This window comes from Erythrolamprus reginae, chromosome 4, assembly GCF_031021105.1.
Source record: "Erythrolamprus reginae isolate rEryReg1 chromosome 4, rEryReg1.hap1, whole genome shotgun sequence".
Taxonomy (NCBI): Eukaryota; Metazoa; Chordata; class Lepidosauria; order Squamata; family Dipsadidae; genus Erythrolamprus; species Erythrolamprus reginae.
The window spans coordinates 13,007,613-13,151,791 of record NC_091953.1 but is presented as its reverse complement, the minus strand read 5'-3'; the positions used below and the strand labels follow the sequence as shown (position 1 = coordinate 13,151,791).

At 41.3% G+C, this 144,179-nt stretch overlaps 1 protein-coding gene and 1 long non-coding RNA gene across 2 annotated transcripts in view; one reads left to right on the top strand and one right to left on the bottom strand.

The window, feature by feature from the left end:
• Positions 1 to 16,945, bottom strand: part of LOC139167217 (uncharacterized) — a 61,705-nt gene extending 44,760 nt beyond the window's left edge. The window contains exons 1-2 of the long non-coding RNA XR_011559087.1: positions 16,890 to 16,945; positions 11,177 to 11,392 (exon numbers count right to left, since the gene is read on the bottom strand). This is a non-coding gene — a long non-coding RNA (uncharacterized lncRNA). The remainder of the gene's footprint in view (positions 1 to 11,176; positions 11,393 to 16,889) is intronic.
• Positions 16,946 to 44,630: 27,685 nt separating this feature from the next.
• Positions 44,631 to 129,766, top strand: SESN3 (sestrin 3). The gene is made up of 10 exons (XM_070749650.1): positions 44,631 to 44,972; positions 102,810 to 102,875; positions 105,846 to 106,043; positions 111,783 to 111,965; positions 115,997 to 116,233; positions 120,502 to 120,640; positions 124,447 to 124,565; positions 126,089 to 126,279; positions 127,425 to 127,569; positions 129,621 to 129,766. Exons 1-10 carry the CDS (start codon positions 44,859 to 44,861, stop codon positions 129,705 to 129,707), a joined length of 1,479 nt encoding a protein of 492 aa, XP_070605751.1. The 5' UTR covers positions 44,631 to 44,858; the 3' UTR covers positions 129,708 to 129,766.
• Positions 129,767 to 144,179: the final 14,413 nt, after the last annotated feature.

Sequence of the window (144,179 nt, the reverse complement as noted above, 5' to 3'; positions counted from 1 at the left end):
CCTAACCCCCAACATTTTTCCCTTAGACTATCTACGATTGACCTCTCCAGGTTCCTTAGAGGTCAATACATAAGTGCACCAGTGTGCCTTCCGTCCCCTGTCCAATTGTCTCTCCTTATCTCATTTATCTTTTCTTCCTTTCTAATATGTTCACCTATACTTTTATATCTTTTCTTCTATTCTTTTCTTTACTTATATTATTACATATCTTTCTCTTCAATGTGTATTATGTATTGGACAAAATAAATAAATAAAATAAATAAAATAAAAAATAAATATGTATCTCAGCAACTTTGCTAAAAGTCAGCAAATCTGGAGAGCCAATCCTTTATTGATAGGAGTCCTTAAGACCCAGTGATAGGCTACTACAGGTAGGATCAGGTCTGCAGAACCACTAAAAAGAATTTGGTCAAGTACACAGAACCGGTAGAAAATTTTTTCCCTTCTGGGCTCTGGGTATGTTTTTCCTATTGTAATAAATGAGGTTGGATATGTATAATTTTAAAAGAGCTGTACATTTATGTGTATGTGTACATTCACATACAGTTTATATAGTAGATAATGTATATTTTTGGGTTCTTGTATGTGATATGTATGTACACATGTGGCACATATACACAGAATTAAATAGTATGTTTTTGATGTTCAGTAATAGTAAATAGGTAGGGAAATTGTATCTCTTTGAGGCGAGGAGAGGCCAGGCATCCTAACCCTAACCCTAACTCTTGAAGTGAGTGACATCAAATTGGTCACCTTTAAGCCAGTCACATGACCTTCAAGCCACCCCCGGTCACATGATTGTCAAGCCACTCCCACCTGGTCACATGGCTGGCAAGCCACACCCACAAAATAAGCCATGCCCACAAAATAGGCCAACTCTGTGGGACCTAATTGGTCGCTGGGATTCGTGCGGCAGAAGGCGGTCCCGAAGATATTCTGGTCTGATGCCATGAAGGGCTTTATAGGTCAAGACCAACACTTTGAATTGTGACCGGAAATTGATCGGCAACCAATGCAGACTGCGGAGTGCTGGTGTAACATGGACATACCTAGGGAAGGCCATGATTGCTCTCGCAGCTGCATTCTGCACGATCTGAAGTTTCCGAACACTTTTCAAAGGTAGCCCCATGTAGAGAGCATTACAGTAATCGAATCTCGAGGTGATGAGGGCATGAGTGACTGTGAGTAGTGAGTCCCGATCCAGATAGGACAACATTTGTAGCTCGAGGTTGAAATGAGGGGTCCTTGGTGGTCTCTTGAGTTTGCTTGTCTTCTTGCAAATGTTTCATTACTCAAACTAGGTAACATCATCAATGCTAGTAAGGAAAGCTGTTTGCCAGGCAAGACACCAGAATGTAAACTGACAGCAAACCACACTCCTTACTAGCAGTGTTGATGATACTTAGGGTTAGGTAATGAAACATCTGCAAGAAAACAAGCAAAGTCAGGGAGCATCACACCCCTCAAACACTGTATTATTGTTCAAGCAGTTCCTAGGTTAGGCAAGCCATGATTGGCAAAATCCCAACTTAAAGGAATGTATTTGCCATGGGATTCTTTGGCAAGCATACAAGCATGCACTCCAGCATCAGGCTTGGCAAGGATTCCTCAAACTGCCTGTAGACAGGATACAGCACCTTTCCCAGATAATTGACAGCCTCCAAACGGGTGAAAGAAATGTTACAGACCCTGTGCCAATCATGGCTGAGAATCCTTTGCACCCATTCATACTGCTGCCTCCAAAAGAATAAGGAATGGAAACTAATCAAGGAGAGAAGCAACCAGGAATTAAGGCAAAGCTTTCTAACAGTGAGAACAATTTTAGCAGAGGAACAGCTTGTCTTCAGAAGTTGTGGGTCCTTAGTCACTGAAGGTGTTTAAGAAAAGAGTTTAGTGAAGTGTGCAAACCAGCATTTGCGTTTCCTGAGTCGGGTGAGGAGACCATATCTTTTTTTTCCTGTCCTAGCCACTTTTTGAGACTGTTTTAGAAACATAGAAGATTGACGGCAGAAAAAGACCTCATGGTCCATCTCGTCTGCCCTTATACTATTTCCTGTATTTTTATCTTAGGATGGATATATGTTTATCCTGGGCATGTTTCAATTCAGTTACTGTGCATTTGCCAGCCATGTCTGCTGGAAGTTTGTTCCAAGCATCTACTACTCTTTCAGTAAAATAATATTTTCTCACATGGCTTTAATAAACTGCATCCTTGTTTGGTTTGGTGGCAGCAGTACCCCAGATTGAAAGCTCGTACAGAGAGTGGAGCCAGCGTGATTTTGCTTCTGAACCTGTGGAGGTAGCAAAACCGCACACGGAGCCGCAGGTGCGCCTGTGTTTTGGCATGTGTGGAAGCAAAAAAACCTTGCCGAAACACGGGCGCACCTGCAGCTCCATGCGTGATTTTGCTACTTCCTTTTTTTAAAAAATATTTTTTATTATTTTCAAAGTAAAACGAACAAAGACATACAACATTGAACATTTAAGGAGCTACTATTGCTCCGCTTATCATAGAAGTCTAACTAATACAAAATATAAAAAACTCTAACTGTTACAAGATCTAAGCAGAAAAGCCACACTTGAAGATTACATTATCATTAAATTTAATTATAGATTTTTAAAATTAAGATTGTTGATTGAGTTTCTTTATATATATTTTTTTTTGAACAAAAAATAATAATAATATACTTATATGTATATATATATCAAAGAGCAATAAACAAATTATTAGTAATACAAAAAGAAGATAATATAAACACTTCTGAGTTAGTTATAATATAAACTATATAAACTATATAATTCTATCTTATGATTTTTAAGTAGTCATTTATTCTTATATGTTTAATTTTTAATACTATTTTTAACATTCCACCAATCATATACTTTATCCCAAATTTTATAAAATTCTGTTTCAGTTTGATTATTCAACCTTTTAGTCATCATGTCTAGTTCTGCACACTCTGTAATTTTTTTAAACACCTCAATGTCTTTCGGTATCGTCTTTTCTTTCCATTTCTGCGCGAATGTTATTCGTGCCGCCGTCAATATATGTATTATTAAATAGTAAATTTCTTTTTTATACTTTATATTAGAAATACCACAGGTGCAGAAGCAAAATCGCGCTGGCCCCGCAAGCACTTACGAGCCATGGCGGCGAGCGCAATTTAGTGTTCCGGCTCATAGCCCACCGCTGGGTTTAAGCCATGTGGCGGTTAAAAACCAGGTGCTCAAGATTTTTTTGCCTCTTCTCGAGAACCATTTTCTACTTAAGAACCCGAGCCCGGAAAATTTTCCAGGAAATTTGAGAGCGGCACGAAGGCCTGGCCAGTTTCCTTCCATTTCCCCTTTAATCCCAACCATCTCGGGCTTTTCTGGGCTGCCAGAGGAGCTTTTCGGAGGTGCTTAAGGAGGATTTGGCAGCCCAGAGCAAACGAAGCATTTCCTTTCTCTTGGTGCTTGGAGAGGGAATAAACCTCTGCCAGCGCCCAGAGAAAAGAAACGCTCCCTTCACTCTGGGCAGCGACTGTCCTCCTCCTCTTCTTCCTCCTCTTCCTCCCACACAAATTCCAAGCTTTTATTTCTTCCCTACTTGGTTTCCTTATCTCATATATCATACATTTTCTCTCCTTTCCTCCTACTTCTCTTCTCTTCTTACTTTCTATCATTATATATATTACTTAATGTCTATTCTCTTTCATATGTATTGTACGTTGGACAAAGAATAAATAAATAAATAATAAAATAAATAAATTTACTTTTCCATTGATTCCAATGGGAAAAATTGCTTCTACTTAAGAATGTTTCTACTCAAGAACCTGGTCACGGAATGAATTAAGTTCTTAAGTAGAGGTACCACTGTATACTCAAAGAGAGGGGGCGGGGAGGGGAGAATATGAGAGGGAGAGAAAAAAGAGGGCAAGAGAAAAAGCAGATGTTTATTTTAGAGCTTAAGGAGAATATGTCTCATCCATAGAAAAAGATATTTAAATCCAGAGACTGTGATCTTGGGAGAGGGAGGTGTGGTGGTAGTTTGTTGTTGAATAAACAGCACGTCTGCATTTTTGCATGCCTATTGCCAAAGCCAAACCAAGACATTTTACTTCCTAAGACAAACAGGGAGGTGACCAACCCCCATTTTAAAAATGTGTTGCATTAAAGCTTGAATAATTCCACTCAGCTACCAGGGTACACAAACACAACCCTATTTCCTTGTGAAGCTGGGTCGCTGCTGGTTCTAAAAGGAATGAGGGGCAGTTGCATCCATTTTATGTCACTCCCAAATGTTCATGCGAAACCATTTCAGCCTTCCCAATAATACAGTGGTACCTCTACCTACAAACGCCTCTACTTACGAACTTTTCTAGATAAGAACCAAGTGTTCAAGATTTTTTTGCCTCTTCTCAAGAACCATTTTCCATTTACAAACCCGAGCCTACGAAACTGTAACTGGAAAAGGCAGAGAGAAGCCTCCGTGGGGCCTCTCTAGAAATCTCCTGGGAGGAAACAGGGCCAGAAAAGGCAGGGAGAAGCCTCTGTGCGGCCTCTCTAGGAATCTCCTGGGAGGAAACAGGGCCGGAAAAGGCAGGGAGAAGCCTCCGTGGGGCCTCTCTAGGAATCTCCTGGGAGGAAACAGGGCTGGAAAAGGCAGGGAGAAGCCTCCACGGGGCCTCTCTAGGAATCTTCTGGAAGGAAACAGGGCCTCCACCCTCACTGTGGTTTCCCCAATCGCAAGCATTATTTGCTTTTACATTGATTCCTATGGGGAAAATTGCTTCTTCTTACAAAATTTTCTACTTAAGAACCTGGTCACAGAATGAATTAAGTTTGTAAGTAGAGGTACCACTGTACAAGCAAGGCTTTCTGCAACTTTTCTTCACTTCCAACACCATAAGTAAAAATATTGAGGGTTGTTAGTAATTTTTCATTATTTGGGGGAAATGTATAGCTAAATGAAAGTTGACATCCTTGACCAGCTAATAACAGAATGTTCCAAGTGTCTTCTGCAAGATGTGGCACCAGCTCAAAGAGCTTGCTGTATTTGTGTGATGAATTTTCAATAGCGTGTCTATCACCTCTTTAATTCTTTTTTAAAAATACCTAGGAGAGTGCAGATGAATTTGCTATTTTCCTATTTGCCACTTGCTATTTAGCATGCATTTATTCAGTTATTACATAAGCTGTTTTTGTATCCTGTGGCTATATGGTCACATGGGTCCCAGTGGTGGAACCAAATAAGATTTTTAAAATGTGATAACTGCGGTTCTATGTTTGTTCAGAAGAAAGAAGAAATTCCTTGTTGCAGATACAAAATATGCAAAGTGCAGTTTGGGGTCTTGCCTCTTCCGTTACTTTTTTTAAAAGGGGGAAGGCAGCTTTGGTACACCCATAGAGCCTCAAAAAATCAAGAGGGTATCTATGAAAGTCTCTTCCTTTCCATAAATTGCATCAGTGTGGTGGTTCGTAGTCTGGATTCCCAGGAGGGAGGGGCCACATTCCAGAGGACCAAGAGAGAGCAAAGCTTATATATTTCAGTTAGGAGAAAGAATGAAGATTCCCTAGCAATTTTCACAGTACAGTGGTACCTCGTGATATGAACCCCTCATGATACGAACTCCTCCTGATACGAACCCGGGGTTCGGAATTTTTTTGCCTCTTCTTACGAACTTTTTTCGGCTTACGAACCCACCGCAGATCGCAAAATGGCGCTCCGCTGGGTGCCGCCGCCCGGCTGTCACCTTTTAAAACAGCCGGGGGGCTTCTTGGCGTTCTCCCGAATCCGAACCCGAACCCGAACTTCCGGGTTCAGCGTTCGGGAGAATGCCGAGAAGCCCCCCGGCTGTTTCAGAAGGTGACAGCCAGGCGGCGGTACGTCTCAGCGGCCTCCCGAACCCAAACCCGAAAAGTTCGGGTTCGGGTTCGGGAGAACACAGAGAAGCCCCCCAGCTGTTTTAAAAGGTAACAGCCGGGTGGTGGCGCCCAGCAGAGCGCCATTTTGCAATTTTTTTTTCTTTTTGCACGGATTAATCGCTTTTACATTGTTTCCTATGGGAAACAATGTTTTGTCTTACGAACTTTTCGCCTTACGAACCTACTTCCGGAACCAATTAGGTTTGTAAGATGAGGTATCACTGTATATCTTTTAGTGATGCAAGAAGTTGCTTTCATTTGGCAAGATTTGGATGTGTAGGTGGGGAACAATAAAGGAAACTGCTCAGAAGTCACTTTATATGTCTCACTTGGTTCTTGGGGCCCAACAAGTTGTGACTCAGGCAGTTGAAAGGCTGCAAAAAAATTTACGACCACACTTTTGGCGTGGCTTATTTTGTGAGTGTGGCTTGCTGACCATGTGACCAGGTGGGAGTGGCTTGATGATCATGTGACCGGGGGTGGCTTAAAGGTCATGTGACTGGCTTAAAGGTGGCCAACTTGACATCACTCACGTCAAGGATTAGGGTGCCTGGCCTCTACTTGCCTCAAAGAGATACAATTTCCCTATCTATTTACTATTATTAAACATCCAAAATATACTATTTGATTCTATGTATATGTGCCATATGTGTACATACATATTACACACAGGCACACAAAAATATACATTGTCTTCTATATAACTGTATGTGTCTGTACACGCACACACAGTTCTTCTAAAATTATACACATTCAACCCCATTTACTGCGATAGGAAAAACATACCCAAAGCCCAGAAGGGAAAAAAACGGGGGGGAAATCAATTTTTTTTCTACCAGTTCTGCGTACCTGACCAAACTTTTTCTACCGATTCTGCTTATCTGACTAAAAATTTTCTACTGGTTCTGCTCACCTGACCAAAATTTTTCTGCCAGTTCTGCGCACCTGAGTAAATTTTTTCTACCAATTTTGCATACCTGACTAAAATTTTTCTCCCAGTTCTGGGTACCTGACTAAAATTTTTCTACCAGTTCTGCGCACCTGACTAAAATTTTTCTACCAGTTCTGCTTAGCTGACTAAAATTTTTCTACCAGTTCTGGGTACCTGACTAAAATTTTTCTACCAGTTCTGCGCACCTGACTAAAATTTTTCTTTACCAGTTCTGCTTAGCTGACTAAAATTTTTCTACCAGTTCTGCGCACTGACTAAATTTTTTCTACCAGTTCTGGGTACCTGACTAAAATTTTTCTACCAGTTCTGCGCACCTGACTAAAATTTTTCTACCAGTTCTGGGTACCTGACTAAAATTTTTCTACCAGTTCTGGGTACCTGACTAAATTTTTTCTCCCAGTTCTGGGTACCTGACTAAAATTTTTCTACCAGTTCTGGGTACCTGACTAAATTTTTTCTCCCAGTTCTGGGTACCTGACTAAAATTTTTCTACCAGTTCTGCTTAGCTGACTAAAATTTTTCTACCAGTTCTGCTTAGCTGACTAAAATTTTTCTACCAGTTCTGGGTACCTGACTAAAATTTTTCTACCAGTTCTGCGCACCTGACTAAAATTTTTCTTTACCAGTTCTGCTTAGCTGACTAAAATTTTTCTACCAGTTCTGCGCACTGACTAAATTTTTTCTACCAGTTCTGGGTACCTGACTAAAATTTTTCTACCAGTTCTGCGCACCTGACTAAAATTTTTCTACCAGTTCTGGGTACCTGACTAAAATTTTTCTACCAGTTCTGGGTACCTGACTAAAATTTTTCTCCCAGTTCTGGGTACCTGACTAAAATTTTTCTACCAGTTCTGCGCACCTGACTAAAATTTTTCTACCAGTTCTGCTTAGCTGACTAAAATTTTTCTACCAGTTCTGGGTACCTGACTAAAATTTTTCTACCAGTTCTGCGCACCTGACTAAAATTTTTCTTTACCAGTTCTGCTTAGCTGACTAAAATTTTTCTACCAGTTCTGCGCACTGACTAAATTTTTTCTACCAGTTCTGGGTACCTGACTAAAATTTTTCTACCAGTTCTGCGCACCTGACTAAAATTTTTCTACCAGTTCTGGGTACCTGACTAAAATTTTTCTACCAGTTCTGGGTACCTGACTAAATTTTTTCTCCCAGTTCTGGGTACCTGACTAAAATTTTTCTACCAGTTCTGGGTACCTGACTAAATTTTTTCTCCCAGTTCTGGGTACCTGACTAAAATTTTTCTTTACCAGTTCTGCTTAGCTGACTAAAATTTTTCTACCAGTTCTGGGTACCTGACTAAAATTTTTCTACCAGTTCTGCGCACCTGACTAAAATTTTTCTTTACCAGTTCTGCTTAGCTGACTAAAATTTTTCTACCAGTTCTGCGCACTGACTAAAATTTTTCTACCAGTTCTGGGTACCTGACTAAAATTTTTCTACCAGTTCCGGGTACCTGACTAAAATTTTTCTACCAGTTCTGGGTACCTGACTAAATTTTTTCTCCCAGTTCTGGGTACCTGACTAAAATTTTTCTTTACCAGTTCTGCTTAGCTGACTAAAATTTTTCTACCAGTTCTGCGTACCCGACTAAAATTTTTCTTTACCAGTTCTGCGCACCTGACTAAAATTTTTCTTTACCAGTTCTGCGCACCTGACTAAAATTTTTCTTTACCAGTTCTGCGTACCTGACTAAAATTTTTCTACCAGTTCTGCTTAGCTGACAAAAATTTTTCTTTACCGCTTCTGCGTACTTGACCATACCCGTAGGAGCCCATCACTGTTCCCCACTAGCCTGTTAGAGCTGAAGAAGCTTCTTGGATGAGAAGCGAAACATCTTCAAAAGAAAAAAGAAAGAAAGTCCAGTTGGCTCCTGAAAAAGCACCTTTGGGACAATATGACCTAGATGACTGGGAATCTTTGCAGATGGCTGGCCTGATTCAGTTCTGAAGCAGTATTTACTCCTTCCTCCAAAGCAGTGGAAGAAGTCATAGTGAGGAAAGTGAATGTTGTTTCCTTAACCTAAAAAGCACAAATCATGCTGCCTTTGCTTGATGGTACCTCCTTTAATGCCTCAGCATGTGGGAGATGTGATGCGTGCCCCAGATGGCACAACAGTGATTCAGCCACCAGACGGCTATGCCTTATGGATGGATTTGTTTTTCAGCCTAACAAGGCAGCATTAAATAAAGATATCGATGTTTAGGCCAGCCATGAGAATTCAAAAAAGCTGTCCAGAGTTGCTTTGCAGAATGACATGTGCAGCAAAGTAAAGTAAAATAAAATAAAATAAAACAAAAAATAATAAAATAAAATAAATAAAAAATAAGATAAAATAAGATAAATAAAATAAAATAAAATAAAATAAAATAAAATAAAATAACACCTGCCATTTCCACCCCTGTCCCGGTTAAAAGTGGCGTTCCCCAAGGCAGCGTACTAGGACTTACTCTATTCATTCTCTACATCAACGACCTCTGCGATCATATCACAAGCAACTGTGTTCTTTTCGCCGACGATGTAAAACTTTTCAACACCACGGACAACACATCTACTCTCCAAAAAGACCTCGACTTTGTCTCACATTGGTCTAACACATGGCAACTTCAAATATCAACCAGCAAATGTTCTACCCTCCACATTGTTGTGGTTCAGCCTGGGACCCCTCCGGGAATGGCTGATTTGCTGTCGGCTTCCAGCTCAGAGGGAGAGGCTGAGGACCAGGAGGTGCAGACTGACGAGGAAGCGGAATCCCAGGCTGAAGAAGAAGGACAGCCAGAGTTCCACCAGGGGGAGCTCTCCCCAGCAAGCAGCCTGGATTCCCTGGGGGAAGATGCTCATGACATCATAGATATGCGACACAGGAGAGCTAATCAGAGACGAACTCAATTGGCTAGGTATTTCCAGCATTAGAGGTCACAGCTGGGTTTGGGTGTGGTGCTTGGGAAAGGATAAAAGGCGGCCCCACCCTTCCTGGCTTGTGGAGTTTTATCTTGGAGATTCGTGAGACCTGTCTGTGAACTTTGGTGGCTACAATCCTGGTTTGTGCCTTGGACTATTGAAACCTTGGGGGGGGGGGGTGCCAGCAAGAAGCTTGTGAAATTGACTGGACATCAGGACCCTGTTGTAACGTATTGTAACCTGTCTGCTGTGAAGACAGGTTTTCCTTTGTGCTTATGTTTTCCTGCTATAAAATACTTTTGGATTTTACCAGAGTGTCTGGCTGTTTTTTCAGTGGGTGTGGAGGTCTGGGAAAACCCAGACAGAACACACATCGGCAAAAAGAATCCAAACCTCATATATAAACTGAATAAACAAAATCTTACAGCCAACCCCTACTCAATAAAAGACCTTGGAATACTAATATCAAATGATCTAAGTGCCAAAGCCCACTGCAACGATATCGCCAAAAAGGCTTCTAGAGTTGTTAACCTGATCCTACGCAACTTCTGCTCTGGCAATCTCACGCTACTCACCAGAGCCTACAAAACTTTTGCCAGACCCATCCTTGAATACAGTTCATCTGTCTGGAACCCATACCACATCTCGGACATCAACACCCTTGAAAATGTCCAAAGACACTTCACCAGAAGAGCCCTTCACTCCTCCACTCGAAACAGAATACCCTACGAAAGCAGAATATCAATCCTAGGTCTAGAAAGCTTAGAACTACATTGCCTAAAACACGATCTAAGTATTGCCCACAAGATCATATGCTGCAACGTTCTACCTGTGAATGACTACTTCTGCTTCAATCGCAACAACACAAGAGCACGCAACAGATTCAAACTTAATATTAACCGCTCCAAACTTGACTGTAAAAATATGACTTCAGCAACCGAGTTGTCGAAGCGTGGAACTCATTACCTGACTCAGTAGTGTCAACCCTTAACCCTCAACATTTTCCCCTTAGACCAGTGTTTCCCAACCATGGCAACTTGAAGGTATCTGGACTTCAACTCCCAGAATTCCCCAGCCAGCATTCGCTGGCTGGGGAATTCTGGGAGTTGAAGTCCAAATATCTTCAAGTTGCCAAGGTTGGGAAACACTGCCTTAGACTATCCACGATTGACCTCTCCAGGTTCCTTAGAGGTCAGTAAGGGGTGTGCAGTGTGCCTTCTGTTCCCTGTCCAATTGTCTCTCCTTATCTCATTTATCTTTTCTTCCTTTCAAATATGTTCACCTATACTTTTATATCTTTTCTTCTATTCTTTTCTTTATTTATATTATTACTGTACATATCTATTCTCTGAGTATTATGTATTGGACAAAATAAATAAATAAATAAAATAAAAACCTTACCATTCCAGTAGCAGGCCATCACTGCACAGTACTAGTCTTCTTGTGGCAGGCCAAAGTCTCCAACTCAAAACGATGGCTTCGGCCTGGCACCGATAAAATGTGTCAGATAAAAGACAATTTTTTTATAGATGAAATGATGAGCTGCCTATTTGAAAGCTGGTGCATGATTTGAGCTAATTTTGAGTAGCATGATTCATTCTTCACTTAAAGGAAGACCTTTAAAAATAAAGGTGAAAGAGAACGTAATAAACAACATTTATTTAGAACATCCAAGTTCCAGAACATTCTGAAAGTAGAGGTCACTGATTCATAACATCGCTATTTTAATCCAGGAATGTTATAATTTGCCCTTGATGCAGGAATTCCTTTTCAGTCTTAATACATCTATTTTTTTTTTAAAAAAACTAGTTGGTTTTAATTGTCTCCAGAAATGGCATTATAGGGATTTTTTAGAAAATAAAAATTGAGCGGTTGAGATTAACTACAGATGTGTACAGTATATGATCCCATTTAGAGCCCTCTGGAAAGCTTAATTCTGAAGGGGGAAGACAATATAGAACTCGTGAAACAAATAAAATTTTGGGAAGAAATAACACATTCTACAGTTACTGTACATACTGAAACTTCTTTTTTATTTATTTTATTTTATTTATTTATTTATTTATTTATTTATTATTTTATTTTATTTTATTATTTTATTTATTTATTTTATTTTATTTTATTTATTTATTTATTGGACTTGTATGCTGCCCCTCTCCGTAGACTCGGGGTGGCTAACAACAATGATAAAAACAGCATGTAACAATCCAATACTAAAATAATTAAAAACACTTATTATAAAACCAAACATACACACAAACATACCATGCACAAATTGTAATGGCCTAGGGGGAAGGAATATCTCAACTTCCCCATGCCTGGCGGTATAAGTGAGTCTTGAGTGGTTTACGAAAGACAGGGAGGGTGGGGGCAGTTCTAATCTCCAGGGGGAGTTGGTTCCAGAGGGCCGGGGCCGCCATACAGAAGGCTCTTCCCCTGGGTCCCGCCAAATGACATTGTTTAGTTGACAGGACCCGGAGAAGGCCAACTCTGTGGGACCTTATTGGTCGCTGGGATTCATGCAGTAGCAGGCGGGTTCCAGAGGTAATCTGGTCCAATGCCATGTAGGGCTTTAAAGGTCATGACCAACACTTTGAATTGTGACCGGAAACTGATCAGCAGCCATAACAGAGTGAATATTTTTTTTAAAAAACCCAAGCAATACTAGTCTTTTATCTTTACTCCCAATATTCTGTGAGGGAGATAGCAATTTCAAAATTTGATAAGTAAATAAAATTGTAACTCTATAGAAGCATCTTTCAAAGTGTTAAAATTCCACAAAAATTAATACTTCATGCAGATCGTGCAGAACGCAGCCGCGAGAGCTATCGTGGGGCTTCCTAGATTCGCCAACGTTTCTACAACACTCCGTGGCTTGCATTGGCTGCCGATCAGTTTCCGGTCACAATTCAAAGTGTTGGTCATGACCTTTAAAGCCCTACATGGCATTGGACCAGAATACCTCCGGAACCGCCTACTACCGCACAAATCCCAGCGGCCGATAAGGTCCCACAGAGTTGGCCTTCTCCGGGTCCTGTCGACTAAACAATGTCGTCTGGCAGGCCCCAGGGGAAGAGCCTTCTCTGTGGCGGCCCCGGCCCTCTGGAATCAACTCTCCCCGGAGATTAGAACTGCTCCCACCCTCCTCGTCTTCCGTAAACTACTTAAGACCCATCTATACCAACAGGCATGGGGGATTTGAGACACCTTTCCCCCAAGCTTATTATAATTTATGTTTGGTATGTATGTGCTGTTTGGTTTTTAATTGATAGAGTTTTTTAGTTTTTTCTTAATATTAGATTTGTGCCTGTACAATATTGTTTTATCGCTTGTTGTGAGCCGCCCCGAGTCTTCGGAGAGGGGCGGCATACAAATCTAATAAATTATTATTAATTATTATTATTACTTGGAAAATGTGTGGCCAGTGGCCATTTAAACATTTTCTCTCATACATTTCTGTTTTTTAAGACCATGGGAGATGGCGAGTAAGATCACAATTGTGGTTGCGTTTATTTATGTACCACCTTCCGATTCCCTCCATTTTAAAACACATTTCACACAAATCAAACAGTGAAAGGCTGTTTATCTTCGATGCTACCAGTGTGCCTTTTGAGGCCATCACAGATGAGGACCTGTCTGGCGGATGCGCCCAGGCCTGTGGGCGCGAAATTTAGCTTCTGCGCATGCACAGAGGCACCCCACTCTTCCAACCTTTTTTCTTAGCCTCTCTTTATTCTCCTTTAATTCCTCCTCCTTTCTATTCAACTTTTAAGGAGTTTAAGAAAGTTTTTCAGGGTTACTATCAACTTTTTCAAACTCACATCAGGGAGTCCCCCTGTGGAGCATCTAAGGTCTTCAGCGATGCATGTGAAACCCCCCAATCCATGCATAATCCCCCATGTACTGTATTTTTTCAGAGGATTAGATGCACCTTTTTCCTCCCTAAAAGGGGCTGAAAATTCAGGTGCATCTTATACTCTGAATGCAGCTTTCTTCGAAGCTTTTTCCCCCCAGCCCTAACTAGGTGCTAACGATCTTCCCAGCTCTTATCATGCAGGTTCTTTATTTGTTACTGTCTGCGAAGAATGTTTTCCAAGCTCTAAGTCTTTGCAGGGGTTTTTTCATTACTCTAACTTGCTCCAAGTAAGTTTCTTTCCAGCCCTAACCAGGTGCTAATAATGTTCCCAGCTCTTACCGGCTTGCAAGAACTTTCATTGTTACTCTCTGAGAAGAATGTTTTCCAAGCCCTAAGTCTTTGCAGTTGTTTTTTCATTGTTCTACTGGCTCAGAATTTTCCTTTCCAGCCCTAACCAGGTTCTAACGATGTTTTCAGCTCTTACTGGCTTGCAAGCTCTTTCATTGTTACTCTCTCCAAATAAGGTTTTTTTAAAAGCCCTAACCAGGGGATGAAATCCCTATTTTCCTCCCCAAAAACTAAGGTGCATTTTATACTCCAAAAATTACAGTAATTCCCTGATGCATGGGTCCGCAACTTCAGCATCCTCCTCGATCCACAGCTGATCTTAGAAGACTATTTCTTGGCTGTGGTGAGGGGGGCGTTCGCACGGGTGTGCCTGGTGCACCAGTGGTGGCCCTATTTGGACAGGGAGACACTTCTCATGCCCTTATCACCTCGAGGTTCGACTACTGCAATGCTCTCTACGTGGGGCTACCTTTGCAGAGTGTTCGGAGACTGCAAATAGTGAAAAATGCAGCTGTGCGAGCCTCGTTGGTGCAGTGGTTTAGAGTGCAGTACTGCAAGCTACTTCTGCTGATTACCGGCTGCCAGCAGTTTGGCAGATCGAATCTCAGTAGGCTCAAGGTTGACTCAGCCTTCCATCCTTCCGAAGTGGGTAAAATGATGCCCCAGATTGTTGGGGGGCAACATATACTGACTCTGTAAATCGCTTAGAGAGGGCTGTAAAACACTACAAAGCGGTATATAAGTCTAAATGCTAAATGCTAGATGCTAGATTAAAATTTTCAATACTGTACAGTATTTTATTCCTCATTTTTAAATGAGTTTCAAAAACTACAGCTCATTGATAAAATCCAACTAATATGCAAATAACAGCAACAATAATCAATGCACATACATCATAAAATGAGATTAAGAATTACAGAAATTTCAATCTGAGCTATTGATGTTTTTGTTTGAACAGAAACCCAAATTCAGAAAACATGTCCTTCTTGACACCAGCAATTTTCTTCCTTATCCATGCAATTTTATCATTAACTACTCTTTATTCATTATTAACTAATGTCATCATTAGCTTATGAATAAACTACTATTTATTTCCCCTTATTCCAGCAACACCTAACAATGAGGGTCTTTTGTAGATCATTTCATCACAACCTGCTCAGAGCATGGGAAATTAAATGTGGCTTTCTTCCCTGAAAATTCCTGAAATTCTAGTGACTTTGTACAAATACGGAGGGCTTCAGGTTGTGGGATCTTCTATACGCCATTAAACTCTCATTGTAATGACCTTTAACTGGGCAAAACACTGCATCATAGGGCATAATTGATTAACCAAAGTACAGTGGTACCTCTACTTAAGAACTTTTCTAGATAAGAACCAGGGTGTTCAAGATTTTTTTTTACCTCTACTTAAGAACCATTTTCTACTTAAGAACCTGAGCCGGGAAAAATTTCCCAAGAAATTTGAGAACGGCATGAAGGCCTGGCCAGTTTCGGCCATTCCCCCTTTAATCCCGGCCATCTGGGCTGTTAGAGGAGCCTTTTGGTGGCACTTAAGAAGGCTTTGGCAGTCCAGAGCGAACAAAGCATTTTCCTTTCTCTGGATGCTTGGACAGGGGGATAAACTGCCAGCGCCAGAGAAAAGAAACACTCCCTTCCCTCTGGGCAGCCGAGGAGTCACCACAGCGAAGGAAAGGCGCCGGCTACAAAGCAAGCAAGCGAGAGGAGAGGGGAGCCCCTTCAGCATGGGAAGGAAGAGGCAGCAGTAGCAGCAGTAGCCAGTGTAAGGAGGCAGTGTATGGGAAGCAGCCTCGCGCCGGATGTATGGGAGGCAGCCTCGCGCCGGATGTTATGGGAGGGCGCGTGCTCCTCCTCCCACTTCAGAGTCCCTCTTTTTTAAGCCTTAAAGTTTTGGATTTTTTTGGATTCCTCTCACCTCACTTTCTTCTCTCGGCAGCGACTGTCCTCCTCCTCTTCTTCTTCCCTCCTCCTCCCCACTCAAATTCCGAGCTTTTATTTCTTTCCTAATGAATTTGCACACATTATTTGCTTTTACATTGATTCCTCTGGGAAAAATTGCTTCTACTTAAGAACTTTTCTAGTTAAAAACCTGGTCACGGAACGAATTAAGTTCTTAAGTAGAGGTATCATTGTACTGTATATAGTTTTCCCCAAACTAGTCTTTCTTTTGTTTATTCTGTAATTCATATGCTTAATTTGGCACAATCTAGCATTTTCCTAATCACCATTTCTTCATTTGGTAATACAGTGTTCCCTCAATTTTCGCGGGTTCGAACTTCGCAAAACGTCCTATACCACGGTTTTTCAAAAATATTAATTAAAAAATACTTCGCGGTTTTTTTCCCCTATACCACGGTTTTTCCCGCCCAATTACATCATATGTCATTGCCAAACTTTCGTCTGCCTTTAAAAAACATTTTTTTTAATAAACTATAATAAATAAACATGGTGAGTAATAATCTAAATGGTTGCTAAGGGAATGGGAAATTGTAATTTAGGGATTTAAAGTGTTAAGGGAAGGCTTGAGATACTGTTCATAGCCAAAATAGTGTATTTACTTCTGCAACTCTACTTCGCGGAAATTCGACTTTCGCAGGCAGCCTCGGAACGCATCCCCCCGCGAAAATCAAGGGAACACTGTATTTTCCTTTTTCTAGCTTTCTGCAAACACCAACCTTGCTGATGTTAATATATGCGTTATCAAATAGTAATCTTCCTTTCTATACTGTCCTCTGATTATTCCCCAAAGATACATTCCAGGTTTCGTTTCCAATTCATAATTTAACATTTCTTTCAACTAATTTTGAATCCTAGACCAAAATTTTGTTGCTTCCGGACATAACCAAACAAAAATTTGAAAGGATTTCCTGTATCGCCTGCAGCAAAGCTAACCTTGTAAGAGTCTTCACGCAAAGTTACCAAGTAGTGGCCAGAGACTTCCTATCTCGGCAGCCAGTGCAAAGGAAGTGTAGAGATCGCTTTACGTAATGTACAAAGCTGCTGCTTAGAGTTTGCTAGGAAACAGCTTGAGCAAAATCTCAACCATATCTGATGCATTTCTCCTCCTGATTGGTCCCTTTCCTGTAACACTGACATCATCTTGTTACCGGCAAAAAACATTCTGAAGGCCGAAGCTTTGATGATATTGCACAATGAGCCGGTTTGGGGAAAGGTGATTATTTTTGCAGTGAAAAAACCCCCCAAAAGAAATAGCTGTCATGTAGCAGACAAGTTAAAGGTTTAGAACAATAAAAAAGGCTCTTTTTAAACCTGTGCTTTAATATTAGCACATCATTATTACACAAGCAAGGAATTGGGGCATAAATTCTGGTGGTTTTTTTGTCCATTAGGAAAAAAGAAATTTATTTATTTATTTGTTTGTTTATTTGTTTATTTGTTTATTTTATTAGATTTGTATGCCGCCCCTCTCCGCAGACTCGGGGCGGCTCACAACAACAATAAAACAATTCATGACAAATCTAATAATTTAAGTAACATAAAAAAAAAACCATTATTAAAGCAGACCTACACACACACAAACATACCATACATAAATTGTATAGGCCCGGGGGAGATGTCTCAATTCCCCCACGCCTGACAGCAGAGGTGGGTTTTAAGGAGTTTACGAAAGGCAAGGAGGGTGGAGCAGTTCTAATCTCCGGTGGGAGCTGGTTCCAGAGAGTCGGGGCCGCCACAGAGAAGGCTCTTCCCCTGGGACCCGCCAAACGACATTGTTTAGTCGACGGGACCCGGAGAAGGCCAACTCTGTGGGACCTAATCGGTCGCTGGGATTCATGCGGCAGAAGGCGGTCCCGGAGATATTCTGGTCCGATGCCATGAAGGGCTTTATAGGGTCATATCCAACACTTTGAATTGTGTCCGGGAAATTGATCGGCAACCAATGCAGACGGTGGAGTTTTGGTGTAACATAGGCATACCTGGGGAAGCCCATGATCGTGCAGCTGCATTCTGCACGATCTGAACTTTCCGAACACTCTTACAAAGGTAGCCCCATGTAGAGGACATTACAGTAGTCGAATCTTGAGGTGATGAGGGCATGAGTGACTGTGAGCAGTGAGTCCTGGTCCAGATAGGGCCACAACTGGTGCACCAGGCGAACCTGGGCAAACGTCCCCCTTGCCACAGCTGAAAGATGGTTCTCTAATGTGTGGATCGAGAAGGACGCCCAAGTTGCAGACCCTCTCTGAGGGTGTCAATAATTCTCCCCCCCCCACAAGGTTATGGTCGGACAGATGGAATTGTCCTTGGGAGGCAGAACCCATGGAGCTATTCCTTAAAGAAAATAATAATCTTTTTTTTAAATAAACTTTATTGATTTTCAGTAAAAAAAGACATACAAACACATATTAGGGGTTACAATTACCCCTCTTTTCTTGAAGTCAATTTTTAATACAGAAAAAGGATAAAATCTTAAATCTTTAAATCAAACTAATATTCTAATTGAAAAGAAGAACTTTGTTTACATATTCTAATAAACATAGAGTTAAATTGATCTCTTCTACACATAACTCTGCGCCTGTGGGGGTCCAAGACTTCCGCATCCGAATCGACTGAAGATAATGGAGATTGGCTTCCTGGGCTGTGTGCCAAGCTCCCCTCTTCCAAGTCACTCTCACCTTCTTCTTCGTCCAAGGAAACTGCAATACCTCCCTCTGTCGGCAATAAAACAGGCCTATGACATGTTGATGTTTTCCCTGCATCCACCTCCACATTCCTTGGAGCAGGAGCTGGGCCAGAGCCAACCACAACACTACTTAACAACTTTTCTGCTTAAGAACCTGGTCACGGAACGAATTAAGTCCTTAAGTAGAGGTACCACTGCACTGGCTATTGAGGTTCTTCTATTTCAGTTCCTATTTTTTCTCAGTTCTGCTTTTCTCCTCTACCACTTCCTCATGTACAATTTCTATGGTACTAATCAATTTTAGATTGTGAGCCTAAAGACAAAAAAAATTTTTTTTTTAATGCATGCCTCTGGGGAATTAAGCATCTTTTGAGAAAAAAAAAAGTTATCGCCGTGACAGTAATTGAAAGCTATTTCTGTGTTTAGATGTCCACACCCCATTGTTGAGCATCAGTTAGCTGCCTTCACTTGCTTTCCTGACTATCCAGCATTTTGGGAAACAAATAAAAATAACACATTGTAAATCATTGGAAGTCTGCCTGACTTGAAAGACCATGAAAAAAAAACAAGCAATACTGAAATTTCATGTAGATGTGAAAAATCAACGCTAAAACCAGATAGATTAACAGATTAACAGAGTTGGAAGGGTCCTGGTGTTGTGGTTAGCTCTGGCCCAGCTCCTGCCCCAAGGACTGTGGATGTGGGGAAGACATCCACATGCTGCAGGCCTGCCCCCCCCCTCCCGTGGAATCTGCTGATGAAGGCTCCTCTGACCAAGAAGACATGAGTGACAGGGAGGAGGAGAGTGTGGCAGACAGCTCAGAAGGAGATCAATTATCTAGCTCCTCCTTGGATTCAGAACAAGAGTTAATGATACAGCCACGCATGCAGAGAGCGATGCATAGGCAACAACAACTGAGAGATTATTATCAAAGAAAATGAGGCCACCTGTGATTGGGATGGGCTGTGGTAATTAGCGAGGCTGCTATAAATAGCAGCCTGTGGGTTTGGCCATTGTGGAGGATTATCTGATCCTTGTGTTTCATGACTGCTTTACTGACTTTGACCTTTTGTGTGCTGATTTTTCCCCGCTTTGAAACTAAACCAGGGCACAGTGTGTTTCACTTTGTGGAAGAAGAAGGACTGTGAATTGCCTCACAGCTGCAAGCTGAGTATCACAGAACTGATAAGGGACTTGTACAAATTACCAGTTTGTTTGGAAACGAGTGCTCTTTGCTATACCAAAAGAGGGCTTGGTTTAAGTGAATTTTCATTATAAAGACCATTGTTTTGAATTTTCAAACGTGTGTGTGTCTGAAATTGTATCTGTGCATTTTTGGGAGGATTCTACCAGAGAGCTCGACAGAACACCTTGTAGGTTTTCTAATCCAACCCCTATCCAAGCAGGAGATCCTACACCATTTCTGACAAATGGCAGTCCAGCCTCTTCATAAAAGTCTCCAAGGATGAAGCTCCCACAATTTCTGAAAGCAAGATGTTCCAATGTCAGAAAATTTCTCCTTCTAGGTTGAATCTCTCTCTTTGATCACCTTCCATCCACCTTGTCTGGACTTCGGGTGTCTTAAAAAAATAGCTTGACAAATGTAAATTTTCTTTTATGTACACTAAGAGCATATGCACCAAATACAAATTCCTTGCGTATCCAATCACACTTGGTCAATAAAGAATTCTATTCTATTCTATTCTATTCTATTCTATTCACCCCAGTCTTGCTGCAAAGCAGCTGGATTAATGCATAATTTTCTTTCCGTCTCCTGCCTTTCGCAGTGTTTGTCTCACAAGACTCCTGTGATGTTCATCTGAGAAGCTGTCATTGTGTTCACACGATAAAATCAAAAACAAGTCAATGCGGTTTTTAGTTTCCCATATGTTCAGCTGTGATATGATGAGCATTTTGTTTGAGTCTAGAGAATCAGGATTCTCAATCAATCAAGATTGACCAGCCATGGGTATATGAATTTGTGCAAATGTGGTTAGGTTTCTGTTTCATACTTAATTTAATGCAGTTAACAGTTTCTATTCTGCCTTTCTTCCAAAAGCATAAAGTGGGTTACATTTACATCTTCTTTAATTTACTCCACAATATTTTTAACAACTAGTGTTATAAGGGAGGGAGGGAGAGGGAGGGGGAGGGAAAGAAGGAAGGAAGGAAGGAAAGAAGAAAGAAAGAAAGAAAGAAAGAAAGAAAGAAAGAAAGAAAGAAAGAAGGATATGCAACTTGAATGCATTGGAGGAAATACACTACTCAAAAAAAAAAATAAAGGGAACCCTTAACTTAATATAACTCCAAGTAAATCAAACTTCTGTGAAATCAAATTTTATTTTTTTAGCGGTATAGGGACTCTCTTTAGACATCTTAGTGGTATAGGGACTCTCTTTAGACATACTTCAGTCTAGATTTAATACCATGGCAGCACTGACTTAGCTTGTCAATGAACTCTGGTGGGAGCAGAATGGGGGGTGGTACATCCATCTCAACTGTCCTTGATCTCTCTGCAAATGTTGGTATTGTTGATCAAGGTGTCTAGGTTCTGGACAGGCTTTGAGGCTTAGAAGACATAGTATTGCAGTAGTTCTCTTCCTTCCTTCAGGCCAATTTCAACCAGGGTAAGAGGCATTAGAGATCTAATCCAACCCGAAAAACAAACAGGAAGAAAACAAAGAACTTCAGAGAGCTATTAGAACAAATAAAAAACAGTGTTACGACATCTGTAAAGATGATGATAGAAACTGAAATAGAAAAAATGAAGTCTTCTTAAAGAAAAAGATTCCTACCTCAATTGGTACAGATAGATAGATAGATAGATAGATAGATAGATAGATAGATAGATAGATAGATAGATGGGTGGGTGGGTGGGTGGGTGGGTGGGTGGGTGGGTGGGTGGGTGGGTGGGTGGGTGGGTGGATAATAGACAGACAGACAGACAGACAGATAGATATGATTTAAAGAAAATTGAACAAAGGTAAGGAAAGTACACTAAACTGAAATTCCATACAGCAGAGATATTAACATAAAAAATATATATTCTTAAGATCTTCTAGTACTAGCTAAGGAAATTTCGCTAGCTGTCTAATCACTATAGCATTGGGAGGTGACAGAGACTTATTTGTTTATTTTATTTGTCATACAAATATAGTATTGTATTGTAGTATGTTTAACATAATATAAGTATAAAGTAGAGATAGAAAAGATAAAAACACATTAGGACAGGAACGGTAGGCGCAAAGGTGCACTTATGCACGCCCCTTACAGACCTCTTAGAAAAGGGGAGAGGTCTATTGTAGAAAATGTAAGGTTGAAGGTGTCCGGTAGTGGATTCCAGGTGTTGACCACTCTATTGCTGAAATCGTATTTTCTGCAGTCTAGTTTGATTATCAATCTATAGAAATGTGGTAGTAGAAGAATTGGTAGAAATTCCAGCTAATTTCTGGAAAATTATATTGCTTGAACCATTAGCTCTTTTTAAAAAGAATCTATACAAGCATCAAATAATTAATTATGTAGCTGATATAAAACACTGATCGATGGCTGATCAGCTTTTCCTAAAAGCAGTCTGAGCTTCGGTTGAGGTAAAGTTTCTCAAGGTAAGAGGCTATTTTGTTTTCATTTAAATATCTTGCAGAAAGATTTCCCAGAACTAAAAACAAACTAATTGGCCTATTATTCACAGTATCTTCCCTTTCTCCCTTCAGGCTGGTGCTTTCGGCTTTGTGCTAGGGTGAAGAAACCCAAATATGTACTCGTGAAAATCTATATATTTAAATGGGTATATTATATTATAATATGGGTATATTAAAACTCTTCAACACCACCGATAACACAACTACTCTCCAAAAAGACCTTGACGCTGTTTCTGAGTGGTCTAACACATGGCAACTCCAAATCTCAACTAGCAAATGCTCTGTCCTACACATTGGGAAGAAGAATCTGAACTCCAAATACGAACTGAATAATCAAATTATCACAGATAACCCCCACTCGGTTAAAGACCTTGGTATACTAATAACAAAAGATTTAAGTGCCAAAGCCCACTGCAGCAATACAGTATAGCCAAGAAGGCTTCAAGAGTTGTCAACCTAATCCTACGTAGCTTCTGCTCTGGCAATCTCACACTACTTACCAGAGCTTACAAAACTTTTGCCAGACCCATCCTCGAATACAGCTCATCTGTTTGGAACCCATATCACATCTCAGACATCAACACCCTTGAAAATGTCCAAAGATACTTCACCAGAAGAGCCCTTCACTCCTCCACTCGAAATAGAATACCCTATGAGACTAGACTTTCAATCCTGGGCCTAGAAAGCCTAGAACTAAGACGCCTTAAACAAGATCTAAGTATTGCCCACAAGATCATATGCTGCAACGTCCTGCCTGTCGGCGACTACTTCAGTTTCAACCACAACAACACAAGAGCACACAACAGATTTAAACTTAATATTAACCGCTCCAAACTTGACTGTAAAAAATATGACTTCAGTAACCGAGTTGTCGAAGCGTGGAACTCATTACCGGACTCCATAGTGTCATCCCCAAACTCCCAACACTTTACCCTTAGATTATCTAAGGTTGACCTATCCAGATTCCTAAGAGGTCAGTAAGGGGCGAGTACAAGTGCACTAGTGTGCCTTCCGTCCCCTGTCCTATTGCTCTCCTATATCTCCTATTCCTTTCTTCTATTCCTATATCTCTTCTTCTGTTCTTTCATTGATATGTTCTATTACTATACCTTCTTTTCTATTATTTCTTAGATATATTTTACTATGAGTATGTCCTCTATAACCTTCATCGTGTATTTTACTATGTGTATATAGATATATACCCACTAAAACCCTCATTGTGTATTGGACAAAATAAATAAATAAATAAAATAAATCCTAGCTAGGAACCTTTTCAGATTTTGCTTTTGAAATAACATCAATGATCACTTTTTCTAACACGGGTTCTTACTAGGTAATTTTGATCTCATCTTCTTTGCCATATTTACAAAAGGCTGCCCCTGCTTCATAAAATATTATTTGAAATATTTTTTTCTCCAGGTCTTAGAATGGTATGCAGCAATCTGGGACAGAGTGAAAGTTCCGGAAATTAAATTCCAAAAGGTTTCAAATTCTTTGCAGAGAGAAGCATTTATTAATATTAACCAGGAATTTTTTTCTCTCTCTCTGCCTTCTGTTTCTTCTGGAGTATTAGCATCTTAAAATGTTTCTTCATAATATCTTAAAGGAGGCTGTTGTAAATTAGACGTTCTCTATCCTAAATATGAAGCTCTTAATTTCCTTTTAGAAGTGGCATAATCTACATCAAACCAGTTCAAATAATACTCAGCCTGTTCTGTCGGGCTCTCTGGTAGAATCCTCCCAAAAATTCATAGGTACAAATTTCAGATACACACACGTTTGAGAATTCAAAACAATGTTTTTTATAATGAAAATTCACTTAAACTAAGCCCTCTTTTGGTATAGCAAAGAGCACTCATCTCCAAACAAACTGGTAATTTGTACAAGTCCCTTATCAGTTCTGTGATACTTAGCTTGCAGCTGTGGGGCAATTCACAGTCTTTCTTCTTTCACAAAGTGAAACACACTTTGCTCTGGTTTAGTTTCAAAGGAGGGAAAAATCAGCACACAAAAAGTCAAAGTCAGTAACGCAGTCACGAAACACAAGGATCAGATAATCCTCCACAATGGCCAAACCCACAGGCTGCTCTTTATAGCAACCTCACTAATTACCACAGCCCCACCCAACCACAGGTGGCCTCATTTTCTTTGATAATAATATCTCAGTTGTTGTTGCCTATGTATCGCTCTCCGCATGCGTGGCTGTATCATTAACTCTTGTTCTGAATCCAAGGAGGAGCTAGATAATTGATCTCCTTCTGAGCTGTCTGCCACACTCTCCTCCTCCCTGTCACTCATGTCTTCTTGGTCAGAGGAGCCTTCATCAGCAGATTCCACCGGGGGCAAACCAGGCCTGCAGCATGTGGATGTGTCCCCCACACCCACAGTCCTTGGGGCAGGAGCTGGGCCAGAGCTAACCACAACACAGCCAAGTATTTTTTTACTTTTTATTTGATACAGTAGATGCTTCAGATACTACAGGGCTGCCTTCTTGCAATCAGAAATAAACCACAAGGATTTAAGGATATATAATTTCTAATGAGAATTTTTTTTTTACTGTGTTGGAACTAGAGAAGCAAAAGAGAAAGTGAGTAGGTTCACAAACTAGATTACACACACAAACATCTTTCTACAGAATATTACAGAAAGTTTACATCTTATCGCAAACCTCAGGGAATTTGGACTAGAACAAACATGCTTTTTTAGCTATTTAAGAATCAACAAATGGAGAACCTATTCTCTTGGTATAAAGAAATGGATGCTCATAAGCTAAAGGAGAGAATTCAATGAAATAAAAACAAATTATAGAATTACAAGGGTAGGAGAAATTGTCCCCAGTCAAGATGATTCTACCCAGTAGTGGGTTCTAAAACCATTGCTAACAGTTTGTTCATGCACAATGCAGAAATAGAATAGAAATAAGGAAAAACAGAATATCCTACGAAAATAGACTAACAATCCTGGGCCTAGAACTATGGCGCCTAAAACATTATTTGAGTATTGCCCATAAGATCATATGCTGCAATGTCCTACCGGTCAATGACTACTTCAGCCTCAACCGCAATAACACAAGAGCATGCAACAGATTCAAACTTAATACGAACCGCTCCAAACTTGACTGTAAAAAATATGATTTTAACAATCGAGTTATCGAAGCGTGGAACTCATTACCGGACTCAATTGTGTCAACCCCTAACCCCCAACACTTCTCCCTTAGACTCTCCACGATTGACCTCTCCAGGTTCCTAAGAGGCCAGTAAGGGGCGTACATAAGTGCACTAGTGTGCCTTTTGTCCCCTGTCCAATTGTCTTTCCTTTCTTTCACCTATCTTACATATTCTCTTCCTTTCATATATCCTCTCCTCTAAGTTCACTTTCACCCTCTTTTATATTATCACATGTCTAGTTTTCTTCCTATGTATTTGTGTATTGGACAAATGAATAAATGAATAAAATAAAATGCCTCTCCACATGCACACCTGGACAGGTGGGTGGAACTACTGGTTTGCAGAACTAGGCCAAACTGGGAGCAGACCACTGCTGGTTCTACCTGTAGTTGAAGTCCACCTGACATGTGGACTTCAACTCCCAGAATTCCTGAGCTAGCATGATTGGCTCAGGAATTCTGGGAGTTGAAGTCCACATGTCATAGAAGAGCCATCTTTGCCTACCCCTGATCTAGACTATTCAAACTGGAAAGTTAAGTCAATACGTCTGGAAGAGAGACACGTCGAGCAAGTTAGATTAGATTATAATTCTCATCACGTCTCACCACAGGCATGCTGGCTGGGGAATTCTGGGAATTGAAGGTCACACATTACTGAGATTGAGAATCACCAGCCTAGAACATGTGGGCAGCGGATGGACGAATGGGATTACATGTTGACCGCTCATGCATTAGAGACCGGGATAATAACCACAACCAATTACCAGGCTCCTATATCAAGTTTGTTTGGAAATGTCTGCTGCTCGAGATTCTGGCTGCTATCTGTTGGATGGCATCATAAAACTTCCAGCCTGTGAAAAAAATCGGAATGTTTTTCAGCTACAGGAAGTTTCATTTGCACAAAATTAATTAGAAGGTTCTCTGGCTGTAAAACAGCTTGGCATGCTGAAATTAGGAATTGTGACTCAGCACACACCCCATTCTTGAATGGGGAGTAATATGAAAGACTTCTAAAGCTGCTGTAGTAGCAGTGCCAAATATTTAGAGCAATTGCCCCATTGCCAAGATGGGTTGCTTAAAAGGATGGAGCATGATTGATCGGGATTGTTCTAGGTCAGTGATGGCGAATATTTTTTTCCATGGGTGCCGAAAGAGCATGCACGCACGTTAACACGCATATGCAAGTGCCCACACCCATAATTTAATGCCTGGGGAGGGCGAAAACAGCTTCCCCTGTCCCCGTGGAGGCCCTCTAAAGGCCAGAAACGGCCTGTTTCCCAACTTCTGGTGGGCCCAGTAGGCTCTTGTTTTGCCCTCCCCAAGCTCCAAAGGCTTCCCTGGAGCCGTGGTGTTCTGTCGGGCTCTCTGGTCGAATCCTCCCAAAAATTCACAGGTACAAATTTCAGACACAGACACGTTTGAAAATTCAAAACAATGTTCTTTATAATGAAAATTCACTTAAACCAAGCCCTCTTTTGGTATAGCAAAGAGCACTCGTCTCCAAACAAACTGGTAATTTGTACAAGTCCCTTATCAGTCCTGTGATACTTAGCTTGCAGCTGTGGGGCAATTCACAGTCCTTCTTCTTTCACAAAGTGAAACACACTTTGCTCTGGTTTAGTTTCAAAGCGGGGGAAAATCAGCACACAAAAAGTCAAAGTCAGTAAAGCAGGCATGAAACACAACGATCAGATAATCCTCCACAATGGCCAAACCCACAGGCTGCTATTTATAGCAGCCTCACTAATTACCACAACCCCACCCAACCACAGGTGGCCTCATTTTCTTTGATAATAATCTCTCAGTTGTTGTTGCCTATGCATCGCTCTCCGCATGTGTGGCTGTATCATTAACTCTTGTTCTGAATCCAAGGAGGAGCTAGATAATTGATCTCCTTCTGAGCTGTCTGCCACACTCTCCTCCTCCCTGTCACTCCTGTCTTCTTGGTCAGAGGAGCCTTCATCAGCAGATTCCAACGGGGGCAAAAAAGGCCTGCAGCATGTGGATGTCTCCCCCACATCCACAGTCCTTGGGGCAGGAGCAGGGCCAGAGCTAACCACAACACGTGGGAGGGTAAAAACACCTCACCCATCCCTCTGAAGGCTCTCTGGAAGCCAAAAACGTCCTCCCAGAATCTCTGTGTAAGCTAAAAACCAGCTGGCTGGCACACAGATGCACGTTGGAACTGAGCTAGGACAATGGCTCGTGTGTCAGCAGATATGGCTTCGCGTGTCACCTGTGGCAACCATGTCATAGGTTTGCTGTTAGGGTTCTAGGTCTTCTTAAATTAATTTCTAGATCAGATGGCAGAAAAAAAATACACGAGATCAGTGTTTTGTAGCTTATTCTGTAATGTTAAATTTATCTGATACTATTCTATTTTCTGGAATAGCCACACATTTATTTTAGAAAATTCATATGGCCTGCCCACTCACTCTCAGTAACTCCAGGCAGCTTACAAAGAATATGTTTTCATTTGTGAATACAGATAGTCTTGATTTGCGACAATTGAGCCCAACATTTCTGTTGCTGAGGAATTCATTAAATGCGTTTTTGCCCCATTTTATGATGATTCTTGGCACCGTTGTTAAATGAATCATTGACATTGTTTAGTTAAAACGGGATGGTTAACTGAATCTCGCTTCCCCGTTGACTTTGTTTGACGGAAGATCTCAAAAGGTGATCACATGGCCACAGGGAATACCGCAACCGTCGTAAACATGAGTAAATTGCCAAGCATCTGCCGCACGAATCCCAGCGACCGGTTAGGTCCCACAGAGTTGGCCTTCTCCGGGTCCCGTCGAAGAAACAATGTCCTCTGGCGGGACCCAGGGGAAGAGCCTTCTCTGTGGTGGCCCCGACCCTCTGGAATCAACTCCCCCCAGAGATTAGGATTTCCCCCCATCCTCCTTGCCTTTCGCAAACTCCTTAAAACTCACCTCTGTCGTCAGGCATGGGGAAGTTGATTCCCCTGGGCCGTTTCCGCTTTATGTATGGTTTGTGTGAGCTGTATGATTGTTTTTATATTAATGGGTTTTAAATTGTTTCAATTTTGGATTTGTATTGTTTCTGTTGTTGCGAGCCACCCCGAGTCTTTGGAGAGGGGCAGCACACAACTGTAATAAATAAATATTGATAGTGAATCCTTTTCAGTTATTAAGCAAATTTCTATTCATTAGACTTGTGCAGTCTAATAAATGCAATAAATGTACAGTCTAATAAATGTCTAATAAGTGCAATCCAACTTCCTCCACTGACTTTGTTGGAAGCTGGCTGGGAAGATCACAAATATTGATCATATCTCACACACACACGTACACACACACAGACACAGACACACACACACACATCGAACAGTGCGGGTAGTAAGTTATTGCACTATTTATTGAATACTTAATTGTTTTTTTATTGTCCTTCCTTCTCTAGTATCTTAGTATGATCCTTAATTATTTTTAAAATAGGGAATAATCAAATAGTATGTTTGTACCCATAAATGCTTTAATCATTTTAATCATTATCTAGAACTGAACTTTTATAGCAATGAAATAAATTTGAGCTACTTGCCTAATCTGTTATCATACTGAGCCTTGTGGGTTCAGTACAAAACCTTAAAATGTTCCTGTGCTCCTCAACAAATAATGCTGTCTATCATTTGTCATTTCTGTGGCTATTCAAATGATGTGATTTAATCAACTGAAAAAGAATCCAAGAACCTATTTGAAAACTTATCTTGGTCGGTTAGCCACTCCCACCCAGTCACATGACCTTTAAGCCACCCCCAGTCACATGGCTGGCAAGCCACTCCCACCTGGTCACATGGCTGGCAAGCCACTCCTACCCGGTCACATGACCATCAAGCCACACTCACAAAATAAGCCACACCCACAGTATGGCAGTAAAAATTTTGGCAACCCATCACTGACCGCAACCATGATAAATACATGCCCCTGGCCAAGTGATTAGATTTTGATCATGTGATTATAGGGATGCAACGACAATTGCAAAGACCATTTGTAAGTCATTTTTTGTAAGTTGTTTTTTCCCCTGCCCCTATAAATTCAAGCCGGGGCTAAAGAAATAGGTATAAATCAAGGACTTTCTGTATTCTCATTTTTCATCCCCTGTTCTTATATTGGAAAATGAACAGTGTAAAATATGTTTTTGCTTCCTGCTCTGTCTATAGCAGTGATTTTCAACCTTTTTTGAGCTGCGGCACATTTTTTACATTTACAAAATCCTGGGGCACACCACCAACCAAAATGACACTCTAAGACAGTACATATTATACATATTGCCCCCCCTTGTCTGTGTGTGTGTGTGTGTGTGTGTGTGTGTGTATACACACTCTTGAACCATTTCCCAAAACAGGTGAGGGCTGGGGGGTTTTTCTCTCTTATTCTTTGGGTGCTTTTTATCACATGCTTTAAATCAAGAGTCACTTCTCTCTTTTGTTTCTCTCTCTTTCCTCTCATTCTCTGCCTCAATCATTTCCTCATTTCTCTTTTTTTCTCCCCTTTTTTCTCTCATTTCTCTCTCTCCCTCTCTCTTTCTCTCTCTCTTGCTTTCTCTCTCTCACACACACACTCTCTCTCTCTTTCTTTCTTTCTCTCTCTAGCTTTCTTTCTCTTTCTCTCTTTCTTTCTTTCTTTCTCTCTTTCTCTCTCTCCCCCATTCTCTTTCTTTCTTTCTCTCTCTCTCTCACACACTCTCTTTCTTTCTTTCTTTCTTTCTTTCTTTCATTCTCTCTCTCTCTCTCTTGCTTTCTCTCTTGCTTGCTTTCTTTCTCTTTTTCTCTCTCTTCCTCTCTCCCCTGTTGCGGCACACCTGACCATGTTCCACGGCACACTGGTTGAAAAACACTGGTCTATAGGAGCAGGAAAAAAGGTGAAGAATTTTTAAGTTCAAGGAAATTTGAGGGATAGAGACAATTGCAAAAACTGGTGTCCATTTCCAAAAGTTTGAAAGAAGGTCTGTCCAAGTAATAACTTTGGTTCTTACAGTATTTCATTAAAATAATCAGATGTAGCTTTAAATTACTCGTGTCAGGATTTCTCTGTCTCTTCATAGCCAGGCCTCATGGAGAGTTTCATTGTTTTAATTTGTTTTAACTTCTCCATTCTTGCTGAAAACAATATTACTCAGGGAAGGGAAAGCAGGAATATTATCCTTACTAGTCCAATTTTTAATTTCCTAGCAAGAGGTTGAAATCCAATCAAAATAAAGCATTAGCATTAAAGTTACCATTTTCCAACTCTTCCCTAGATGAATTTCAGCAACCCTGCAATAATTCAATACGGTAACTCTTTAATGTAATAAATGAATTTGTGTAAACCTCCTCATGAATAAAACCTATTCACACAGAGAGAATAACAATTGCTGCATTTGGCAGGTAGTTTCATCAGATGGCCAGATGTGCTTGGTTTAGCCATTCCGGTCTGCATCAAACATGGAAACTCTTAATTTCTACCCCAAATTAAGAATTATTTTCAAATATATTTTTTTAATTATTTTATAGAATACATTTTTCCATGTTAATCAGTGTGCTCTCTAGGTGCCTCAGGTGTTGACATATGAACATACAAACATCAACATCATCGTCATAATTAGAATAGAATAGAATAGAACACTCTCCTCCTCCCTGTCACTCATGTCTTTTTGGTCAGAGGAGCCTTCATCAGCAGATTCCACGGGGGGGGGGGTGGATGTGTCTCCCCCACATCCACAGTCCTTGGGGCAGGAGCTGGGCCAGAGCTAACCACAACACCCTCCATTTTGTCTCCAGTGTCTCTTCTCCCAATCTGGAAGTGAACCAGATGGATATTTCTTCCCACGTCACTTTCTCTTGATATTTTGCTGCGTGATTTGTCTGTCCGGGAGGTATTCTGAGGTGGCTTTGTTGAAAAAAACAAGTCCCCATCAGCTCTGTCCTAATTATATCTTCTCACTGCATTTAGCACAGAGACCAGGTTCTCTGACTCAGCATTTTCGCTAAGACTACAACCTGAGGCAAACAGACCTCACATACACTCGCCTGCTTTTTTTCAACTTCCCCTCCAGAGCCAATATCTAATCTACTGCTGCCTTCCAGCAGAGTTATCTTGTTTCTGCATGTGCAAGTAAGCTGGGCTGTAGCCGTGGTTATTAATTTTTTTATTCTTTTGCCAAAGGCAATGGCTGCTCCCGAAGAAGTAACATCAGCCCTCACTTATAGAAACATAGAAACATAGAAGTCTGACGGCAGAAAAAGACCTCATGGTCCATCTAGTCTGCCCTTATACTATTTTCTGTATTTTATCTTAGGATGGATCTATGTTTATCCCAGGCATGTTTAAATTCAGTTACTGTGGATTTACCAACCACGTCTGCTGGAAGTTTGTTCCAAGGATCTACTACTCTTTCAGTAAAATAATTATGCAAGTGTATGGTTATCTTCTCCAACCGGCTCCCTAATTTTTGGCATTTTCTGTCATCTCACAAATTCACTCTACGATAAGGTTGGGCTTTCCATATTCCAAAAATTAAAATATACAAAAATATATACAAAAATAGTCACTAAGTGAACTGTTGTAAGTTGAAGATTACCAGTGGCTGAACAAGAAATAATTTCCTCAAATCCAATTGAAATTTTAAAAAATTCCACTCCCTTGCCTATTCCTCTCATATTTGCCCTTCTCGCAATGACATTAGAGACAATCCTTAGCTATCCATCTCTTTTTCTATAACTTTAAAAATCATTTAAAAGTCTCAAAATGGATGTGCAGTGTGGTCGGGCAGTAGGGAAAGCAAGTAGGATGCTTGGCTGCATAGCTAGAGGTATCACAAGCAGGAAGAGGGAGATTGTGATCCCCTTATATAGAGCGCTGGTGAGACCACATTTGGAATACTGTGTTCAGTTCTGGAGACCTTACCTACAAAAAGATATTGACAAAATTGAATGGGTCCAAAGACGGGTTACAAGAATGGTGGAAGGTCTTAAGCATAAAATGTATCAGGAAAGACTTAATGAACTCAATCTGTATAGTCTGGAGGACAGAAGGAAAAGGGGGGACATGATCGAAACATTTAAATATGTTAAAGGGTTAAATAAGGTTCAGGAGGGAAGTGTTTTTAATAGGAAAGTGAACACAAGAACAAGGGGACACAATCTGAAGTTAGTTGGGGGAAAGATCAAAAGCAACATGAGAAAATATTATTTTACTGAAAGAGTAGTAGATCCTTGGAACAAACTTCCAGCAGACGTGGTTGGTAAATCCACAGTAACTGAATTTAAACATGCCTGGGATAAACATATATCCATCCTAAGATAAAATACAGGAAGTAGTATAAGGGCAGACTAGATGGATCATGAGGTCTTTTTCTGCCGTAAGTCTTTTATGTTTCTATGTTTCTATGTAACTGTGGCACGAAAGGTTCGTAAAATGGGGCAAAATTCACTTAACAAATGTCTCACTTAGCAGCATAAATTTTGGGCTCAATTGTGGTCCTAAGACAAGGACTACCAGTATATCAAGTCTGTATGGATTTATAAAATAGTTTTCTGCCCCAGAAAAAGAAATTTAATGGAAGAAAATGCAAGAAAGGAAATGTCAAGAGATATTTAATGATACATTTGGAGAGAGCTATAGCAGTGGACACAAAGCTGGAATTAGAGAGATGCAAATTGCCAGCTTCCATTACATAACTTTTTCTTTTGCAGTATTTCCTGCCCTTCTGATTTAATCTTAGGCAGGGGAGAAAGGATTTGCAAGCAGGAAATAAGGGGTCACTTTCTTCTTTTTTTTGAAGCTGCTTTTCACCGTCACCTGTGCAGCTGCAGAGCTGTGAATAACCACACGCTATTTTCTGAGTCTTTAGTTCCTGCACCCATTGTACAAATATGTAGCTGGTTGTCAGACCGAAAATGAGAAGCACTTCACTTATAGTGCTGTAATAGGGCTTAGGGAAAGTACATAAAATACCAACCCAGCCATGACTTTAAACTCTCTACAGCAGTGTTTCCCAACCTTGGCAACTTGAAGATATTTGGACTTCAACTCCCAGAATTCCCCAGCCAGCATTCACTGGCTGGGGAATTCTGGGAGTTGAAGTCCAAATATCTTCAAGTTGCCAAGATTGGGAAACACTGCTCTACAGCTACCACCAGAGGTATTATTGTGTTTCTGGACTGAGTGATAATTACAGAGGACACTGTAGGTTCATGCCTTTTTATCTATGTTTTTATTTTATTCGAGACAAGGATAAAATACAAAATACAAAGCTCTAAATAATAAAAATAAAGAATAAAAAATTCCACCGAAAAAAGACAAAAATAAAAAACGAAGCATTAAAAAAGGTGCATCAGGAAACAAGAACAACAATAATACACCAACACATATAATTATTTCTAGTTAAATAATGATTAATACACTACTACAATATTAGTTTCCATCCTCTTCCCCTTCAAATTGATATATTCTTGATCCCTGTAACAGTTAGATAAAATTTAGGATTTGGTTGATATGATTGGGAATTTTTGTTTCTTTCTTTTATTTGTTAAAGGGCAATTGCCATAAAAGTAATGGCAAGAAATATACATGAAATTGATATTAAGGATATATGGAGAAGATTGCAGCCTAAATGATTAGATGTGATTAGAAAAGAAGCAGCCTAAAAATTGTATTAGTTAATAGTTTTTTAAATACATATAAGAAATGTGAGTAACTATTCTTGTCCAGATATCAAATGTTAAGGAGGCAGCATTAGATGGATTATGAATACCGAATTTAAAAAATTGATTATTGTGATGTATTTCAAGATTGATGGTATGTCATTTTGCATATCTCCGGGACCACCTTCTGCCGCACGAATCCCAGCGACCGGTTAGGTCCCACAGAGTTGGCCTCCTCCGGGTCCCGTCGACTAAACAATGTCATTTGGCGGGACCCAGGAGAAGAGCCTTCTCTGTGATGGCCCCGACCCTCTGGAACCAGCTCCCCCCAGATATCAGAGTTGCCCCCACCCTTCTTGCCTTTTGCAAGCTCCTTAAAACCCACCTCTGTCGTCAGGCATGGGGGAATAGAATTTATACATGGTATGCTTGTTTGTATGATTGGTCTCTTAAATTGGGGTTTTTTAGATTATTTTTAATATTAGATTTGTTACATTGTCTTCTTTATTGTTGTTAGCCGCCCTGAGTCTTCGGAGAGGGGCGGCATTCAAATCAAATCAAATCAAATCAAATCAAAGAAAGAAAGAAAGAAAGAAAGAAAGAAAGAAAGAAAGAAAGAAAGAAAGAAAGAAAGAAAGAAACAAATAAGCAAATAAGCAAATAAACAAATAAACAAATAAACAAATAAACAAACAAACAAACAAACAAACAAACATGTGATTGGAATGAAAAAATAAAAAATTCTTTGCCGAGAAAAAAAAAAGTTTCCACTCCTGGCAAAACAGGCCCTCTCAAAAATTTTAAACTACTAAATCTATTTGCAAATTGTTGACCTGTCTTCTATAAGTTATATTAGTAGCAAAGTAGTTAACAGAAAGAAGAGCTGTAGAACAAAACAAGATTAAAATTTCAAAACTGTCTATTAACAAACTTGTTATTGTTAAGCGACACATGGAAAATTCACCCTGGTATCTTATCTATCCCAAGTCATACTAAAAGTTATAAATAGTATTTATGCCTTTTGAGAACCCATAACATTTGGGGGAAAATACCTGTGCAGAAAGAACATCAGGAAATTAAAGAAAAGAAATTTAGCATAGAGGATGAGTATCCAGCTGTGTGTTAGTTTTAGCTGACTTTATACTTTAATTAGTCATTGCAGCTGCAGAGCTGATGATAGTACATAAAATTGCTTGAAGAGAAACAGAGTACATAAAATTGCTTGAATCTACAAGTTCTTGCATGGTCCCATGCCACGGCCATGCCATAGATGGAGATGGGTTGTTTGAATTGTTGAGCAGCCTCATGTAAGATCCCACCCAGAAATTTATTTATTCAATTTTTATGCCGCCCTTCTCCTTAGACTCAGAGCGGCTTACAATATGTTAGCAATAGCACTTTTTAACAGAGCCAGCATATTGGCCCCCCCCACGGGTCCTCATTTTACGCACCTCAGAAGGATGGAAGGCTGAGTCAACCTTGAGCCAGTGATGAGATTTGAACCACTGACCTTCAGATCTACAGTCAGCTTCAGTGGCCTGCAGTACAGCACTCTACCTGCTACGCCACCCCAGCTGCTGCCCCCATAGTTGGGGGATGCAGTGGTGGTAGTAAGTTTATGCCCTCTTTATTGAACACTTAATAGTTTTTTTATTGTCCTTCCTTCTCTAGTACCTTAGTGTTGTGGTTGGCTCTGGCCCCGCTCCTGCCCCAAGGAATGTGGAGGTGGAGGTGGGGGAAACATCCACGTGCCCCAGGCCTGTTTTGCTTCCGATAGAATCTGCCGACGAAGTCTCCTCTGACCAAGGAAGTGTGAGTTACAGGGAAGAGGGGAGTTTGGCAGACAGCCCAGAAGGAGATCAATCATCCTTATCATCCCTGGATTCTGAACAAGAACTTATGACAGACCCACGCATGCGTAGAGTGATGCATAGGAGAGAACAACAGAAGGATGATTACAGGAGATAAGTGAGGCCACCTGTGGTTGGGTGGGGCTGCTGTAATTAGTGCTACAGATAAAAGGAGCAGCGTGCTGGTTTAGCCTTGTGGAAGTTTATCTGATTCATAGTTCGTCAAGATCGTGGTTTTGCTGTTTCCCTGTTCAAGACTGTGTGTGGACTTTCTGGACTTTGGAATTTGGACTCAATTTCCCAGTTACTGGGTGAGAAATTGGATTGCATTTAACCTGTGCCTTGTGTGTACCAGAAAACCCCTTTGACATTTAAAAAGGGAGTTTTTTCTGCTTTTCTGTTGATAAAGACTTTTGGTTTTCCTTCTATCGTGTGGTGTGTGTCTTTCTGGACTAATTCCCCTGTAGTTACGGGCGGTTGGGACATGCCGGTAGAACACCTTAGTATGATCCCTAATTACTTTTAAAATAGGAAATAATTAAATACAATAGTATGTTTTTACCCATAAATGCTTGAATCATTTTAACCATTATCTAGAACTGAACCTTTATAGCAATTCTAGAAAATGGAGCTACTTGCCTAACCTGTTATCATACTGAACCTTGTGGGTTCAGTACAAAACTTTAAAATGTTACTGTGCTCCTCAACAAATAATGCTGTCAACCTTTTTTCCCTTTTTGTAGCTATTCAAATAATGGGACTTAATCAACTGAAAAAGAGTCCAAGCACCTATTTGAAAATTTATCTTTGTCGATAAGCCACTCCAACCCAGTCACATGATCTTTAAGCCACCCCCTGGTCACATGATTGTCAAGCCACTCCCACCTGTTCAGATGACTGGCAAGCCACTCCTACACATTCACATGACCATCAAGATACACCCACAAAATAACCCACACCCGAAGTGTGGCAGTAAAGTTTCTCGCAGTCCATCATTGATCCCACCTGTATTCTGAAGTAGTGCAGTCCTGAAAGCATTGAGCAGACTGTAAAACATTACCCAGGCCAGCTGCTACTGTATCATTGCTGGGGGGGGGGGGGACTTTAAACAAAAATATGATTTATGTCATGGTGATATTAATACAAGAGTTGCATCATGTATACCAATGCTATTTGATGTGTCATCCAAAGCACCCACACTGGGCTTATGCTCAGGCTGTGCTGCCAAGGAGATGTACCCCAGATATGTTTTGCATTAATAGAGTTAATATGTTCTGCATACCCCCAATATATTCTGCATTAACAAAGGGATAGAATCAAGATCACATAAAGTGTTAATACCACTTCATAAGGCCTTGGTAAGGCAACACTTGGAATAACACATTCAGTTTTGGTCGCCACGATGCAGAAAGGATATCTATGAGACCGCCTTCTGCCGCACGAATCCCAGTGACCGGTTAGGTCCCACAGAGTTGGTCTCCTCCGGGTCCCATCAACTAAACAATGTCGTTTGGCGGGACCCAGGGGAAGAGCCTTCTCTGTGGCAGCTCCGACCCTCTGGAATCAGCTCCCTCCAGAGATTAGAACTGCCCCCACGATCCTTGCATTTCGTAAACTCCTTAAAACCCACCTCTGCCGTCAAGCGCGGGGGAACTGAAACATCTCCCCCTGCCTATGTAGTTTTTTGTGTATGATGACTGTATGTATGTTTTTATATATTGGGGTTTCTTGTTTTTTAGACTTTTAAAATGTATTATTGTTATTTTAGATTCCAACTATTAGATTTGTTATTATATATTGTTTTTATCATTGCTGTAAGCAGCCCCGAGTCGACGGAGAGGGGCGGCATACAAATCTAATAAATAATAGTAATATTGAGACTAGAAAAAGTGCAGAGAAGAGCGACAAAGATGATTAGGGGACTGGAGGCTAAAACATATGAAGAACAGTTGCAGGAACTGGGCATGGCTAGCTTAATGAAAAGATGGACCAGGGGTACATGATAGCAGTGTTCCAATATCTCAGGGGTTGCCGCAAAGAAGAAGGAGTCAACCTATTCTCCAAAGCACCTGAGGGTAGAACAAGAAGCAATGGGTGGAAACTAAACAAGGAGATAAGTAACTTAGAACGAAGGAGAAATTTCCTGAAAGTCAGAAGAGTTCATCAGTGGAACAGCTTGCCTCCAGAAGTTGTAGATGCCCCAACACTGGAAGTTTTTAAGCAGATGTTGGATAACCAACTGTCTGAAGCAGTGTAGGGTTTCCTGCCTAAGCAGGGGGTTGGACTAGAAGACCTCCAAGGGGACCTTCCAACTCTGTTGTTGTCATTGTTGTTGTTATGTTGATGATGATGTCTTGGGCTAAATTAGATCTTCAGCATTGGTGAATCTCAGCTTTGTTCAATGGAAACTGAATATTCAATCTCTGGATTTTATTTATTGTCATTGTACTGTTCTGCTCTTGTGAGCCAGCACTGCTAATGGCAGTGATGGGGTTAAACATACTCAGTTGAGCCCAGTCTTAGTGATCAGAAGAGCTATGTCATTGTCTGCCTCCTCTCTAGTTCCTGTTTTTTGTTTTTTCTCAAAAGGAGGGGGGGGATTTCCCCATTAGTACCTTTGAGTTTGCTCCTTTTATTTGAGCAAACATGTTTGTGCATTTTAAAGGTAGATTGCAGAATCACCTTAAATGCTTCCATTCTTCCTAGTTTCCAATGGGTTCAGTAAAGCCACTGTTTTTTAAAAAAAATCTCTCTCAATAATCCTCTTTGCAAGGCTTGGATATCTGCTTCTGTAATAAACATCGGACTGTATTTCTTTCTTGGGATCATTTTATCCAACCCTTCAGCACAACAGGCAAGGACAAAATTAAAAAAAACAATAACAAATTAATGCAAATCCACACAATTGACCCATGAGGGGAATCTTGTCCATTCAATGGGCCTTAACCACCAAGATAGCAATCTTCTTACCAATTTAACTGGCCTCAGCGAGACAAATTCAAGCTATGCATGTATTTTATTCAGCTATAACATGGTTTGTTTTTAGTTTAGAACCCTAGTTTATAAGTCATGTTCAAGCTTATATAAATCATGTTCTCCTTTATAAAGCCATGTTTTTTGCAGCTTCCTTTGCTCTTTTATTAAAGCATACTTTAACCTAATCCTTTGCAGCTTCTTTGGTAATTTTGAACTGCTAACAAGAGCTTACAAAACATTTGTCAGACCAATCCTAGAATACAGCTCGCTTGTATGGAACCCACATTGCATATCTGACATCAACACAATTGAGAGCGTCCAGAAATATTTCACAAGAAGAGTCCTTCGTTCCTCTTCTCACAACAAAATATCTTATTCCACCAGACTTGAAATTCTTGGTTTAGACAACTTACAACTCCGTCATCTCCGTTCCGACTTAATTATAGTTCATAAAATCATATACCAAAATGTCCTACCTGTTAACGACTACTTCACCTTCAACCGCAACAATACACGAGCATGAAATCGATTTAAACTAAATGTCAATCGCTCCAAACTTGACTGCAAAAAATATGACTTCAGCAACAGAGTAATCAATGCCTGGAATGCACTACCTGATTCTGTGGTTTCTATACCTAACCCCAAAACCTTTAACCTTAGACTATCTACAATTGATCTAAGAGGTCTGTAAGGGGCGTGCATAAGCGCACCACTGTGCCTACCGTCCCTGTCCTATTGTCTACTTTTTATCATTACAGTGGTACCTCGAGATACGAGTTTAATTCGTTCCGGACCTGCACTCTTAAGTCGAGCAGCTCTTATCTCGAACGACTTTTCCCCATAGGAATTAATGTAAATAATTTTAATTGGTTCCAGCCCTCAAAAAACTCACAAAGTTAGTCTAAATTATGCAAAAAGACATTGCAAGAATAAATGTAACTTTACTTATTAATAAGATGATAAGCTGAGAGCTTTCCTTCCCTTCCTCTTTTTACCCAAAACAATCAACATGGCAAACTTTTATTTTTATTCATTAAACTGTAGTTATTTATTCAACTTCACTGCCACCCAATCCTGTAGAGGGAGGAAAGAAGGGAGGAAGGAAAAGGAAAGCAAGAAATGGAGGGAGGAAAGGAAGGAAGGAAAGAAAGAAAGAAAGGAAGGAAGAAAGAAAGGAAGAAAGAAAGGGTGAAGGGACAGGAACAGAGGAAGGAAGCAAGGAAACTTATGAAAGGGGAGAGTAACTTCACTGCCACCCAATCCTGTAGAGGGAGGAAAGAAGGGAGGAAGGAAAAGGAAAGCAAGAAATAGAGGAAGGGAAGGTAAAAGAGAGAAAGAAAAAGAGCAAGAAAGAAAGCAAGCAAGAGAGAAAGAAAGAAAATGAAAGAGAAATAAAAATAGAGAGGGAGAATGAAAGAAATGGAAGGAGGGAAGGAAGGAGAGAAAGCAAGAGAAAGAAAGAAAGCAAGAGAAAGAAAGAAAGAAAGAAAGAAAGAGAAAGAAAGAAAGAGAAAGAAAAAAGAATGAAAGAGCAAGAGAGCAAGAGAGCAAGAGAGAAAAAGAAAGAGAGAGAGAAAGAAAGAAAGAAAGAAAGAAAGAAAGGCAACTTCAAAGAAAGGCTCACTGAGCATCTCTCACTCACTCTCTCTTTCTATCCCTCTCTCTTTCTCTCCCCCCTCTCCCCCCCTTTCCCTCTCTCTTTCTCTCTCTCCCTCTCTCTTTCTCTCCCCCCTCTCCCCCCTTTCCCTCTCCCCCCCCAGGCCGGCAGCGATGTTTTAAAACAGCCGCGCCGTTTGCGAGCTAACTCCTGAGGTGCGGAAGTTCGCCTTTGGCGTTTGGGCCACTCGGAATGTGAAATTCAAAACAGCGTTCAGATCCCCCCACCCCCAGCAGAAGCCAAGGACCCCCAGAGTGGGGCGGCAGGGGAGGCGACTGCCTCTCCACTCACCAAGTGCCGGGATACGAGCCGAGAAGAGCCGGGCTGGCTTACTTTCCTTCCTTCCCGCGCTGATGCAGAGCCACTCGAACAAAGCGTCACGCCCCCCTGACGCTTTTGGCGGCAAAAGAGCCCAGCGTCACTTCGGAAGCCGCCGAAAGCATCAGAGGGGCGCGACGCTTTGTTCGAGTGGCTCTGCATCAGCGCGGGAAGGAAGGAAAGTAAGCCAGCCTGGCTCTTCTCGGCTCGTATCGCGGAGAGGGGCGGCATACAAATCCAAGTAATAAATAAAATAAAATAAAAAAATGTCTCTCCTCTCCCAGCTCTTATCTCGAGTAGCTCTTAAGTCGAGCAGCTCTTATGTCGGGGTTCCACTGTACTTATCTAATGTTTTACATGTACAAATTATCACCCTATGTTTAACAAATAAATAAAATAAATAAATAAAATAAAATACTATGGATTAGCCCACACTGTGAACCAAGCAATAGATCTGTCTGTCTGTCTGTCCGTCCATTCGTCCATCCATCCATCCATCCATTTATTTGGCAAACATGTATAGGATAGTAGTACTGTAGTTTGTATAAACATAACGTAAATAAAAAGTAACGATAAAAGAGGATAATAGGACAGTAAGAGAGGGATGGTAGGCACAGTGGTGCACTTATGCACGCCCCTTACAGACCTCTTAGAAATGGGGACAGATCAACTGTAGACAATCTAAGGTTAACGTTTTTGGGATTTGGGGAAGAAACCACAGGATCAGGTAGTTCATTCCAGGTATTGATCACTCTATTGCTGAAGTTGTATTTTCTGCAGTCGAGTTTAGAATGATTTACATTTAGTTTGAATCTATTACGTGCTCGGTTATTGCTTCAGTTGGTTCTTGAGTTTTGAATAGAATAGAATACAATAGAACAGAATAGAATTCTTTATTGGCCAAGTGTGATTGGACACAAAAGGAATTTGTCTTTTGTGCATATGCTTTCATTGTACATAAAAAGAAAATATACGTTTGTCGAGAATCATGAGTTACAACACTTAACGATTGTCATAGGGGTCAAATAAGTAATGAGGAAACAATATTAATAAAAATCTTAAGGATACAAGCAACAAGTTACACTCATACAGTCATAAGTGGGAAGAAATGGGTGATAGGATTGATGAGAAAAAAACAGTAGTAATGGTAGTGCAGACTGAGTAGTTTGATAGTGTTGAGGGAATTATTTGTTTAGTAGAGTGACGGTGTTCAGGGAAAAAACCTGTTCTTGTGTCTGGTTGTCTTGGTGTGCAGTGCTCTGTTAGCGACGTTTTGAGGGTAGGAGTTGAAACATTTTTTTGCACGGTATATTTTGCACCACATTTTTTTCTTCAACAATTATCTATTAAACACAATGAAACTTACACACAAGGAAGAATGATGATTCCTCTACACTCCCTATTTTTCCATGTAATCTCCGTCCTGTTCTATGGCCTTCCTCCAGAGAGACACAAGCGCGTGTATGCCCTGTCGATACCACTCCTTGTTCTGGCCACGAATCCATTTCAGCACTGTAATGGCCTCACCCACTGTATCCAGCGACTAACCGTACTTCTGTCGACTGCAGATTCTCCATAAACTGTACACAAACGTTTGTGAATGTTCCCAAGTTTCTTTCTCTGCAGTGAGAAATTCAATGGCGACATGCTGCTTGTAACGTACATCACTTACAGACGCAATTTTGAAACACTGCTGCAGCTACGCTGTCTGAAGAAACACAAAATTTACACACGCACTCCCGACAATTCAAATAATGTATATGTAAATTTTCACATTGATAGAAACATAGAAGATTGACGGTCCATCTAGTCTGCCCTTATACTATTTCTTGTATTTTATCTTAGTATGGATATACAGTGGAACCCCGACATAAGAGCTGCTCTACTTAAGAGCAACTCGAGATAAGAGCTGGGAGGGGAGAGATATTTTTGTTCTACTTACAAGCCCAAATTCGAGATACAAGCGCCAAGGAGCTGTCTCCTGAAGCCAAACGCTAACTTCCGCGTTCGGCTTCAGGAGACAGCTGCGAAGCGGCGCGCGTGTTTTAAAAGGTTGCAGCCGGCCTGGGGGGCTCGGGGGGGTGCTTGCAGCTTTCTTTCTTGCTCTTTTTCTTTCTCTCTTTTACCTTCCCTTCCTCTATTTCTTCTTTTCTTTCTCCTTCCCACCTTCTTCCCTCCCTCCCTCCCTTCACTCATTCCTCTCTTACTCTCCCCTTTCATAAGTTTCCTTGCTTCCTTCCTCTGTTCCTGTCCCTTCCCCCTTTCTTTCTTTCTTTCTTTCTTTCTTTCTTTCTTCTTTCTTTCTTGCTTGCTTGCTTGCTTGCTTGCTCTTTTTCTTTCTTTTACCTTCCCTTCCTCTATTTCTTCTTTTCTTTCTCCTTCCCACCTTCTTCCCTCCCTCCCTCCCTTCACTCATTCCTCTCTTACTCTCCCCTTTCATAAGTTTCCTTGCTTCCTTCCTCTGTTCCTGTCCCTTCCCTCTTTCCTTCCTTCCTTCCTTCCCACCCTCCGTCCATTCATTCACCCATTCCTCTCTTGATCGCTTAAAGCCGGTCCCTGGTGCAAAAAGGGTTGGGGACCTCTGTCCTACAGGATTGGGTGGCAGAGAAGTTGAACATATGTAAATTTAAAAGTTTAAGAAAGTTTACAAGTTAAGTGAAAGAAACTTCATTATTCATTTATATGTACATGTACATTTCTTCATTAAAAACATGTCTTTCTGCATAATTTAGACTAACTTTGTGAGTTTTTTGAGGGCTGGAACCAATTAAAATTATTTACATTAATTCCTATGGGGAAAAGTCGTTCGAGATAAGAGCTGCTCGACTTAAGAGCCCAGGTCCGGAACGAATTAAACTCGTATCTCGAGGTACCACTGTATGTTTATCCCAGCCATGTTTAAATTCAGTTACTGTGGATTTACCAACCATGTCTGCTTGAAGTTTGTTCCAAGCATCTACTACTCTTTCAGTAACAGTACCATATTCGCACCATTACTGTAGGCTAAGGGAAAAAAAGTGGTGCATTGCTTTCTGAACGACCCTTGTACAAGCCCCAAAGCAAGAGCAAGCTTTTCACAAGGTTGGATCTTCCTAGTTGCGTCTGACTACAAAGCCCATGGACTAAAGCCAGCAAGGAATAATGGGAGTTGGAGTCTGAATATCTTGGCGGCTTTGTGGAAGAATGGAACAAAGCATTGCGCAATCAACACGAGCCCCTTCCCCTCTAAAAAAACGAGACTGGACACTATAATCATTTTCGGCTCCCATTATTTTGCAAGGAGCTAACGATGCGTTCCCGCAGTTTTGCTTTAGGGATTTGACAAGTCTCGCAAGGAAAGCTGCGCTTTTTTCTCTTTTGTCCCCTCTTTGCTTTCCTTCCTTCATTCCCCGGGAGCTGCCAAAGGGGGGGGGGCGTGACCGACCGCCCGACCGCTCGCGCACGCGCGCGGTCTCCCCGGTTCCCTTTGACAGAGGCAACCTCCGATTGGTTGTGGGGGGGACGAAAGCCCAGCCTCCAAAACCTCCACCTGGAACGTGCGCGGTCTTGGCCCCGCCCTCCTCTTTTTTTTTTTTTACCTTCTTGGAGTTACCGCCCCCCTCAAACTCGGAGAGACTTGCCCGGAGATGAGGACCGAGAGAGGAGCGCCCGGATTGGCTGTCGCCCTTGCGGCTTTTGGATTGGCCGGCCGCGGGGGAGAGGGGGCGTGGTCTGAGCGCGCCGATTGGCCGCGGCGGAGGGGTGTGCGCGAGAAGGGATGGCAGTGGCTGTTCCTGGGCTGTGGGGAAGCCGAGCGGCGCTGCTGGAAGGGGCGGGGGGAGGGGGCGGCGGCCGGAGGCGCTACTGCTGGGGTTGCAGTCTCCGTCGCTGCTGCCGCCGCCGGGCTCCGAAGACAGCCGGACGTTGAGCCCTCCGCCGCTTCTCTCCTCTGCTTCCCCCCCTCCGCTCGCCGGCTGCACCATGAACCGAAGCAGCGCCGCCGCCACGTCTTGCCCTCCGACGGTCCCCGGCGACGGCCACAGCAGCGGGCACGGGCGCCGGGTCTGTAGCAACTGCCGGAAAGTCCTGAGGCAGGTGGGTCTGCCTTCTCATTCTCTCTCTCTCTTCCACCACCCCCGCCCCCGAAATGCCTTGGGGGCTGTTTCGCCTTGCCTCCCCCGGTGCCCTTCTTCCGGACGACAGCACCCATCATCCGCGGCGTTGGGCGAGGATGAAGGGGTTATGTAGTTCGGTATTCCTGGGAGGACGGTGGGGGGTGTCAGGATCCGGTCGAGGAAAAGGTGAGGGAAGACGGCTTTTGCTCCGGCCACGCCTCCTGAGAAGGGCTTTGAGAGGGAGGCTGGGCAGAAATCATATTTTTAATAATAATAATAATAATAATAATAATAATAATAATAATAATAATAATAATCCAGATAGTGATCTCATTTGCTGTGGTGTTGTTGTAGTTATTAATAATAATAATAATCCAGATAGTTATCTCATTTGCTGTGTTGTTGTTGTTGTTATTAATACTAATAATAATAATAATATGTTATTGTTTTCAGGTTGTTTTGTACCTTGGGAGGGTTTTTTAACGATTTCCTCAAAAATCTATAAATAGATGCACATAAACACATAACACTTCTCTGATTCTACATTCAGATATATGTACACACAAATATAGGAGAAATTGTGTACATGTGCAGAAGAACATATACACTTCTCTGCTTCTACATTCAGATATAGGTACACACAAATAGAGGAGAAATTGTGTATATGTGCACATAAAACTCATATACTTCTCTGCTTCTACATTCAGATATAGGTACACACAAAATAGAAATTATATGTGCAGATAAACATATACACTTCTCTGCTTCTACATTCAGATATAGGTACACACAAATAGAGGAGAAATTGTATATATATATGCACATAAATGCATACACTTCTTTTCTGCTTCTACATTCAGATATATGTACACACAAATATAGGAGAAATTGTGTATATATAGACCTATATGTATTAACTTGCTAAGTTTATTTTTTAATGACAATAAATATAAATGAATTTCCCTATATCTCTTCTCGTGGTTCAGGGATATAAAATAAAGCACAGGCAATAAAATTCCTAGTATTTTTGTGTCAAATTATATGCTGATTGCATGTTGGGTGAATACTTGGTTGGTAATGTTGCATTCCCATTGTGCCTTTCCTGTATGTGGTGCTTCTGGTTTTGCCTTTTCCCAAACAAATGTGGATTTTTTTTAAAATTAAGACTTCACTTTTTTTAGAGGAAAAGAGTTGGGGGTAATGTATAAAAAAACCAGCTTTGAATAAAACAGTGCATGATATTCAGGAACAAATGTAGTAGGTAATCATGTTCAGTAATACCAGAAAATGAGTGGAGATGTTCTTTTGATCACCTCTAAGTGATAACTTGATATCCAGGTAGAATATAGGGCTTACTGTAAGTAAATATGGATGCAGGAATTGAATCTTTGTAAATGCTAGTAATCCTTGTGCTAGTAATAAAATACAAGAAATGCTAGTAATTTTTTTGCTGCAATAAAATACAAAAATAGATAATTGCTAAATAACTGAACACTGCAGTGCCTTCTGCACTTCCACCAGAAATATAAATGATATTTGTTGTGTCATAGATCCAAGTGCTAAAACAGCAGATTCATGATTTGCAGTTTAAAAAAAAATCATACTGTGATTCATTTAATATCTTAAAATCAGCCTTCACCAATCTGGTGCCTTCCAGATGGACGACAGTTTCTATAATCACCTTATATGGGCTAAGATGGGGAAGGCTGTATTAAAAATTATTCATACATATCTATATTTCATCCAGTATTATAAGCACTTATAAATCCCAATGATTTCAGTTGGAGACTAAACTGATGTGTGTTCATATTTTAATAACTCTAATGTTTGTATTGTTGCATTTCTATTGGTTTTTTTTGAATACTATTGCTTTTCCCCTTATTATTTCAATTCGGCCCTATTGACCCTGAAGATTCAAGCTTGGAAAAATTCAGAACAAATACTGTGACAATGTTCTTTTGTTTAAATTGTGTATTCCCCTTTTAAAGCTTTGAACTCTATAGATATTGTCTCTTGTATCCATTTCTCCCTAGCATATTGTGTGTATGAAAATTTCACTGTATTTTCCTCATCTCAACCTTCATTATATAGTTATTGCTATTGAAAATGCTTTTAGACAATACTGTACTAAGATTTTGCATCTGATGAACTTTTAACAAAGGACACTAAAAGACTAATACATTCTTCAGAATTTATTGTTCCTGTATTATCCATCACAATAATAAATTCCTTCTGATGGAAGAATAAAATTGAAAAAGTAAGAAATGGCTGGGTAGAATGAGGTTGGTACAATCAGACTGAGTGATTTGTGTGTCTTCCAAATATTTTCAATATCAGTCTTGGCGAAAATGGATATGTTTGTGCAGCTGATTGGTTATGCTCCATCAATGTTTTGTGAGATCTTTGTTATGTTGAAGTATACAATTAGGGGAACATTCTTCCCTGCATATCATTGGCTGGGTACATGCATTGCACTAGACCACAATGATGCAAACAATATTATACTCTAACTTGTTGTCTGAACCAGGCATTACATCATATAGTATATGAATCCAGTTGTTTGTTCAGTAAACCATAGTTTATCAGACTGTGGCTCAGTTGATGCATACATAAGTTTATTGTATTAATATCAGTACAGGTGACATTGTTTTTAGTCTGTTCAAATAATAATGTACTATAATTATTGGAGAAAATCTATGTGATTGTGAAGAGTCAACACTATCTTTATGGACATAATCAGTTTAATGAAAACTTCTATACTGTAATTGATTGGACAAGAGAAATCCGTGCATTTTGTAAGTTGCGAAGTCGTGTCCAACCCATCGCAACCCTGTGGACAACGTTCCTCTAGGCCTTCCTGCTGCTGTCCATGTTAGTGTTTTTATGTAATCATAGAAATACAAATCTAAGACATATGCATAGATTTGTCTTATCCAATTAATAAAAGTTGACCTGAATTTAAATGGCTCGATTATTTAAAATGTATGGAAGATATTAAAAATATAAATTGTTAATCGTCTAGAGCAGTGTTTCCCAACCTTGGCAACTTGAAGATATTTGGACTTCAACTCCCAGAATTCCCCAGCCAGCAAATGCTGGCTGGGGAATTCTGGGAGTTGAAGTCCAGATATCTAAAAGTTGCCAAGGTTGGGAAACACTGGTCTAGAGAGACTTTTCCCCCAAAAGAGTCAATTCGTTGTTGTTATTCACATAGAATGGTATCTAACAACTTGTTTAATTTCCTTTTTGAAACTCTCAATCTGGTTCTAGAAGTGAGCAAAGCCCCAGTGTTATTGGTTTTCACGGTTGTATCATCCAAGTCCCTAATGCCTTGGGGAAATCATGATTGCCAGTATGTTGTGTGAATTAAGGCAGGTCAATAAATCTTGGTAAACAAAATCATGTCTAAGCACAGAAGGCTTCGAATTTTGGTGGATGGTGATTACAACTGGAATTTCAAGAACACGGCAGGCGTTCTTCCAAAATAACTGCTTGTGTGAGTAGAGTTTTCTGCTCATGAAACGTCCGCTGTGTAATTTAACAATTACAATTGTCCCTAATTTAACAAACATACCTCACAGAAGTACCATCTATGTGGCTCCTACTTCATGCAACTTTTATGCTTTTCAGGCAGGGGGTGTGTACCTGCACCAGGTCCCTGGAGGTATCCTTCGCAAGGTTTATTTCCAAGGAGATTTCTGGGACTTGGATTACGAAAGGCATTTTATAAATTTAAAAAGTCATGATATGGAGGTTGATATTTTGTTTTTGGTATCTCAGCTTTTTATTTTTGGTAAATGCAATTTCCCTAGGAAGGCAGGTTGGCGGGTGCCAAGGAAGTGGGACTTTGAATAATCGCGTGCACCCATGTGCAAGTTTATTCAAATGAATGATATATTTGGATTTCATCCTTTTTGTGTGATAGAATGTTGAAGAAAAGAGAACACTCTGTGCCCATCTTGAGCTCCTGACAAGATGGGATATAAATCAAATAAATAAACCAAATACAATTTAATTTGTTGACCAGGTGAAGCTCAGGTAGAAGTCCTTACGAACGCATCAACACTGTATTCCAGTGATGGCGAACCTATAACACGAGTGCCACAGGTGGCACGCGGAGCCATATCTGCTGGCACGCGAGCCGTTACCCTAACTCAGCTCTAACGTGCATGTGTGTGCCGGCCAGCTGATTTTTGGCTTGATCAGAGGCTCTGGGAGGGTGTTTTTGGCTTTCAGAAAGCCTCCGGGGAGATGGGGGAGGACATTTTTACCCTACTCAGGCTCCAGAGAAACCTTTGGAGCCTGGGGCAGGGTGAAACACGAGCCTACTGGGTCCACCAGAAATTGGGAAACAGGCTGTTTCCAGCTTCCAAGGGCCTCCAGGGGGTGGGGGAAGCTGTTTTCGCCCTCTGCAGGCATTGAATTATGAGTGTGGGCACTTGCACATGTGCATGCCCACGCTCTTTCGAGGAAAAAAAGGTTCACCACCACTGCTGTATTCCATAGCTATTTTTTTACAGCAATTAGAATATGGGTTATAGCAGGGATCTCCAACCTTGGCAACTTTAAGACTGGTGGACCTCCAAGGGAATTCTGGGAATTGGAAGTGCGCCAGGCTTTAAAGTTGCCAAGGTTGGAGATCCCTAGATTATAGTATACACAGGAGGAGACCTCGCCTACAAAAAGATATTGACAAAATTGAACGGGTCCAAAGACGGGCTATAAGAATGGTGGAAGGTCTTAAGCATAAAACGTATCAGGAAAGACTTAATGAACTCAATCTGTATAGTCTGGAGGACAGAAGGAAAAGGGGGGGACATGATCGAAACATTTAAATATATTAAAGGGTTAAATAAGGTCCAGAAGGGAAGCGTTTTTAATGGGAAAGTGAACAAAAGGACACAATCTGAAGTTAGTTGGGGGAAAGATCAAAAGCAACATGAGAAAATATTATTTTACTGAAAGAGTAGTAGATCCTTGGAACAAACTTCCCGCAGACGTGGTAGATAAATCCACAGTAACTGAATTTAAACATGCCTGGGATAAACATATATCCATCCTAAGATAAAATACAGAAAATAGTATAAGGGCAGACTAGATGGACCATGAGGTCTTTTTCTGCCGTCAGACTTCTATGTTTCTAACTTTGGTTCTGATCTTTGTCCACCAATGAAATTCACTGGTGATTCTTGCACCCCCTGTCTTCAAATTCCACTTATTTTCCACTTCTCTATGGAAAACAGGCAGGCTTGGGGGGGGGGGGGAAGCTTGTAAACTGGCTGGCTTGTAAACTCGGCACGAAGTTGAAACTCTCCAATTAAACTCCTACAAAGGACATTAACACAAGTAAGAATCTAAGCTAAGTAGTGATTGAGCACAGGGCTAAAGGGGGAAGAGATAAGGAGTACTTGACAGTAATGCTTGTTCCCAACTCTGTAAGTAAAGTCGAAAACCTATAAATAATAAACCAAACTCTGCTAATGCCTGCTTCTCCCACCCCACCTTCCCAAAAAAAAACCCCAAACTTCTCTCAGCGCATTCTTAACAATATTAACATCCTGGTCATCTACCAGTTAGCAATATTCCGATCGGTTTATCTCTTAGTACAGAGATAACTGAATGCATTAGCTCAGATGTTTTTTATTTGTCTAGTGCAAATGAATTAAAACTGCTGAGCTGTGCAAAAGCATCAACTTGCAGCAAAAGTTTTGTTTGCCTTTGTTCTGAGCTCTCTCTCTCTCTCTCTCTCTCTCACACACACACACACACACACACACACACACACAGTGCTGTGGGGAAAACCTCAAGTCTCGCTTTGGCAGCCTCTTTCTAATTCTATCTTTGCATCATGATTTCTCTTGTAAATATGAAGAAACATGCAAGTCGGTGAGCTCAAATATTTGTGCTCTTTGTCCCAAAGCTGTTTTTCTTTTTTTCCCCTTTCCTCTGTGAGGCCAAGTGCCAATCAAAGTTGTTTTTCAAGCCATGAAATTGTAGAATTCTCTCTTCCCTTCTCCCGAAGGGTTTGGCTCTGGAAAACAGGCATGGGGGGGTAGGGGATAAAACATTTTTTTTAAAAAAAAGAAAGAAAATAAAAGCTGTACTGTTAAGTGCTTTAGACTCATTAAAAAAACCCTGTATCCTATGCTAACCAATGGCTATGCTACATGTATTTACTTCTAGCTGTCCAGACCCTCATGAACTCTTGGCTCATATTACACATCCTACTTGATCTTACTTACCCCTCACCCCTTTGCAACTTGTGAGAAATTTCATGAACTTGAGAAGCACAGAAATGTACAGCTGAATTCCAGTCTTGGCTGAGTTCTCCCTTCATTAGAGGTCTTATTTATTTTATTTATTTATTTATTCATTTGTCCAATACACAAATAAATAGGAAGAAAAATAGACATGTCGTAATATATATAAGGGTAAAGTGAACTTAGAGGAGAGGATATATGAAAGAAAGAAAATATATATGATGTGAGAAAAAGGAAAGACAATTGGACAGGGGACAAAAGGCACACCAGTGCACTTATGTACGCCCCTTACTGGCCCCTGGAGAGGTCAATCGTGGAGAATCTAAGGGAGAAATGTTGGGGGTTAGGTGTTGACACAATTGAGTCCGGCAATGAATTCCAAGCTTCGATAATTCGATTGTTGAAATCATATTTTTTACAGTCAAGTTTGGAGCAGTTCGTATTAAGTTTGAATCTGTTGCGTGCTCTTGTGTTGTTGTGGTTGAAGCTGAAGTAGTCTTCTGTCTTGGAATAAGCTCCACCATCCAGACAATGGAATAGAAGTGTGAATCACATAATCCCCAATTCAGATTTTATTTTTAGAAACCAGTGTATAGACCAGGGTAGGAAACTTAAACATTTGCTCAACTAGAAATCCCTGCAATCCTCAAATGTGGCTAATGCTTTCTGGGAGTTGTACTTCATAAAATATCTTAGCGTCACAATGTGCCTATTCCACTATAAATGTTCTTCAACACTTCCCCGCACTAGTATGATGTGGGAAAGACAGGTAGTCCTCGAGTTCTGACATCAGTTAAGCCCAAAATTTCAGTTGCTAAGCGAGAGATTTGTTAAGTGAGTGGTTAAGCCACAGTGGCACAGTGCTTACAGTGCAATACTGCAGGCTACTTCTGCTGACTAATCGGCTGCCTGTAATTTGGCAGTTCAGATCTCACCAGGCTCACTCAGCCAGCCATCCTTCTGAGATGGGTAAAATGAGGAGCCAGATTGTTGGGGGCACTATGCTGACTCTATAAACTGCTTAGAGTGGGCGGTAAAACCCTCCTTGCCTTTCGTAAATTCCTTAAAACCCACCTCTGTGGTCAAGCGAGGGGGAACTGAAACATCTCCCCCTGCCTATGTAGTTTTCTGTGTATGATATGACTATATGTATGTTTTTTATATATTGGGTTTTTGTTTTGTTTTTTAGACTTTTTAAATGTATTATTGTTATTTTAGACTCTAACTATTAGATTTGTCATTATATATTGTTTTTATCATTGCTGTAAGCCACCCCGAGTCTACGGAAAAGGACGGCATACAAATCTAATAAATAATAATAATAATAATAATAATAATAATAATAATAATAATGTGAAGTGGTCTAGGAGCAGAGGTGGATTCAGCAGGTTCAGACCAGTACTGGAGAACCGGCAGCGGAAATTTTGAGTAGTTTGGAGAAGCAGACTGGCCCCACCCCATCTGTTTTCTGCCTCCTGAGTCCCAGCTGATCGGGAGGAAATGGGGATTTTGCAGTAACCTTTACCTGGAGTGGGGTAGGAATGGAGAATTTACAATATCCTTCCCCTGTCACGCCCACCAAGCCACGCCCACAGAACCGGTGGTAGAAAAATTCAAATCCCATCACTGTCTAGAAGTGCTAAGTGCTATTGCTCTTAAGTTAGCAACACTGTTAAGTGAATCTAGTTTTCCCATTCACTTTCTTTGTCAGAAGATCACAAAAAGTGATCACATGACCCCGGGACACTGCAATAGTCATAAACATAAGTCAGTTGCCAAGCGTCTCAGTTTTGATCACAGGATCGTGGGGATGCCGCAACATTCATTAAGTGTGAAAAATGGCCACGCGTCAAATTTTTTCAGTGCCATTGTAACTTCGAACGGTCACTAAAACGGTTTTAACTCGAGAGCTACCGGTACAAAGCCAACCTATATAACAATAGTGAGCATGGAGCATCGTATGAAAAATAAGTTCCAGTACTGTCCTTAACATTTTGTTTTCTATACCTGGAAAGTTTCTTTCTGTGTGGTACATAAATTCTTGGTTCTCAATCTAGGAATTTGGCAGGGGGAGGGTGCAGTGTAAAATTATAGTAATGGTCCAGAGCGGGATTGTCAAACTGGCAGCCTGCAGGCCGGATGCGTCACGCACAGGCCACACCCACCCCAGCTCTGTGAATGGGGAAAACGTCGCGAAGGCACCATGTGATGGCCGCCCAGAGTCCGTTTGGAGTTGGGCAGTAGATAAATCCCATAAACAAAGAAACAAAGAAACATTACATGTCGAGTTTGACACCCGTGGTCTAGAGAGAAAACTGTTGATCCCAGAACCCTTAGATCTTTAAAAAAGATGTGTTCAAAGTGGCATAATATGAATTAGATAATAAAGGTTGCTACTTATCAAGATAAAATGAAGTTGCTAAAAGAAACCCTTTCATTTGAGTTTGCTAGCATTTTTCTCAGGAGCATTTTAGAATTGGTTTGTCATTGTTCCAGACTTTTTTTAAAAAAATTCTTCGGGATATCCAGTATTCCTGGAATTTCAGGTGACCATCTACATGCTAAACCAGGATCAACCTGCTTAATTCCCAAGATTAGACTACTCCTTAAATTAGGCAGGCAAAATCTATGGCCTTCCAAGTATTACAGGTAGTCCTTAAAATTAAAATAATTGGCAACGGGCTCATGAGTTCATCCTTTACTAACTTCTCACAAGCAAAATCAATGAGGAAGCCAGATTCATTTAATCGTATTACTAACTTAACAATAGCAATCATTTACTTAAAAACAAGTTGTATAAGGGAGCATATTCACTTAACAAATGTCTCACTTTACAAGCTCAATTGTGATCATAATTCAAGGAATAGCTAGCTATACTAAAGTAAAAAAAAAAAATTGCAGCAAGCCAGGTTACTGATATAGCATAAAAAGAGTTATTATAGGACCAGATTCTCCATTGTGGGCTAAATATACTTGAATAATACTATGCTATTAGTAAAGTTTATGGTTACATTAACTTTGCAGCTTTGAGGTAGCTGTTACCCTCTTTCACTTCCATCACAAAGGGAATTTCAGAAATCATACTATCCTTGCCAAGATTATTTTGTGTTTAAGGGCAGCTGGACTGCATCCATAGCTTATCAAAGTCAAATGCTACCAGTTCGATCTTGGTAATCTTTTAAAAAACATGGTATATGTAAAAAAAGATATGTACATCAATTAGAGAGAGTATCAATCCCTACAACAATAGACTTTGGTAGGCTGCCCTGTCTTCCAGCTAAACTGTATCTTGTGTACATTACGTGTTAGTGTTTGTTTGCTTTTACTTCTTTTTTTAAAAAAAATAGATGTTTTTTAAAGATGCAATCTGTAAGAGATTTTAAAATTTGAAGTGTTTAGTGGCATTATTTTTTCTTGCCGTCCATTAACAGGAAAATATAGCAAGAATGTAAAGAATAATTATTCCCAGATTTGGGAATTATAGTGGTAAATATTTTAAAACTGCCATGATTTTGAGTAAACTGCTATAGGAAAAGTAAATATTTTGCCAAGGCTGAACCTTCTTATATCCAGTCTTCTAATAAAAAATTGAAGGCAAGGTATTAAATGGTAGACACAAATAAGTACTGTATTTTTATATGGTCTAATAAAAAGCTGAGGTTTTTACAAGACTTGAAAGAATGGACTGGCAGTACCAGTTTTTAAATGTTAGATAACTGCTTAACTTAATCACATCTGGATGAAATCTCTTTAGGGCTAGATTACTTCTATTGAGGGAGCAGTATTCCCAAATGGTTTACACAAATAAATTTGTAGGTAGAGGTTTTACCAGTTAAGGCAATAAAACGACAACTCAAAGTCCAAGACCTAATAAATAAGGCAAAGATGAAATCTTTTCTGATTCTTTCTTTGGAACGATCATAATCACCTCACTAGTTTCAGTATCTTCAAAAAAACAGCATATTTCTAAATGAAATACGAAGATATTAATAGATATAACTGGTGATTATGTTTGTTTAACATACTAACATGTCTCTCGTTTTGAAAACATGGATCTGTCAGTATCTGACTTTGCCAACAGTTTCCAATAATTTTAGCAGCAACAGGATATCAGGCAAAGAAGGGGGGGGGGTCCCCTAAATTACTTGAAGATCTCAAAAATTGTTTAGATTTGGACATGGTCAGTATTTAATAGAAGACAACCAAAAAGTAACAAGGCAGTAGGGTAGATTAGAAAGTTATAAAATCTGGGTGAAAGCAGTGGCAAACCACTTCAATATTGTTGCCACAAAAGTTATATGGATAATATCCACAAACTTACAAGAAACTCAAAGGGAAATTTATCTAGGTATGCAGCTGTGGCTTCTACTGTTATCTTAACAAAAGCTGTATCATCCACACATCATTAACTTTTACATGTGAGCCATCAATAGCTATAGAGTTACATGTATCTATGTAGGTTTACCTGGTTTACCTGTCATGCATTTCCAGTTGTCTTGCTTGTTGACTTCAAAAAAGTTGCTCATTTCTTTGGTTGCCATTTGTAAAGTAGTTGTAATAGTGTCCTGCCTCACAGGGTTATTGTGAGCATTTAAAAAAATGATACCTCTGTGTTCACCTAGTGCTTTAAGGATAAAGCGGGCCCTAAATCTTAATTAGAGAACGGTTTATTTGCTTCGTAATATAGGTTATGAAGACTGGGATACACAACAGGCAACACTCATTCTAATAAAGTAATGTTTGGTTCCTGCTCGACATTAACTTAATTGTATTAAATCTATTTTTGGCCAATGGGTTTTGTATATCACCTAGTTCAGAGGGCCTCCGCGGGGGATGGGGGAGGCTGTTTTCACCCTCCCTGAGCATTGAATTATGGGTGCGGGCACTTGCGGATGTGCGATAGCACCTGCTTATACTCTTTGAGCATCCGAGGAAAAAAAGGTTCGCCATCACTGACCTAGTTAATATATCATTAGTACAGTAGTGGGTTCTAGAACCCATTGGTAGCGGTTCACAGGCACGCATACGCAGAAGCATCCAAGGCAGGTGGGTGGAGACTCCCACCACCACCGCGAAAGGAGCAACCCACAACTGCATCAGTACCATAGGTCAATTTAGTCAGGTCAACATTTGGAATGATCTCATATATAATTTTCATAGTCATTGGTTTCCCATTTGGATACTACTGGTAAACCAGGGGTGTCAAACTCACAGCCTGCGGGCCAGATGCGTCATGTGCTGGCCCCACCCCACCCTGGATTAGTGAAGGGGGGGGGAAGTCCCGATACATCACTGGATGCCGCCATGATGACGCAAGAGTGACACCCCTGTTGTAGAATAATGCTGTCCATGAAAACTTGGAAATATTACAATTGCAGTCTAGATAGAAGAGTGAAGTATGTAGGTAGTAACATTAGATTCTGGATTTAATCTCATATGGGTTCAATTCCAGTAAGCCAAATTTAACTGTTTTTCGTTCTTCCCTAAAGTTTCTATGTTGTAGCACCACTGTATGTTTGTAATTGCTAACAGTTGCATAAGATAAATCTGGTACAAATTATTCATAGCTAGGCTGAACTGCCAGCTTGATTTCTATGGTTCTCATATTCAGTTTATCAAAAATTCTAACGAGTTCCAGAAGTAGGTTAGCTCAGTGTTTCCTAACCTTGGCAACTTGAAGATATCTGGACTTCAACTCCCAGAATTCCCCAGCCAGCATTTGCTGGCTGGGGAATTCTGGTTGTTGAAGTCCAAATATCTTCAAGTTGCCAAGGTTGGGAAACACTGGGTTAGCTTATATATCACCTAATTTTTGCATGGTGTATGGAAGCTATATCTAGTCTTGGGTCTCTAATCAGTATACTCAGTAGAGCACGGGTCATCACGAGAAAATTTTGGTGGTCCGTGGAGAAATTTTGGCCCCTGGGCCAGATATGGCCGAGTGCAATTAATGCAGTCCAGGAAGAAAAAAGGAAAGGAGATGAGAGGAGAGGAAAGGAAGAAGAAGAAAGGAAAGGAAGGAGAGGGGAAGGAAGGGACTACAGCTACAGCTCTGGAATATGGGACTGACTTTCCCAACAACATCAGCAAGCCACCATCAAATAAGCTTCAATTATTTTGTAATAATTACACTATCTTTAATAATTTTGTTACACTTAAACAACCTTTAAAGGTTTTGTTTATGATTAAATAAGCATTTATAATTTTATTATGTTAAATAGGTGCATTTCATATTGATAAAATGGAATTTCTCTGATGATTACTTTACAAATGAATTTATCTTTTAAAAAATTCATATTAGTGGCTTGTGGGACTTTATCGATTAGGGTCCATGGGATTTAAAACGATGAATTTGGTGGTCTGCATGATTTAAAATTATGACCTTGGTCTTCCCTGCGGTCCAAAAGTTTGGGGGGCCCTGTAGTAGTGCACAGACTTATTTTCTGACATCAATTTCTCCCGTTCCATTTTTTTTTCTGGAAAGTGTTAGATATGTATCTTAAATGTAATATGAACAACTTCAGTTTTCACCTTCCAAAGCAGACTGAGAAAAAGCAATGGATAGATGTTTTGCCTAACCAGGAAAGTTGAGCTGTTTCTACTGTAATCTTGCCCTTCTGGGACAAGGGTAAACCAGTGTTTGCTGACAGTGTGAGTTAGTGATTCTTACTGTGTCATTTTTCTCTGTTTTTCCCCCCACCTGAACAATCCAGAGTCTTTCAGTCCTTGTAAGCCACCGAATGGTATTCTTTTTCAGCAGAATTCTCCAATAAGAAGCTTTATAGAAGCAAGAAGACATGTTCTCTTCAGTTTTTGCAAAAAAACCCATAACCTTTTTCATTGTTGACCAACAGTGGCAAGCGAATGCCAGAATGCAGCCTACCAAAGTTAAATTGTTATTGCCAAGAACCAAGCAATTTGAAAAAAATTAAGTAGATATAATGGAAGAGACATGTGTTGGCATTCTTTTATTTTTCAAGCGGCCTTTTGAGTGGTTGATCAAGGGAGATAAGAAATTCCATCATGTTTAACTGATTAAATGGCGGTTAAAGAGAAGGCTGTGGTTTTGATGAGGATTTTAAGAATGCTGCCAAATATTTTACTGTGCAGATTTCATATCTGACTTGAAGGAGTCACGATGTATTTTGTTATAGGAGTGCTGTTAGTACAGATCTCTAAAAGAAGCTCAAATGTTTTAAGTATTCACCACTAATTTGCTGCTTGTTTTCATTCTCCAGCCCTGCCGAAACATTTTGACAGCTGTAACTAGAAAATTATTTGTGAAAGTCGCTGTCATTATTTTTTTAAAAGAGCTATTAAATTAGATTAACCCTTGTTTAATTCAGCATGTAGATGAAAGTGAAATTCAAAGAAAACAAATTTATCTTGCTAAGTGAGACAGCTGTTCAGTGAGTTTTGCCCCATTTTACCACTTTTCTCACCATAATTGTTAAGTGAATCTGGTTTCCCCATCAACTTTGCTTGCCAGAAGGTCCCAATTGGTGATCACATGACTCCGGAATATTACGACCGTCATATGAGTCAATTGCCAATTGTCTGAATTTTGATCATGTGACCATGGGGATGCTACAACGCTTGTAAGTGTGAATAATGTCACATGTGATTTTTTTCCCAGTGTTGTTGTAACTTGGACCGCTCATTAAAGAAATTCTTGTAAATAGAGGTCTGTCTATATGAATAATTGCACCCAAACATTCCTTCTTCTTCATCCAAAACAGTAATAGACATGTTGAAGAAACTCAATTCTCTGGTGCTGTCTGTAGGTGATATTTTATTCCAGGTTTATGAGGAACCCTAGATTATCATTAGTTTCCTTGGGCATTCCAGGGAGCCCATACTTAACTGAATTGCTAATCCAAATGCACTTAGTCAAAGAGCTTCTAAAAATTAGATATATATTAGCTACATTATTCCAAAAATACTGTAAAGAGCTTCTAAAAATTAGATATATATATATAGCTACAGTATTTCCACTATCTATTGATCAAGTGTATACAAAAAATATAATTGGCAAAATATATCTTTGTCATTATCTGGGAACTACAAATGAATTGGTCATTGTGAAAATGGTCATAAGTGTAAAAAATGATTGTAAGTCACTTTTTTCAGTGCCCTTGTAACTTCAAATAGTCACAAAACGAACTGTTGTAAATCCAGGATTAACTGTACCTCTGGACAAACATATATTTGAGTAATAAGGACTTGTTATAACCATACTATTTATCTTCCCAATGTGCTTACACTATTTGCTTGGATAGGCTGGTTTCACTACTGGCAAGGAGAGATGAAATTCTCTGTAAATTTGCAAAATCAGATTCTTCTAGATTTCAGTATTAAATAAAACAAAGAGAAGGGAGTTGCCATGGAAAAACAGTATGGAAAAAATCAATGTGCAAATGTGTGCCAATTTTCTGTTAAATAATAACTGAAGTTAATGCTAAACATAAATACGAACACATTTGCTGTAGAATTCTAAAATGAATCAGTGCAGCCTAACATGTAGATTACCCAATATGTTGGTTTTTTTAAAAAATCTATATTTTATGAAGGCTTACAGAGTGCTCCCAGGGGGCTGGGAAGGGCAAAAACTTTTTTTTTCCTGTTTACCTCTTCAAAATCTTAATTCATCTTATACTCTGGTGCGTCTGATCGTCCTAAAAATATCATAGTTAACATTAACTAGTTGTAAAGAATCTCTATATCAGATTATTTAATAGAAACATTATACTTTTTAAACAATTATACACAGTATACAGTGTTCCAAAGATGCATGACATGATTGCAAAAAATGAAAACGGTACAATACAAATAATATGTCCTCATAAATATTTTTAGTGGTGACATTGACTATTTAGAAAAGAGATGATGAATATTTCTTGTCAAGCAATGCAAAATAAGTTGCATTAAGGTTTTTTTAAAATAAAAACAAAACCCAGTAATTTTTAATCATAGTTTAAATTACCTATATTTAAATCAATCAGCCTTAGAAGAGAAGACAAATTTCATGTTGCTTCTCTGCTGAAAAATCATTTCTGCTTTTTTTATTAATAGAAATGAGCATTTAAAGTTTGTTGCATATTATGTAGCCAGCATTTTTTTCAAAATTTATTTATTTATTTATTTATCTATTCAATTTTTTAATGCTGCCATTCTCCTTAGACTCAGGGCGGCTTACAACAGGTTAGCAATAGCACTTTTTAACAGAGCCAGCATATTGCCCCCACAATCCGGGTCCTCATTTTACCCATCTTGGAAGGATGGAAGGCTGAGTCAACCTTGAGCCGGTGATGAGATTTGAACCGCTGACCTGCAGATCTAGCAGTCAGCTTTAGTGACCTGCAGTACTGCACTCTATCCACTGCACCACCTCGGCTCATTAGATTTGAATGTTCATAGTCAAATGTAATGTAGGTATATGAATGCCAGATGATGGGTTCAGTTGAAAAAGGTTGCGTTTTATTCAATCCATACCCTGGTTGAAAGCTTCTAAGTGACATTTAACAAGTCATGGCGGCTAACTGGGTTGGAATCGAGTTAGTTTGGAAACCCCCCATCTCCAGGTGGAGAAGCCATAATTTGTCTTTTGCTGACCGTGCGCCCAGGCTTCCAAGAAGGACAAGTCCTGAGAGTTACTTATCGTATTTTTTGGACTGTAAGACGTAGTGATGTATAAGATGCACGCACAAGTATAGCCTAATTTCTATTTACGCTGATCACCAGGAGGCACCGCGTGACAGATTTTATCCTTTATTGCAGCTCTCTAGGTGAGATGGCCAGATCTTATTCCGTGGGGTTCAAATCTTCTTCCAGAAATTAAAAAGATTTATTTTAATGTTTCATGAAAAACAGGCAAGTAGCAGCACATAATAACACCAAGCATCCTGTTTAGTGATATAAAAATAGCAGTTTGCTGTTGTTAAGTGCAACTATGGTGTTGTCTCTGCGTTAATTATTTGAAGTCATGAATTGTGTGCAACCCAACAAGAGAGAGCAATAATATACAACTGCATCTCTGTCTTGGGCAATCCCTTCATTCATTATTCTTACCTTTCGTCTTTGCAATTTTTAAAAAACTTGCATATCATAATGCCAAGCTTTTATGCAGCCTTCATATGATTCTACATCCACTGTTATTGAATTAACCTTTGCTGTCACTAATATGATCCACTTCATTAGGTTCCAAAGAAGTATATCCATGTTGACACAGTTAGGCAATGTTAACATAAATCAGGATTTGTTGAGATGCCAAGAATCATATAAATCATATAGACATACAGTATAAGCATGCTAGATTTAGGCATATTCCTTAATAGCTTTACTATTGCTAATATATGTAGGCTCTGATTCTGAAGACAGTTGACTGCTGTTGTACAATTGAACTTTCTTTATGTACACAGACTGGTCTGTTTTTGACTGAGGAGGATAGACTTGAATTAATTCAAGTTAAGATCCCTTTAAAAAAATTCCAAAACAGGATTAAGTCATTTTTATCAATTGCTCAATCATCCTTAGATTAGTGGATATATTTTTTTGAATCCCTCGGTGTTTGCACTATTTTCCTAATCTAGCTTAAGAGTTTGTTGGGTGCTTTCCAAATTTTTTAAGTTCATTACACAAGAGCTAATATCATCACGAACCATCCATGCACCTACTGGACAAACAGTTTTCTTCCAAATATTATATGAAAATAAGTGAGCACAAGTGTTCCTAGAATCCTTAAGAAATCGCTTGGAAGACTAGGGATTGCTTTACATCAGGTGTCAAACTCGATTTCATTGAAGACCACACAGAGGTGGTTTCCTACCGGTGCGTCGCTCTGGTAGTGGCCCACCGATTAAACATTTTGTGCATGACGGCACCAATGTTGTCTTTGCCCATCCGTGTGGGCCGCCATCCTCTTTTCCTAATGTTCAGTCTTTTTTTTTTTGCTCCTTGAATATGCACAGAAGGAAAATTGTCTATCTGCGCATGTGCGGAAGAAAAGGACAATCCCACCTGTCCATCCATCACCCTGGGGGGGGAATTATTGACCCCCTCGGAGAGGGTCCGCAACTTGGGCGTCCTCCTCGATCCACAGCTCACATTAGAGAACCATCTTTCAGCTATGGCGAGGGGGGCGTTTGCCCAGGTTCGCCTGGTGCACCAGTTGCGGCCCTATTTGGACCGGGACTCACTGCTCACAGTCACTCATGCCCTCATCACCTCGAGGCTTGACTACTGTAATGCTCTCTACATGGGGCTACCTTTGAAAAGTGTTCGGAAACTTCAGGTCATGCAGAATGCAGCTGCGAGAGCAGTCATGGGCTTCCCTAGGTATGCCCATGTCACACCAACACTCCGCAGTCTGCATTGGTTGCCGATCAATTTCCGGTCACAATTCAAAGTGTTGGTTATGACCTTTAAAGCCCTTCATGGCATCGGACCAGAATATCTCCGAGATCGCCTTCTGCCGCACGAATCCCAGCAACCGATTAGGTCCCACAGAGTGGGCCTTCTCTGGGTCCCGTCAACTAAACAATGTCGGTTGGCGGGCCCCAGGGGAAGAGCCTCCTCTGTGGTGGCCCCGACTCTCTGGAACCAGCTCCCCCCAGAGATTAGAACTGCCCCTACCCTCCTCACCTTTCGCAAACTCCTTAAAACCCACCTTTGTCGTCAGGCATGGGGGAACTGAGATATCTCCCCCGGGTCTATACAATTTATGTATGGTATGCTTGTGTGTATGTCTGTTTAATAATGGGGGTTTTTTAATATTTTATATTGTAAATTATTAGATTTGTTATAAACTGTTTTTATTGTGTTGTGAGCCGCCCCGAGTCTACGGAAAGGGGCGGCATACAAATCTAATAAATAAAATAAATTACATGAAGGGATGCGCACGAGCAAAACATTGTGATGTGCAGGCAGGGCACCAGTAGGATAGTAAGAGGAAGCCGCCCCTGAGGCCACATCAGGGTTGTGTTTGACCTTCGTGGGCATGGTCAGGATGGGTATGGCCAGATCGACATCACTTGTATCGGGGTTGCCTGTGGCAGCCCAAGTGCTCTGCCAGTGAAAACAGGCACGTAACCATCCATGCACGTAAGCTACATTTTTGGCTGCAACGGCTTCCTGCAACCCTCCATTTTTGCTGGCAAAGGCACAGCGGACCAGTCCTTTGTGTTTCCGGGGTGGCCCCCACGGGCCAGATCTAAGCATCCCATGGTCCGGATCTGGCCCCCAGGCCTTGAGTTTGACACCCCTTCTTTACATATTAGCACGAGGAACACTTAGCTGTTAACAGGGAGCTCCATTTGGCAGTTCATTTCAGCATGAATTTAGAATATACCCCATCGTGCAATTTAGGACCGCCTGGCCCTTCTTTTTAAAGGATGGTGGCCGTTTTGAGAGTTGCCATTTTGTTTTGATACAAAGCACATGTCTTTCTGGTTGCAAAGCAGACACAGTCCTTCTTTTATCCAAACAAGCTGGGGTTGGGTGGGGAGGGGGATTGGGCTCTAACTTCTGCTCCTAATTCCCACCGGGGATAAGAGTAAACAAGTAAAGGGACGCTGTTATTCTACTCGCTGAGCTGAAAATCTGGCTCTGAATGGGTGGGTCAACATACTTTTGTCTGGAAGGCTGCCAGGTTCACAGTCAGTTCTCATATCTTCCTTCTCTTGCTTGTAAAACTGGGAAGTCGAGCAGTTGGGTTTTTTTGCTTTTTCTGACCTTCCTAATGCTGAAATATAGTCTGTGCAACATCCTTCACCTTGAGCTCTGGCTGAGCTGAATCCTAGGTAGTCCTCAACTTCACAACAGTTCATTGAGTGACCGTTCAAAGTTGCAACAGCACTGTAAAAAGTGCCTTATGGCCATTTTTCACACTTAACGGCCGTTGCAGCCTCCTCATGGTCACGTGATCAAATTTCAGATGCTTGGCATCGTGTCTATGACGGCTGAGTGTCCTGTGGCTATGTTTACACCAGTGATTCTCAACCTTTCTAGTGCTGTGACCCCTTAATGCAGTGATTTTCAACCTTTTTTGAGCCGTTGCACATTTTTTACATTTACGAAACCCTGGGGCACATGGAGCGGGGGGAAGGGGGCTAAAAAAAGTTTGGACAAGAAAATTCTCTCTCTCTCTTCCTCCCCTTCGCTCTATTTCTTTCTCCCTCCCTCTTTCTCTCCCTTCCTTCCTCTTTCTTTCTCTCTCTCTCCATCCCTTTCTTTCTCTTCCTTCCTCTCTTTTTTTCTCTCTTTCTCTCTCCCTCTCTACGTCCCTCTGTCTTTCTCTCTCTCTCCTTCCCTCCCTCTCTTTCCTTCTCTCTCCCTTGCTTTCTTTCTCCCTCTCTTTCTCTCTCTCTGTCTTGCTTTCTTTCTCTCTTGTTCTCTTTCTCTCTCGCTCGCTCTTTCTCTCTCTTGCTTTCTTTTTCTCTCTCTCTTGCTTTCTTTCTCTCTTGCTTTCTCTCTCTCTTGCTTTCTTTCTTTCTGAGCTTCGCGGCACACCTGACCATGTCTCGCGGCACACTGGTTGAAAAACACTGCCTTAATGCAGTTCCTCATGTTGTGGTGACCCCCAACCATAAGTCTAGCACCAGTTCTCCCAACAGAACTTTAAGCTGATTGGCAGGAAGGTCAGAGGGACACCCCCACTGTAAATGCCTGATTGGTCGGATTGTAAAAGTATGTTCCAAGGCACCAGAACAGAAGCTTTAGTTCCTAACACCATGGGAAATTTGTCTTTTCCCAGGGTCTTACTTAGGCGACCCCTGTGAAACAATCGTTTGACACCCCGCCAAAGGGGTCCCGATCCCCAGGTTGGGAATCACTGGTTTACACCTTGTGTAACTTCCTGATCAGTAAAGTCAATGCAGAAGCCAGATTTATTTTTATTTTATTTTATTTATTTATTTATTCATTTGTCCAATACACAAATACATAGGAAGAAAAATAGACATGTAGTAATATATATAAGGGTAAAGTGAACTTAGAGGAGAGGATATATGAAAGAAAGAAAATATATATGATAAGTGAGAGAAAGGAAAGACAATTGGACAGGGGACAAAAGGCACACCAGTGCACTTATGTACGCCCCTTACTGACCTCTTAGATTCAGTTAGCAACCATGACACTAACTTAACAACTGCAGTAATTGCTTTAACTGTGGCAAGAAAGGTCGTAAAATCAGGCAAAATTTACTTAACAAATGTTTCACTTAGCAACAGAAATATTCGGCTCAATTATGGTCATAACGTGAGGACGACCTGTAGTGCATGCCCTGTTGTAGATTCTACTGTGTGATCCAATTGTCTGGTGTTTTAAACTTAGATAATTATAACTACTTATACCTGATCCTTTGCTAAATGCAATTTAAGAGTTCAGTCATTGCATTCACAAAAAAAAATAAAAAATAAATACAATCTCAAGGGCCACCCAGGAGATGGTGATGGAGGGAGAAGAATTCTTCATTACCATTAAACAGTATAACTGAATATCTAGGCTAGGGATTTAAAAGTACTGGAGTTTAGACTATTCATTCAGAGATTTGTACATCATGTGGCTATCTGGCTTCAGCTTACTATACAATGGAAACCCCAAGATATTTGTGTTTTACGGTTAATCAAACCATTACTTAGTGCCATCTCTGAACCCAGCTTGGCTCGTTGTCCTGACCTTGTGATTATAATGAATCAGCTTTCCAGCATTGATTTAAACAAGCAGAGGCAATTCTTACTGAACTCTGAGATTAACATATGAATATTCACACCATGTGTGTAATGCTGGATGAAATAAAGTGTTTTATTTAGGATTTGGTGTCCCTAAACCTCAGGTTTATTATTTAACTTCTTCCAAAAGCCCAGGACAAATAATAGTCATTTTAGACTAAAGCAGACTCTTCATTCTTGGTACATCTAGTCAAATAACCTGGCAGTTTTGTGTCCTTGCTAGTCTCCTAATTATTCTGTAAATTGCTCTCTTGAAATCACAGACGTAATGTCTTAATTCAACCCATTCTACCAAAAGATTGAAAACTCTCTGCTTTAATTGTGTTGTTTGTATAATTGTTTTGTGGTTTCCATGGAGATGAATGCTGCTTTGCTATTTTATGGCTTACCTATCCTATATCTTTCAAGCCAGATGTTTATCCTAAGTTTTTAATATCCCTGAAAACTATTGGGAATTCAGTGATCTTCCTGGAATAGATGCATTAGTTAGAAGAAGCATGCATTATTTACAGGTATTTTGAGCACTTACAAATGTATAAACATTGAGAAATAGGAGTGTGTGTGTTTAAATCAAAACAAGAACAGTCATGCAAATGAACATGAAAAAGAAATTTAAATGCCTGAAGTAAAATGCAGGAAGTCTTTTTCCACGCAATCTGCTGAGGACCAAAGTTAAGGCATTCTGTTGCTTGAGGAGACAAGCAAGATGGTGTCTTATTCCCACTGGATATTTTAAAAGAAAAGAAAACCATATAGACAGATACCTTAGTAACAGGCAAGCATCTTCATTCATGCCCAAGGAAAATAGAGTAGTTCAAGAAGTGTTGGCCAAACCAACCCTCAATATCTTGGTCCTTCTGGTGCCTTGCTGTCACTCACTCACTTTTGGTTTTATTTATTTATTTATTAGATTTGTATGGCCGCCCCTCTCCGTAGACTCGGGGCGGCTCACAACAATAACAAGAACAATGTAAAAAACAAATCTAATAATTTAAAAAACACTAAAAACCCCATTATTAAAAGCAAACACACACACAAACATTCCATGTATAAACTGTATAGGCCCGGGGGAGATGTGTCAGTTCCCCCCATGCCTGACGGCAGAGATGGGTCTTAAGAACTTTACAAAAGGCAAGGAGGGTGGGGGCAGTTCTAATCTCTGGGGGGAGCTGGTTCCAGAGGGTTGGGGCCGCCACAGAGAAGGCTCTTCTCCTGGGTCCCGCTAAACGACATTGTTTAGTCGACGGGACCCGGAGAAGGCCAACTCTGTGGGACCTAACCGGTCGCTGGGATTCGTGCGGCAGAAGGCGGTCCCGGAGGTATTCTGGTCCGATGCCATGAAGGGCTTTATAGGTCATAACCAACATTTTGAATTGTGCCCGGAAATTGATCGGCAACCAATGCAGACTGCGGAGTGTTGGTGTGACATGGGCATATCTTGGAAAGCCCATGATTGCTCTCGCAGCTGCATTCTGCACGATCTGAAGTTTCCGAACACTTTTCAAAGGTAGCCCCATGTAGAGAGTATTACAGTAGTCGAACCTCGAGGTGATGAGGGCATGAGTGACTGTGAGCAGTTCGTTCCGGTCCAGATAGGGCCGCAACTGGTGCACCAGGCGAACCTGGGCAAACGCTTTGCTGCCCATTTAGACAAATGGTGCAGTACAATACACAATTGTGCACATTACCGCGCATATATTTGGGGCAAAGCAACACATGGCAGGGTAGTTGCTTTGAATGCATGCTATGAAATGTCTGCCTCCTTGTCTGTCTGTTAAATTACTCTGTTTTCTCAGTGGTGTCTATCATTAGTCACGAGGAAGTGAGTTAATGAAGCGCAATTCAGCAACAAACCAGCATTGCTAATCATACAGACCTCGTTAGCTCATGAATTTAGATTTAACAGGGGTTCTCAAACGGAAATATCATCTACTTGTGGCTTCTGCCTCATGCTGACTGGGTTGGCCTTGAACTTGCCCTTGCCTTGCTTTGAAAGGCACTATAGGTCTGTAAATAATAATGCTATGCTATAAAAAGAAATAGCTCGGTGTTTAAGAAGTCCTTCTGGTATGTTGGCTTTCAGTCTGTTGAGAGGCAGAATTATGTCCTTACAGGCTCTATAAAGGACTAAAGGGAGGAAATAAAACCAGAGCCAGCTGAGGCTGCACAAGCAAAGACGATGAACAGCTCTGGCAAGAAGGCCTGCAAACTCTTGGAACACCATTTTGGAATCCATCCTTCCATGAACACAAGAACAAGGGGACACAATCTGAAGTTAGTTGGGGGAAAGATCAAAAGCAACATGAGAAAATATTATTTTACTGAAAGAGTAGTAGATCCTTGGAACAAACTTCCAGCAGACGTGGTAGATAAATCCACAGTAACTGAATTTAAACATGCCTGGGATAAACATATATCCATCCTAAGATAAATACAGAAAATAGTATAAGGGCAGACTAGATGGACCAGGAGGTCTTTTTCTGCCGTCAGACTTCTATGTTTCTATGATGTACAGAAGTCCCTCGCTATATCGTGCTTCACCTACTGCGGCTTCACTTCATCGCGGGTTTTCAAGAAATATTAATGAGAAAAATCATTCACGGATCTTCGCTGGTTCACGGGTTTCTGAGGAAGTCGATCGGCAGATTTAAACAGCCCACGGAACTCGATCGGCAGGTTTTTCAAAAAATATATATCTAAAATTGTAAATACTGTATTTAAATACTGTATCTAAAATAAATACTGTGTGGGAAGGGTTTATAAACACTTAAAACAATGAAAACTTACCAAACAATTACAATATAAATACTTAAATAAGTACTATCTGTCGATAAATTCCCCATCACGGATTTCACCTATTGCGGCCGGGTCTGGAATGTAACACCCACGATAGGTGAGGTCTTACTGTATTGGTCACTGGGCAGCAACAACTCTGAAGCAGCCAGCAAGGTGTACACCAGACGAAATATTGGCAGTGCTTCGGGGTAGTTTTAAAGCTGGAAATTACGTATAGCACCCAGTGATTCTGTGGATTAGTATGAGGGTCACCCAGAAAGTAATGCACCACATTTTTTTTCCTTCAACAATTATTTATTGAGCACAATGAAACTTTCACACAAGAAAGAATGATGTTTCTTCTACACTCCCCATAGGGTGTGTATGCGTTGTCGGTACCACTCCTTGTTCTGGTTACGAAGCCATTTCTGCACTGTGCGAATTGCCTCTTCCTCATCTTCAAAATGTCTTCCGCGAATGGCATCCTTTAATGGGCCTTCTCCGGGTCCCGTCAACTAAACAATGTCATTTGGCGGGACCCAGGGGAAGAGCCTTCTCTGTGGCGGCCCCGGCCCTCTGGAACCAACTCCCCCCAGAGATCAGAACTGCCCCCACCCTCCTCGCCTTTCGTAAGCTCCTTAAAACCCACCTCTGCCATCAGGCATGGGGGAACTGAGATATTCTTTCCCCCTAGGCCTCTACAATTTATGCATGGTATGTCTGTATGGATGTCTGGTTTTATAATAAGGGTTTTTAGTTGTTTTAGTATTGGATTGCTACATGCTGTTTTTATCACTGTTGTTAGCTGCCCCGAGTCCACGGAGAGGGGCGGCATACAAATCCAATAAATAAATAATAAATAAATAAATAAACGTTTGTGAATGTTCCCAACAGTTTCTTTCTCCACAGTGAGAAATTCAATGAGGACACACTGCTTGTAACGTACATCACTTGCAGACGCCATTTTGAAACACTGCTGCACCTATGTTATCTGTCTGAAAAAAGGCAAAAATTTACACATGCACACCTGACAATTCAAATAATGTATATCTAAAGTTTCACATTCATACCATTACTGTAGGCTGAGAAAAAAAATGTGGTGCATTACTTTCTGGGCAACCCTCGTAATTTTTATCTTCCTCTACTACTTCATTGAGAGCGTAACAGAGGGAGACAGCATAGTTTGGTGGAAGAGGGAGATAGTGAACTTTGAAAGAAAAGAAAGTGTGAAATGATCCAACATCCATCTAAGTCCATCTACAAAGATGTATGGGTCTCAGGTAAGTTATCTTTACCTGCCTCTCCTGATGCAACCTGCATAGCTGATTTACCTTTAAATCCTGAAACCAGCTCATGAATAATAGAGGCCGTCAGGTAGGAAGAGAAATGATGGAAGTAACGCTGCCCTTACTTCCATAATCCTATTTTTCTTCATTTTCTCTCTACTCATGAAAAATAAGGTAGACAGTACAGGGCCCAGCACGCTGTTTGTTATGTGCAGAGTCTGTTTTTTATCCAGCCAAAAATCAGGGCTCTGTATTCTGTATTTAATTGATATTTTCAGGTGTCTTCACTAGTAACCTTATTCTCCATGTTGCGTGATAAGTCAACAAATATGTTGAACCTAGAGATAGACCTAGAACCCCTATTCTGTGTCTTTTATAGGACTGCAAGTACTGTACTTGATTTGAATCCTAGCATGGATTTCAGAGTGCTTTTTCCAGATTATTTCACAGAAATCCTCCAGAAGGAAGGGGTGGAACCAGCCAAGCCCACAGCACCTTCCATATTGGATTAGAAGGCCTGCAAGCTCCCTTCCAACTCTTGTTGTTTTATTCTGTTATTCCTGATCATTTCTTTGCTCTTACCCAAAGAAATGGTTAACTGTGTCTAGGATTGACAAGCCAATAGCAGGCCTTATTTTTTAGTGACAAGGAGAAAGGGCCACAGACTGTAGAAGGAGACTGTAGAATATATTTATTTTATTTATTCATTTGTCCAATACACAATACATATGGAAGAGAATAGACATGAAGTAATATATATAAAGATAATATGTAAAAATAGAGGAGAAGATATATGAAAGGAAAAAAATATATATGATATATGAGATAAAGGAAAGACAATTGGACAGGGGCCGAAAGGCACACTAGTGCACTTATGTACACCCCTTACTGACCTCTTAGGAACCTGGAGAGGTCAATCATGGATAGTATAAGGGAGAAATGTTGGGGGTTAGGGGTTGACACTATTGAGTCCGGTAATGAGTTCCACGCTTCGACAACTCGATTGTTAAAGTCATATTTTTTACAGTCAAGTTTGGAGCGATTAATATTAAGTTTGAATCTGTTGCGTGCTCTTGTGTTGTTGCGGTTGAGGCTGAAGTAGTCATTGACCGGTAGGACATTGCAGCATATGATCTTGTGGGCAATACTTAAATTGTGTTTTAGGCGCCGTAGTTCTAAGCTTTCTAGACTCAGGATTGTTAGTCTACTTTCGTAGGGTTTTCTGTTTCGAGTGGAGGAGTGAAGGGCTCTTCTGGTGAAATATCTTTGGACGTTTTCAAGGGTGTTGATGTCCGAGATGTGGTATGGGTTCCAGACAGATGAGCTGTATTTAAGGATGGGTCTGGCAAAAGTTTTGTAGGCTCTTGTGAGTAGTGTGAGAATAGACCAAACAGTCCCGTGAATCAGCAATGCAAGGAGCCAGGGCTGTATCTGTATCTCCCATCACCCAGAGTTTGATGATATAGACTTGTGAATCTGAACAAAAGCCAGATGACTTAGGACTGGCACAAACTGGATATAGCATCAGTTTTTGAAGCTACAGTATTTAGAGTCCACGTCAGAGATGAAATGCTACCGGTTCAGCCCTGTTTGGGCATATCGGTAGTGGCGGCCGCCAGTGGTTTAGAGAACTGGTAGTGGCGGCAGCATGAGGCTCCGCCCACCCATTCAGACGTTGCCATTTTCTTTTCTTTTTAATCCTCTGCACATGTGCAAAGGCTTCTGCACATGTGCAGAGGGTGAAAAACGCACACTTCCAAACCAGTAGATTTCACCGCTGGTCCACATATAATGTAAAATCAGATTCTTGGCTTCTGGAGTAGTAGCATGGCAAGGTCTGTGTCTCAGAGTAGTTGAGACCCTGGGAGCAAAGTCCTTCTCTACAACTGTTTGAGGGAGGGGGGTATTGGATTTTGTATTTTTTATGTTTTGGAGGTTTTATTCTTGTAAGCTACCTGGAGTCACCATGAGTGAATTTGGCAGCCATATAAACATAGAAACATAGAAGACTGACGGCAGAAAAAGACCTCATGGTCCATCTAGTCTGCCCTTATACTATTTCCTGTATTTTATCTTACAATGGATATATGTTTATCCCAGGCATGTTTAAATTCAGTTACTGTGGATTTACCAACCACGTCTGCTGGAAGTTTGTTCCAAGGATCTACTACTCTTTCAGTAAAATAATATTTTCTCATGTTGCCTTTGATCTTTCCCCCAACTAACTTCAGACTTCAGAGTTTTCGGAGAGGGGCGGCATACAAATCCAAATAATAAATAAATAAAATAAATTTCTTTAATAAGTATATCATAACATTGGTGAGCTAACAAAATCTGGGCAACTTAGAACGCAAGAATGACATCAGAGGTGGTGGTGGTGAGGAAAACCCTTCTCTTCAGCTTTGAAGGAGAAAAAAACAGGTACAGACAATTGTTGTTGTTCTTTTTGTTCCAAGGATTATAACGTTTGGGGGGCAAGAACTTTGCCAAAACACAGTCATGCTCTTGAAGTAGATTCTGCCCTTGAAGTTGGTTCAGAGCATAGCAACTGGATTGAGTGCTTCCTTTGCTGCTAATTATCTTTTTGTCTGAAGCCAGGGTATGGAATTTGGTCTTCAAAGCTTCAGCGTGAAAGGCTGGCTTCTCTCCAAGTAATCTGTCTGTGGTTTTAAAACTCTGATCTCAAACAAATTATCCCTGCCCCAATAGTAGGGACTAGAAAACCCTTGTAGAAGTAAGAGGTTACCTTCTAGCCATGGACAAAATAACGCTATAAACAGGTGAGATCTAGAACATTGCCACCTGGTCTTCACCTGTGTTTTGATTCTCATTGTTTCATATAAGAAATTCTGTATACTCTTGTTTTTTTGCTGATGTTGTTATTCTCTTCCTACTTCAGTCTTCCACTTACCTTCCCTACCAGTTCACATTGCATCGGAAATGCGTGTTTTGTGCGCAGGGGGGGGCATGCTTCACTCATGCACATGCCTGTGTCACATTGGAGAAATGCCTTGTGCGCATGCACAGAATCCTTTAGGCATGCACAGAGGGCTCTTTGCCAGCTGTTTTCAAGGAACATGACCAGAGGACCGGTTTGGGGGCATGGCCACCGATTTCCGCCACCAGTTCAGGACAACCAGTCTGAACCAGCATCAACCCAGCACTGATCTACTCCCTCTCTAAACTGGTACCATCAATTATAGACTATTCCTTGGCCTCAAAGGTAGCTATCTGTCTGTCTGATTTAGGTACCATTTAAGATAGGACTTACATTCTGAGTTTAGGTGCAGATATTTCCTTTTTTGTGTGCGCGCATGTGTGCGTGCACACAAACACACAGAGATCTCATTTACTTGTTGCACAGTTCAATCATAATTCCTCCTGCCATTGTTCTCTGACTATATTACTATAGTGCTCAAAAAAATAAAGGGAACACTCAAATAACACATCCTAGATCTGAATGAATCAAATATTCTCGTTGAATATCTCATTTGCACAACTATTCCATTTGCACAACAGCATGTGAAATTGACTGTCAATCAGTGTTGCTTCCTAAGTAGACAGTTTGATTTCACAGAAGTTTGATTTACTTGAAGTTATATTCTGTTTTTTAAGTGTTCCCTTTATTTTTTTGAGCAATGTATATTGTCTCCATACTTGTTACTTTATCCTCTGGAAAAAAAAGGAACTTCATGAAGATCGCTATTTAGCCCAACATCAAGTTTTAGAAGTTTTGCATGTGAACCTAGATGGGGCTAGAAGTGGGGATAACGTGGAGAAAAATGGCAGTTTAGAAATAATGACTGCCATTCAAAAATAAATGTGGAAAATGTATAAACGGGAAGTCTGTGAATGGGTGATGGATGCTTCTTCTCAGTTGACCATTCAAGAATTAATATCTGATTGTCAGATTTCAGTCTTCTGCTCTCCCCTGTAAAGGTTGGTGGACCCCAACCCTTCAAAGTGAAAAATGCTTCATATAACAGAGTCCCTAATAATAGGTTTGTTGAACGTTGTGTGGGTAGCAATATAGGCAGATCTGTGGGATATGATGATGAACAGATCACTTGCAAAAGAATGTTTTCAAAAATAATCATCCGATTATGAAATGTTCCTGAGTGATTGACTTGACCTTTAGTAAAATTGTCACTGTTTATTCATTCTTCCTTTCTGACAAAAATAGAATTCAAGTTCCCTTCTCAGAAATTGGGGAGAATCTAGTTCTGGAATTTCAGGTTTATGAGGGACAGTATCATTTTTGCATGCCTTGAACTGCAAGACAGTGATCGCAGGTAATGAAGTACAACACTGAGAAAAGGGGCTATTTTTACTTGGTATTGTATGACTTTCGTGTTATATCCTTTAGTATTGACATATTAAAATGGTGGAAACTGATAGAGAACCGCTACAAAATATAAATTTATTATTTCAATTTCTAGGCCGCCCTTCTCCGGAGACCCAGGGCGGCCTAGAAATTAAAATCGAAATACTGTAATAAAAATGTGACTTCGAAGAGAAAGGCAGAAAATGGTAACCTCCTATTTCCCCACAAGCTGTGCATTGAGTATGAATATGGCAAATTAAGAGTCATGCTCTTAATTTAAAGAATATTTTTAGCAGTATTCTGCTTTAAAAAATACTGATTTGTTTTTCAGGAAAACCCCCCATAATTTTAAAATATCCTTATTTAGCTATGGGATTAATGTTATATCAGTATCTAGGAGATGGAGGGACGCAATTCAAATTTTTACCCACTTAGGGATGCATATATTAAATTCCTTGTTGAAACAAGACCAAATTATGTAAGCAAATGTAAAAATGGACAGCTATAGTATGAACTCAATTGTGTCAACCCCTTACCCCCAACACTTCTCCCTTAGACTCTCCACGATTGACCTCTCCAGGTTCCTAAGAGGCCAGTAAGGGGCGTACATAAGTGCACTGGTGTGCCTTTCGTCCCCTGTCCAATTGTCTCTCCTTTCTTTCACCTATCTTATATATTCTCTTCCTTTCATATATCCTCTCCTCTAAGTTCACTTTCACCCTCTTTTATATTATCACATGTCAATTTTTCTTCCTATGTATCTGTGTATTGGACGAATGAATGAATGAATGAATGAATGAATGAATGAATGAATGAATGAATGAATAAATAAACAAAAACAAACTAACTAACTAACTAAAACCGCAGTAAAATAGAATGATCGAACCTTTCCTTCAGGCATTCTGGATTATCTAAATAGCATTCGTTCTTCTGGGTGATCTAAATAGCATTCACCCCCACCCCATAATAACCATCGTGTGAAGTGAGTTGATCTGAGAAAGAATCTCTGGCCCAGTGGTGGGTTGTAAAATATTTAGCCACTGGTTCGTGCTTGTGCATGTGCCCCTTCTATGCATGCACAGAAGCGTCCCAGGCAAGTGGGCGGAGCCTCCCACCACCAGCGCTACCAGTTCTGAGAACCGGTCTGAACCAGGAGCAACCACCGCTGGACTGGCCCAATAAACCAGTGATATTGGGTCTCCCAGCTTCTAGTTTAACACCATAATTGCTATACCACCCTGGCTTTCCAGAATGCATGGTAGGCAGGTTTCCCCCCACACACACACACACACTTTTTTAAAAAAATCATTGATCCATTTTGGAAAAAAGAAACCTACTATTAAAATATTTCTTTCTTAAAGTGGTGCTTTATTAAAATAAACGCATTCTGGGCCAGACTGTCCAGAAATTATCCTAGTGCTGTGATTTAAGTGATTATACCATAGCATATACACTGAGAGTATTTTGGTTTCTTTTTTCACCTGTGGTATGGGGAAAAAGGTTGAAATAATATATACTGTGTATGGGCTGTCTAGCTAAAGGAGAAAAGCAAAAAGGCCAAGGTCTAAAACTGTGCAGCTAAACTACATCCTAAGTCTATAAAGTGGAATATTTGGATAATTACTTCTTAATTCCTATCAGTTTCAGCTGAAGATGCCAAACAAACCTCAGGAGCTCTCCTAGTAAAATCAAAGCCATCTGCAGAAATTAATGTGGGATTCTGTTCCTCCTATGGGTATTCATTATGAGAATGCAGCTTTGTAAAGATTATATTATGGCTGTGAAACTTTTGTTTTGGGGCTTCTGTTTAATGCAGCTTGCTCTAAATGTTTCAGGTAGGACATAATATTTTCACCCAAAAGCTTTTAAATTTTTATTTTTAAACACAGGTCATTTCAGATACATTCAAAAGCAAAATTCTTGGGGCTTTTGGTGCATTTGAATACTTTTAATATCCTCCTTGTACTTTCTGCCTTCAATCTGTTTGCATAAAGTTTCCTTTTCTCCTAATACCGTGAAGGGCAACACAGCAAAACTAGCTTCCTTCTTTTGAATGAGAAATACATTTTCGCATGTTATTTAGGGCACAATGGCAGGATGTTTCCATTGATGTGGATGGTAGGGACGAATCCATTGAAGAAGAAGAACGATGGAAAATTTGCCTGTTTCGTGACTATTGAAAGTTTTATAAAAGCAAACACTTGCGATTCAATGGCCATTAAGTTACAGTAGACAGTGATGGAATATCATGTTGCTGTATTTACCCGCTCATTAGAAGGTGGCTTTGAACTGCAGCTATGGGAAGCTGTCTTTTCTGGAGCAGAGGAATTGTGGGTCAGCAGGCAGCTTTCAGATGTGGCTGGAACATATGTTCTTACTTCGACATTGGCTGGGAAGCAAAAAGCTGCCTTAAAAAGCATCTTAAGAATCAAGTGTCATTTTGATGAACAAATTTATTTATTTTTTATTTATTTTTTAGATTTGTATGCCGCCCCTCTCCACAGACTCGGGGCGGCTCACAACAGAATAAAAACAATTTATAACAAATCCAAATATAATTTAAGATATTTTAAAAAACCCGGTTTGATTTTAAAAAACCCCATTTACTAAACAAACATACATACAAACATACCACGCGTAAATTGTATAAGCCCGGGGGAGATGTCTCAGTTCCCCCATGCCTGACGACAAAGGTGGGTTTTAAGGAGCTTACGAAAGGCAAGGAGAGTAGGGGCAGTTCTAATCTCTGGGGGGAGTTGGTTCCAGAGAGTCGGGGCCGCCACAGAGAAGGCTCTTCCCCTGGGGCCCGCCAAGCGGCATTGTTTAGTTGATGGGACCCGGAGAAGGCCCACTCTGAGGGACCTAATCGGTCGCTGGGATTCGTGCAGCAGAAGGCGGTCTCGGAGATATTCTGGTCCAGTGCCATGAAGGGCTTTAAAGGTCATAACCTTTATTTATCCCTTTAAATAAGAAAGGGATAAATAAAGGGATTATGATTAGAACATAAAGGGCCTTTTTTTTTTTTTTTGGCAGAATACGTTATCAATTTCTGTTTTCAGCTTGGTAAGGATCATTTCACACATCATACGGAGGGAATCCTGAGTTTGCCAACAAGTCCCCAGGGAGATGCAGCAAACTGAAGGTTTTTGATAAATGGTATCCCTGCTATGTTTTTCATGATGAAAGATGGTTTTGGAAGGGATCTTGTTTCAGTCTACTGAACTCAGTGCAGGATTTGCAGTTCAGCTTGCAATACTTGCTAAAGGAGCTCTATTTAAATACAGTGATACCTCTACTTAATTTGTTCCGTGACCAGGTTCTTAAGTAGAAAAGTTTGTAAGTAGAAGCAGTTTTTCCCATAGGAATCAATGTAAAAGCAAATAATGCATGCAAACCCATTAGGAAAGAAATAAGAGCTCGGAATTTGGGTGGGAAGGGGAGGAGGAGGAAGAGGAGGAGGACAGTCGCTGCTGAAGGAAGAAGGTGAGGTGAGGGGAATTTAAAAAATCCAAAACTTTAAGGCTTAAAAAAAAAAGGCGGCAAGGAGGAGCACGCGCCTCCCATACACCCTGCAAGAGGCTGCCTCCCATACACTGCGCCAAAGAGAGAAACCCAGGGGGAATGGCAGGAAACTGGCCAGGCCTTTGTGCTTCTCTCAAATTTCCTGAGAAATTTTTCCGGGCTCGGGTTCTTAAGTAGAAAATGGTTCTTAAGAAAAGGCAAAAAAATCTTGAACACCCGGTTCTTATCTAGAAAAGTTCTTAAGTAGAGGCGTTCTTAGGTAGAGGTACCACTGTACCTTCCTTGAAAGAAAACCCATCAATCTCCATGGTTCATTATTAGGCTTTTTATCCCAAGGTTTAACTGAATGCTGCTTCCTTGCAGTGACTATCCTGGCCTCTGAATCAGAAAAAAGAAGAAGCTATTACAGTGTTCCCTTGATTTTCGCGGGTTCGAACTTCGCGAAAAGTCTATACCACGGTTTTTCAAAAATATTAATTAAAAAATACTTCACAGGTTTTTTTCCCTATACCATGGTTTTTCCCACCAGAGAATGTCATATGTCATCGCGAAACATTCGTCCACCTTTAATAAATATTTTTTTTAATAAACTTTAAGAAATAAACATGGTGAATGGTTGCTAAGGGAATGGGAAATTGCAATTTAGGGGTTTAAAGTGTTAAGGGAAGGCTTGTGATACTGTCCATAGCCAAAAATAGTGTATTTACTTCCGCATCTCTACTTCGCGGAAATTCGATTTTCGTGGGCAGTCACGGAACGCATCCACCGTGAAAAGCGAGGGAACACTGTATAGCTTATTTAGATATCTATTGCATCTTGCCAGCAGGTTAAATTTGAACAGCTCTTTCGAATTCCACTTACTTTAGCCAAGGTAAATAGACCGACGCCATTCTTAAAATGTGGTGCCCGTTTCTATGTAGCATTTTCGCTCTGCATTGTTACCTGTACACCTGAAAAATGAAAGGTTAAAATGGCGTCCACGTTGGCTCAGTTTTCTTAATCAGAAGGAGCAATGTGTTAATTATTTTTCCAATTTAAAGCAGAAATGCTTCCAGACAAAGGACTATCCACTCAAACCTCCCTCCCTCCCTATCTCTCCTCTCTTCCTTTCCCTCTCCTTCCCTCCATCTCTCTCAGACTGAAAAAGAAGGAAAATCGAAAAATATAGGAGAGATTAAGTGGACTATAATGATTAAAGTTCTCAGTAAAATTAATGAAGCAAGGTGATTGCAGGGTAAAAGTTTCAGCTGGAAACAATCCATCTTTTCTTGAAAATAAATCACATTAACTTAATGCATTTAAGTTCTTAAAATTATCAGGCTTTAATAAATAAGCTTACTGCAGTTTTATTATGTATTAAACTTGTTTGTCAGAAAAGCCTTAGGATCAACTGATGACAATGATTTTTTAGTTCCATGTGCCTCTGTTCATTTTTTTTGTTTGTTTGTTCATTTTAAACTTTATACAAAGGTGAAACTAGAAACTACAGTAGTTTGAGAAAGAAGACTTCTTAGGAAAGATGTATCTTTTCATCATATCATATTCTTCTGACAAAAGAAACATGAGTCAATTTGGCTGTTCATATTGCAGCCTCAGCAGCTATACTGACCAAAGGGAAGCCCATCCCTGGTTGCAAAATTAATGTATAACAAACAGAAGTTCAACTCGTCCTATGGCAGTTTAATCAAGCTTTCTCTTGTCGGAATGAAACAGATTTTGCGTATTGTGCAAAACACACATTATTGCTTATATTGTCTTTTGGAAGGTCTAAAATTACTTTCCAGGAATGTGGAACCTTGTGGCACTCAAGGTTTATTTAACTACTATGGTGAAGCATTGGTATTTGCTTTAGACACTCTTATATGTGATTCACGTCAAATGTTGCAACATTTGGGCCGAGATGTAAAGCTGATTTCTTAATCTGTGAAATAAGAGAGATCTTCAATGAGTGAAGTATCCAAGGATTCCTTTCAATTCTGGGGAGGGGTTAGGTATGGATGGGAGAGGAACAGCAGCCTGTAGTGTTCTCAAAGGTTTGTCAAAACCAAGATTTTAGAATACTGTATATTAAATATATTTCTGCGTACTTCTGCCCATGCATACAGAAATCCATGGTAATTGTTTCATTTTGCTTCATCTGTAGATCATGCCCAGCTGACTCAAAAAAAGAGCATACTTACGCAGAACCAATTCTCCTTTTTTATTTACTTCTGTTCCCAGTTGATGCAAGTTAAAAAGTACCCAGAGAGAACTGTAATGAACCTTAACCAGGAAAACTGTATATATTATCTAATGATTTCATAGCAATAGCTCTTTTTGAAAGAGCTGTTGGATTGTCTGCTGTTCAACTACTAGGCCTGTTTTATATTTCTTAATAGCCTCCAGAGAGATTAGATGTGCTATGATATTGGGATGTTTGTTCAGTTTCCTTGGAACACATTACAAGAACATTTCTGAACTCTGGTCCATATAAAAATAATCCTCCCGGGTCAGTTGCTCTAAGTCAGCTTCATGCAGCTTTGCGTGGCACCAGTCTGTGGCAGTCAGGACCCACACTGTGGAGTGTGGCCTGACTACTACGTAGTCTTGAAGTGCCTGTCCTAGTTCCTGCTCTAGTTAATGTAAAAACAAAACAAAAGATTACATGGAGTTACATTATTAGAATTGCTTTATTATCTGCCAGAGGCAGGAAATGGCTTTGCACTGTTGCCTTTGGTCCTATTGCTTGAAATTGGAGTTTTGTCATAGGCAAGGTTAACTAAATACATTTTCTTCCTTGGTAAGTATTAACTCTTCATATACTCTTGGCCCCTTTCTTTCTTCTAATCTACCAATATGAAGTATTGAATTGTATATTAATTTGACACTCAGAGGTGTCAAACTCAAAGCCCACGTGTCAGATCCGCAGCGTGCTTAGATCTGGCCCACGGGACCACCCTGGAAACAGTGAGGGACAGGCCTGTGGTGCCTCTGCCAGCAAAAACAGGCTCCCGCCTTCCGTTTACGGCTGCAACAGCCCTCCTGAGTTCCGTTTTCGCTGGCAAAGGGTTGCAGGAGGCCGTCGCAGCTGGAAACGGAACTGTTTTCGCTAGCAGAGCACTCAAGCTGCCACAGGTCCCCCACGACATGAATGACACCGAGTAGGTCACAGCCACTCTGGCCACACCCACTCTGCCCCGCCCCCAGAGGTCAAACACAACTCTCATGCAGTCTTCAATGAAATTGAGTTTGACATCCCTGGTGTAACTGGTTTCCATATATCCTTCTCAAGATTCCAGGGATTTTCTAATGTACATATGCTTACACAGGGATCATAAATTACACTGCTCAAAAAAATAAAGGGAACACTTAAACAACACAATATAACTCCAAGTAAATCAAACCTCTTTGAAATCAAACTGTCCAGTTAGGAAGCAATACTGATTGACAATCAATTTCACATGCTGTTATGCACATTCAACTTTGTACAGAACAAAGTATTCAATGAGAATATTTCATTTATTCAGATCTAGGATGTATGATTTGAGTGTTCCCTTTATTTTTTGAGCAGTATATTTGCCTGTGCATTTAACATATAGCTTAGTGACCATTCAAAGTTATGACAGTCCACCTAAAAGATACTTACAACTCAGTTCTGAAACTCCAACAGATGCCCTCTCCATGGGCACATGACTGTATTTTGGGCGTTTAGCAATTGACCCGCATTTATGGCCATTTGCAGTGTTCCACAGTCACATGACTCTGATTTATGTTGATAAAAAGTATAGTGTATGAATATTCTAAAGAGGGGTAGGGAAATTTGGCTCTTCTACGACTTGTGGACTTCAACTCCCAGAATTCCTGAGCCATTCATGCTAGTTCAGGAATTTTGAGAGTTGAAGTCCACATGTCATGGAAGAGCCAACTTTGCCTATCCCTGTAATCTAAAGGGATTCGGGAACACTTTCACTAAGAAAAATCATCTCAGCGTGTTAGTAACCAACAGATATACAGAATGGTGTACAGTGATCCCCCGAGTTTCGCGATCTCGATCTTTGCGAAACGCTATATCGCGATTTTTCCACCCGATGACGTCACTCCCTTCCTTTCTCATCTTTCTTTCTCTCTCTCTTTCTCTCTCTTGCTTCTTCCTCTCTCACACTCTCTTCCTCCCTCTCTCATCTCTTTCTTTCCTTCTCTCTCTTTCTCTATCTCTCCCCCTCTTGCTCTCGAGTGGCGGGTGGCACCCAGGGAAGGTTCCTTCGGCCGCCCACCAGCTGATCTGCTCGGCAGCGCAGTAGCAGCGAGGAGCCGAAGATGGGGTTTCCCCTTTGCGTGGGCAACGGGGAAACCCCATCTTCGGCTCCTCGCTGCTACTGCGCTGCCGAGCAGATCAGCTGGTGGGCGGCCGAAGGAACCTTCCCTGGGTTTTCAACTCCCAGAGCGGCGGACAAGCGGAAAAGCGGCGGACAAGAGGGCAGGCAGGCGGCTCCTCAGCTGCTGGGTCTTCCCAGGTGCGGAAGTAAAAACACCATCTGCGCATGCGCGGCCATGGAAAAAGGGGCGCGCATGCGCAGATGGTGTTTTTACTTCCGCACCGCTACATCGCGAGAAATCGATTATCGCGAGGGGTCTTGGAACGGAACCCTCGCGATAATCGGGGGATCACTGTAATTCAATTTTTGAAAAATGAAATCCTCATTCTTTAATGGACAATTACATCTTTTTTTAGGAATGAAGATCCCCACAAAAAAAAGATTATATTACTTTTTGAATAGTTTGCAGATATATGTGTAGGTTTCCACACAAAATATACTGTGTGTGGTTCTAAAAAGGAATATTAACTTTGCTCCAGAGTGTTAATGTTTACTGCATATTGTTGGATTTAATGTGAAGAGTTAATAAAATAATGATTAAAAAGTATATTTCTATTCAACTTCTTTAATGTTAAAAGAAAAAACGCTGGCATTTCCTAAACGATTACATGATTTGAATCACTGTCACAGTAAGAGGAACAGTTTTGATTTCAAGACGGTTCAACTGATGAAAAATTAAATATATGAATATTTGGCATAAGTGCCAACTTAAATACTAGAGTACTTATACTTCCATGTTTCTTCTTGGGTCTTCTGTCTTGAAAAGATTATAGAGTGATAGGCTGACTTGGTTTAAAGCCATCTGGACCATTATGTGGGATTTTTCTTTTAAGATTAATCAAAATTCTACTATAAGCAAAATTTTGAAATTAAGAAACAGTAATGCATATTTTTTGGAAATATATATGCACCATTTAATAGAAATGTTGGATACCATATAGCTTCTTTTGCTGAAAAAAACTGATTCCTTTGAAAATTTACGTCAATAAACATTTGGCCTATCTTACAGTATAGGTTCCTGATTCAGTGTTTAAACCAAGCACTCATTTTTCCTCACTCCCCCTTTATTTACCCTCCTGTACAGAATATTGTCTCCCACACCCATTGAGCTGTGCCAAATGTATACTTGAACTGGCAGAGCAACTTTCCAAAATGCTTCAATTCACAAAGTTTAATGGAAGAATGCTCTCCTATAGCCCATTATTTAGTTGTATGGTTAATTCTAAAACGATTTTAAGAAAGCCTGCAGGATGCCTAACTGACTGCATTTAAAACTGGGAGGGGAAAGAAATTACAGATTAATCTCAAGAGAGTTTCAAATAAAATCTAAGTCATGCTTCAAAAATATTAATTTTAATTTAACAAATGTTAAATGCATTAGTATAGAGCAGTGTTTTTCAGCTTTAGCAATTCTTAAGATGTGCGGATTTCAACTTCTGGAATTCTGGGAGTGGAAGTCCACACAACTTAAAAGTGTTAAGGTTGCAATATACCTGCCTATAAGGTGGCTGTGGTATTTTGAGTTATCTGGATGCTAACAGTATGTAGGAACTGTATATTTAAAGGATACCTCACTTACATATGATATGCATAACATATGTCCAGTCAACGAAGCAGTGGAAGTGATGTGCCGGTGCCTGGAGGCTGTTGGGGTCTGGATGGGTGTCAACAGACTCAACCTCAACCCGGATAAGACGCAATGGCTGTGGGTTCTGCCTCCCAAGGACAATTCCATCTGTCCGTCCATAACCCTGGGGGGGGGGAATAATTGACCCCCTCAGAGAGGGTCCGCAACTTGGGCGTCCTCCTCGATCCACAGCTAACATTAGAGAAACATCTTTCAGCTGTGGTGAGGGGGGCGTTTGCCCAGGTTCGCCTGGTGCACCAGTTGCGGCCCTATCTGGACCGGGACTCACTGCTCACAGTCACTCATGCCCTCGTCATCTCAAGGTTCGACTACTGTAATGCTCTCTACATGGGGCTACCTTTGAAAAGTGTTCGGAAACTTCAGATCGTGCAGAATGCAGCTGCGAGAGCAATCATGGGCTTCCCAAGGCATGCCCATGTTACACCAACACTCCGCAGTCTGCATTGGTTGCCAATCAATTTCCGGTCACAATTCAAAGTGTTGGTTATGACCTATAAAGCCCTTCATGGCATCGGACCAGAATATCTCCAGGACCGCCTTCTGCCGCACGAATCCCAGCGACTGGTTAGGTCCCACAGAGTTGGCCTTCTCCAGGTCCCGTCAACTAAGCAATGTCGTTTGGCGGGACCCAGGAGAAGAGCCTTCTCTGTGGCGGCCCCGACCCTCTGGAACCAGCTCCCCCCATATATCAGAGTTGCCCCCACCGTCCTTGCCTTTCGCAAGCTCCTTAAAACCCACCTCTGTCGTCAGGCATGGGGGAATTGAAATTTCTCTTCTCCCTAGGCTTATAGAATTTATATATGGTATGCTTGTATGTATGAGTGGTTTTTTAAATTGGGGTTTTTTAGATTGTTTTTAATATTAGATTTGTTTACATTGTCTTTTTATATTGTTGTTAGCCGCCCCGAGTCTTCGGAGAGGGGCAGCATACAAATCTAATAAATAATAATAATAATAATAAATAAATAATAATAATAATATGGAAAAAGTACTGTATTAGAAAAAGCCAAAATAGTGAATTCTAGTTGCAGCTTGGGCATGAAAGCTGCCCAGTCACTTTTTCACCCCAACTCACTTCACAGGGTTGTTGGGGGGAAAAGAGGAGGAAGGAATATTAGATTTGTTCACCAACTTGAGTTATTTCTAACAATAATAAAGGCAGGATAATTTAAGAATAAAAGTAAAAACTTTGCCTATGGTATGCTAGCTTTTGGTATCAAGCAGCAAACATGATCATTTGTGGGGATGAAGAAACAAATTTATTTTAAAGAGAATATCCATGCATCCATCCATCCCTCCATTCATCCACTGATAAAAATGTGTACTGTATACATGTACAATTAAATATGTAGCTACCCCCCCAACACCTCTCACTTTTGTTGCAAGTGAATCACAGCCTAAGCCAGTGTTTCCCAACCTTGGCAACTTGAAGATATCTGGACTTCAACTCCCAGAATTCCCCAGCCAGCGAATGCTGGCTGGGGGATTCTGGGAGTTGAAGTCCAGATATCTTCAAGTTGCCAAGGTTGGGAAACACTGGCCTAAGCGGATTAAAGTACCATAAATGAACACACACATTTGTGTTCTTACACCTTTGGCTGACTTTGCAACAGTAGATGAAGACACACTTTTGTGTTCTTTCACCTCTGGCTGACTTTGCAACACTAAGAACGTTTCCTACGGTGAACCCAGTATTTTAGGATGACTTGGCACATTTCCAAACGTATTGTCTGAGATCTCACAAAATGGCTGCCACGGACCATAAACACAGCATCCATTTCCTGCAAAGAAAACTGAGGAGGATGCCCCCCACAAATTCCTCCAGCTTCCCAAGATACCCTTTATATTTACAAGCTTATCTTTGCTTGGATAGACACAAGGCTATAGCTTCTTTCCACCATGGTTTGTTGGGGTTTTTTTTTTTGCAAGAGTGTTTATGGGACTAAGAAGTTCGGAAACTTCAGATCGTGCAGAATGCAGCTGCGAGAGCCATCATGGGCTTCCCTAAATATGCCCATGCTACACCAACACTCCGCAGTCTGCATTGGTTGCCGATCACTTTCCGGTCACAATTCAAAGTGTTGGTTATGACCTATAAAGCCCCTTCATGGCATCGGACCAGAATATCTCCGGGACCGCCTTCTGCCGCACGAATCTCAGCGACCAGTTAGGTCCCACAGAGTTGGCCTTCTCCGGGTCCCGTCGACAAAACAATGTCGATTGGCGGGACCCAGGGGAAGAGCCTTCTCTGTGGCAGCCCCGGCCCTCTGGAACCAGCTCCCCCCAGAGATCAGAATTGCCCCCACCCTCCTCGCCTTTCGTAAGCTCCTTAAAACCCACCTCTGTTGTCAGGCATGGGAATTGAGATATTCTTTCCCCCTAGGCCTATACAATTTATACATGGTATGTTTGTGTGTGTTTGTTTGGTTTTTATTAAGAGTTTTTTAGTTATTTTAAATATTAGATTTGTTATATGCTGTTTTTATTATTGTTAGCCGCCCCGAGTCTACGGAGAGGGACGGCATACAAAGCTAATAAATAAATAAAAATAAATAGGAATTACATTACACCTGATATTAGTCCAAAAACTGAGAAGAAACTGAAAGGCTGAATGAATATCTGACAGATGCCACAGGCTGAAATTTGGCAAAGCAGCATGCTTTCTTCCTATTTTATTTTAATTAAAGGATTTTTTTTTAAAAAAAATGTAAATCAAGTACAGTGGTACCTCTACTTATGAACTTAATTCGTTCCGTGACCAGGTTCTTAAGTTGAAAAGTTTGTAAGAAGAAGCAATTTTTCCCATAGAATCAATGTAAAAGCAAATAATGCATGCGATTGGGGAAACCGAAGGGAGGGTGGAGGCCCTGTTTCCTCCCAGGAGATTCCTAGAGAGGCCCCACAGAGGCTTCTCCCTGCCTTTTCCGGCCCTGTTTCCTCCCCGGAGATTCTTAGAGAGGTCCCATGGAGGCTTCTCCCTGCCTTTTCCGGTTACAGTTTCGGAGGCTTGGGTTTGTAAGTGGAAAATGGTTCTTGAGAAGAGGCAAAAAATATTGAACATCTGGTTCTTTAGAAAAGTTCGTAAGTAGAGGCATTCTTAGGTAGAGGTACCACTGTAGTTCTGAGCATAATGACCACCAAAGAAGACATCTACACATACTGGTAGGTTAATGTCTATAGGCATCACGCTCCAGATCCAGCATAATAGATGGCCAAACTCAAGCTATATTGCACCAGTCTAGAAAAAGGAAGAATGTGCTTTGTTTATTTTTAATTAGTTACATATTAAGTAATATAATTATTGCAACAACAGTTTTGTTGATGAAGAACATAAACTGCTGTTCTCATCCAAATTCTCAATTGATCCAGACCAGAATTCTGTGACATTTAACTAGGATTATTTTCTCTGTTTCTGGTGCTTTCTTTCATTTTGTGATGTGCAATTCATCTCCACATCATGCCCTTTGAAAAACAGAGGCATCCTAAGGCACATGGGAGGAGTCCAGGGTTGTAAATCCTGCCTAAGTTGGTTTATCTCCTTGAAGCTCGGCTGGCGTGGTAAATTATGCTGATTATTAGGTTGTTTACTTGTTTATGAGACCAACATACTCCACCTATTACAACCTTTCCTGCATAGTTAACAGAAACATCACTGCTCTGGTTGTCCCAAGGTCTTGAAAAATCTCTAAGCCAAGAGAAGTTAAATAATTCAACATTCATATCTACTTACAAAAACAGAAGAAAAACAAGTAGATCATGGAAAAAACCCCTATATTTTAAAGCAGATCTTTTCAGATTATTTATACGAAGCAAAATCTGACTTGGGAATATCTAATGAAAGCTAGATAATAAATTAGGGAGGAAATAGGTTTTGTAGGAGCAGCTAAGTAAACATAATATGCAAAAAAATGTTGATTGCAATACCAACCATGTTGAAGTGCTTTTGAAAATTCGAGATCAGCGTTTTGTCATCTGATAAATTTGTTTATTGCTTAAGATTACACAAAGGCCTTTTGTCTAACAGTTGGGTTGGATTTCAAAGTTTCATGTTTTCAGTAGCAAAAGAAGGTTCATTCTATTATTATAGCTAACAGCTTCTTTCCATAGAAATATTTCCCAAATAATCCTCAATTTAAGACCACAACTGAGCCCAAAATTTCAGATGCTCAGTGAGACAATTTTTAATGAGTTTTCCCCATTTTATGACCTTTCTTGCCACAGTTGTTAAATGAATTACTGCTGCTGTTATTAATAGAATGGTTGTTAAATGAATATGGCTTCTTCATTGACTTTGCTGGTCAGAAGATCACAAAAGATAGATCACATTTTATTTTATTTATTTATTTATTTTTATTTATTATTTATTTATTTATTTTGCCCAATACACAATGAGAGTTTTAGTGGGTATATTTTACAACAACACAAAGATTGGAACTTCAGCCTGATGATGGTGAATGTGATTTCGCCGAAACGTCGCATAGACATGCAAAATATTACACAGGGCAAAACCCGAACTCAGAACAATCTACATACATACATACATACATACATACATACATACATACATACATACATACATATATATATATATATATATATATATATATATATATATATTTAGTGGGTGTATATATATATTTAGTGGGTGTATATATATATATATTTGTATATACTATGTATATACACATAGTAAAATACATGATGAAGGTTATAGAGGAGATACTCATAGTAAAATATATCTAAGAAATAATAGAAAAGAAGATAAAGTAATAGAACATATCAATGAAAGAATAGAAGAAGAGATATAGGAATAAAAGAAAGGAATAGGAGATATAGGAGAGCAATAGGACAGGGGACGGAAGGCACTCTAGTGCACTTGTACTCGCCCCTTACTGACCTCTTAGGAATCTGGATAGGTCAACCGTACATAATCTAAGGGTAAAGTGTTGGGGGTTTGGGGATTACACTAAGGAGTCCGGTAATGAGTTCCACGCTTCGACAACTCGGTTACTGAAGTCATATTTTTTACAGTCACGTTTGGAGCGGTTAATATTAAGTTTAAATCTGTTGTGTGCTATTGTGTTGTTGTGGTTGAAGCTGAAGTAGTCGCCGACAGGCAGGACGTTGCAGCATATGATCTTGTGGGCATGACATGATCCCAGGACGCTGCAGTTGTCATAATTGGAACCAGTTGCCAAGTGTCTGACTTTTGATCACGTGACCATGGAGATGCTGCAGTAGTGATCGGTATGAAAAATGGTCATAAGTCACTTTTTTTTCCAGTAACTATGAATAAACTGTTGAACACACTCAGCAAATGAACTGTTGTAAGGCAAAGACTACCTGAATGTGTATAAAAATATAACTTTAGAACTGGTTTTCAAATGAACTACAAAGATCAGCAGAATTCATGTGGCCAGGTATTCCATGTCATTGCTTAAAGCGTATGTGTAATGTTTTTTTGTTTATGCAGCTATTATACAAACCAAGTACAGTATATGTAATTGGCATTACACCACTTTTATGAGCTAGTGAGTTTGTTTGTATGGAGAAAGATGTCTTGATTGCTAGAAAAGGCTAGGGGGTAGGCAATTTTCAGTTGGCCATGCCTGTACATAATTATTTGGGCCTTGTTTGTCAGGTGGTTGCCACTAGGGTAGATAACAAGATAGCACAATATTTTTATTTGTCCAAATGTTTCCCCACATATTCCCCCCCCCCCGAAAAATAACCTTGCAGTTATATCAAAAAGGAAAAGGATACTTTTAGCTTGCTCAGAATTAAATACGTTCTCTGTGTCCATGATCGGGGGTGAAATCCAGCAGGTTCTGACAGGTTCTGGAGAACCGGTAGCAGAAATTTTGAGTAGTTTGGAAAACCAGCAAACACCACCTCTGGCTGACCCCAGAGTGGGGTGGGAATAGAGATTTTGCAAAAGCCTTGCCCCAGAAGTGGGGAGGCAATGGTGATTTTGCAGTATCCTTCCCCTGGAGTGGGGAGGGAATGGGGATTTTGTAGTATCCTTCCCCATGGACAAATTTCCCGTGCTTTAGGAACTAAACCTTCTATTCTGGCGCCTTGGAACATATTTTTACAATCCGACTAATCAGGCGCTTAAAGTGGGGGTGGCCCTCTGACCTTCCTGCCAATCAGCTTAAAGCTCTATTGGGAGAATTAGTGCTAGACTTATGGTTGGGGGTCACCACAACATCAGGAACTGTATTAAGGGGTTGCGGCATTAAAAAGGTTGAGAACCACTGTTCTTTGTGATCTAATTGGGTTAAAGCAAGGTTTCTCAAATTTTTGACCCAATGTTGAAATTCAAATATTTTTTTTACTGCCAATTCTGTGGATGTGGCTAGGTTGGTGTGGTGTGGCTTGGTGGGCATGGCAGGGGAAGGATACTGCAAAATCTTCATTCCCTCCCCACCCCAGGTGAAGGTTACTGCAAAATCCCCATTTCCTCCCAATCAGCTGGGACTTGCGAGGCAGAGAATAGATGGAAGTGGGAGCCAGTCAGAACTGGTATCTCCAAACTATTCAAAATTTCCACTACTAGTTCTCCGAACTACTCAACATTTCGGCTACTGGTTCTCCAGAACTGACCAGAACCTGCTGCATCCCATCTCTGAATAACCCCCTTTCCTGGTATATCAAACAATGCCATTAGTCCCACAATAAAACCTTTTTTAAAAAAATTACACACATGTCTCAATAGCCGCAATCCCAAACCGGATCCTTCACTCACAAACAAACAGTTATAGATTCTCCCCTACATTCTGGACAGGCCCAAATTATTCACTTGGAGATAATTACCCACAATTTAAGAACCTCTGGGCTTTAGCAGCCATTAAAAAAAACAATAAAATTCAGCCATGCTCATTCTGGTCTGTATTTTTCTGTTCTATTAATTTCCTAAATATTTGGTAGAAATACGTTTTTGACATCGAAGTACATTTTACTTTGGTTTTTAAATGTCCCTTCCCCCCCCCCCCCAGCCAAGCCAGGAAAGTTTTAATTTGACTTACGGCAACCGGCGCTACCTAAAAGACCAGTTCGCTCTACTGCATGCATAAATAGCATTAAAAATAATGCGAATGCAGCTGAGAGCACCTATTCTTGCATGGTGTTACCAATGTGTAGTATTTATGCTTATCTTTGCAGCATTTGCTAAGGGGAATTTCCCTGCAGCTGAGCTGCTTTGTTGTAAGCAATAACTTGCTTAGTGCTGCCATCTAATGAGTTCCCCTCTGACTGATTTGCCAGGAGAACATTGAAACTCCTAGTCCCAGCTGCTCAGAAGTACTGTGTGGGATAAATGTTGTTCTAATACTCTGAAATGCCCTATAACAAACCAGTTTATGGTTCTGGTTTGCGCTTGAAATGGTGTTATATGTTTGGTCTTGACTTTAACCCGCAATAAAATGTGGAAAGCTAGCTCTTCCTGTATTAATAGTTCAAAGGCTTTCGTTGCTTGCCCCTTTATTTGTTCCTTTCCTCTAAAATAGAAACAATGATCTCAAGCGATTTAATATTTTATATAGGGGGAAAAAACACAACTTGGAGAAAAAAGTTGAGAGATTCACAATGGTTAGCCCTGGGACCACACGTAGCCTCTTTGGGCCTCTTTGGGCTGACCTTATTTATTTATTTATTATTTATTTATTACTTAGATTTGTATGCCGCCCCTCTCTGAAGACTACTGTATCCTACTGTATCCAAGAAATGTAATATTTTTATTGGTTTTCTCTATAGACCAGGGGTCCCCAAACTTTTTACACAGGGGGCCAGTTCACTGTCCCTTGGACTGTTGGAGGGCCGGACTATTAAAAAAAACTATGAACAAATCCCTAGGCACACTGCACATACCTTATTTTAAAGTAAAAAACAAAATGGGAATGTACTATTTAGAGGGGGGGGAAGAAGTCTGAAATTCATATATGTTTATGTTTTGGTTTTAATTTTTTTTTTGTTAACATCTGATTGTAGGTTTTCTTGGCTTATAGAAAAATGTATAAAGAAAGAAGGAAGCACTTTGGCATAATGGTTAATAAGTTAGAAATATAATTGGTGTACTTTTTGAAGGAACATTAAGGAGGGAATATAATTAAAAGAAAATGAATGTAACTGGATGACAAAATTAGAAAAAAAACCTTTTGCAACTTTTTTGATGATTGATATTAGTTACTAACAAAATACCGCATTTTATTCATAGAAAATTAGATGGAACAGGGGAAGAGCCTTCTCTGTGGCAGCCCCGGCCCTCTGGAACCAACTCCCCCCGGAGATTAGAACTGCCCCTACTCTCCTTGCCTTTCATAAGCTCCTTAAGACCCACCTTTGTCGTCAGGCATGGGGGAACTGAGACATCTCCCCCGGGCATATACAGTTTATGAATGGTATGTTTGTATGTATGTGTGTTTAGAAAATGGGGTCTTTTAAATATTTTTAAACAGTAATTTAGATTTGTTGTAAATTGTTTTCACTTTGTTATGAGCTGCCCCAAGTCTGCGGAGAGGGGCGGCATACAAATCTAAATAATAAATAAATAAATAAACAGTGTGCTGTGTCACTCACCCGGGGGCCGGATAAATGGCCTCAGTGGGCCGCATGTGGCCCGCGGGCCGTAGTTTGGGGACCGCTGCTATAGACCAATGATGGTGAACTTTTTTCAGCTTGGGTGCCAAAAGGGTGCATGCGTGTGTGCATGCATGCGTGCCCACACCCATAATGCAATGCTCTCCCCCCCATGCATGTGCACAACCCCCTTGCTGCTCCCCCCACACATGCCCACAGGCCTCACTGAAGCTGCCGGACATCCAGTAAACCTGCCCTCACAGGCCTCCCTAAAGCCTCCGGACTTCCGGTAGGCCCGTTGGGTGTTTTTTACTCTCCCCCAGGTTCAGGAAAGCCTCTCGAAAGCCTGAAGATGGCGAAAAATGGCCCAATGGTCCAACTGGAAGTTTGGAAGCAAATTTCTGGTTGGCCCGTTGGGCTGTTTTTCACTATCTCCAGGGTTCCGGAGGCTTTCCTGAAGCCTGGAGAAAGCGAAAACAGCTGAAAAGAAGGCTGAAAATCAGCTGGTGCACTGGAGCTGACATATGTCAATGCCTTGCGTGCCGTCCGATATGGCTCCACGTGCCACCTGTGACACGTGTGCCATAGGTTCGCCATCACCGCTGTAGACATTTCTTGACCCCTTCCTGTCTGGTGTTCATGGGAGGAGAATCAGACATTTCTGCACCATCACTTCTTCAAGGAAAGACTCCTAAAATGATTCTCTATGGGGAAGAAAGACCCAAAGTTTTCAAATGCCAATCGTATAGATCAGTGATGGCGAACCTTTTTTTCCTCAGGTGCCAAAAGAATATGCATGCACGCTATCACGCCTGTGCGAGTGCCCACACCTATAATTCAATGCCGGAGGAGGGTGAAAACACCTTCCCACACACCCCCAGAGGCTCTCTGGAGGCCGGAAGTGGCCTGTTTCTCAACTTCTAGTGGGCCTAGGTGGCTTGTGTTTCACCCTCCCCAGGCTCCAAAGGCTTCCCTGGAGCTAGGGGAGACTAAAAATGCCCTCCCCTATCCTTCCGGAGGCTCTCTGGAAGCCAAAAATGCCCTCCCAGAGCCTCTGTGTGAGGCAAAAATCAGCTGGCCCGCACACACTTGCACATTGAAGCTGAGCTAGGGCAACAGCTCACATGCCAGCAGATATGGCTCTGCGTGCCACCTGTGGCACCCGTGTGATAGGTTTTCTATCATTAATATCGATAATAGTTGTTATTATTATTATTATTATTATTTATTGGATTTGTATGCCGCCCCTCTCCGGAGACTCGGGGTGGCTAACAGCAATAATAAGACAGCGTATAACAATAATCCAATACTAAGAACAATTAAAAACCCATTATAATAAAAAGCCAAACATACATACAGACATACCATGCATAAAATTTTAAAGGCCTAGGGGGAAAGGGTATCTCAATTCCCCCATGCCTGCCTGCAGAGGTGGGTTTTAAGTAGCTTATGAAAGGCAAGGAGGGTTGGGGCAATTTTAATCTCTGGGGGGAGTTGGTTCCAGAGGGCCGGGGCCCCAACAGAGAAGGCTCTTCCCCTGGGTCCCGCCAAGCGGCATTGTTTAGTTGACGGGACCTGGAGAAGACCTACTCTGTGGGACCTAACTGGTCGCTGGGATTTGTGCAGGCGGTCCCTGAGTTGTTCTTGCCTACCTAGAAATTCGAAAGCATGCATGAGTAGATAAATAGGTACCACTTTGATAGGATGGTAGCAACATTCTGTGTCTCTCAGCGTGTAGTTATGATGACCATATGGCCACATATGGTGGCTCCCTCAGCTAAGAAAAGGAGATGAGCACAACCTCATAGAGTGGGACATGACTAGATAGGGGAAACCTTCACCTTTACAGGCGGTAGGGAAAGCAAGTAGGATGCTTGGCTGCATAGCTAGAGGTATAACAAGCAGGAAGAGGGAGATTATGATCCCGCTATATAGAATGCTGGTGAGACCACATTTGGAATACTGTGTTCAGTTCTGGAGACCTCACCTACAAAAAGATATTGACAAAATTGAACGGGTCCAAAGACGGGCTACAAGAACGGTGGAAGGTCTTAAGCATAAAACGTATCAGGAAAGACTTAATGAACTCAATCTGTATAGTCTGGAGGACAGAAGGAAAAGGGGGGACATGATCGAAACATTTAAATATATTAAAGGATTAAATAAGGTCCAGGAGGGAAGTGTTTTTAATAGGAAAGTGAACACAAGGACAAGGGGGCACAATCTGAAGTTAGTTGGGGGAAAGATCAAAAGCAATATGAGAAAATATTATTTTACTGAAAGAGTAGTAGATCCTTGGAACAAACTTCCAACAGACGTGGTTGGTAAATCCACAGTAACTGAATTTAAACATGCCTGGGATAAACATATCTCCATCCTAAGATAAAATACAGGAAATAGTATAAGGGCAGACTAGATGGACCATGAGGTCTTTTTCTGCCGTCAGACTTCTATGTTTCTATGTTTCTATAGTTAAGTTCCGATAGTAGTTAACCTCTGAACACTACCCAAGAATAAAACAAAACAACTGAGATCTTCTTCCCCTTTTCAGTTATTTATTATCTAGTATCTTTTTTAAAAAGTGAATTGGTATTTGTGTTTCCTACAGAAGGAAGTGGGAATTCTGACATCTCTTCATTGCGTTCTTTCGTGAATGTTTTTTTTTTTAATCAAGAGCTGCATTTTATTAGAAAAACCATTTCCCCCTTCAAAAGTTTCACTTCACCCACACCAATTTAGTGTTTTCCTGGAACTAAATTAGCAATTAAAAAATGGCCCAGGCCCAGGGAACAGTTGGCTCCATAATATAGTTCCATCTCTGAAAGTATGCAGGTCTGGACTTGCTTAGTACCTGGGTAGAATAATGTCTTGTGGAAAAGTGGGTAATATGAGGAATAATTTAAAATCACACGAACGCACATACACTTCCTTCAGACTCAAATATTTCCTGTTTGATCAGGCCTGGTATTTTTGTTGGAAGTTTAAATAGGGTTTTGAGAAGGTGGTATCTGCAAAATGACCTTCATGAAAGAAGCTGCCTTAATGCCAAGTTGGTACTAGGAGGAGAGGAGAAATAAATCTACACTCTTCCTGTAATTGATCTATGGTCTATGTACAGCCGCTTGAGGATGACCCCCTGCTACAGTACTTCTGGCTAGTACCATCACCTAAATCAGTGTTTTTCAACCAGTGTGCCGCGAGACATGGCCAGGTGTGCCGCGAAGCTCAGAGAGAGAACGAAAACAAGAGAAAGAAAGAAAGAGAGAGAAAGAAAGAGCAAGAGAGAGAGAAAGAAAACAAGAAAGCAAGCAAGAGAAAGAAAGAAAGAGAGAGAGAGAGAAAGAGAACAAGAGAGAAAGAGCAAGAGAGAGAAAGAGAGAGAGGGAGGGAAGGTGGGAGAGAGAAAGACAGAGGGAGGGAGGTAGGGAGGGAGAGAAAGAAAGAGAGAGAGGGAGGGAAGGTGGGAGAGAGAAAGACATAGAGGGAGGAAGGGAGGGAGAGAAAGAAAGAGAGGGAGGGAAGGTGGGAGAGAGAAAGACATAGAGGGAGGGAGGGAGAGAAAGAAAGAGAGGGAGGGAGGGAAGGTGGGAGAGAGAAAGACATAGAGGGAGGGAGGGAGGGAGAGAGAAAGAGCAAAAAAGAGGAAAGAAGGAAGAGAGAAAGAAAGGGATGGAGAGAGAAAAAAAGGGAGAGAAAGAGGGAGAGAGAAATAGAGCGAAAGGAAGAGAGAATTTTTTTGTCCAAACTTTTTTTAGCCACCCCCCCTCCCCTCAATGTGCCCCATGGTTTTGTAAATGTAAAAAATGTGCCGTGGCTCAAAAAAGGTTGAAAACCACTGACCTAAATCAGTGATGGCAAACCTATGGCATGCATGCCATAAGTGGCACACGGAGCCATATCAGTGGGCACGCAAGCTCGGGTTCAGCAGGCATGTGTGCAGCGGCCAGCTGGTTTTTGGGCCTTCCGGGCCCACTGGGAGTCAGGAAACAGACTGTTTCCAGCTTCCAGAGTGGGTGGGGAAGGGCTGTTTTTTGCTCTCCCCAAGGTCCAGAGCCTTTCGAGGAGCCTGGGGAGATCGAAAACACTCTTCCCTCCCCCCCAGAGACCCTCCAGGGGGGCAGAAACGGCCCATTTGGAAATTGGGAAATGGCCAATATCCGATCTACAGGGCACCTCCAGGTGTGGGGTGTCACGCTTAATATTTGCCAGCACCTCAGAGACATTCAGTAATGAAAGAGTTAACTATGTTTGCCTTACCAAGATCCTCCTATTATGATGTAATATCCTGCCAATCTCAGCTTCACTTCCTCCTCCTTCTTCAGTTCTTAACTCTCTTCTTTCTATCCTCCATCGTGTAAAGACGTATTTTTGAGTTGTCCCTCGAGACATGTTTTATTTTCTGTTTTTATAATAAAAATATCTTGTTTGAACAAATGACTAAGGCTTTTATCCATCGGCTCCGCGGTGTTAAGGTCCTAACAGACTTTAATCAGTTATTTTACTAAACATGGGGGAGGTCATTTTAGCCCTGCCCAGACACTGAATTATGGGTGTGGGCATTCCTGCATGCACGATAGCATTCACGCATGCACTTTCGGCACCCGAGGAAAAAAAGGTTCTCCGTCACTGACCTAAATGATGGAATACTGTATATACAGTGGTACCTCTACTTACAGACTTAATTCGTTCCGTGACCAGGTTCTTAAGTTGAAAGGTTTATAAGAAGAAGCAATTTTTCCCATAGCAATCAATGTAAAAGCAAACAATGCGTGCGATTGGGGAAACCACAGGGAGGGTGGAGGCCGTTTCCTCCCAGGAGATTCCTAGAGAGGTCCCACAGAGGCTTCTCCCCACCTTTTCCAGCCCTGTTTCCTCCCAGCAGATTCCTAGAGAGGCCCCACAGAGGCCTCACCTTGCCTTTTCCAGTTACAGTTTCAGAGGCTCTAGTTTGTAAGTGGAAAATGGTTCTTGAGAAGAGGCAAAAAAATCTTGAACACCCGGTTCCTATCTAGAAAAGTTCGTAAGTAAAGGCGTTTGCAGGTAGAGGTACCACTGTATTATATTTTAGATGACTTTTTTTTTAAAAAAAAAGTTCACTTGTAATGAAGACGATTGTCAGTGACTGCTATGTATAAAAGCTGTAGGGCAGGGGTGTCAAACTCAATATCTGCAGGCCAGATCTGGCCCATCGGGTACATAGAACTGGCCCAGGGGGCCATCCTGGAAACAGCAAAGCACCGGCCCATGGTGCCTCTGCCAGCGAAAACAGGCTCCCAATCTCTGTTTTCATCTGGAACAGCCTCCTGCAATGTGTGGTCCTCCCAATCTCCGTTTTCACCGACAGAGGCTTGCAGGAGGCCGTCCCAGCCGAAAATGGAGAATTGGGGGTCCATTTTCGCCGGCAGAGAACTTGGGCCGCCACAGGCGCCCCCGTCACGAGTGATGTCAAGCTGGCCATGCCCCCTTCTCCCCCCCCCAGGTCAAACGCAACCCTGATGTATACCTCAAGGAAATCTAGTTTGACACCTCTGCTGTAGGGTGTTGCCAGTGTCTGAAACAGTATGTCATTGAACGTCAGCTGTCTGAGAAGTAAAAGTGTTTGGAAAACCACCTCTCAGCAAAATGTCGTTGCTGCTGGGGAAAAATAGGAGGATTAAAATGCAGTGTGTGCACCACCTCGAGCACCTGCGTGAAAAGCAAGACATAAATAAATGACTAGCTACAGTAAGTCTGCCTCATTAAGATATTTTAATAAATGAATCTTGAAATGTTTATGTTCACTCCCATATTCCGAGTTCCGGATGAATAGCTACGTAAACACTTGACCATTTTAAGGTTGCCATTAGCTTATTAAATATGCATATTATTTTATATTAGTGACATAGCACACACACACAAGATTTTTATATCTCTCCCCACCTTTTTAATTTCAAATTCAAATTCAGATCCATAATTTTTAGAACACTAGGTTTTTGAAAATTCAGGTAGAAGCTCTTGATTCTGTATTGGGGATATACAGGGGGTGGACAAAGAAATGGAAACACCTTGCAGCTCTTCCGTGGAATCCAGATTTGTGAAGCTCCCTTCGAATAGTTTTTGTGGAAATTGGGTTCTGTACACGCCACACAATGCGAGGGAATTCTAGGAGTTGAAATTCATACATCTTCAAGTTGTTGAAAGACACTGGTTTTGAGAAAACAGAACTAAAATGAACTTCTCCATCTCATAGAAATGCAATAGTCCAGGAATTACAGGCAAAACGGCCAACGATTTTGCAGATTGAAGGATATGGGTTTCCAAAGATCTGGAAGGCATTATGTTTAGGAAAATTTTCCGTGGAGGGAAAGTCGAGATTGAGAAGGTGCTACATTACATTTTCCTGAATATTTAAATATTGTTTTTGAGCTTGAGAGAAAAATGAGAAAAAAGAGAACACCCTATAAAGTACCAAAACATGGTAAATTTAAAATTAATAAGCAGCCATCATGGAACAAGAATGCTGTTCTTTATGTCTTCAATTTTAGTCCAAAATCTTCAAGAGTTGGAAACAATTTCCATTCATTCTTTACATGTCTGCCTTTTCTGCTCAGCAAGCTTGACAGATGCATTTTGACTTGGCAGTTCTTCATTTTATTTTATTTTTTCCTGTTGGAGCTTGCTGCAGCTTATTTTTCTGATATTTTCCAAGAACTGGCATATTGTTTCGCTGCTTTGAAGCATGTATTTATGTATTGTTGAGATGTCAGATTCATTTTTTTTGTGCCCACCTGGAATAAAACACTCTAATCTTACAGCTGTCTTAAAAATGCCTGCCTGTGGTTAGCGAAAATTGCTATCGGACCATATTATGTCATATTACTGACATAGCAATCTGTGGGCGGTAGATTTCAATGTGAAATAAATCTGACTTGTTTAGAAGGCTTTGTGGTTAAGAACCTTTTGAGTGTTCAGGCTGCTTGCTGATGCTTCCAGAAGACATTCTTGTCAAAGAATGCTTTCAAAAAATAATAGCCATATAATGAAGTATGCTGTCCAATCGTCAGAACGGAATAGCATTTATCTCTGAGTATATGGCAGATGACCGTAGTAACAGACATTTATTTTATTTTATTTATTTATTTATTGGATTTGTATGCCGCCCCTCTCCGGAGACTCGGGGCGGCTAACAGCAATAATAAGACAGCATATAATAATAATCCAATACTAAAAACAAACCCATTATAATAAAAACCAAACAGACATACAAGCATACCATGCATAAAATTGTAAAGGCCTAGGGGGAAAGGGTATCTCAATTCCCCCATGCCTGGCGGCAGAGGTGGGTTTTAAGTAGCTTACGAAAGGCAAGGAGGGTGGGGGCAATTCTAATCTCTGGGGGGAGTTGGTTCCAGAGGGCCAGGGCCGCCACAGAGAAGGCTCTTCCCCTGGGCCCCGCCAAGCGGCATTGTTTAGTTGACGGGACCCGGAGAAGACCCACTCTGTGGGACCTAACTGGTCACTGGGATTTGTGCAGCAGAAGGCGGTCCCTGAGATAATCTGGTCTGATGCCATGAAGGGCTTTATAGCTCATAACCAACACTTTGAATTGTGACCGGAAACTGATCGGCAACCAATGCAGACTGCGGAGTGTTGGTGTAACATGGGCATATTTGGGAAAGCCCATGATTGCTCTCGCAGCTGCATTCTGCACGATCTGAAGTTTCCGAACACTTTTCAAGGGTAACCCCGTGTAGAGACCGTTACAGTAGTCGAGCCTAGAGGTGATGAGGGCATGAGTGACTGTCAGCAGTGACTCCTGGTCCAAATAGGGTCGCAACTGGTGCACCAGGCGAACCTGGGCGAACATCCCCCTCGCCACAGCTGAAAGGTGTTTCTCTAATGTGAGCTGTGGATCGAGGAGGACACCCAAGTTGCAAACCCTCTCTGAGGGGGTCAATGATTCCCCCCCCCAGGGTAATGGACGGACAGATGGAATTGTCCTTGGGAGGCAAGACCCACAGCCACTCCGTCTTGTCTGGGTTGAGTTTGAGTTTGTTGACACCCATCCAGGCCCCAACAGCCTCCAGGCACCAGCACATTATTTCCACTGCTTCGTTGACTGGACATGGGGTGGAGATGTATAATTGGGTATCATCGGCATATTGATGATACCTCAACCCATGCCCTTGGATGATCTCACCCATATATTAGGCACATCAGACTCCCTATCCTTACGGTAAAACAAGAGCTAGGTAAGAGGACAGGATAAACAGTGATGGCGAAGCTATGGCATGGGAGCCAGAGGTGGCACGCTGCTCTCTTCTGGGTTCCGGCATGCACAAGTGCGCTGGGCTGTTGGACGCACCTGGGCATGCGGAACCCAAAAGAGAGCAGTTGGCCAGTATACATGGACACCGGACCAGCTGGCATGCATGCAACGGAACCCGGAAGAGCAGCTAGCCACCGGGTGCACATGTTCACTGCCTAGCTACTTTCTTATGGTTTCTGGTGCTCCGGCACGCGCATGCGCACCATTCTGCGAGACCGCCTTCTGCCGCACGAATCCCAGCGACCAGTTAGGACCCACAGAGTTGGTCTTCTCCGGGTCCCGTCGACTAAACAATGCCATCTGGCAGGACCCAGGGGAAGAGCCTTCTCTGTGGTGGCTCCGACCCTCTGGAATCAGCTCCCTCCAGAGATCAGGACTGCCCCCACCCTCCTTGCCTTTCGTAAACTCCTCAAAACCCACCTCTGTCGTCAAGTGTCGGGGAACTGAGACATCTCCCCTTGCCTATGTAGTATTTGTGTATGATAGGATTGTATGTATGTATTTATATATTGGGGTTCCTTGTTTTTAGATTTTTAAACGCACTATTGTTATTTTTTAGATTTTAATTATTAGATTTGTTATTATGTCTTGCTTTCATCAATGTTGTGAGCCGCCCCGAGTCTACGGAGAGGGGCGGCATACAAGTCTAATAAATAATAATAATAATAATAATTCTAGTTTCAGCACTTGTTGCTGAAAAGGTGAGCCACCACTGGAATAAACCAAGGTTATGACCTCTGTTCATTCTGTTGGCAAAGGAGGTGTCACCCTCCAGAGGTGCTCAATGAAGTTTCCAACATCCTTCGTCGTTGATCGTGCAAACTAGAGTTATAACAATGATAGTTAGGCAATACCTGGAGGGTTATAGCTGCCTCACTTCTTACAATGTATTGATTGATTGATTGATTGATTGATTGATTGATTGATTGGATGTGTATCCCACCCTTCTCAGAGGACTCAGGGTGGTTTACAACATGTAAAAACAATACAATTCTAATCTTCATTTTTATTTCATTAGAAAGAGCATGTTTTTTTCCTATCATATACCGGTATGTTGTTTTTGTGATGGTTTCTTTTCAAATAAGGCTACAAAAATCAGTCAAGTGGACCCCCTGGTCCACTTGACAAAGAATAGCCCCATAATAATTGGTCATCAGGATCTTAATGTGCATGGCAAAGTGTGGCAATGGGATTCTAGTTGCTATTAAGATAGTGTTGCATTTTTGCTTTTAGTACTGTCTTGGAGTCAGAATTTAGTAAAAATGGGATATATAAATATGAAAATAATTCTTTTATGCAGTTTTGACAGTGCTACTGTATGTATTTTTTTTAAAAAAATGGGATAGCTGATTGAATTGGGTGTCTTTTTATGAATTCTGAGACTACTTTTGTTGCTTTTGTAAATTACTTTTATGTTTTCCCATCTATATTTATTTATTTATTTATTTTTATTTATTTTGTCCAGTACACAATGAGGGTTTTAGTGGGTATATATCTATATACACATAGTAAAATACATGATGAAGGTTATAGAGGAGATACTCATAGTAAAATATATCTAAGAAATAATAGAAAAGAAGATATAGTAATAGAACATATCAATGAAAGAATAGAAGAAGAGATATAGGGATAGAAGAAAGGTATAGGAGATATAGGAGAGCAAAAGGACAGGGGACAGAAAGGGACGGAAGTCACTCTAGTGCACTTGTACTCGCCCCTTACTGACCTCTTAGGAATCTGGATAGGTCAACCGTAGATAATCTAAGGGTCATCTCTGCAATTGGGTTGGAAAAAGTAGCACTATAAAATATTCTTTTTTCAGTTTGTAGAAGGGTTTGTGGTCCATGCCATAGACTTCTGACACTGACCTCTTACTTAGGTTAGTCGTGAGACAAGCTATCAAAATATAAGAATAGGTTTCATAAACATTTTGCTATCATCATCAATTGATTCATATTAACACCTGGAAATCTTAATATTAAAGAGGACGCAAGTAAAGTTATGCTAAAAATGGCATTTGTTACTTTCTTTTACAGGAAAATAAAATCAGAGTGTCTCTGCCTTTAACAAGAGGACCAAGTGCCTTTATACCAGAGAAGGATGTAAGTTGTTTTTCTTTTTCCTTTCTTTGAAGAAATGAACATGAACCCGAAATAATCGAATAATTTCCACCATTTCTTCTTAATTGATTGGACAGTGAGGCAAAAGCAATGGGAAGTGTCGAATAAGCAGGGGAAAGTTTTCACTTGGGGACTTGGCGCGCAATTTCAGTTCTGGCTTTGCAATACAGTGATCTCTCGATTATCGCGAGGGTTACGTTCCAAGACCTCTCGCGATAATCGATTTTTCGCGATATAGTGGAAACACCATCTGCGCATGCGCGCCCTTTTTTCCCATGGCCGCGCATGCGCAGATGGTGGAGCCGGTGGCTGGGGAGGTGGATTCGCCGCCCCCATCAGCCCTTCCTGCTCTGGGTCAGAGCCGCGGAAACCTTCGGCTTGCCGAGGCTGCGTCTCCAAGCTCGCCTGCCGCCGCCGCCACTACGCCTCCGCCGCCTCAGCCACCCCTCTGCAGGGACCTCGCATGCCACGATCTCCCTCTCTCGCCCTCCCTGCGCTTCTCCTCGGCGGCGACCAAGCGGCAGGTTTACAGTAATGGGAGACCAAAGGCGAAAAAAGAAAAGGAAAAAAAATCCCCAAAAGAGAGGGACAAGAGGCAGGCACAAAGCGAGGGCACAAGGGGAGCTGCCCGGCAGAGGTTGCTTTTTTTCTTCTTGTGGGCAAGTGGAGGGGGGGAGAGAGAAGGAAAGAGAGAGAGAGAAGAGTGGAAGGAAGAGAGAGAGAAATGATAGAAAAAAGGGGAGAAAAAAAGAGAAATGAGAAAATGATTGAACCGTGGTGTAGAAAAAAACCCGGACGTATTTTTAATTTATTATTTTTTGAAAAATCGCGATATAGCGTTTCGCGAAGATCGAGATCGCGAAGATCGAGGGATCACTGTACTGTCATTCACTTGACTTCTACTACGCTGTATCTTTCTCACCAAATGGAGTTAAGGATCGGTTTTAGTGAGAAGATCAAGCTGAGGCAGGTCTGACATGAAGCCAGAATTTCCATTATCAATCCATCTGGAGAAATTATCTACCATGGGGGTTGTGCAAACTACACCTTTCTCAGCCCGTTGTATGGATTGTTTTTACTTAGAAGCCTTAGTTGGGGCAGGCCCTGTTCTGTCGGGCTCTCTGGTAGACTCCTCCCAAAAATTCACAGGTACAAATTTCAGACACACACACGTTTGAAAATTCAAAACAATGTTCTTTATAATGAAAGTTCACTTAACCTAAGCCCTCTTTTGGTATAGCAAAGAGCACTTGTCTCCAACCAAACTGGTAATTTGTACAAGTCCCTTATCACTTCTGTGATACTAAGCTTTCAGCTGTGAGGCAATTCACAGTCCTTCTTCTTTCACAAAGTGAAACACACTTTGCTCTGGTTTAGTTTCAAAGCCGGGAACAAGCAGCACACAAAAAGTCAAAGTCAGTAAAGCAGTCATGAAACACAACGATCAGATAATCCTCCACAATGGCCAAACCCACAGGCTGCTATTTATAGCAGCCTCACTACTTACCCCAGCCCCACCCAACCACAGGTGGCCTCATTTTCTTTGATAATAATCTCTCAGTTGTTGTTGCCTATGCATTGCTCTCCGCATGCGTGGCTGTATCATTAACTCTTGTTCTGAATCCAAGGAGGAGCTAGATAATTGATCTCCTTCTGAGCTGTCTGCCATACTCTCCTCCTCCCTGTCACTCATGTCTTCTTGGTCAGAGGAGCCTTCATCAGCAGATTCCACCGGGGGCAAAACAGGCCTGCAGCATGTGGATGTCTCCCCCACATCCACAGTCCTTGGGGCAGGAGCTAGGCCAGAGCTAACCGCAACAGTCCCAGAGATGGGTTCCTCCTGGTCCTATGAAACTGGTAGTAACTTGACAGCCTGGGTCACTGGAGCTGGCAGCAACCCAGGCCTTCCACTCCCCCAAACTGGCTCTCTTGGGGGCCCATAGGTGGCGTTATCTTGTTTTTTCTTCTGCGCATGCAAAAGCTGTATTTTTAGCACTGTCCGTGCATGCCATTGGCGCCTCCATTTTGTTTTTTGCTTCTGAGCATGTGCAGAAGTTGTATTTTTAGCACTCTGCATGAGCACAAGGGGTATGCCACTGAGCGAACCAGCAATGAAGAAAACCAGAACCGAACCCTGGGCAAGCCTGACAACTTATCTCCAAGACCGACACTAGCTTTGTTCAACAGATTTTAGTTTAGCATTACATTAAACCATTTAGGATAAACTTATGGGTGATCATCAGTGCTGCTGAAATTCTGTCATTCTATGGCTGATATTCTATATATTCAGACTTTCTACTAAATCTGCACTTCTATTCTACTAGTTTTTCTCATCATTCCTATCACCCATTTCCTCCCATGTTGACTGTATGACCGTAACTTGTTGCTTAGATCCTAAGATTTTTATTAATATTGCTTCTTCATTTCTTATTTGACCCCTATGACAATCATTAAGTGTCGTACCACATGATTCTTGACAAATGTATATTTTATTTTATGCACGCTGAGAGCATATGCACCAAGACAAATTCCTTGTGTGTCCAATCACACTTGGCCAATAAAATTCTATTCTATTTCTATTCTATTCTATATGTTTTGCTATTTTTTATTATTTTAGTTCTTTCTTATTTACATATAATATATAATATAGATATAATATAATATATGCATAATTCTGTTTTTGTTTGTTTGTTTTGTCATGTTTATGTAGTGTATATTAGAGGTGGAGACCCTTTGAGAGCTGCATGCAATGAAATTTCATTTTAATATATGCCGATTAGCATGCATTCCAAGTGACAATAAAATTAGTCTAAGTCTCTTCACTTAATCTTATTAAACTTCCACACTTGCTTCTTCTTAAAGCATGTCTTATTTATAACTTTATAAAACTGAATCAGATCAGTAATGTGGATTATTTTTTTTATTTTTTTTGCTTTTGAACCTTCTGCAAAGGTTATGCAAGCCAATAGTTTGAATGAACGTATGCATCTTCTGGTGGAAGAATATTCTACATCCGGTCGCCTAGACAACATCACTCAGGTCATGAGTATACACATCCAGTACCTGGAGTCTTTTCTCCGCAGTCAGTTTTATATGTTGCGTGTGGATGGTCCTCTTCCTTTGCCCTACCGGCACTACATAGCCATCATGGTAAGCCCTGAAGAAGTCTTGACTCATCTCCCGTCATAATTGCATTAGTATGTTTTCCACTAGTGTTGTAAGTTAAAGCAAGCGTCACCTACTTCTGAACTGAAAAGAGATAACCCTTAATAAGGTTGGTAAGGCCACACTTGGAACACTGCATTCAGTTTTGGTTAAAAGGATGTTGGGACTCTAGATAAAGAGTGCAGAGAAGAGCAACAAAGATGTTTGTTTGTTTGTTTGTTTGTTTGTTTGTTTGTTTGTTTATTGATTGATTGATTGATTGATTGATTGATTGGATTTGTATGCCGCCCCTCTCCGTAGACTCGGGGCGGCTAACAACAATGATAAAAACAGCATGTAACAATCCAATTCAATACTAAAATAACTAAAAAAAAACTTATTATAAAAACCAGACATACATACAGACATACCATGCGTAAATTGTAAAGGCCTAGGGGGAAAGAATATCTCAGTTCCCCCATGCCTGACGGCAGAGGTGGGTTTTAAGAAGCTTACGAAAGGCAAGGAGGGTGGGGGCAATTCTAATCTCTGGGGGGAGTTGGTTTCAAAGGGCTGTGGCCACCACAGAGAAGGCTCTTCCCCTGGGTCCCGCCAAACAACATTGTTTAGTTGACGGGACCTGGAGAAGGCCCACTCTGTGGGACCTAACTGGTCGCTGGGATTCGTGCAGCAGAAGGCGGTCCCTGAGATAACCTGGTCCGGTGCCATGAAGGGCTTTATAGGTCATAACCAACACTTTGAATTGTGACCAGAAACTGATCGGCAACCAATGCAGACTGCTGAGTGTTGGTGTACCATGGGCATATTTGGGGAAACCCATGATTGCTCTCGCAGCTGCATTCTGCACGATCTGAAGTTTCCGAACACTTTTCAAAGGTAGCCCCATGTAGGGAGCATTGCAGTAGTCGAACCTCGAGGTGATGAGGGCATGAGTGACTGTGAGCAGTGACTCCCGGTCCAAATAGAGCCGCAACTGGTGCACCAGGCAAACCTGGGCAAACGCCCCCCTCACCACAGCTGAAAGATGTTTCTCTAATGTGAGCTGTGGATCGAGGAGGACGCCCAAGTTGCGGACCCTCTCTGAGGGGGTCAATGACTCCCCCCCCCCCCGGGTGATGGATGGACAGATAGAATTCTCCTTGGGAGGCAAAACCCACAGCCACTCCGTCTTATCAGGGTTGAGTTTGAGTCTGTTGACACCCATCCTGACCCCAACAGCCTCCAGACACTGGCACATCACTTCCACTGCTTCGCTGACTGGACAAGGGATGAAGATGTAGAGCTGAGTATCATCTGCATACTGCATCCATGACCTTGGATGATCTCACTCAGCGGATTAGGGGGACTGGAGGCTAAAACATATGAAGAACAGTCAAGAACTGGGTATGTCCAGTTTAAAGAAAATAAGGACTAGGGGAGAAATGATAGCCGTGTTCCAATATCTCAGGGGTTGCCACAAAGAAGAAGGAATCAAACTCTTCTCCAAAATACCTGAGGGTAGAACAAGAAGCAATGGGTGGAAGTTAAACAAGGTGAGAAGCTACTTAGAACTAAGGAGAAATTTCCTAACAGAACAATTAATCAGTGGAACAAGTTGCCTCCAGAAGTTGTGAATTCTCCAACACTGGAAGTTTTTAAGAATATGTTGGATAATCCTTTGGTGTAGGGTTTCCTGCCTGAGCAGGGGCTTGGACTAGGAGACCTCTAAGTTCTCTTCCAACTCTGTAACCCTGTCACCCCCATCTAGTTGATCTTTCCTTCAAGAGCAGGATATCTGTCAGCTGGACCTGAGCCACACAGATACACACACACATACTATATATCTAGTCTATAGTCATAGATGGAATGTCTTCATTTTGAACACTTCATGGGTACAGCATGCTTTGTTCACTCGAAATGTGGTGGTTGTGAGCTATCTATGACCTTGTGTGAGATATGTGCCCAGTCATCCATAATAATATATGGCCAATAATCCTTTAAATGAGGTGTGTCAAACTCGATTTCATTGAGGGACGCATCAGGGTTGTGTTTTATTTTGGGGGGAGCGTGGGGTGTGTGGCCACGGTTGATGTGGCCATGGTGAGCATGGCCAGCTTTATATCACTTGTGTCGGGGGAACCTGTGGTGGCCCGAGCATTCTGCCATCAAAAACAGACTCATGAGCTCCATTTACAACTGCGAAGACCTCCTGCAACCCACTGCCCATGAAAACTGAGCTCGGGAAGGCCACAAGCTCCGTTTTTGCTGGCAGAGGCAGCACGGGTAGAGGCACCACGGCCAGTCCTTCCCTGTTTCCAGGGTAACTCCATGAGCCAGATCTAAGCACCCCGCTCCTGCTTTAAATAACACCATCCCAAACACGGAATTTTGAATTCTGCACTTGGAAACAATTCAAACTATAGTGGTACCTCTACTTAAGAATTTAATTCGTTCCATGACCAGGTTCTCAAGTAGAAAAGTTTGTAAGTAGAAGCAATTTTTCCCATAGGAATCAATGTGAAAGCTAATAATGCGTGCAAACTCATTAGGAAAGAAATAAAAGCTCGGATTTTGGGTGGGAGGAGGAGGAGGAAGAAGAGAAGGAGAACAGTCGCTGCTGAAGGAAGAAGGTGAGGTGAGGGAAATTTAAAAAATCCAAAACTCCAGGTGGGCGAGAGGGGGAACCTCCCACTCCTTTGACCGAAAGGCTGCCGCTGCTGCTACCTGCTTCCTCTTCCTTCCCATGCTGAAGGGCTCTCCTCTTGCTTGCTTACTTTGTAGCTGGCGTCTTTCCTTCACTGTGGTGACTCCTCGTTTTGGCTGAAGCCGAATTGATCCAGCCAGGGTGAAGCGCCCCCTTTTGTCTTTCCATGCCCAGACACTCCGGGAGGCAACCTCATGCCAGATGTATGGGACGCAGCGCAAGGGAGTCACCACAGCAAAGTGGTTTATTCCCTCTCCAAGCGCCCAGAGAAAGGAAAATGCTATGTTTGCTCTGGGCTGCCAAAGCCTCCTTAAGCGCCACCGAAAGGCTCCTCTGGCAGCCCAGAAAAGCCCGAGATGGCCAGGATTAAAGGGGGAATGGCAGGAAACTAGCTGGGCCTTTATGCCTCTCTCAAATTTCCAGGGAAATTTTTCCGGGCTCGGGTTCTTAAGTAGAAAATGGTTCTTAAGAAGAGGCAAAAAAATCTTGAACACCCGGTTCTTATCTAGAAAATTCTTAAGTAGAGGCGTTCTTAGGTAGAGGTACCTCTGTATATAGTTTTCCAAATTTCGCAATAGCTAAAATATGACATTTTCAACATTCATGAATAATTTTTCCACTAGTCAAAACTTCCAGTATATTGCGGTTACAATACAAATTGTTATTCTCATGGTGTTGGAAGAATTACAGCTGAATAATAGCCATTTTCTTAAAGCCACAATGAATTCCTGGGAAAGTTAAAATTTAAGCAAATGGCTTCTACACTTAAACAACTCTGGATCACAAATGTTGGGGCAGAGTTCACAAAACATTCATGCAGTGGGTACACCTAGCTTCCGATGTTTTGGGCTTGGCTACCCTCCGGGGCGGATTGCATTTACTGCTGCTACCGGTCCACTGCGTGCGCAGCTTCAAGTCTCTGGCCTATGCCTGTCTCAGCGTGTTTTTGCTCTGTGCAGGTGCAAGAATCAAAATCTCGGGAGAAGACGCGCATGAGAGAGATATTTCAGCAATTATTTTGCTTCCATGCATGCGAAATCTCTCACGCATGCATCCCCTTGTGAGCATTTGCTTCCTGGACATGCTCAGAAGCAAAAACACATTGGGATACGCGCATGAACATGCCAGAGACCTGAATCTGTGCACGCAGCTCAATTTTTACTACCAGTGTAGTGTCCCTTACCATTCTGGTCGGAACCCGCTACTGCTGGCCTCGTATTCTACATCAGCAATATACAGGTAGACTTCCACATTTTGGGTTGCTAGGTGAAACATTTGTTAAGTGAGTTTATTTATTTATTTATTTATTTTTGATTGATTGATTGGATTTGTGTGCTGCCCCTCTCCGTGGACTCGGGGTGGCTCACAACATTTCAACAGTAGACAGTGTACATAATACAATTGGATCCAAATAATTAAATAGTTAATCTAAAACATTATAAAAGTTAAATATCAAAAACCAATCACTCAAACACAAAGCAAGCATACTAAGCATTCAGTGACCAGAGGCTGAGATCAAGCTTGGCAGCATAAATAAGTCTTCAAGTTCTTATGAAAGGCAAGGAGGGTTGGGGCAGTACCAATCTCCGGGGGGGAGATGATTCCAGAAGGCCAGGGCCCCCACAGAGAAGGTTTTTCCCCTAGGCCCCACCAAGCGACATTGTCTGGTTGACGGGACCTGGAGAAGGCTGACTCTGTTTCCCTCATCTCTCCCATTTTAAGACCTTCCTTGCCATGGTTGTTCAGAGAATCACGGCACTTGTTAAATTAGTAACAAGATTATTAACTGAAACTGGCTTTCCCATTGACTTTGCTTGTCGGAAGGTCGCAGAAGGACCCAGGGACATTGCAACCGTCATAAACAAGCAGGTGTTGCCACTTTTGCCGCTACCAGTGCGCTGCGTGTGCAGCTTCACATCTCCGGCATGCATCCGAGCAAGATTTTGCCTCTATGCATGGGCAGGAAGCAAATCTCGCAAGGGGATGCGCACGAGAGAGAGACTTCTGTGATTTTTTTTTACTTCCACGCATGCGCAGAAGCCAAAAATTGCCGAAATCTCTCTTTCATACGCATCCCCTTGTGAGATTTTGCTTCCTGTGCATGCGCAGAAGCAAAATAAATAAATAATAAATAAATAAATAAATAAAATCTCGCTCAGACGCGTACACACGCACGCCGGGGACGCAAAGCTGCGGAAAGGGGCGGCATACAAATCTAATTATTATTATTATTAATAATAATAATAATTATTATTAATTATTATTATTAATAATAATAATAATAATTAATTATTATTAATAATAATAATAATAATAATAATAATAATAAAAGCTGTGTGTGCAGCTCAATTTTCGCTACTGATGTGGCATCCCACTACTGGTCATAAATGCAAACCAGTTGCCAAGCATCTGAATTTTGATCACATGACTATGGGCATGCGGCAATGGTCATGAGTGTAAAAAATTGTCATATTTTTTTGAAAAAATTATTCTCCCCAGTGCAATTATTCTCCCCAGTGCACGCCGGGGACGCAAAGCTGCGGAAAGGGGCGGCATACAAATCTAATTATTATTAATAATAATAATAATAATAATAATAAAAATAATAATAATAATAATAATAATAATAAAAGCTGTGTGTGCAGCTCAATTTTCGCTAATGGTGTGGCATCCCACTACTGGTCATAAATGCAAACCAGTTGCCAAGTATCTGAATTTTGATCACATGACTATGGGCATGCGGCAATGGTCATGAGTGTAAAAAATTGTCATATTTTTAAAAAAAAATTATTCTCCCCAGTGCAATTGTAACAGTTAAACAGTCACTAAACCAACTTTTGTAAGTTGAGGACTACCGGAATATGTTTCACACATCTTCTTTTCTGTTAAAAAGCAATTGCAGTGAAATTTCTTGAGAGCTTTTTTTGTGGAAACACTTGAATGCAGCGTTCTCTCTCCCTTTTTATAAAGCTATGTTTTTTCCCCCTTTCTTACATCTGCCTGCTTGTTTTCCAATCTGCCTCTTTGGGTTTCCTGTCTAGGCTGCTGCCAGGCACCAGTGTTCCTATCTAATAAATATACATGTGGAAGAGTTCCTGAAGACTGGAGGGATACCAGAATGGCTGAACGGCTTAGAATACATTCCTCAAAGGCTGAAAAATCTGAACGAAATCAACAAGCTGCTTGCACACCGACCTTGGCTGGTTTCCAAAGAGCACATTCAGGTACATTGATTTATTTGTTTGTTTTTTGAAAGGACCGGCTAGTGAAGGCAAACCCGGATGTCCAAGCATTTGCCCGTGCCAAAACTTTGCAACTTTTGCTAGGATTTGATGGGAATGAGCTCTCCTTACAGCTTATTTATTTATTTTTATTTATTTAGATTTGTATGCCGCCCCTCTCCGCAGACTCGGGGCGGCTCACAACAAAGTGAAAAACAATTTATAACAAATCTAAATTTCTACTAAAAAACATTTTAAAAACCCCATTTTCTAAACACACATACATACACACATACCATTCATAAATTGTATATGCCCGGGGGAGATGTCTCAGTTCCCCCGTGCCTGACGACACAGGTGGGTCTTAAGGAGCTTACGAAAGGCAAGGAGAGTAGGGGCAGTTCTAATCTCCGGGGGGAGTTGGTTCCAGAGGGTCGGGGCCGCCACAGAGAAGGCTCTTCCCCTGGGGCCCGCCAACCGACATTGTTTAGTTGACGGGACCCGGAGAAGGCCCACTCTGTGGGACCTAATTGGTCGCTGGGATTCGTGCGGCAGCAGGCGGTCTCGGAGATATTCTGGTCCAGTGCCATGAAGGGCTTTAAAGGTCATAACCAACACTTTGAATTGTGACCGGAAGTTGATCGGCAACCAATGCAGACTGCGGAGTGTTGGTGAAACATGGGCATACCTAGGTAGGCCCATGACTGCTCTCGCAGCTGCATTCTGCACAATCTGAAGTTTCCGAACACTTTTCAAAGGTAGCCCCATGTAGAGAGCATTACAGTAGTCGAACCTCGAGGTGATGAGGGCATGAGTGACTGTGAGCAGTGAGTCCCGGTCCAGATAGGGCCGCAACTGGTGCACCAGGCGAACCTGGGTAAACGCCCCCCTCGCCACAGCTGAAAGATGGTTCTCTAATGTGAGCTGTGGATCGAGGAGGACGCCCAAGTTGCGGACCCTCTCCGAGGGGGTCAATAATTCTCCCCCCCCAGGGTAATGGAAGGACAGATGGAATTGTCCTTGGGAGGCAAAACCCACAGCCACTCCGTCTTATCCAGGTTGAGTTTGAGTCTGTTGGCACCCATCCAGGCCCCAACAAGCTTGCTTTATCTATCTATGTCTTGCTTTGTCTATCTATGTCTTGCTTTGTCTGTCTGTCTATCTATCTATCTATCTATCTATCTATCTATCTATCTATCTATCTATCTATCTCTATGTATATCTATCTATCTATCTATCTATCTATCTATCTATCTATCTATCTAAAATTGAACGGGTCCAAAGACGGGCTACAAGAATGGTGGAAGGTCTTAAGCATAAAACGTATCAGGAAAGACATAATGAACTCAATCTGTATAGTCTGGAGGACAGAAGGAAAAGGGGGGACATGATCGAAACATTTAAATATATTAAAGGGTTAAATAAGGTCCAGGAGGGAAGTGTTTTTAATAGGAAAGTGAACACAAGGACAAGGGGACACAATCTGAAGTTAGTTGGGGGAAAGATCAAAAGCAACATGAGAAAATATTATTTTACTGAAAGAGTAGTAGATCCTTGGAACAAACTTCCAGCAGACATGGTAGATAAATCCACAGTAACTGAATTTAAACATGCCTGGGATAAACATATATCCATCCTAAGATAAAATACAGAAAATAGTATAAGGACAGACTAGATGGACCATGAGGTTTTTTTCTGCCGTCAGTCTTCTATGTTTCTATTTTCCTATCTATCTATCTATCTATCTATCTATCTATCTATCTATCTATCTATCTATCTATCTCTATGTATATCTATCTATCTATCTATCTCTATGTATATCTACCTACCTACCTACTTACCTATCTATCTATCTTTCTATCTCTATGTATATCTATCTATCTATCTATCTATCTCTATGTATATCTATCTATCCATCCATCCATCCATCTATCTATCTATCTATCTCTATGTATATCTATCTATCTATCTCTATGTATATCTATCTATCTATCTCTATGTATATCTATCTATCCATCTATCTCTATGTATATCTATCTATCCATCTATCTATCCATCCATCCATCCATCTATCTATCTATCTATCTATCTCTATGTATATCTATCTATCTATCTAGTATAGGATAGTATTTTATATAACCATAGAAAGTAATGATAAAAGAGTAAAGTAGGACAGGGATGGTAGACACAGTGGTGCGCTTATGCACGCCCCTTACTGACCTCTTAGAAAGGGGGAGAGCTCAACTCTAGACAATCTAAGGTTGAAGATTTTGGGATTGGGGAAGAAACCACAGAGTCATGTAGTGAATTCCAGGCGTTGATCACTTCAGCGATAAAGTCGTATTTTCTGCAGTCTACTTTAGAGCGGTTTAAATTTAGTTTGAATCTATTATGTGCAAGTGCGTTGTTGCGTTTGCAGGTGAAGTAGTCATTAACAGGAAGGACATTTTGGTATATGATTTTGCGAACGGTGGTTAGATCAGTTCGGAGGCAACGTAGTTGTTAATTGTCTAATTTCGGTATTTCAAGTCTGGTGGAGTAAGGTGTTTTTTTTGCGGGAGGAGGAATTTTGAGTTCTGTTACAACTTTCTGTAAACTAGATGCACCAAGTCAAGGAATAGAAGAGCTGTCAGAAGGAACATTTTATAGATGTAGCTTCTCTCCCGTCGATACCTCCTAAAGCTGTTTTTCCTGTTTTGTTGAGGGGTTTGGGGGCTTTGTTATGAAAAGATCTTCTCAGGCCAGGGGGGACTCTGTTTCTTTTCAAAGGAGGAAGAGGTGTGCAGGCATGGTTTATCATTCCAGGTGAACAAAACTGCACCTACCGAAACTCCTCCTTGCATATCTAAGTCATGTTGTAACGCCTGGGAAGTGATAACTCGCCCCTTCAAGGGGGGGATGGGACAGAGCCAAAAGAGGGGGGGAAATGTTTATGCTTTTAACTTTTTTTTCCAGAAAAGAACTGGTTCATTTTACAGTTTGTTATAAAAGCAAGGTACAGTGGTACCTCTAAACTTAATTTGTTCAGTGACCAAGTTCTTAAGTAGAAAAGTTTGTAAGAAGAAGCAATTTTTCCCATAGGAATCAATGTAAAAGCAAATAATGTGTGCGGTTGGGGAAACCACAGGGAGGTTGGAGGCCCTGTTTCCTCCCAGGAGATTCCTAGAGAGGCCCCACAGAGGCTTCTCCCCGCCTTTTTTGGCCCTGTTTCCTCCGAGGAGATTTCTAGAAAGGCCCCACGAAGGCTTCTCCCTGCCTTTTCCGGCCCTGTTTCAGGAGATTCCTAGAGAGGCCCCACGGAGACTTCTCCCCGCCTTTTCCGGACCTGTTTCCTCTCAGGAGATTTCTAGAAAGGCCCCACGAAGGCTTCTCCCTGCCTTTTTTGGCCCTGTTTCCTCTCAGGAGATTCCTAGAGAGGCCCCACGGAGACTTCTCCCCGCCTTTTCCGGCCCTGTTTCCTGTAATCTCTCTAAATGAGTTACATTAATACGACTTTTAAGCTTTTTATTCATGATGCTTCCCTTTGATATACTTTTTTTTTTTTAAAAAACCTCTACCATCTTTGGAAGGACTCTAGCTTTGTGGATGAAATGTAGCTGAGGAGCCCTTATCTATAAATATTCCATGGGAGACATAGCCAACATGCACCGTTTGAGACTTGTAACCATCGTTTTTGTTCAGACTTTGGGAGCTAAGAGCCCTTGAGCTTTTCCATTTTAAAAAATGAATCCGTCTGAGATATCAAACCATTTAATTACAATCCTCTGGTCCTAAAGAGTCTTGTTTTTCCATTTTGATTTATATTTTGCAGCGGAAAGGGTGGGAAAACACCGCAGTATCTCTAAATTGTGCTGCAATGATTCAAGGAGATTAGAGTAGAAGGCTTTCTGGCATACGCTGGTTTTGCTGCTTCCAACTCAGAAATTAAAACTCAGCCGAGGAAAACACATCCTGCCTGTTTCTTGTGTGCCTATATATATAAAAAACCATAAATTCACATATGCAGTGTTTCTTTTCCTCTTCTTTTGTTTCAGAGACTTGTGAAGACAGGGGAAAATAATTGGTCTCTTCCTGAACTGGTGCATGCGGTGGTCCTTTTAGCACATTATCACTCCCTGGCAAGTTTTGTTTTTGGCAGCGGCATCAATCCAGAGAGAGATTTTGGGACCTCCAACGGCTACCGACTCATATCAGTTAACCACTTCTGCGTTTGTGATCTCGCCAACGACAACAACATTGAAAATGCAACTCTCAAAAGTAACAGCTTTGGGGTTAGTGTTTGAAGGTTGCTCTTTTCTCGTCTCTCCCCTGACTTTTGTTGATGTTATAAAAGCTGGCTTGGAAGGGGAGATCCATTTCGGCTTGTGGGTTTTCTCTCGAGTCCATCAATGCTCGGAATGTGGGAAGCAAAATGCAAATCCCAGCAGAACTAAGATCAAGGGTTGGGTGGAGAGCAGGGGCTGAAAAGTCAACAGAGGTATTAGTTGTAGGGCAGTGTCAGTTCTTGGAGGAGAAAATATTGCTGGGTTTCGGACGCAGGCAGTTGGTAACGATTTTGAAGAAATGACCCACAGGAAGAGAGGAGGCAACAATCCCCAACAATTTCCCTTTTAAATTTTTTGGCCATAGCGATTTCCTTCTTATACAGAAAATATCATTGAATTCCAAACTAGAAAGAAAAATACAAGTTTTCATAAACTTTAAAAAATGTTATTAATACAGATAAGTATTAATTCAGATAAATAAACTACAGAATAAATAGTGCAGAAAGGAATAGAAGAAAAACAGGGGGAAAGTTAGAAAATTGTAAAGGAAAAAAATCAAATATATAAAGAAACGGTTTCCCTTTCACAAATATAAACAATGTGAGTAAGTTATCACCATCTCTTAAAATATAATAATTTCTTTTCTTTTTTTGTGTGTAGCTCTTATCTATAAACAAATGCTTCAACTCATTCAATCCTCATCAACAAAAGTCTATTAACGGGTTACCAGAAATATCAACATATCCATTTTAAGCTTGATTTAAAAAAAAAAACACATTTTAAATGCATTCCTTTTTGTTATAAACAATCGTGATCTTTAGTGCTTTCAAACTCTATTCCTAGAACTTGTTTTCTTTTCCTTTTTTCTTTGGCCCTTCTCACAAAATCCTTCAGAATTTTAAAGTCTCTTTTGTAAATCCAATATAAGAGAGCTATCCAAGTTGTTCTTTTGGTTTACCATTTTATACATCCCCTATAATTATTAAGACATTGGCTGGTTTCATTTGTAAATCCAGTCTAGCATCTTTTTCCATATCATTCTTGCAGTTTATCATTTTTAAATCCACTTTCAGATTGGTGTCAGTCTTATCCAGTAAAACTTGTTCTTCTTCCATAACATCTTTTAAACACTGTCTACATACACTCTTAAAGCAAACACTTAAAATTGACTTCTGGGTCAATTGTTCAAAACTATCCTCCAAAAATATTCTGCTCCATTCTGTGATAACAAGTGAAATATAAGTGTTCTTCCCTTATAATTGTTATCTTTAGTTTCTTCTGATTCCCTCTAATGTCCAAGATTCAATTTGCCATCCTGTTATTTCTTTTAATACAGATTTTTTTCTAATGAGTATTGTAACAACAATTTGGAAAAAAAATATTTCAAATCTGCCTGAACCCTTCATCCATTTATTACAAATTTCTGAAATCAATATTCTAATCACCCTTAAACTTATCTCTAAAACGTCTTTCAACAGATTTACCTTGTGCATGACATCGAATTTGTGGTTCAGAAGGCTTTTAATAGTTGAATTACAGCTAAGGGGCAGTTTCAAAAAATGATTAAGAAATACGTTTCCCCAGAACTTTGTGCCCGCAAGGCTATATTATGGCTCTAAAGTTGACAAAAATCTCTCAACTCCTAGCCATTCTAATCATAAGTAGTCTGCTTATGAGGAGCTGCTGTCTTGAGTGTAAATGGGTGAGCCAATAATAATAATAGTAATAATAATAATAATAATAATAATAATAATAATAATAATAATAATATCCACTGGAACTTGTGCCGGAACTACCATTTACCAGTGGCAAAGAACTGGTGGGATCATAAGCCCGAAAAAGTGGTCGAAAATGAGCAAGCAAAACTACTGTGGGACTTCCAACTTCAGACTGACCGAATTCTGAAGCATAACACACCAGACATTGTGATCGTGGAGAAAAAGAAAGTTTGGATCATCGACATCGCAGTCCCAGGAGACAGCAGAATTGAGGACAAGCAGCTAGAGAAATTAGTGAAATACGAAGATCTAAAAATCGAGCTGCAACGACTCTGGCATAAGCCAGTGAAAGTGGTCCCAGTGATACTTGGCACGCTGGGCGCAGTACCAAAGGATCTCAGCGGACATTTGAAAACCATCGGAATTGACAAAATCTCCATCTGTCAATTGCAAAAGGCCGCTTTACTGGGATCGGCAAACATAATTCGCCGCTACATCACGCAGTCCTAGGTGCTTGGGAAGCGCCCGACTGGTGATGAAATACGAAATCCAGAATAGTGACCTCGTTTGCTGTGTTGTACTGACATAATAATAATAATAATAATAATAATAATAATAATAATAATAATAATAATAATAATTTATTAGACTTGTATGCCGCCCCTCTCCAAAGACTTGGGGCGGCTCATAATCTTTCCTTTATCAGAAACTTTGTTAGCTAAAAAAAGCCCCATCTGGTCACCAATTTGTTCTAGACGCTTTAATTTGGATTTTTGCATGAAGTGGGAGTCCAATAGTCTAAATCAGTGATGGCGAGCCTTTTTTTCCTTGGGTGCCCCTTGGGTGCTGAAAGAGCATGCACACACGCTATCGTACATGCGCTAGTGCCCATACCCATAATTCAATGCCCAGGGAGGGCGAAAACAGCTTCCCTCACCACCACCCCGGAGACCCTCTGGAGGCCGAAAACTGCCTGTTTCCCAACTTCTGTTAGTTGGGGGAAAGATCAAAAGCAACATGAGAAAATATTATTTTACTGAAAGAGTAGTAGATCCTTGGAACAAACTTCCAGCAGACGTGGTTGATAAATCCACAGAAACGGAATTTAAACATGCCTGGGATAAACATATATCCATCCTAAGATAAAATACAGAAAATAGTATAAGGGCAGACTAGATGGATCATAGAAACATAGAAACATAGAAGTCTGACGGCAGAAAAGACCTCATGGTCCATCTACTCTGCCCTTATACTATTTTCTGTATTTTATCTTAGGATGGATATATGTTTATCCCAGGCATGTTTAAATTCAGTTACTGTGGATTTACCAACCACATCTGCTGGAGGTCTTTTTCTGCCGTCAGTCTTCTATGTTTCTAGTGGGCCCAGTTTCACCCTCGCCAGGCTTCAAAGGCTTCCCTGGAGCTGTGGCAGTGAAAAAAACACCCTCTCTGATCCCACCACAGGCTCTCTGGAAGCCAAAAACACCTTCCCAGAGCTGTGTGAGCCACAAATCAGCTGGCCAGCACACACATGCATTTTGGAGCTGAGCTAGGGCACAGGTTTGCCATCACTGGCCTAAATTGTATTTTCATCTCTATGGTGTATTTTAACTCTTTTCTCAATAACTTGTCTAACATGGATAGGGAAGAATGCAACTGCCCCTCCAATTAATTGAGCAAGGAACATGAGTATCCCTCTGCCCCCCAAAAAACTTCGGCGAGTATAAAATATAAAAAGTAGAATATAGAATAGAGGCGAGCTGCCATCACATTCTCCAGCTCCTGCTGACCCAGCAGTTTGTAAGAGGGCAACCATGAATAGGTAGATGGACACCATTTCAGTGGGCAAGTAAATGGGCACATAAAAGACATTCACCCCCCAAAACTGGGTGTCCCTGAGGCAAGACAATTCAAAGTGTTGGTTATGACCTTTAAAGCCCTACATGGCATTGGACCAGAATACCTCCGGAACCGCCTTCTACCGCACAAATCCCAGCGGCCGATAAGATCCCACAGAGTTGGCCTTCTCTGGGTCCCGTCGACCAAACAATGTCGCTTGGCGGGCCCCAGGGGAAGAGCCTTCTCTGTGGCGGCCCCGGCCCTCTGGAATCAACTCCCCCCGGAGATTAGAACGGCCCCCACCCTCCTTGTCTTTCGCAAATTACTCAAGACCCACCTTTATCACCAGGCATGGGGGAGCTAAGACATCTCCCCCAGGCTTTTATATTTTATGTTTGGTATGTATGTGCTATATGGTTTTTAATTGTTGGGGTTTTATATATCTTTTTATTATTAGATTTGTTCTATTGTTCTACTGCCTTTTTATTACTGTTGTGAGCCGCCCCGAGTCTTCGGAGAGGGATGGCATACAAATCTAATTAAATAATAATAATAATAATTTTTTTAAAAAGAGTGGTGTCACTATTCAAGCCTTTGAACCTGGTGCTCCCGACACAAATGTAGTAGTAGTAGAAGAATAGTAAGCGAAAATTAGTTTCACCTCAAAAGAGAATCAGTAACTGGTAACATTCTCCCACCTTGTGGTCTGTTTTAGCTCTCTGATTCGTTAAGTGAGCTGGAGGCCTTGATTGACAGAATGAAGAGGCTGCAAGAGGAGGACGAGGCTTCCCCAGAAGAAATGGACACACGCTTTGAGAAGGAAAAATCAGAGAGCCTGCTAGTTGTTACTGAAGGTACAGCCCTCTTGTGTGCTCCAGTGGAGCTTCTTTCATAATTCAGATCAGGCCCCCTGAATTAAATAAAATCAAGCTAAACCATAGATGTGTTTCTCACTTGCTGGAGGTGGTTCTGAGCCAAGTTTATACATGCAGTCCTCCTGCTGTCTTGGAGTATTCTTAAGTGGGAGACTCTTTGCATGTTCCCCTACACGGGCAATAAATCTTTAATCATGAAAAAAAAAAGTCTGGCAGGCTTTAGTTTATCTCCTCTCTCTCTCTCCCTGACATGCTAACTTTGCAAAAAGAAAATGCAAACGAAATTAGAAGGTGCATAAAGCATCCTGGAATGTTCAAATAGCCAATTCATCACTGGGAATATGAAATGACATAGCAAAAAAAAAAGCTTTGCCCCAGGTTAACTCAGTATTTCCCAACCTCAGCAACTTCGAGATGTGTGAGTTTCAATTCCTGGAATTCTGCAGTCAGCCATGTGACACCTTTGCTCTGCAAACTGCAATTAGGTGCCAGCTTGATTCCAGGTCCAATTTAAAGCGTTGGTCGTGATCTTTAAAGCCCTGTGAGTTATGGAGTTGAGCTACCTAGGGAACCATTTTTGTCCCTCCTGGTCATGCAGGAAAGGTATGTTGCTAAGTTTAAGCATTCCAACAGATGAGATCCCAGAAGAAAGCCTTCTTTGCCATCACCCCTGCCCTGTGAATCATTATTGCCAGGAAGGTGAATCAGGCCTCTAGTGTCCTGTCCTTCCAAAAAGGAATGAAACATGGCTCTAAGGCAGCAGTTCTCAATCTGGGTGTCGGAACCCCTTTGAGGGAGTTGATTTTACGACCTTTCTTGCCACAGTTAAAGCAATTACTGCAGTTGTTAAGTTAGTGTCATGGTTGATAACTGAATCTAAGAGGTCAGTAAGGGGCGTACATAAGTGCACTGGTGTGCCTTTCGTCCCCTGTCCAATTGTCTTTCCTTTCTCTCACTTATCATATATATTTTCTTTCTTTCATATATCCTCTCCTCTAAGTTCACTTTACCCTTATATAGATTACTACATGTCTATTTTTCTTCCTATGTATTTGTGTATTGGACAAATGAATAAATAAATAAAATAAAATAAAAATAAATCTGGCTTCTGCATTGACTTTACTGATCAGGAAGTTACACAAGGTGTAAACCAGTGATTCCCAACCTGGGGATCGGGACCCCTTTGGCGGGGTGTCAAACGATTGTTTCACAGGGGTCGCCTAAGTAAGACCCTGGGAAAAGACAAATTTCTCATAGTGTTAGGAACTAAAGCTTCTCTTCAGGCGCCTTGTGTATATTTTTTTTTAATGATGTTTTTGAAGCCAATTATCACCTGGAATAAACATTTTCTGATGTCACTCAGAATGGAAAAGGGAAAAGAGATAGATTACAAAGGCAAGACAGATAGAGACTCTTTCGACGGCTTAGTTTCTGTTTTTAATAACATGTTAGGGTTGATGTTGTTGTTATTGTTGTTGTTTTTAAATGCTGCCACAGACTTCCAGAAAGCCTGTTTCAAAAGAGATGTGGCAGGAGTCAGTCACAAAATAAAAAGTAATTCAAGGCTTGACAACTTTGGTTTCTTAAACTGCATTAAGAAACTATTTGGATGCTTGCCAGTTAGGTTTCTTCCCACATAGTTATGTTTTAATTGGCTAATGAGCCAGAATAAAAAATAAAGGTGGCGCTGTAATAGTTGGGTGAACTGAAAGGTTTCTTTTTAATGGGGCTACTAATAGACACAGAGCAGGCTTCCCCACCCAATTTCATTAGGAGTCAGCCCAGATGGGGAATCGAGATAATTTGCAAACACCTTTGCAGCCGTCAAGCTTCAAAAAGGGTGTTTAGCAAACTTAAATCCTTTTGAACGTGTAGTTGGCAGAAAGGAGAAAATGGTAAGAGAGAAGCCCTGCCTTTAATTGTTGGCACTGGTAATCCTCTGTTTACAATCCTTCGTTTTATTTATTGTACTGATTTGATTTGATTTGATTTGATTTGATTTGATTTGATTTGATTTGATTTGATTTGATTTGATTTGATAATAATAATAATAATAATAATAATAATAATAATAATTTATTGGATTTGTATGCCGCCCCTCTCCGAAGACTCAGGGCGGCTAACAACAATAATAAACACAACATGTACAATCCAATAATAAAAACAACTAAAAACCCCTATTATAAAACCAAACATACACACAAACATACCATGCATAACTTGTAATGGCCTAGGGGGAAGAGCTATCTCAACTCCCCCATGCCTGGCGGTATAAATGAGTCTTGAGTAGTTTACGAAAGACAGGGAGGGTGATTTGATTTGATTTGATTTGATTTGTATGCTGCCCCTCTCCGTAGACTCGGGGCGGCTCACAGCAATAATAAAACAATGTACAACAAATCTAATAATTTAAAAAACAGTAAAAACCCGATTATTAAAAGCAAACATGCACACAAACATACCATGCATAAACTGTATAGGCCCGGGGGAGATGTCTCAATTCCCCCATGCCTGATGGCAGAGGTGGGTCTTAAGGAGTTTACGAAAGGCAAGGAGGGTGGGGGCAGTTCTAATCTCCGGGGGGAGCTGGTTCCAGAGGGTCGGGGCCACCACAGAGAAGGCTCTTCCCATGGGTCCAAACGACATTGTTTAGTCGACGGGATTCGGAGAAGGCCAACTCTGTGGGACCTAACCGGTCGCTGGGATTCGTGCGGCAGAAGGCAGTCCCAGAGATAATCTGGTCCGATGCCATGAAGGGCTTTATAGGTCATAACCAACACTTTGAATTGTGACCGGAAACTGATCGGCAACCAATGCAGACTGCGGAGTGTTGGTGTAACATGGGCATACCTAGGGAAGCCCATGATTGCTCTCGCAGCTGCATTCTGCACAGTCTGAAGTTTCCGAACACTTTTCAAAGGTAGCCCCATGTAGAGAGCGTTACAGTAGTCGAACCTCGAGGTGATGAGGGCATGAGTGACTGTGAGCAGTGACTCCCGGTCCAGATAGGGCCGCAACTGGTGCACCAGGCGAACCTGGGCAAACGTCCCCCAAAAATGACTTTTTGAAGTTACAACAGCACTGAAATAGTGACTTACGCCCCGTCCTTGCAACTTCCTCGCAGTCATGTGATCAAAATAAGGGTGATTGGCAGTTGGCATGTATTTACAATAGCTGCAATATCCAGGGGTCATATGATCACCATTTGTGGCCTTTCGCCCTGGCTTCAGACAAGCAAAGTCAGTGGACCAAGCCAGATTTCCTCAACAACCCCATAATTCAGTTACAGGCAAATAATAATGATAATGATAAATAAATAAATAAATAATAATAATAATAATAATAATAATAATAATAATAATAGGCCACGATTCACTTAATGACTGTATTACATAGCAATAGAAATTCTGATCCAAATGGTAATTCTAAGTCAAGGATGATTTGTAATGCTGGAGGTATTTTCCCATATTGCTCAGAAAATGTAAGAATTTGGCTTTCATCCACTTTACTCAAATGCCACTAAAGTAGAATCAAACTTGCCTTTGGTCTTGTTTATCTTCTTCCACCCAGAGTCATTGACAATGTGCTCAATCTTTATTTGCCCCAGTTGGAAAATTCAGTGGGGTACAGTCCCAAAGGCTGTAAGATTAGGTGGGGGGGGGAAGCCAATGGGGAACCAACCCCAAGCTTATGCCCCATTTGGTAACATACAGTTGTTTTGAGATGAATCTGATCAGGGGGGGGGGAAGGTATATTTTACTATCTGCTGTACTTTTCTTTAATAGCGTTTGATGACGAATTAATTTCCGTGGGCGACGTTTCCTGCTACGTTGAAGATCCTGGGTTTGGTTACAAAGATTTCGCAAGACGGGGGGAAGATCATCTTCCAACATTTCGAGCCCAGGTAACTCTTACGCGACATGTGTAACTTTAACTGATGGAGGACCAAAACCCGAGGTAAAGATGGCAGCAGTTAATTGATAAGTTAATGTCACATCTATTTATTTTTTTATTTATTTTATTTTATTTGTCATACAAATATAGTATTGTATTGTAGTATGTTTAACATAATATAAGTATAAAGTAGAGATAGAAAAGATAAAAAGACATTAGGACAGGAACGGTAGGCACGAAGGTGCACTTATGCACGCCCTTTACAGACCTCTTAGAAAAGGGGAGAGGTCTATTGTAGATAATGTAAGGATGAAGATTTTGGGATTGGGGGAAGAAACAACAGAGTCCGGTAGTGAATTCCAGGCGTTGACCACCCTATTGCTGAAATCGTATTTTCTGCAGTCTAGTTTGGAGTGATTTACATTTAGTTTGTATCTATTGCATGCTCATCTAGGCAGGAGTTGCGACTTACCGCTACTACCGGTGGGCTTCCCTTAGAACTCTGCAACCCTGGTGTGCGCATGCACATCCGTGCGACATTTTGCTTCTGCGCATGCGTAGGAAACAAAATTTCGTGGGGGGACATGCACGAGAGAACTTTCGGTGATTTTTTGCTTCCGCGAATGCACGGAAGCAAAAACTCACTGAAATCTCACACGCTCACCCTCTCGCGAGATTTTGCTGCCTGCACAGAAGCAAAATCTTTCTCAGGTGCATACATGCATGCCGGAATCGCATACATGCATTTTCCCTAATGGAGCTATGGTGTGGCCTGTATCGGTAGCAACCTGCTACTGATCACGGCTGTTAAGTGAATCTGCAACCCCATTGATTTTGCTTGTCAGGAGGTTGCAAAAGGTGGTCACATGACCTTGGGACACAGCAATGGTCCTAAGCGTGAACCGTTTGCCAAGCACCTGAATTTTGATTTCGTGATCATGGGGCTTCTACAAACGTCAATAAGTGTGAAAAATAGTCATGTCACTTTTTTCAGTGCTCACTAAAGGAACTGTTGTAAGTCCAGATTGCCTGTACCAGAACTGTTTAGATGTAGAAAAAGAACGTAAGAAGAGCCATGCTGAATCGGGCCAAAGCCCATTCAGTCCAGCATTCTGTGCCCCACAGTGGCCCACCAATTGTCCATGGGGATCTTGAGCAGAAAGAGAAGGCAAAACCCTCCCTTTCCCTTGACCACCAACAAATGGTACCGAAGGGAATCCTGCCTGCCTCAACCAATATAGAGGCGACATATGGACATCCGTTTCAATAACCACCGATACACTTGGCATCCATGAATCTGTCTAATCCTGCCTTGAAGCTATCCAGGCTGACAGCTGTCCCAACCTCTTCTGGAAGTGAATTCCATAAACCAACGACCCTCTGGGTGAAAAAATATTTCCCTTTATTTGTCCTCGCTTTCTTACCTATGAGCTTTAGGGAGTGCCCCCTTGTCCTAGTATTGTGTGATAGAGAAAAGAACTATAAACTGTTGAACCATTAACATATTGGTGGAATTTTATATATTTTTAATAGGATTACACTTGGGAAAATCATGGATTCTCCCTTGTGAACAGACTGTATTCTGATATTGGGCATCTCCTGGATGAGAAGTTTCGGATGGTCTACAATCTCACCTACAATACCATGGCCAGCCATGAAGATGTTGACACCACCATGTTAAGAAGAGCTTTATTTAATTACGTTCACTGTATGTTTGGAATCAGGTAGGTTATACGCTGGCTGGGATAATGGATGTATTCCGTAATTTCCGGAGTTGTTAATGGTTACACTCTATAATCAACGGATGTTATGTATTGTAGTTAAATAGTACTTTACCTTTGAAAAATTAAGTATGATGAAATAGAGGCGATTTCGCCTGAACACAATGAGATAGAAAGGCATAAATGAATATGTATTTATAATTAAAGAACAGACAGTCAAAAGTAATATGATGGCATTTGCTCGAGGTAGTAATATCCAGCCACTATTTATCGTTTATTTTCCCAAGAACTGAAGAAATGCTTGTAGGCACAGGAAACTGTATTTTTTTCCATTTAGGAACAGAGTAAATATGATGTTTTTTAATATTAGATTTGTTCTACTACTATATTGTTTTTATTACTGTTGTGAACCGCTCCGAGTCTTCAGAGAGGGGCGGCATACAAATCTAAATAATAATAATAATAATAATAATAATAATAATAATAATAATAATAATAATAATAACTATGCCGTGTTAGGGGACACGCAAGCGTGTGAGATTTCGGTGATTTTTTTTGCTTCCACTCTTGCGAACTCCCACCTGGAATTCTGGAGCACAGTTTATTCATGGACAGTCACACACACATGCAATGCAAAATGCAACATTGTGTTTGAAATATCGCTTCAACCTCACTCCTGCATTATTCTTTACAGAACTTTTCAAAAGCATGACCATGACTCAATTGTGGGTGAAATTTTGCTAACTAAATTTCTTGGGGTTCTTGTCAATGAGATTCCACAAAATTCTCCAAAATGATTTCTAAGAAAAAAAAAATTCTTCCGAGAGGTTTCAACTCACAACTGAAGTTGTCAATTCAATTCAAAATGATGTTCTCTCCGCACAAAATAAACTGGGTGAATTTGATCCTAAGATTTTTTTTTTAATGAAAATTGGCTCTTTCCAAAGGCTTTTCAGGTTAAAAGTTTAGCAAAGCTAATTGAACTACATGATATTGGAACGGTAAGATTCACAATCAGGCATTTTTATCCTGATGCGCAGTTTGAAGAGATTTTCCAAACTATCCCACCTCCCCCCCCCCCCCAAAAAAAGGAAAAATAATTCCTTTATTAAAATATCACAAGCTCAGAAAATCTTCATCTCGTTTAGATATGATGACTATGATTATGGCGAAGTTAATCAATTACTTGAACGGAATCTGAAGATATACATTAAGACCGTGACCTGCTACCCAGAGAGAACTACCAAGCGCATGTACGACAGCTACTGGCGCCAGTTCAAGCACTCAGAAAAGGTGAGACCAGGGTGTCAAACTGGATTTGTTCGAGAGCCAGATAAGCATTGTAGTTATCTGCAGGGTGGTGGTAGGGAAGGAACAGGGGGTAGTAGTGGGGACACATGACGGACATTGCAGCACATTGCTGGCCAAAATGGGCTGCACGGAGGTCCAGTGAGGCCACCGCATGGCCCATTTCCGGCCAGCAGAGTGCTGCAGGAGGCTAAAAACAAAGCATGGGGGCCACCACACGACCCATTTTTGACCAGCACAATGCCTGCAGGAGGCTGTGGAAGTCAGCAGAGGCACCGTGGGCTGGTCCTTTGATATTTCCAGGCTGGCCCTGTGGGTCTTGAGTTTGACACCCCTGCTCAAACACATTAACCCATATCCTTTTTGAGTCTACCTTGTGGAATGGGTAGCAAGTTGTCATATCCATACACTAAACACACCCTCTCATTGCACACCCTCACTGCCGCACAAATCCCAGCGACCAGTTAGGTCCCATAGAGTTGACCTTCTCCGGGTCCCGTCGACTAAACAATGTCGTCTGGCAGGACCCAAGGGAAGAGCCTTCTCTGTGGCAGCCCTGACCCTCTGGAATCAGCTCTCCCGAGAGATTAGGATTGCCCCCACCCTCCTTGCCTTTCGTAAACTCCTTAAAACCCACCTCTGCCGTCAGGCATGGGGGAATTGAGACATCTCCCCCAGGCCTATATAGTTTATGCATGGTATGTTTGTGTGTATGTCTTGCTTTTAAATAAGGGTTTTTTAGATATTTTAAAATATTAGATTTGTTGTACATTGTTTTATTATTGCTGTGAGCCGTCCCGAGTATACAAATCTAATAAATGAAATGAAATGAAATTAATATTCTACACAATGATCCAGGCCTATCAGAAGTTCAGGAAGGCTAGAAACAGGCCTGTTTCTGGCCTCCAGGGGGCCTCCAGAGCCTGGTGAGGCCATTTTTGCCCTCCTGGAGGCTCGAAAAAAGCTTCCGAAGCCTGGGGAGGACAAAAACACCCCATCTCACTATGTGGTGCAGGAGGCTGACTAGGCCACACCGACCATGGCCATGTTTGCCCAGCAATTGGGCAAAGAACCCCTTGCTAAAAAAATTTGAAGCCCACCCCTGCTGCTACATGCAATGCTTACCAACAGGTCTTCTCACAGGTCACCTTTTGGTATCTGGGAACATTCAGCATGTGCTCCTTCATTTCAATAGGTGAAAACTTTTAAGACATTCAAGCTAGAGGTATAACAAGCAGGAAGAGGGAGATTGTGCATTGCTAGTTTGTTTGTCTCAAAGGTGCTTTTTCAAAAGGCATTTGGACTAGTTTTATTTTGAGAGAGAAAAAGAAGACGTTTCACCATTACCATCATAAATTCTGATGGTGGTGGGATGGAAGCCTTCTTTACATCACCATCCCCCTCATCACAACTGATGAAGCTTCTTGGAAGAGAAGCTAAACATCTCCTCCTTCCTCATAAACAATAACAACAACCAGTCCAGTTGCTTTTTGAAAAAGCACCATTGAGGCAACTACCATATTTTTGGAGTATAAGACGCACCTGAATATAAGACGCACCTTAGTTTTTGGGGAGGAAAACAGCGAAAAGAATCTGCTTACCAGGTACTCATCTGGCTAGCGTCCTTAACCAGCACATTATTTTATCCCCTGGTTGGGCCTTTAAAAAAACTTTATTTGGAGAGAGTAATAATGAAAGAGCTTGCAAGCCAGTAAGGGCTGGAAACATCATTAGCACCTGGAAAGAAACATTCAGAGCAAATAGAGCAATGGAAAAAAACCCTGCAAAGACTTAGGGCTTGGAAAACATTCTTCGCAAAGAGTAACAATGAAAGAGCTTGCAGGGTAAGAGCTGGGAAGATCGTTAGCAGCTAGTTAGGGCTGGAAAAAAGCTACATTCAGAGTATAATCCGCACCCTAATTATCAGCCTCTTTTAGGGAGTTAAAAGGTGCGTCTTATACACCGAAAATACGGTATGCCCCAGACGACTGAGAATCTCCAAAGACATTTACCGACTTGCTTCACTCTTTCCTTAGGTCCACGTGAATCTTCTTCTGATGGAGGCTCGCATGCAAGCTGAGCTGCTCTACGCCTTTCGTGCCATCACCTGTCACTTGACCTGACGGGCCCAACGCAGTCGTAGGAGCCAAACTTCCAAAATAAAGACGAGCAGTAAAATCTCCCCTTTTTGGGTGGCATCAGGCCTCTTTGGATTCCGTAGTGTTGAAAAGCTGAAGCTGTATGTCCGGCAGCTGTTTACCGTGCAATGATCTCTCGCTCTTTTCTCTGTCCCACCTTAATCTCTTTCCTGATGCTTAACTTTAATAGCCTTCGCAAACGTAACACTGCGGAACCGCATTCTCCTGCAGCGGTTTCCCGTTGAAGTATTGCTCGCAAACCCTTAAGACGGTTTGCTATCTCTGATCTTCTGCTGTGTGTTCTTTTCCCCCCCCTCGCGCTCAGAATTTAAAATGTCTTCTTTTCAGGATCCAACTATCGCACCCAGCCTCTCCTGTAGACGGTATCGTGCACGGAATTTGTCTTGTCTCTTTCTCACCTCTATTCTTTTATCTCTTTCTGGAATATTAACACGCCGTGTCCCTCAGTACGGTGTACGCTACGTTTTAAACCGATTTGCTCAGTTCGCTTGTTCTTACGTAACTCTCCAGAAATGTTAATTCTTCGGCGGTAGTTTGGAGGTCGTGTGGAATGAATGCAACTATTGTGTTTGCCTTTTTTTTTTTTAAAGAAAAAAAATGTGAAAGCAACTGCGGCTCTTTTTCCTGAATGCCGTGGTGGTTCTTCCCCCCTATCCATTTCAACTGTACTGGTTCAGAGACGGCCTTCGGTCCTATGATTGTGTGGCGTTCTGCCTTTCCGGGTGCGTGGGGATTCTTGGCAACCCAGGTCAGCAACTCCAGTTTTAACTTGGCGTGTGGGGGTTATTATTATTTTTAAACCAAGTTACTTTGTAACTTTTAACTGGTGCACGGATCAGGCAGAAGTGCGCCGTGTGCAACGCACACTGCCTGATCAAAAAGGAAGGGGGGAAAAAAGACTACACAACTTAAGTTGGTTTGGTCCAAATGGGAAAAATTGTGTTAATTCATAACACCGGAGAGTTGAGACCAGCCCTGTTCCTCCTCCTCTTCAGTTTCTCCAAACCTGTTCACCCAAAACATGAATTATTTTGCTGATCTGTAGCAGCTACTCTGAAATGTTCATGTTACGCTGCCTTGCGCTGGAGGAGATCGTCGTTCCGTCTCTCCCACTATTGTGAGTTTCGGTTGGCGGTTGCTCCACTAGAATCTCAAGCGGGCCTTTTTAAATTCCCTTGTACAACTTGAGATCCTTTCTCTTAAGATGCCACCCATCCCTTCCGTAAGCAGAGAAATTGCTTTGGTGAAGTTACACCTTTTTTCCATTGCTGTTTCTTTCTTTCTTTTGCCCCCCAATATATATATAGAAGAGTAATGACGGTGGTGTTGATTCAAACTTTTAAGACATTTGATTCCTCTCGTATTTTCCCTGAGTGGTTGTGTCAGAGCAGGTTTTTATATATGCACATATATAATCTATATTTTAAAGCTATGAATCATGTTTCTCTGTATTGTCATGAGTGAACAAAGGAAGTGCAATATTTGAGCAGAAAGGCAAGTTTCCCACACACACCCCTAAACAAACTTCCTGTTGAAAAGTCCCGCTCAGAACAGCAGTTTGTTCTTTCCCAAACATTGTTCCAGTGGTGGGCTGTTGGTGTTTCGGACCCGTTCTTTAGAACCGGTAGCGGAAATTTGGCACCGCTCACCGAACTGCTGGTAGCGATGACTGGCGGTCCATGTTCCCAAACCGGTCCTTGATCACCGCGGATTGCAAAAAAAACACACACACACATGTACAAAGGCTTCTGCGCATGCGCAGAGGGCATTTCCAGGAAGTGACGCGTGCACGCGAGCGAGGCAAGTTCACATGTGCAAAATGTGAACTTCCAATCGCGACGCGAACCGGTGTGGAAGGTAAACAGGACCCACCCTTGCATTGTTCCTCACCTCGACTTGCTTGCCTTGAACAATCATCTTAACTCCTACATTGCCAAAACCTCTATTAAAACAAAAATTGGGGCGGAACCCGGAACCCGAGTTGTTTCTGCAGGGCTTCGGTTCCTTCCAACCGAGACGCCAGGTTGAGTTTTCCGAGAAGCGACTGTGGCAAAAATGCCACAGTGGCTTCGAAGCGGTGGTGACCCCTCGGCGGCTAGCCTTTTTGAGGGAAACGTGTGAATTGCCAAAAAAAATAATTAAAAAAAATTAACAAGATCCCCTCTCTGTGGTGCTTGAGCACACACTCTTGCAGTTTTGGAGCACAAGTTCTCTGTGTTTTTTAATAGCTTTAAGTGTGTTACCTTACGTTTCAGCAAAGTGCCTGAGTACTGACCCACGGAAGCAGTGGTTTTTCAGGGATGGGCTTATTCCAGGGAACATTAGCCAGACCTAAGTCCCATTGAAATCTTAAGCTGCTTTTGGCCCAGCTGTGACTGTCTTGTCAAAATCGACAAACGTGCCCACTGCCTTCGAGTGGACTTTAATCTGCCAATAAAATCTTAAGCACTGACCCACGTTTTGGATAGCAAGGTTGTTATCCTAACTTCAGCTCAACTTGTTTTGATGTAGATTCTTCCCTCGCCCACCTTCTCGCCATTCCCCTTTCCCGGCTTAAGACTGAACTCCAGTTTGTTTTTCTGTGCTTTGGGAAATGAACGAAACGGGTTTTCTAAATAAGCTGCAGAAAACAAAATAGAATCGTTCAAAAAAAAAAAAAAGCAAAACGAAAGATTTTCCTACTGTTTTGTCTTATAATAGTACTTTCCATGGTTTTTTTTTTTAAATAGACCAGACTGAGGTTATTTTGTTGAACTTTTCCAAACTTTACTTACCGTCCTTTGTGATAGGATGTTGTTTCTTCCCCCGTCCGCCAGATGTTGAAATTATTGTGTTCACTTTCCTGTACAGAGTTTTTTTCTGTATGCAGGACCCATAAGCTATTTTTGATTCTCGGGGGGGGGGGGGGATGCATTTGCTATACACTACAGATTTCTATCAGCTGCATCATTGCACAGTTGTGACTTCTCTTCAAGAAATCTAGAAATTGTAAAAAAATAAGCTTTTTTTAATCTAGTATTCCCCATCCACCCAAAACATTATCTCCCTCCTGCTGTTACATTTTCTGCAGTTTTGCCTCCTCGGTAGACATTCAATTGAATGGAGACAGTTGTTAAATTGAACTGGGACAAGAATGGGGGCTGGTGCAGGCACCAACCACACACCAACCTAAGCTAAGGTTGTTGCTGCTGCTTGACAAAGTTCCAGTCTTCCTTCTTTGTAGGTGGAGATAGCACAGGAATTTCCTAAGCAGAGGGAGAGTTCTGCCAACTGCTTTGCTGTGGCAGAAGTTGGGCACACAAGTTCTTGTCTCAGCATCAGATTGCTACGTCCAGAATCCACATTGAACCAGTGGAAGAATTGAGCACCTTTTAAGCGGGTCAGTAGCATTTTTAGCTTGGAGTGGCCTCTGGCTTTGAATGAGAGCCATGATAAAATTGGAGAGAAAAACTAGTGGAGACTGATCACCCAACATAGAGTGAATTTGATGTATTGTTTCAACTCACAAATGTGCCATGCTATAACTGTGCAAAAAGGGAAGGGGAAATCTACTTTTAAGCATTAAAATCTAACTCAGTTGCATAGACATAGTGTTCTGGTTTGCTGTGGCTGTAGCCATCGGCAGCTGGCAGCCCATGGACCAAAATCTGTTCTGTTATCAGCCAAGGAGCAAACAAGTAACATCAGCAGTAACATCACTCTAAAGAAGAGGGTTGGAGAACTGTGTCCTTCCAGATGTTGCCAGACTACAGTTCCAAGCATTGTGCGTGACTGGCTATGTAATTGAAGCTAGAAGTAACATCTGAACAACATCTGGAGATTTATTTTTCCCCCCATTGTTATAGTTAGGCAATCCAGTAAACTTCCCCAGGTGTAGGGGGGGCAGAGATTGGGGCTTTGGCTCTAGATGGGACGTAACAAGACCCTTGCACATTTGTTCTGCTATATTCTTTTGACAAAACCTTGAATTGCTTCATAATTTCTTTCCCACACCTCAATTTTTATAAGCTGCACTGAGTTTATTTGCAGGATGGGAGAGATCGGTTCACAATTGATCAAACAGTTGGTCAAGAGATAGTATTTCAAGTAAATGGAGAGAGTTATAATTTGAATTTGCATGTAGCTAATCTCTGCACCATAAGAACATAGATTCTGCAAACCAAATAAGATGTTCTAATGCCAGACTTACATTAAATAATGGGCTTCATAGGAATGCTTTAGTCTGACACATCAGGCCAAGTTTCCAACTGAATGATTCAGCGACCCGAATGCTGCCATGTAGATTTCCAGGCCTCTTACATATTTCTCTTTCAGGAATAGATTCAGTTTCATCTTAGAAAGGGCTGGAATGCAATTTTGGTTGCACATGGAGTGCATCAGGCCCACTTATTCCTCCTGCCAGCTGAGGAATTCTGGGAGTTGAAGTCCATACATCTTAAATTTGCCAAGGTTGAAAAACATTGGTTTAAAAGCTTCTGGATGGGGCCCCTTATAATAATATACGGTCAAATAAATATTTCTTTAAACCAGACAAGCACAGTTGGAACCCTTTAATTTGTTTTTTAAAAAGAACAAATTTGCTTTGCAATTCCGTTTGACTTTTTTCAACCTTTTTTTATACAATTGGTGAGGAGGGGGGTCATATTTTAATGTAATGTTGTACGTGTGCTTTTTCTTTCTTTCTACATATATAAAGAGGCCAGTAGGATTGCTTTTAAGAAGCATAAGTGCAGGAGAGGTTTAAGATAGGTAGGATTTTTTATTCAAGATTTATTTTCCTCCAAGGACAGAGAATTTTTTGTTTTAACTTTGAACTGAAAAGGAGAATCCCAGGAATTCTTTGTTCTGTTATCTGTGAAAAATTCAAAGCAAAGTTTCAGGGCACATAAGCCCTCCTTAAGTGCTGTTCCTCAAGTGGGCTTTGATCATAAATGGCACGCCTTGCTTTAAAAGGGCACACATTATGGCAAGGAATTACTTAGATCATCAGATTGTCCCAGCAAAAATGTTGCACAGAACTGCACAACAGAACTTCCGCCTTGCCAGATCGTATATTTCCCTCTTGAAGAGAAGACATATTAACTGTCCAAAGATTGTATGTCTATGGAGATTCTCAATCATCCAGGTCATTGTTTTCCAAAAGGCAACTAGATTTTCTTGGTTTCTTCTCTGAAAATGTTTCGCTGAAGAAGTTTCTTGGATGAGAAGCAAAATGTTTCCAAAGAAAAAATGAAGTCTACTTTTGCCTTTTAGAAAAAAAACACATTTTGGACAATGGTCAAAAGGTTTTTCTGATTAGGTGGAGAAATCTGTGGAATTAGTTCCTTTTTGGAGCAAAAGCTACATAATTTTTAGTCTGGGTAAAAATTTCTTCTCTTTAAGGTGGTGCTTTTTTGCAAAAGCCCTTTGTGTATGCATGCATGCTTCGAGATCTTTGAAATTAGAGGGATCAGTTCTTTGGGGAAATGCTAACTGGGGATGATGGTAGTTGAAGTCCAAGGTGACCAGAAAGGGTGGGCACGAAAAGAAAGGTTCACTCAACCCTCTTGCAGAATACCTCTTGTCTTAAGAGTGTGTGAACTTGAAAGAAGGAAAAATTGCCACAAAAGATCTTAAGGCTTCTTGACTAAGTGATTCAGCACAGAAAGAAGACGGTGGTTGGATCTAGATTACCTTTGATCTTATGCACTTTGGTGTTTACTTCAGCAGCCTCCCAACAAACCTTTCTTCCTCCCTTGGGGAGCAAGTGAGTGATCAATATTTGAGGCTCAGGATTGCTCCAAAATTTTAACCAGGGAGCACCCATATATGAAATGTTGTTTTTTTTCTCTCTCAAGTCATTTGGTATACTATTCTATACCAAGTGATTTGACAGAAAAACGTTTAATCTTTCCCCTGGCTTAGCTGTTAAGGAGGAGACCTTGTGGCTTAGAGGGTAAAAGTACTGCCTAAACAAGGCAGGCAGCCCAAGTTCGAATCCTAGGAGGGTATGGCTAGCTTGAAATAGATCTATACTAGACTCCCTTTATTTATCAGTTCTTTGTAAGTTTGAAAATATATATATACAGTGGTACCTCTACTTACGAACTTAATTCGTTTCGTGACCAGGTTCTTAAGTAGAAGAGTTTGTAAGAAGAAGCAGGGAAGGTGGGGGCCCTGTTTCCTGCCAGGAGATTCCTAGAGAGGCCCCACGGAGGCTTCTCCCTGCCTTTTCTGGCCCTGTTTTCTCCCAGGAGATTCCTAGAGAGGCCCCACGGAGGCTTCTCCCTGCCTTTTCTGGCCCTGTTTTCTCCCAGGAGATTCCTAGAGAGGCCCCACGGAGGCTTCTCCCTGCCTTTTCCGGCCCTGTTTCCTGCCAGGAGATTCCTAGAGAGGCCCCACGGAGGCTTCTCCCTGCCTTTTCTGGCCCTGTTTTCTCCCAGGAGATTCCTAGAGAGGCCCCACGGAGGCTTCTCCCTGCATTTTCCGGCCCTGTTTCCTCCCAGGAGATTCCTAGAGAGGCCCCACGGAGGCTTCTCCCTGCCTTTTCCGGTTACAGTTTTGGAGGCTCGGGTTTGTAAGTGGGAAATGGTTCTTGAGAAGAGGCAAAAAAATCTTGAACACCCAGTTCTTATCTAGAAAAGTTCATACGTAGAGGTGTTCTTAGAGGCACCACTGTACATCAGTAATGGGTTGTAGCCGGTACGGCTGGGATCGGGACTCTGGTAGCAGAAATGGAGATGTGCATGCATCTCCACATCCCCGCTGCATGCACGTGCCCGCCAGCGCAAGATTTGGCTTCTGCATATGCGCAGCAAGCGAAATCTCACACAAGGATGTTCTCGCGCAGGAGGTTTCGCCGATTTTCAGCAATTTTTTGCTTTTGTGCATGCGCAGAAGCAAAGAAATCGCTGAAAATAGGTGAAATCTCGCACGCAGGAGCGTCCTCACGTGAGATTTCACTTGCTGTGCATGGACAAATGCCAAAACTCATGCCGACGTGCACACCCACAACAGTCCCAGAGAGCATACCGGTAGCAGCCGGTAAATGGAAACCCCGCCTGATATACATATACATCAGATGGACACTGAATCATTCAGTTAGGAAGTCATATGATTTTTTTTTTCCATAGCAATTTCTCCCTCTTCTTTCAAGCCTGCCATGCACGATTCCTGAACAAGCTCCTTGAACATGTATAGCAATTTGGAATGGTGTTCTCTTCTAAAACTGACTTGTATCAAGTTGTGGCTAGATGAAGACCCGAGGCAAAGTGGCCAGCCATACAAGGGGGAGCGAGATTTTGCCAAAGCACATTTTACTTCTCCCACCCCAATTTCTCCTGCCGAAACCCTTTGACGTCCATTTTTTGGAGATGGGCCTTTCCAGTTTACTTCAAAAGCAACAAATCCATTCAGTGTTCAGCCGTGTTTGTAAATTCCGCTGAATTGTTCCCTCACAAAAGGACAGAAAACGATCGAGGAGGATCCTTCCGAAAGTCCACCACATCCCCTAATGGCCTTATTACAATCCCAATGGATGTGGGAAACATACACCAAAAAAAAAATTTATCGAAACAAGCAGCTCGTCACAATCTAGGCTTTCCCAGACTTCCCTTCCCCAGATGTTGTGAGACTACATCTTCAAGTCTGTCTAGAGCAGTGGTTCTCAACCTTTCTAATGCCGTGTTGTGGTGACCCCTAACCATAAGTCCAGCGCCCATTCTCCCAACAGAGCTTTAAGCCGATTGGCAGAAAGGTCAGAGGGACACCGCCACTGTAAACGCCTGATTGGTCGGATTGTAAAAATATGTTCCAAGGCGCCAGAATAGAAGCTTTAATTCCTAACACCTTGGGAAATCTGTCTTTTCCCCATGGTCTTAGGCGACCCCCTGTGAAACAGTCCTTCGACCCCCAAAGGGTCCCGACCCCAAGGTTGAGAACCGCTGTTCTAGAGAGCGAAAGACTCATATAATCCTTCTTGATGTTATCTGGGACAGAAACAAAATGGCGCCTGAATGTATGCCACGCGGCCCAGGAAACTGGCTCCAAGATTGAAGTTGCATGTATAAACATCCAGTTGCACTTGATGAATAGTTTAAAAAAAATAAAAAATAAAAATGAAATCACTTTTTTCCAATGGGCTTTTTGGGGAAGCGTGTCTTCTCCTCCCATTAAATGTAGTGTATTTCTAGAAGCTGTGATATTAGGCCTTTACGGTCCTTGACTTTGTTACTGTAACTTTTTCCCCTCCCTTTCACAATTTTGTGAAGCCTAGAGCGGCAGCCAGAAGTGAGGTGGGATTACGTCCGCCTTCAGTTGTGTACTGTGTATTGGGCTGTACGTAGATTAAGCTTATATTATTTAGAATTTCCACAGCTGTATTATGTATGTGTATTTGGGTTGTGTTTGTAATTTGTGTGTGTGTTCTGCTCCGTGGGGAGAGAATGAAGATGTATCTGTGAGTTTTAAGCTTTTTTAGGGTTTGGTGTCTTCTGGGGGTTTTTTTTGTTTTTATTATAAGTGACTGAATAACCCAATAACCATTTAAAACTGTCCTATTAATTTGAGATCATGTGTTTAGTGTGGGTAATGTGAACTTATGTGTGCGGGAGAGACAAAATCGTTTGTACTGCTCTAATCCCGTGGGGATGGTTGGTTAGCAATATAAGAATCCAGGTAGAGAATTTCACGTAGGAATGCCTCTTCGTTCTTGCTCGAAAATGTTGTAGGGAAAATGAGAATTGAAATCTCGGCTCCTGCTAGCATTTAAGAGGAACCACAATCCAGGACAGAAAATGTCGACGGATGAGCACCAGAGGGAAATCTAGAAGAGAATACAAGGGTCGCCCAGAAAGTAATGCACCACTTTTTTTTCCTTCAACAATTATTTATTGAACACAATGAAACTTACACACAAGAAAGAATGATGTGTCTTCTACACTCCCTATTTTTCCACGTAATCTCCATCCCGTTCTATGGACTTCCTCCAGCGAGACCCAAGGGCGTGTATGCCCTGTCAGTACCACTCCTTGTTCTGGTCACAAAGCCATTTCAGCACTGTGCGAATCACCTCTTTGTCATCTTCAAAATGTCTAACCAGCGACTAACCGTATTTCTGTCGATTGCATATTCTCCATAAACTGTACACAAACGTTTGTGAATGTTCACAACAGTTTCTTTCTCCGCAGTGAGAAATTCAATGACGACACGCTACTTGTAACGTACATCACTTACAGACGCCATTTCGAAACAGTGCTGCAGCTACTATATCTGTCTGAAGAAACACAAAATTTACACACACTCCTGACAAGTCAAATAATGTATATCTAAAGTTTCGCATTCATACCATTACTGTAGGCTGAGATAAAAAAATGTGGTGCATTACTTTCTGGGCGACCCTCATGGAATAGAATCCTTTATTGGCCAAGTGGACACACAAGGAATTTGTCTATGGTCCATTTTCCTTTTTCACCCTTTTTGCTGTCCAAAGTTTATCTCCGAAAAGATTTGCAGACATGTGGGAAGAGCAGGAGCTGTTTGGGGAATTTTCAGTTTTTCCTGGAACCAGAAGTAAGGAAATAGACAAAAATCAAACCACACCTTTGATTGGCTACAAAGATGGTCCAATATGGCATCATCGGAATGACCCATAATGGGCCCACCAATTGCTTATAACTGACCAACAGGCCTTTCCACCAATAAATGCCAGTAAAGAGGGTGAGATTGGGAGGAATGGATTTTTATAGTGCTCAAAAGGTCTTGGATAGCTTTGATTCTGTTACCTCAGGACGTGTTTGAAGTTATTCCAGAACAACAAAATGTTGACTGGGGTGTGTCCCTTTCCTACACTCCAAAAATATAAATATCACAGGAATGACTGATAATTTTGTGGGCTTTAGATCACCCTTAATAACACCAGCAAAATGACGATAGCAGCATAGACCCATTTTTATTGAAAATGTGCAGATTTAAGATCTAACCCAAGACTTTAGCTTAAGTTTTCTAACCAAGATGCATATTGGACAAGCCAATCCTACTGGATCTATCTGTGTGACTTACATTTTTTCCTCCCCTTTCTGTCTTTCTTGGTTTAAGCTTTTAGTTACTCATTTTGAATTGTATTTGAGCAGATCCAGAAGAAAATTAAAAAAAAATTAGTGAGCTGAAACTGAAACGTATTTTTCAATAAAGTAATATGTGTGGCGCATATTAACCTGTTAACAAGCAATTCATAAAATCTGCACTTTTTATGAGGTTTTCAAGAAAAAAAAATCTATTTATAGGTACGGAAGAGTGAGGTTTGTTTAAACTGTATAGCATTTATACTTGCTGAAATCTCTTTCATTGTTATCAGCAGGAATTTTACTGGTTCAATAAAACTGGCAAAAAGAACCCCACCTCTTGTCCTGTGTCTTATTTTCAATTCAATGAGTGCTGTCACTTATTTTATTGTGTATTTTATTTATTTATTTGACTTCTATGCTGCCCAATCCCAAAGGACTCCGGGCGGCTAGTGTACCTAGTACCTGGATACCCGTGCTTAGATGGACATACTGCAGAGTTTGCAAAACTGAGCAGCCACACATATTGCAGCACAGAATTCATCACTTCAATGCAGTACATTGCTGTAGTTTTTTTAAGCTGTCCTATGCATACATTCAATTCAATTCAATTTATTAGATTTGTATGCCGCCCCTCTCCGAAGACTCAGGACGGCTCACAACAATAATAAAAACAATATTCCAGCGAAAACAAATCTAATATTAAAAAGCACATAAAACCCTATCATATTTTTAAAAGCAAACAACATATACATACCCAAACATAAATATAAAAAAAAAGCCTGGGGGAAAGGTGTCTCAACTCCCCCATGCCTGGCGGTATAGATGGGTCTTGAGTAATTTACGAAAGACAAGGAGTGTGGGGGCAGCTCTAATCTCCGGGGGGAGTTGATTCCAGAGGGGCTGCCACAGAGAAGGCTCTTCCCCTGGGACCCGCCAAACGACATTGTTTGGTCGACGGGACCCGGAGAAGGCCAACTCTGTGGGACCTTATCGGTCGCTGGGATTCGTGCGGTAGCAGGCGGTCCCTGAGATAATCTGGTGTGGGGCCATGAAAGGCTTTATAGGTCATAACCAACACTTTGAATTGTGACCGGAAACTGATCGGCAACCAATGCAGACTGCGGAGTGTTGGTGTAACATGGATATTTTGGGGAAAGCCCATGACTGCTCTCGCAGCTGCATTCTGCACCATCTGAAGTTTCCGAACACTTTTCAAAGGTAGCCCCATGTAGAGAGCATTACAGTAGTCGAGCCTCGAGGTGATGAGGGCATGAGTGACTGTGAGCAGTGAGTCCCGGTACAAATAGGGCCACAACTGGTTCACCAGGCGAACCTGGGCAAACGCCCCCCTCGCCACAGCTGAAAGGTAATGGACGGACAGATAGAATTGTCCATGGGAAGCAAAACCCACAGCCACTCCGTCTTATCAGGGTTGAGTTTGAGTCTGTTGACGGGACCCGGAGAAGGCCAACTCTGTGGGACCTTATCGGTCGCTGGGATTCGTGCGGTAGCAGGCGGTTCCGGAGGTACTCTGGTCCAATGCCATGCAGGGCTTTAAAGGTCATAACCAACACTTTGAATTGTGACCGGAAACTGATCGGCAGCCAATGCAGGCCACGGAGTGTTGCAGAAACGGCAAATCTAGGAAGCCCCATGATGGCTCTCGCAGCCACGTTCTGCACGATCTGAAGTTTCCGAACACTTTTCAGAGGTAGCCCCATGTAGAGAGCGTTGCAGTAATCGAACCTCGAGGTGATGAGGGCATGAGCGACTCTGAGCAGTGACTCCCTGTCCATGTTCATCCAATTAAATTATATGAGTGATTCATCTAATTCTGAAAAGATAGCTGAAGTTATATGGGGTGTTCTCTTTAAAATCAATAATGTGTTTGACATGTGCCACCAGTTGCATTGCAAATAAAGGTATTTCAAATATTAATCTCTGCGCTTTTAATTAACCTACCCTGATTAATTCCAACTGGAGCCCTATAAACCAGACCTGGGCAAGATGCAGCCCGAGGGCCGGATGCGGCCCGCCCACTGTCTGTGACCGACCCATGGAGGTCGGTCCAACTTGTCTAGATAACAACCAGGTGTTCAAGATATAATATATAATATATAATTATATATAAAATATATAATATGTAATATATAATATATAATTATAATTTTAAATTTATAATTATAATATAATTAACTCAGTTCTACCCAATAATACACAGTATTGGGTAGAACTGAGTTAATTATATTAGTCCGGCCCTCTAAAACCATCCCAATTTCTCATGCGGCCCTATGGCAAAATTAATTGCCCACCCCTGCTATAAACCCTTTGGTTTTTATTTTTATTTTAAAAATTAACAGGCTTATGTTGTCCCTACTCTTGAACACAAGGGGGCGATGTTAGGTTAGAAATAGTTGTGCCAAGCCAAGAAACCCTTTTCATGCCAACAAATGGAAGCTAGTTTTATCTAGACCTGCAGTTCTTGAGAGCTTTTATCTTCTAATAAAATTTGTTGTTCTGAAAAGATCCTCAGGCTCACAACCGTCGCAGCATCCCTATGATCAAAGTTCAGCCACTTGGCAACCAGTACATGTTTGAGATGGTCGTAATGTCCCTGCCAGCTTCTGGCAAGCAAAATCAATGCGGAGAGCAAGGTTGCCCTAATAAGCATGTGATTCATTTAATGACTGCAGTGATTCAACCAATAAGTGAACAAAAAGGTCAACATGGGGTGTGATTCGTTTAACAATCGACTTGCTTAACAACAGAAATTCTGGTTGCAGTTATAAGGCTTCTAGAGTTGTTAACCTGATCCTACGTAGCTTCTGCTCCGGCAATCTCACACTACTCATAAGAGCCTACAAAACTTTTGCCAGACCCATCCTAGACTACTGCTCATCTGTCTGGAACCCATACCACATCTTGGACATCAACACCCTTGAAAACGTCCAAAGATATTTCACCAGAAGAGCCCTTCACTCCTCCACTCGAAACAGAATATCCTACGAAAATAGACTAACAATCCTGGGTCTAGAAAGCTTAGAACTACGGCGCCTAAAACACGATTTAAGTATTGCCCACAAGATCATATGCTGCAACATCCTACCGGTCAACGACTACTTCAGCTTCAACCGCAACAACACAAGAGCACGCAACAGATTCAAACTTAATATTAACCGCTCCAAACTTGACTGTAAAAAACATGACTTTAACAATCGAGTTGTTGAAGCGTGGAACTCCTTACCGGACTCAATAGTGTCAACCCCTAACCCCCAACATTTCTCCCTTAGTCTATCCACGATTGACTTCTCCAAGTTCCTAAGAGGCCAGTAAGGGGTGTACATAAGTGCACTAGCGTGCCAATCATCCCCTGTCCAATTGTCTTTCCTTTATCTCATATATCATATATATTTTTTCCTCTCATATATTTTCTCTTCTATTTTACATATTATCTTTAGATATATTACTTCATGTCTATTCTCTTCCATATGTATTGTGTATTGGACAAAGAATAAATAATAAATAATAATAACCTTACAAACAACCCTCACTCCGTAAAAGACTTTGAAATACGCATATCAAATGACCTAAGTTCCAAAGCCCACTGCAATAACATCGCCGAAAAGGCTTCAAGAATTGTTCACCCTAATCCTACGTAGCTTCTGCTCCGGTAATTTTACACTACTAACCAGAGCATAACGTATGGTTGAGATTGGGAGGTGTACATGTCAGTCCGTCTGCAATTGTTTGCAAGCTACGCTTACCCCTCAACCTCTGCAGCATAGGAGTGTGTCAACACCCTACACACAATTGCAGACAAGTCTTAAGTGAAGTTTCACTCTCCTTGGCTACCCTGGCTAGAATGGAAAACCAACACTTGGATGATTTGATCTTGCATATTTCACATTACAGATTGCGGCACCGAGTTGACAAAACTCAAGTTACTAAGATCTAATAAATAAACTTGATTTCAAATTGAAGTTCCTTGTGCCCCACTCCTAGTATTTTTGATCTGCTAATTAGCAGTAGCAAACACGTCTGTATAAAAATGCAAAGGGATTTTCATGGGCTATCTTCATTAATTTAATCTACAGGGTAAAATATTGGTGCTGTGTGCCTGATTTAGAAGGCTGGGAACCAAGAATTGTTCTCTTTGAATGAATTCATTCCACTCAAAAAGAAATTGGGGTAAGGAACTTTCCACCAAAAACGAGGATTCTTTGCAAATTAGAGAAAGGGTAAGAGCTTTGTTGTCTTAACTTGATAGAAACATAGAAACATAGAAGACTGATGGCAGAAAAAGACCTCATGGTCCATCTAGTCTGCCCTTATACTATTTTCTGTATTTTATCTTAGGATGGATATATGTTTATCCCAGGCATGTTTAAATTCA

Coding starts and splice junctions, on each gene's coding strand:
- SESN3 (XM_070749650.1), top strand. CDS start 44,859: ATGAACCGAAGCAGCGCCGCCGCCACGTCTTGCCCTCCGACGGTCCCC. Junction 120,641..124,446: donor CCTGCTAGTTGTTACTGAAG/GTACAGCCCTCT, acceptor TTTCTTTAATAG/CGTTTGATGACGAATTAATT. Junction 126,280..127,424: donor CACTGTATGTTTGGAATCAG/GTAGGTTATACG, acceptor CATCTCGTTTAG/ATATGATGACTATGATTATG.